Below are 131,151 nucleotides of genomic sequence, written 5' to 3'. Positions count from 1 at the left end.
GGAAATGTCACACACCACTACAGCCTAGACTTAGAATATACTCAGAAATTGTGTTGTCCTCTAATCTATATGCAGTGCCATACAGCTGTCAATTAGGCTAGCCATATAATAAATAGCTCTACAACATGAAAAAGAGTAGCCTAAAGCAACCTGGACTCAGGGGTAGACTTAACATAGTAAATGTAAATCCGGGAAACTCCAATTAATATGATATGTTACGTTTGTATGGTATGTATTAATTTGTGATGTCCGTCATCCATTTCATATGATATGATATGAATTACAATTCGTATGCTATGTTACGAATCGCAATTCGTACAATATGTTATGAAAATGTATGATATGTTATGATTTCCAATTTGTTGAGGCTAATGTTAGCTAGGTGGCTAAGTGGCTAACGTTATCTAGGTTAGGGGTTAAGGTTAGGGGCAAAGGTTAGGGTTAGTGTTAGGAGTTAAAGGTTAAAGGGTTAAGGTAAGAGTTAGGGGAAGGGTTAGCTAACATGCTAAGTAGTTGAAAAGTAGCTAAAAAGTAGTAAATAGTTGCAATTGAGTGAAAATGCTAAAGTTGTCCATGATGAGATTCATTTTTTGCCTTAGGTAACCTTCTGTCTTATATAACCATGCCAAATGTAACATATCATACTCATTTGAGTGTCCCGGATTTACATGTACTGCGTTACATTTCATGAGACCAGGCTGCCTAAACATATGTGCCCCACACTAATATTTTTATTATTTAACCAGGCAAGTCAGTTAAGACAAATTCTTATTTTACAGTGACGGCCTACCCTGGCCAAACCCTCCCCTAACCCGGACGACGCTGGCCAATTGTGTGCCGCCCTGTGGGACTCCCGATCACAGCCGGTTGTGATACAGCCCGGGATTGAACCAGGGTCTGTAGTGAAGCCTCTAGCACTGCGATGCAGTGCCTTAGACCGCTGCACCGCTCGGGAGCTAAATAGTGTGATAAATAGATAAATAGACCGCATGATAAATAACCAAAGTGCCAAGACGCAGAATTTCATGTCTACCAAAGTAAGCCTGGAGAAAAGCCCTATCAAACACATTATTTCATATCATATTAACGCTTGTCTTCCATCCTGTGGTTTAATTGTGTTACTGCACCCATGGCCAGGGCCACAGGCACGGCCACATAAAAGGCCACTTTTGTTTGGACAAAATCCAATAGCAAAGAAATGTCTTCTGTCTTATCAAAATATAATTGAGTGTCCAACTGTAACATTTTTATTGGTTTGTTTTGAGTTTATTTGTTTAAAAAAAATAACCAACTTAAAGTTCACATATAGGCTACTCCAAAACCCAAACTCTTATAAGCCTTTTTGCACTGGGCACAAACGTCAATTCAACATCTATTCCACGTTGGTTCAACCTAGTTTTATTGAAATGACGTGGAAATAACGTTGATTCAACCAGTGTGTGCCCAGTGGGTTTCTCCCCTCATCCTGCCAACTGAGGATGCATATTTTTTTAATCATAGCACAAAGCTGTTTTATTACATTCTTCCAATTGACTTTGTCAATCAACTTGTTCATAACAAATCTAAATAATGATTTCATGTTTCTGTATCATTATGGACTATGAAGAACACCCAGCCAAAAATACCTAATTCTGCCTATAGTAATTTGATAGATAGGACCTTTATTTGAATCTAAGTTTCTCTGGAGACATAATAACAAGTTGTCCATACCACCAGAGGGTGGACGGGTACCTGTATCAGTGATTTTGACCAGATAGAGACGAATCATCTGCAGAGACATAGCTCCCCATGCATTCGCCTAAGATTGTACTTTTCTATACCATGTATCTTATGATGTACAAAACACCAAATTACCTTATTTTTGTGCATATAACAATCTGCCAATGGTATACAATATCTGCCAATGGTATACATTCGTATAACTGCAATACAGATATTAGATTCACTCTGAATATACACAGAGAGCTGTATTGGTATGTACTTCCAAAGAGTAATTATTCTAGGGCAAATCTAAAAAAGTATTCATTTGAATCCAGGTTTCTCTCGAGACATAATATTAAGTTATACATATCCTCAGAGGGTGGAGGGGGGCCTGTTCAATCGACAGATATCCTGTAGAAATGGAGCACCTGTATTCACCTATGGTTATAACTTGTTATAACTAGGTGTGGCCGTGTTCAAAATCAAAATTACCTTAGATATGTGCTGAGTTGAGGTCAAAAAAGCTCATAAAAGTCTGTCAGTGGTATACATACTTGGTACAACTCTAATACATAAACCAGCAGCTACCCTCTGAATGTACACATGGTGCTATATAGTTATTCTGCGGAAAATGTTGTATGAATACCAGATTTCCTAAAATATCCTCCAGTATTCTGTATGTGCAACTTGTTATTGTATTTGGGTTGCTATAACATTTGGTTTGAAATTACTTTGAGGATTTGGGCATGCTTTTTGAAGCATCCTGCAGTAAGCCCTACCACTCCCATTGTTTCCGGAGGAGAAATGCTAATGATGGTGTAACGGCCCTATAAATGGCATTCATTTTTACCACATAAATAAGACAAAATGTATATTTACTTCAAAATTCTAAAAACGAAATCATACTACAATCAAATGATTGTAAATCAGCGTTTTATTACTAGTGCGCATTGTACTTTGGAAAAAATGCTGCACATATTTAAGGCAAAGATTTACATTTTAGTTTGACAGCATATGCAAATCAACTTTTTTGATATATAACATTATTTACATGTCTAATGACATTTTGATAAGAATTAAGTTAATATTTTGCTATGTTGTTGCTTTTTACAATTGTTTCTTCTTGGGGTCAAAATGACCCCAGTTGGTAATCCATGTATGTAAAATATGTTGGTAGTATGAGCATTAATATGAATGTTGAACCATTTGTTTTACATCATTTGCTTTCCTAATGTATCTGTTATATGTAGGCTATATAACTAGCTCTAGTTCCTTCCCTTGTCCATAAACTTCTGCTCTGATAACAAATTCAAACATAATAAGCAGCACTACTTCATAGCTACACTGTTAAAATAGAACGCCTCAAAACACCATCATTGTGTAGTAAAACGATGAAAAGCAGTACACCTAAACTGAGATCTGGTGTTTGGAGGGTGTTTGAATGTAAACCCAATGTTAGGTACCAGTCAAAAGTTTGGACACACCTACTCATTCCAGGGTTTTTCTTTATTTTTACTATGTTCTACATTGTAGAATAATAGTGAAGACATCAAAACTATGAAATAACACATATGGAATCATGTAATAACCAAAAAAGTGTTAAACAAATGAAAATATATTTTATATTTGAGATTATTCAAAGTAGCCACCCTTTGCCTTGATGAAGGCTTTGTACACTCTTGGCATTCTCTCATCCAGCTTCATGAGGTAGTCACCTGGAATGAATTTCAATTAACAGGTGTGCCTTGTTAAAAGTTAATTTGTGGAATTTTTTTCCTTATTAATGCGTTTGAACCAATCAGTTATTTTGTGACAAGGTAGAGTGGTATACAGAAGATAGCCCTATTTGGTAAATAACAAATCCATATTATGGCAAGAACAGCTTAAATAAGCAAAGTGAAATGACAGTCCATCAATACTTTAAGACATGAAGGTCAGTCAATGTGATAAATGTCAAGAACTTTTAAAGTTGCTTCAAGCGCAGTCACAAAAACCATCAAGCTCTATGATGAAACTGGCTCTCATGAGGACTGCCACAGGAAAGGAAGACCCAGAGTTACCTCTGCTGCAGAGGATGAGTTCATTAGAGTTAACTGCACCTCAGATTGCAGCCCAAATAAATGTTTCACAGAGTTCAAGTAACAGACACATCTCAACAGGCAGAGGAGGTCGAAGAAAGAGGGAGGAAGAGGGTGAGCTGGAATCGGTTAAAAATTGTGGAAAAAGGGAGATGGTTTGTTAAAGAAAAATGGTGTGGTGAAATTCTCTGAGCCCGAGGCTTGCACCGAGGGTCAGGATAAAGATGAGTCTGTGACATTTTTGTAAAAAGTGGACCTTTGCCTTTTGGCTGATCCATTTGTGGTTTCAGGGTGGGTGAAAACAGAGTTGGGTCCTGTGGAATCGGTGTAGGTAACCAGAAGTGGTCTTGTGATAATTGTTTGTGTTTCTGCTGGTCAGAGGGAGCAGGCTCTCCGCGTTAAAGGAATGGGGACAAGAGATATGAATTGTTTTGCTCTCAAGAAAAAGGTGCCATTGAAGGAGTGATTACGGGGGTAGTGGTAAATGTCAAAGTTGTTTTCACCCACCCTGAAACCACTGAAGGGGAAACTTCCCGGTGTTTGTGATGCACGTCATTTGGTGTGACAGACAGGTTGGCGTGAGTGGTGAAACAGAAGAGTCGTTGTCTGTTCTTTTGTGACGAATACATTACGTTGTTACAGGTGTAGAGCATGTGGGCATGTGGCAGCAGTGTGTAGGGGGGAAGTTCGTAGGTGTGAGAAGTGCAGAAGGGCATGAGACAAAGGAATGTGTATCTTTGGGGAAAGTAGTGGTATGTGTTAATTGTAGGGGTGCCCATGGGGCTGGGGATCAGAATTGTCCGTTGCAAGAGTGGTTTCCAGGGTTAGAGTAGTGCAGAAGTTGTCATATCCTGAGGCAGTGAAGAAAGTAGAGGAAGATGGGTCAAGGAGGCGGGATCCTGAGAGGAGTGGCGTGAGTAGGATATCTGTACCAGTACAAGTGATATACAAGTGATATACAGTGCATTCGGAAAGTATTCAGACCCCTTGACTTTTTCCAAATGTTGTTATGTTACAGCCTTATTCTAAAATATATACATATATATATACTGCTAAAAAAAATAAAGGGAACACTTAAACAACACATCCTAGATCTGAATGAAATAAATAATCTTATTAAATACTTTTTTCTTTACATAGTTGAATGTGCTGACAACAAAATCACACAAAAATAATCAATGGAAATCCAATTTATCAACCCATGGAAGTCTGAATTTGGAGTCACACTCAAAATTAAAGTGGAAAACCACACTACAGGCTGATCCAACTTTGATGTAATGTCCTTAAAACAAGTCAAAATGAGGCTCAGTAGTGTATGTGTCCTCCACGTGCCTGTATGACCTCCCTACAATGCCTGGGCATGCTCCTGATGAGGTGGCGGATGGTCTCCTGAGGGATCTCCTCCCAGACCTGGACTAAAGCATCCGCCAACTCCTGGACAGTCTGTGGTGCAACGTGGCGTTGGTGGATGGAGGGAGACATGATGTCCCAGATGTGCTCAATTGGATTCAGGTCTGGGGAACGGGCGGGCCAGTCCATAGCATCAATGCCTTCCTCTTGCAGGAACTGCTGACACACTCCAGCCACATGAGGTCTAGCATTGTCTTGCATTAGGAGGAACCCAGGGCCAACCGCACCAGCATATGGTCTCACAAGGGGTCTGAGGATCTCATCTCGGTACCTAATGGCAGTCAGGCTACCTCTGGCGAGCACATGGAGGGCTGTGCGGCCCCCCAAAGAAATGCCACCCCACACCATGACTGACCCACCGCCAAACCGGTCATGCTGGAGGATGTTGCAGGCAGCAGAACGTTCTCCACGGCGTCTCCAGACTCTGTCACGTCTGTCACATGTGCTCAGTGTGAACCTGCTTTCATCTGTGAAGAGCACAGGGCGCCAGTGGCGAATTTGCCAATCTTGGTGTTCTCTGGCAAATGCCAAACGTCCTGCACGGTGTTGGGTTGTAAGCACAACCCCCACCTGTGGACGTCGGGCCCTCATACCACCCTCATGGAGTCTGTTTCTGACCGTTTGAGCAGACACATGCACATTTGTGGCCTGCTGGAGGTCATTTTGCAGGGCTCAGGCAGTGCTTCTCCTGCTCCTCCTTGCACAAAGGCGGAGGTAGCGGTCCTGCTGCTGGGTTGTTGCCCTCCTACGGCCTCCTCCACGTCTCCTGATGTACTGGCCTGTCTCCTGGTAGCGCCTCCATGCTCTGGACACTACGCTGGCAGACACAGCAAACCTTCTTGCCACAGTTTGCATTGATGTGCCATCCTGGATGAGCTGCACTACCTGAGCCACTTGTGTGGGTTGTAGACTCCGTCTCATGCTACCACTAGAGTGAAAGCACCGCCAGCATTCAAAAGTGACCAAAACATCAGCCAGGAAGCATAGGAACTGAGAAGTGGTCTGTGGTCCCCACCTGCAGAACCACTCCTTTATTGGGGGTGTCTTGCTAATTGCCTATAATTTCCACCTGTTGTCTATTCCATTTGCACAACAGCATGTGAAATTTATTGTCAATCAGTGTTGCTTCCTAAGTGGACAGTTTGATTTCACAGAAATGTGATTGACTTGGAGTTACATTGTGTTGTTTAAGTGTTCCCTTTATTTTTTTGAGCAGTGTATATTTTCTCATCAATCTACACAAAATACCCCATAATGACAAAGCAAAAACAGTTAAATGTATATATTTGTTTTTACTAAAATATCACATATTCAGACCCTTTACTCATTACTTTGTTGAAGCAACTTTGGTAGCAATTACAGCCTTGAGTCTTTTTGGATATAACTCTGCAAGCTTGGCACACCTGTACTTGGTGAGTTTCTCCCATTCTTCTCTACAGATCCTCTCAAGCACTGTCAGGTTGGATGTGGAGCTTCGCTGCACAGCTATTTTCAGGTCTCTGTTCGATCGGGTTCAAGTCCGGGTTCTGGCTGGGCCACTCAAGGACATTCAGAGACTTGCCCTGAAGCCACTCCTGCATTGTCTTGGCTGTATGCTAAGGGTCAGTGTCCTGTAGGAAGGTGAACCTTTGCCCCAGTCTGAGGTCTTGAGTGCTCTGGAGCAGGTTTTCATCAAGGATCTCTCTGTACTTTGCTCTGTTCATCTTTCCCTCGATCCTGACTAGTCTCCCAGTCCCTGCAGCTGAAAAACATCCTCACAGCATGATGCAGCCACCAGCATGCTTCACCGTAGGGATGGTGCAAGGTTTCTTCCAGATGTGACGCTTGGCATTCAGGCCAAATAGTTCAATCTTGGTTTCATCAGACCAGAGATTCTTGTTTCTCATGGTCAGAGTCCTTTAGGTGCCTTTTGGCAAACTCCAAGCGGGCTGTCCCTTTTACTGAGGAGTGGCTTCCATCTGGCCACTCTACCACAAAGGCCTGATTGGTGGAGTACTGCAGAGATGGTTGTCCTTCTGGAAGGTTTTCCCATTTCCACAGAGGAACTCTGGAGCTCTGTCAGAGTGACAATCAGGTTCTTGGTCACCTCCCTGACCAAGGCCCTTCTCCCCCAATTGCTCAGTTTGGCCGGGCTGCCAGCTCTAGGAAGAGTCTTGGTGGTTACAAACTTCTTCTATTTAAGAATGATGGAGGCCACTGTGTTCTTGAGGACCTGTGTTCTTGGTACCCTTCCCCAGATCTCTGCCTCGACACAATCCTGTCTCAGAGCTCTATGGACAACTGTTGGACCTTATATAGACAGATGTGTGCCTTTCCAAATTATGTCCAATCAATTGAATTTACCACAGGTGGACTCCAATCAAGTTGTAGAAACATCTCAATCTGAGCTCAATTTCAAGTCTCATAGAAAAGGGTCTGTATATTTATGTAAATAGGTATTTCTGTTTTGTATTTACATTTGCAAAAATACATTTGCAAAAATTAAAAAAAACATGTTTTTGCTTCGTCATTATGGGGTATTGTGTGTAGATTGATGAGGGGAAAAAATGATGTAATACATTTTAGAATAAGGATGTAACGTAACAAAATGTGAAAAATGTCTCGGGGTCTGAATACTTTCCGAATGCACTGTATGCTTCAGTAAGAATGGATTTTTTAGCATTTATAGCAATGGTTGTCAACTGTACTGCAGGGACATTTTTTACTATTTTAAAGCTTATTTCCTGCAATTCTATGTATTTTGATATGGCTTAGCCCTATGAGCAGGGTGGAAAATTAAAACCACAGGTCAGGTGTATTCAGGATGCTTTGAACATTAAATTAACACTCAAAATTAGTTGACTTTGTTACTTGATTTTTTTGGGGATGAAATTTCAAGTATACTAATATCATTTTTACATATTTTTGGGGTGATTCAACACTTTTTTTCAGACAGTAATGAAATGGGGAGAAACAGTGGGAAGGTTGGAAGCAGGGATTAAACCCTAATCTCAGGTGGAAATGTGTATGCAACACGTGCCAGGGAGTGTTACCACTACACTAAGGATGGAAGAAAATCATGCTTGCTCTCCAGGAGGGTGGCCAACTCTGAGCTGTTTCCCAAGTGCTGGGTGTTTGAAAATGTTCTTCTTATAACAATTCATTTCTCAAAATCACCCAACCATCAAGAAAAATCTAATGAATATCAATTATTCAGGTGGTTTATGCCTACCAGTTGAAGATCCTTGCCATCTTACTCTACATAGACAGAATGTGATGCATTTATGAGTTGTGCCCCCCTACCATCTCTGCCTAGCATGTGCACAATACTAAAATGTCAAATACAATATTTGAGTGCCGGAGCATTTTATCCAATGCTTATTTGAAAAATACATAGCTTCATATGATTCATTTTCAAAGACATAAGTAGGCATATCATATTTCAAATATGTAATAACACTGTCAAAATTGTGAAGAAGCAGAATAATAAAATAAGTGTGGGGAATAATAATTACCTTATATTTTACCCCAATGTTAAGAATGAGAATTGTCCAACTGATCAGGTAAATAAAGTAAATAGATAATAAAATATCCTGATGACAAGACTACATCCTAAACAAATTATTTGTCTATTTCTATTTCCCCTCTAGAATCAAACTTACACTTTTGGGTTCACAATCTGTTTGAAAAAAATATTTTCATAGTTACAAATCAGGTCACCCTGACAAACTTCCCTGCTAAAACATACTTTAGGTCTGTTTGCTGCCTTTTCATTGTCTCAGTCTAAAAGCCATTCTTGAAACGCTGGGACTAATGTAAATGAGAATTAAATCGACTTTAGTACATGCTATCAAAAGGCTGCATTCTGCAATAGGGACGGGAGTTACAGCAACCTCATTTTGTTGACATTGTACATAAAACAGCGCTACCGTGCTGCTCTTTTTACAGTTTTATAAACTCAGCAGAGAACGTTTACATTTTCTCCATTAAACTCCACTCTTATCTCGAGGGGCGTTTCTTTAAAACATGCATCCAATCCCCATGAACCCTTACATAACCAGACCAATCATATGCTTCAATGTGCCGCCGTTCACAGTGCAGTGGCAAAACAGGACAATAATGATAGAGGTTCCACTCGTGATTTTAAGGAAAGGTTCACCCATGTTGAATGTTATATTGTTTTTGTGCATCTCTGAGTGATGTTCTATCCCTGGGTCATTTAATGTTTTGAAGTGTGTGTGAGTTTCCCATGCCAATAAAGCCTCTTGAATCGATATTATAGAAAGGAGATATGAATCCAATGAATTAAGGAATGTGCATCGCCACACCCAGCAGACTGTCGACCAATCGCGTGCACGTTGTCATGCTGCGTCACGCGATTGTTAAACTTATCGTCACGCAATTCCTTCTCAAAGTCAGTGTCTGTGTCGAGATACGTGCCTCTTTTCTCGAAAGTACGTAATGTCGCGATTCCAAAGCAATACGATATTACAGACAGAAAGTTAATTATCTCACATCTCGGAAAATACTTGTAATGTTATACTTGTTGTTGACGAAATTCGTGCTAATGTTGGGTTTTGAGCTAGCGCCCAATAGACTCCCATTCACTCCTTGCAGGAGCGCTCCTTGTCTCAGAATCGCCCAGAATGCTCCACGCGGACCATTGACGTAGCATGGGCAACGTTTCCCATTGCCTCAAGTTTATATATATTTATATTTATATATGTATATTATGCCTTTGTGAATGTAAGACTTTCTCGCTCTGAGGCACATCGATATACAGGTTGAACATGGTGAGACGCCTAAGTTGATATTGCAGGATGTTTAGGTGATTGTACAGCTAACTAGCTACTTTACATGCTGATATTGTCTTTGGTATTATTATTATTTAATTTTTTAAAAATGTTTTTTTTTATTATGAACACAACAAATACAAAAAAACTGAAATATACAAACAAGAGTACATAAACCTTACATATCAAGATTCATTTTCAATTTGTTAAATACTTTTATGGTGCCTATTGCATTTTGTTTTTACATTCACTGATAATTTCAAAAATAATATTTAAATTCTATCTTAAATAATGTGAAGGGGTGTCACTTGAGTGGGTTGAGTCACTGACGTGGTCTTCCTGTCTGGGTTGGCGCCACCCCTTGGGTTGTGCCATGGCGGAGATCTTTGTGGGCTATACTCGGCCTTGTCTCGGGATGGTAAGTTGGTGGTTTGAGATATCCCTCCAGTGGTGTGGGGGCGATGCTTTGGCAAAGTGGGTGGGGTTATATCCTACCTGTTTGGCCCTGTCCGGGGGTTTCATCGGATGGGGCCACAGTGTCTCCTGACCCCTCCTGTCTCAGCCTCCAGTATTTATGCTGCAGTAGTTTATGTGTCGGGGGGCAAGGGTCAGTCTGTCACATCTGGAGTATTTCTCTTGTCTTTTCCGGTGTCCTGTGTGAATTTAAATATGCTCTCGCTAATTCTCTCTTTCTCTCTTTCTTTCTCTCTCTCGGAGGACCTGAGCCCTAGGACCATGCCTCAGGACTACCTGGCTTGATGACTCCTTGCTGTCCCCAGTCCACCTGGCCGTGCTGCTCCTCCAGTTCCAACTGTTCTGCCTGCGGCTATGGAACCCTGACCTGTTCACCGGACGTGCAACCTGTCCCAGACCTGCTGTCCCAGACCTGCTGGAACCCTGACCTGTTCACCGGACGTGCTACCTGTCCCAGACCTGCTGTTTTCAACTCTCTAGAGACAGCAGGAGTGGTAGAGATACCCTCAAAGATCGGCTATGAAAAAGCCAACTGACACTTACTCTTGTGTTACTGACTTGTTGCACCCTCGACAACTACTATGATTATTATTATTTGACCATGCTGGTCATTTATGAACATTTGAACATCTTGGCCATGTGCTGTTATAATCTCCACCCGGCACAGCCAGAAGAGGACTGGCCACCCCAGCCTGGTTCCTCTCTAGGTTTCTTCCTAGGTTTTGGCCTTTCTAGGGAGTTTTTCCTAGCCACCATGCTTCTACACCTGCATTGCTTGCTGTTTGGGGTTTTAGGCTGGGTTTCTGTACAGCACTTTGAGATATCAGCTGATGTAAGAAGGGCTATATAAATAAATTTGATTTGATATCATTTGGGCCTATGGAATTACTGTGTAGCTACGTTTTCTCGCTAGCTACATAGCCAGCCAGCCCATAGAGAGAACATTGCATTGTGTATTTTGTAGTTGACTTGAGCTGCAACGATTTCCACAATAATTTTCCATGTTGCTACCAACCTTATTATAACGTCAAAATGAAACATTTGTTCCAAAAATATTGTTCGCACATATTAGTGTTATTTAACACTGTAAATGAAAGGAATTAGTGGTTTTGGATGGATTTTTCCTTTACATTTCTGGTGCAGACACTAGGATTTCAAAACGATTTGGGCGCAGTTGAAAAGTTAACGCACTGGATTAATAAAAAAAATAAAACCAGTACTTTAAAAATAAAACCAGTAATTAAAAAATAAAACCAGTACTTTTTGATGCGTCAGACATGAGGTGTGGTGTGTCAGCGTGAGAAGAGTGTCAAATGCGTGTCTTATTGCCAATGTGTGAGAATTGACATTTGATAACGAAATTATGCATTTATGTAGTATCATTATTGCTTGATATCATTGGCTATTTTTCTCTCCCTGTAGAAAATCATACATGCATACATACATACTACGTTACCCACCTGCTGGCCAACCCTAACCAAAGCCGACCAGGATCACAGGCTAATGTCAATGGTCAATCATATCATCTAACTCAACTGTACTGTGATTAAATTAATATGAACAATCTTCCAGGCCATGTACCATCATCTGAAAATCAAGACTCAGGTCAGGACATTAGCATAATGGATGACTAGTGGATCACATTTAGCCATGGGCTGAGGTTTTGTATGAGTGCTACTGCTAACATTAGCAGTCATTGCCTGTATTTTTTCCATGAGTGTGCAAAATGTCACATTTCTGATGATAAATACCTTACAGATCTTTGAACTGTCTTTATCAATATACAAATGTTTGACCTCTTTTTAATGTTTTGTAATTTGCAATAAAATATTGAAAAGTCATTTTGTACTTGTTATCCCAGACAAATGTAATAATTTGTATTTTCACAAGTATTTTTTTCTCTTGTCCTTTGAGCATAATACTGTACATTTGACCTTTTGGAATGACCAATGATGAGTATATAAACACACCATATACTGTAAGGGCAGGGAACATACAATAAGAGGAAACTCCCATTTACAGTATTTTGGAAACTCCATAAGGGATCTAATTCTGCGCTAAACAGGATTTGAAATACCATCATAGTGTTTATGAGATTTAGAGAGGAAACCACACCAAAGGAGAAGGGATCTAATTCGGCTACACAGGACTAATAGTGTTTTCAAGCATTTCCGGGTCAGGGCTCCCAGTCTCTGGCAAGGGGTTGCACAACACTTATGTGGTGTTACAACACACCATGTCCTGTTTCAGAACACCTCAAGATGAATGTTTCAGAACACCTTAAATCTGTCCCAATACCCTCACAACAATGTGTTTCAATACTCCAGCCAAGTTCAGGTTTCATCTCCTTTAAGGCGGTGGCAGCTCATTTGCCACTATTTTGTATTACAAAGCACGTCATTTTTTACAGTGTACATTAATTTCAGTGGATGTATTCTGCTTCATGTTTGACAACATTTGTGTGAGATATGAGATAAAGGCCTGTCACTCTCGGCCTGACTAATACAGCTGTTCTGTGTTTTCTCCGGATGGCGTGTTTGCACAGCTGCATGCACTGCTACATGAAACCAGGCCCACCTCAGACATTTACTGTTCCTTTTAATGTTTGTGAAACCCAAAAAGGTTGCAGATTGTTAACATGTGCATGTCATACTTTGTAAAGAACTGAAGGAGGGGGGTACCTTGAACAGCTTTAAACAGGATCAAGAGTTTCCCTGACAATGTGACCAGAAAAAACACTACAGGTACCAGAGATTGACACAGGAGGGTGGTAATAATGGTAGACAATAAACAGACAGTTAAATTAGTTATTGGGGTGGTGTATTGATTTGGTATCACGAACAATCCCACTGACATCCACTGTGGGTGTATCAGTGCAAACCGGTTTTCTAGCTGCACCTGGGAGATGTAGTGCTGAGCTTTGGCTGTGTAGCTTGAGCTGTGAACAGGTTGAATCCTCAGCCACAGTCCATATGGATGCTACAGTAGACTACACACCAGCACAGATGCAGCTTACTCCATTGTATCAGATTACAAATTATAAATGCCTCCAGATGCCAATGCATCCAGAATTTCAGAAGTCTAATGTGCAGAGAAACATTTCTTAAAACCTCTTGATATATGAGGTGGCTTCACCTCTTCTGAATGAACTGAGAAGCAAAGTTGCAATGCACCATTGATAACGTAGACTTATCTGATTACTTCTGCGATAGGTGGCTTGGAGTTTTAGCATGTGGGTGGTGAAAGTGTGCTTTTGCAGGTTGCTAAAGCATTTTATTTCCTGTTCCACATGTTTGTTTTTCAATGTGGTTTGATAATTCAGTATAAAGTTCAAGCTGCATTACTACAAAAGCGAAATGCTGAATTCTTCCATTTAACATCCTCTTTAACTGGAAATCTGTATGTCACGAATCAGCTAATAAAGTAATGCACCGTCAGCAGGATCAAGCCCCCCACACAGGGTGTTGGCTCTCTGACTTGTGTCACAAACCGGCCCGAAGTTCGTAAAAAAAAGGGAGACAACGTGGAGATAAGGAATAACCAAATATATTTATTAACTAAAGTAAGCTAAATACAATTAACAATGGTGTGTGTGTAGTCAGTAATCAGTAGTGTATGTGAGTGGTTGCGTGCATAAATGTGGTAACGAGGGGTGTTGAAATGTGCCAACGCAAACAAACAAAACAGCCACAAAAATGCCACAACCAAAATCTATCAGTGTGTCTGCATGGAGAGAGTCCCCCCAATGAATGGGGAAGAGGTGTATTTATCCTGGGACACAACCGAGCACAGGTGTGTCCCAATTTCGCTGACGACCCTCCCGGCTCCGCCCACTGACATCCTATTAAGCATTATGAGAACACAGCGACACATTGGTAAGGATTAACTGAGCTGGGCTTGGGTCATTGATAAGTAATTGTCTCAACGCAGTCTTATAATGCTGTGAAAGGATCCAGGAACTCAAATTATTTGGGTGGATCCCATCCTCCTTATAAATCAAGCTTTTTTTCCAGGATGGTCACTGTAGGGCCAAGAGTTTTCGAAAAGTTTTTCCTGATGGAACAGACAATTGGGTCATGTGAAAAGAGGGCTCTATATACTTTCTGTAAGGTTAGTGTGGTGAGGGGTCTGAGGTTTTATCTTGACGGGAAGTGAGACTATCTTGAACACATCCTGCTGCTACATCCTGTAGCAAGACACTAAAGAGTCATAGATTCGTTTCTAATGATATACAGTGCATTCGGAAAGTATTCAGACCGCCTTAAATAAAATAAAATATGAAATACCTTATTTACATAAGTATTCAGACCCTTTGCTATGAGACTCGAAATTGAGCTCAGGTGCATCCTGTTTCGATTGGACATCCTTGAGATGTTTCTACAACTTGATTGGAGTCCACCTGTGGTAAATTCAATTGATTTGGAAAGACACACACCTGTGTATATAAGGTCCCACAGTTGACAGCGCATGTCAGAGCAAAAACCAAGCTATGAGGTCGAAGGAATTGTCCGTAGAGCTCCGAAATAGGATTGTGTCGAGGCACAGATCTGGGAAGGGTACCAGAACATTTCTGCAGCATTGAAGGTCCCCAAGAACACAGTGACCTCCATCATTCTTAAATGGAAGAAGTTTGGAACCACCAAGACTCTTCCTAGAGATGGCCGCCAGGCCAAACTGAGCAATCCGGGGAGAAGGGCCTTGGTAATGGAGGTGAGCAAGAACCCGATAGTCACTCTGACAGTGCTCCAGAGTTCCTCTGTGAAGATGGAAGAACCTTCCAGAAGGACAACCATCTATAGAGCACAATGAGAAACAAGAATCTCTGGTCTGATGAAACCAAGATTGAACTCTTTGGCCTAAATGCCAAGCATCAAATCTGGAGGAAACCTGGCACCATCCCTTCGGTAAAATATGGTGGTGGCAGCATCATGCTGTGGGGATGTTTTTCAACAGCAGGGACTGGGAAACTAGTCAGGATCGAGAGAAAGATGAACGGAGCAAAGTACAGAGAGATCTTTGATGAAAACCTGCTCCAGAGCGCTCAGGACCTCAGACTGGGGCGAAGGTTCATCTTCCAACAGGACAACGACCTTAAGCACACAGCCAAGACAATGCAGGAGTGGCTTCAGGACAAGTCTCTGAATGTCCTTGAGTGGCCCAGCCAGAACCCGGACTTGAACCCGATCGAACATCTCTGGAGAGACCTGAAAATAACTGTGCAGCGACGCTCCCCATCCAACCTGACAGAGCTTGAGAGGAACTGCAGAAAAGAATGTGAGAAACCCTCCAAATACAGGTGTGCCAAGCTTGTAGTGTCATACCCAAGAAGACTCTAGGCTGTAATCGCTGCCAAAGGTGCTTCAACAAAGTACCAAGTAAAGGGTCTGAATACTTATATAAATGTGATATTTAAGTTTTTTATTTGTGATGAATTTGCAATGTAAATGGTGCCACTATATTTTCCTCTATGTCCAACGAAGGAAGACATTTATCTTGTTAAAACCATTTCTTAAATGGGTGGAGCACTAGAGACAAAGCATATAACCTAGACCCCCAAGACCTTTGGGTTGCTGGAGTGTGGTAATTTTAATTCTGTGACGTTTCCCTTTCCATATAAAATTCAAGACTGAACTTTGAATCTTTTCCCAGTACACTAATGGCGTGGGCAAATTAAAAGTAATGCAAGAAGTAATCATCTATTTTTCCAAAAGTATCTGTAATCTGATTACAATATTTATTGTCTTCACAATGTTTGTTTGTACTCCATAGACCCAGGAGCAGTATACCATAAACTCATATAGTCCCCAAAACAATGAAGTCAAGACAATGTTGGGTTTTCTTCAAATATTACTCATCCACATCTATCTAGAGATCAACGTCGTGACAGGGCCCTCAGAACTGTCTGTCTCATTTTCCCTTCGCTGAAAGCTTTGCGATTGAGGAAGCAACATAAGCTGTCTTAACAGGGATGATTTGATGGTTGACTCACGTCACATCTCAGTATTTCCTTGATGGGACATGGTTCTGTCAAAAGCACTGCTCATGCACAGGAACTCATTCATTTCAGTCTGAGACTGAGAGTGGAGCGGAGGGCAGAGCAGAGCAGCTACCCATGTAAGTTCTCGTTTTCTGGTTGTAATAACATGGCTTGATGATAGTTTATTTCAGACTTCAATCAACACAGCATAATATAACAAATATCGCAACTTTCATACATTTAGTTTATTTGATTTGATCATACTTTTTCTTGCATTGAAAGAAAAAAATTGTATGCATGGTGTTTTTGAAATATATGGGTTTTAATTAAACTTTTGCTTTCCTTTAGTTGATTGATCAGCATGTGTCGTCCGTGTGATTCAGCTTGTGTCTCGGCCGTTGGGACTAGACTGAATACCACCGTTAGTGGGACGATGATGGAACTAGGAGTAAACACCAGTGGGGTTGATGTAAACGGCAACTGTGAGATCCATGACGGCATCCTGACTCCTACCTTACCTATTCTCTACTCAATAATCTGCTTCTTCGGCCTGGTCAGTAACACCATGACCATATTTGTGTTCTTCCTGAGGAAGCACTCCGACTCATCCATGGCTGTGTACATGAGACACCTGGCCATAGCTGACTTCCTGTTGGTGCTGTGTCTACCTATGCGGGTCTATTACCACAACAGCCAGGGCCCCTTCTACGTCTGCAAGGTGCTGGGCATCTTCTTCTACGTCAACATGTATGCCAGCATATTGTTCCTCAGTCTGATCAGTCTGGACCGCTACCTGAAGATCATCAAGCCTGTGTGGGTCCTGAGAATCCACAGGGTGCGGTGGAGCCACCGGGCGTCTTTCTTGGTGTGGACAAGCCTGGTCCTGGGCATGTCTCTGTTCTTCCTCAGGAATGACAGGCAGCAACCCTGTGACAGGATCTGCTTCCACTTCCACCATAAAGGTCTCCTGGGGGGCCTGGCAAACCTCACCATGGTGGCCTTCTTCTGTGCCACCTTCATCCTCTTCCTCTGCTTCTATGCCAGCATAACCACCAAGGTGAGGACCATGTCCTTAGGGAACCGGGACCCCAAGGCCCAGCGGAAGAAGAGCAGGGTCGTCCGGAAGACTTTTGTGGTGCCGGTGATCTTCACACTGTGCTTCCTGCCATACCACCTGGTGCGAGTGCCCTACGTGCTGGCCCAAATGGATCTGATTCAGGCCCTGGACAGTAAGCAGATTCTTCACATCCTCAACGAGCTCACTCTGCTCCTGTCTTCCCTCAACAGCTGTCTGGACCCCATAATCTACTACTTCCTGTCCTGCACCTATAGGAGGACCATCCTCTGTGCCCTGCAGGGGCAGTTCAAGACCATGTATGCTGTTAACAGTAGACGCATCAGTATTAATCAATCTATTACAGAGATATAGAGCTATCTAAGGCAGGGAGTTTTTAACATTTTGCACAATGGGGTTAGAAATCTATTTAGATTAGTAACTGAGAAATTATGTATAATAATTTACAATACATGTTAATACTGTTGATACTATTGACACTATAAAATAAAGTATAGAAGGGTATTATTGAACGTACATTATTAAAGATGAATATATATATGAACTCTTGTTATCAAGTTCTTACTGGACTTTGTAGATATAATTGTTGGTCCAGTAAGAATGGTGTTTGTATGAGTATTTGTACAGCCTGCGTTATTTGAGTATATTACTCACACTTATGATGACCTTAGATTGTCATGGTTAAAAGGGCATTATAAACCGGGTGTTTTGAGCCCTGGATGCTGATTGGCTGAAAGCAGTGGTATACCATGGATATGTCCCCCAAAAAGTTTTATTGTCACAAAACCTCTGTTGTCTGAAAACGTATTCATTCGATGAAGTACCGACAAAAGCAGCAATGGCCATGTTGTGTCAGTCTTGTACACTTTTTTAAAAGATATTTTTCTGTCATGGGATCAATAAATGTATATTTCCACACAATAGAGAGCCTTGAAGTTTATTTATGTAAGTATTTGCCTTTTACAGTTGCATAAGTTCACTAAAGTTACTGATTAATTAAGTTCACCAAAGTTAATTTCATTTGATGTTCATGAGGGATTATCTCCTCAGATAACACAGAGATTTTCATAATTATTTTCTTGCTTTCAAAACATTTTTCTTAAATGTATATTAAATGATAACAGAGTACTGATCAATTTAAGTAAGCATGTGAGTAGTATGTATAGTAGAGGCAGTATATTATCAAACTTTTAAGTAGTCTAATCCAATCACTGTCAGGATTCACTCAGTTATTCAGTAATTCATCAAATACATTATGGGTTGAATTATTTAGTTTTATCACCTACTGCACAAAAACAGGCTGGGCTTCGACTGACAGCGTAGATTGATCACAGAGGAGCGGAGGAGCAGAGGAAAGAGTGATATATATACCTGTTGTTCAAAGCCAGACGCTCACTTTGATGATATCACTGTCTCTGGTGGATGATCATCAGCCTTTCATTAAAGAGAACAAAGCCATTTCCAGTCTTTATCTTGGATAAATACTGTTTGTTGCATATTTAGGCTATTTGCATTTGGATGAGTTGACCTTGCAGTACAATACCTGAAGTAACAATGTCCATAGCTGACAAACATATTTTTTGTCGTTTGTATAATAGCATGGAAATGATCCTTTGTCTGACATTTCAAACCGATTCTTATCCTTTTTAATCAAGGCAGCGCACAGACCTTTCAGGGGGCAGGTGCTCAAAATAAAAATACTTTCAGAATTCATATCTTGATATTCCTAAAATATCAACTGCCTCTGTAGCGATGTATTTTTACTTTTAAGAAAATGACTATTTATTTGTACAACAACACACTCAATACAAATGGTAAGCCTCCTAAAGACATGATTGACAGGGGAAAGAGGGTGGGCTTTCAGCTTGTCATTGTTTACAATTTATGTTAATCTGCTAGTTAGCGGGCTTGATTTTTAGATTTTTTTGGACTGATTGTGATTTATCCTTGATGTTCTTAAATTCTTAAATAATAACTTTATAATGTAATATTCATAATCTTCTAACTCATTATATATGGCTGGCTGGCAAGTGGCTTGTATTGAAATTGTAGTATTATGGTGGTCAGCTCCAGTAGACTACCTGTGTTGCTGCTGCCCTGACACATGGTGCAACTCCCGACTGAAGAAGGGATGGCCTGAAGAAGGCATGTAGTTGAGTCAGAGGGTCGTTGATGAAGACGCTCCTCTGTCTTTCTGCCTCTCTCTGCTAGGTGTATTAGCCAACCAGACCAGGTATTGATGATGCTATTAATCTAGTGTTATCAAGTGTTAATAAAATATTATGCTGATGTGGCAGTACTGCTGATATTTAAACTAGGTAGCTGGCTAGTTGCAAAGGGTCGGAAACTTTCCAGTAAATTTCCGTATATTTGGGGAATTTTGCTTAAATTCATCAAAAAAGTTAGCTTATAACAGTGAACCTTTTTTTGTGGGATACACATAAGGAAATTCTAGGTCTTGTGGCATATTTGGGTTAAACTATCCCCAATTCATTGGAATATCATCCCTCTGCATGCACAGTGCATTCTTCCATCACATGTACAGCTGATTCTCAAGATCTTGCACACTAATGAGATGCTGTTGAGCCCGCACTTCTACACTGTCTGAGCCAAGGACTACATGCTTTCTGGTAAGTTTTGATTACAGTACTGGGTGGGGTGAATATATTTTATATGACATACATTATTTTTTTGTTAACTGGTAAATAGTAGCCTACAGCAAAGTGTGTTTAAATAATTTCTAACTTGTTAACAATTTCTGCTAGTTAGTTTATGCCACCATGTGGGTTTTAGCTTGCTTGAGCCTGCTAACTGAGGAGTGTTAATTCATCTGTTTCCATACATGTTTCATTAAAAAAAATATATATCTTACAAAGGAATTGTTTCATCTAACTGCTTACCTATTTATCTGTACATGGATTTTTTTTTTTTTTTTGACCTTTACAGGAAAATGCCACGGGCACGATCTGATACGTGGAGACATTTCACTGCAGCTAATGTAGAAGGAAAGCTGTGTACATTTGCAAATACTGTGCCAAATCATAAGTGAAGAATGCAACAAAGATGCAGAATCATCTGGCCAAGTGCATAAAGTTCCCTCAGCGCTCACAACAAGCAACATCTGACAAAAGTCCCTCTACTTCTATTCGAGGTGAAAATGATGAATCAGACACCTTATCGATAGCAACAGCTCATGGTCCTTCTGGAATCAGAAGTTTTTTGACTCAATGGAGGAACGTAGTCAGAGAAATGCTGATGAATGTCTTGCTCGAGCTGTGTATGCAACTGGTTCACCTCTGATGCTCACAGGCAATGTGTATTGGAAGAGATTTCTGAATGTTCTTCACCCAGCATACACCCCTACAACCAGACATGCTTTATCTACTCATTGCAATCATCTCTGATGGGTGGTCGAATGTTCGTGGGCAAGGAATAATTAACTACATCATCTCCACCCCTCAAACCAGTATACTACTAGAGCACAGACACAAGAGATGACAGACAAACCGGTCTCTACATTGTAGATGCGCTGAAGGCAGTCATCAATGACCTTTGACCACAGAAGGTATTTGCACTGGTGACAGACAATGCTGCAAACATGAAGGCTGCTTGGTCTAAAGTGGAGGAGTCCTACCCTCACATCACACCCATTAGCTGTGCTGCTCATGCATTTAATCTGCTCCTCAAGGACATCATGGCACTGAAAACAATGGATACACTCTACAAGAGAGCCAAGGAAATGGTTAGGTGTGTGAAGGGTCATCAAGTTATAGCAGCAATCTACCTCACCAAGCAAAGTGAGAAGAATAAGAGCACCACATTGAAGCTGCCCAGCAACACCCGTTGGGGTGGTGTTGTCATCATGTTTGACGTAGAGAGGAAGGAGTCTCTCCAAGAAATGGCCATATCACAGTCTGTTCGATATGGACAGCCCCATCAAGAGGATCCTCCTGGATGATGTATTTTGGGAGAGTGGTAAGCAGCTTGAAACTCCTGAAACCTGTAGCAGTAGCCATTGCAAAGATTGAGGGAGACAATGCCATCCTGTCTGATGTTCAGACTCTGCTTGCAGATGTAAGAGAAGAAATCCATACTGCCCTGCCCACTTCACTATTGCTCCAAGCAGAGGAAACCTCAGTTCTGAAATACATCAAAAAGTGTGAAGACTTCTGCCTGAAGCCCATACACGCCGCAGCGTACATGTTGGACCCCAAGTATGCTGGCAAGAGCATCCTGTCTGGTGCAGAGATCAACAAGGCCTATGGTGTCATTACTACCGTGTCTCACCACCTTGTCCTGGATGAGGGCAAGGTTCTTGGTAGTCTGGCGAAGTACACTTCCAAGCAAGGGCTTTGGGATGGAGATGCAATAAGGCATTCGTGCCAACATAGGACTGAGGCTCTTTCCCCGGTTGCCTCCCTCATCCTCCAAATCCCACCAACATCAGCCGCCTCAGAGCGCATCTGGTCCTTGTTTGGGAACACACACACCAAAGCATGCAACAGGCTGACCAATACAAGGGTTGAAAATTGGTGGCCATCCGTGCAAATTTTTGGCTTTTTGAGCCTGACAACGAGCCATCCTCAACAAGGTTGGAAAGTGACAGTGAAGATGAGGCCTCAGAGTCTGATGTTCAAAAGGTGGACATTGAGGAGGTCCAGGGAGAAGATATGGAAGCCTGAGAGGAAGACAACCAAGGCTTTAGTTTCTAGACTATCATTTTACAGATGTATGTTGAAAATGTTTTTGGGAGATGTGATGGATCATTGGGAATCATTCAATATTCCCTTACTTTTGTTGTTCAGTGAAATCATCCCATGTGAAGAGTCAACTCATTTAATTAAAGTTCAATTCATAACTAAATTGTTTTTTAAAATTTCTATTGGAAGGATTTAATTATTTGCAATTATGTCTACTTATGATAAGGTAAAAGGTTTATGTTTCTGTCTCCATATTATATGGTAATCATATCCAATGCAAAAAACATCTACATTTAAATGGTATTAATATTAATTAGCATATATTTCCATTAATTCCCATATTTTCCTGTTAATTCCCACGGAAAGTTTCCACCTCTGAATATTCCCCAAAATGCGCAACCCTAGTGGAGGGTGGCGGGGCATTGTGTTCAGAACAATGACAAAAACTGTATACAAAAAACATACAATGCCTTCAGAAAGTATTCATACCCCTTGAATTTTTCACCCATCATACTATCCTCAATTTAAACTTGTATTTACTAATATGTTGTTACAGCCTGAATTCAACATTTATTAAATGTATTCTTTTTCTCACCCATCTACACACAATACCGCATAATGACAAAGTGAAAACATGTTTTTAGACATTTCTGCAAATTTATTGAAAATGAAATATATAATTTACATAAGTATTCACACCCCTCAGAATTCTTCAAGCTCTGTCAAATGGTTGTTTATCATTGCTAGACAACCATTTTCAGGTATTGCCATAGATTCTCAAGTAGATTTAAGTCAAAACTACCTCGGCCACTCAGGAACATTCACTGTCTTCTTGGAAAGCAACTCCAGTGTAGATTTGGCCTTGTGTTTTAGGTTATTGTCCTGCTGAAAGGTGAACTCATCTCCCAGTGTCTGGTGGAAAGCAGACTGAACCAGGTTTTCCTCTAGGATTTTGCCTGTGCTTAACTCCATTACGTTTCTTTTTTATCCTGAAAAACTCCCCAGTCCTTAACGATTACAAGCATACCCATAACACAGCGCTGCAACTTTGGTTTTAATGGGGTTTTTTTATCCAGTCGGATAAAACCGCCTACCAAACCGCCTACCCGACACTCGGAGGAATCCTCATGGTCCTGAAGAACACCATTGCCTCGTTTAGTATCACATTCCAATTATAAAACTGGGGGGGGACAAAAATGACACGTCCCCCCCGTCCCCAGTGAAAGTTGCATCTCTGCCATAACATGATGCAGCCACCACTATGCTTGAAAATATGGAGAGTGGTACTCAGTAATGTGTTGTACTGGATTTGCCCCAAACAATGCTTTGTATTCAGCATTTGAAAACCTCCCTGGTCTTTGTGGTTGAATCTGTGCTTGAAATTCACTGCTCGACTGAAGGACCTTACTGATAATTGTATGTGTGAGGTACAGAGATAAGGTAGAGTCATTCATAAATCATGTTAAACTCTATTATTGCACACAGAGTGAGTCCATGCAACTTATTATGTGACTTGTTATGCAAATTTTTACTCCTGAACTTATTTAGGCTTGCCGTAACAAAGGGGCTGAATACTTATTGATTCAATTCATTTCAGCTTTTCATTTGTATTAATTTGTAAAAATTCCCTAAACATCATTCCATTTTGACATTATGGGGTATTGTGTGTAGGCCAGTGACCCAACAAAATCTATATTTAATCAATTTTAAATTCAGGCTGTAACACAACAAAATGTGGAAAAAGTCAGGGGGTGTGAATAGTTTCTGAACGCACTGTATATATACTACCACCCAAAAGGGCACTTGGCGAGTGGGAGGGCAAAGGGGCAGGTGCCCCTTTAACAAAAATGTATCTTCTCTGTGCATGTATCTGGCTCAAACTTCAGTTCATTTTCCTGTGATTTTTGTTAGCAGTGACACCAGTTCTGGCCTTTCAGCTCCCCCTACTGGTCATTAATACTGTCTTTGAATCAGTATGTGGCATAATATTTGACAACAATGTTTTTCCTTTCTGTTCGGGCCAATTTTCTGGAGTATCCATCTGTCCGCACCAGAGATTTAAAGGTCCACACTCCTCTGTTTTCATGCACATCTGAATCGTGACTGTGGGATCAGATGGACTCTGTACTCACACAGCTCTCTCCCTCTCCTGATAATGGAAAAGGTGAAGGATTAACAGAACATTAACACAGAGCTCTATTCTAATCTTTTATACCATTCTTTTTCTCCATGTGCTCATTCTTAGAAATGTATTTCTTGGAGACAGCAGCGAGGTGTTAAGGTCAAGTGGTAGAGGCCACCTTTGATTGGCTGTGCTACTCATGTTGCTCTCCTCAGGTTGCCTGGAAAGGCCACAGGGAGTCATCACAGTCATTACAGACCAGACATATTAGAGTTCTCCTCAGGATTTACCCCATGTCATTCCAGACCATGTGTATATCCACATTAGTAATGAAACGCTTGCCTCAGTTATGCAAAATTACATTTGTATTTTTTCTTCTTCCAGAAAGCATAGATGAGCATTGGTTAGATTGTCACAATGAATATGAAATGGGAATAAACATTTTGTCAGGGAATGGGTGGATTACCACATTAATCAGGGTGTAGAGTGATTTGCATTTTTTTTTGTGAAATCAAGATAATTGGAATTCCTTATATCACATAAAACAAATATGAACCATTACTTAAATTGTGAATTAAAAAAAACATTATACAAAAACACTAACTCCAGTGGAGCATTGTTTTTCAGAGCAGTGATGTCACCCCAGACGTGTGTCAGGCCTCTGCTAAGCTTCGGCCTTCTCTCCGTCAGCGTCAGAATGGACGTGGCTGTTTGTTGCCATGGGAACCCCTCCGGAGGTCACATAGGCTTGATGGCCACTCCCACTGGTAGGGACGCCTTCATACGCCACTGTGGCTGAACTCTTAGGGATGGCTCTGGCGGGGGAAAGAGAAACTGTAGGTTAAACACTGCACCACACATTTTAATTGTATTATTGTCAATGAGTTAAAAGTGCAGCACAAATCATAATCACTCACTGCATCTCTGTTGCCTTTGCAGCCTTATGTTTCTGCTTCTTCATGGAGTGTGTCATGTACCAGACGATAAGGATAATAAGGACCGCTCCAAGTAGTGCTCCAATGACAGCACCAGCAATGGCCCCGTCTCTTAACTCTGTTAATGGGGGGTTATTGGTAAGTATAGTTACAACAGTGTGTTTAAAGATTATATAGCCACGTTCAATAAAAGTCAAAACAACAGCATACGTATATATTACCCATACCATGGTTGAGCTCCACAGTGCAAGTAGCAGATCCTACAGCGTTAGAGGCACTGCAACGATACTCTCCAAACTCAAACTGGGATATGTTTCTGAAATACAAGGATCCTATTGTCGGATCTGAAAAGAAAGAGAAAGAACACAAGTCTAGCAAAAGCATTCTAATGAATCAGAGAACAACAGAGTGATGGGGAATGTGTGTTACAGAGGAACAGTATGGCAACCCACCAGTGTTCCCCATTACAGGTGTCTTGGTCTTGTCCTGATCCACTCTGATCCAGGTATAGGTGGGGGTGGGGCTTCCCCGCTCACTGTGGCAGGTGAGGGTAACCAGGTGACCAGACTCCACATTACCATGGACAGCACAGAAGGGCATAGATGGCCCCTCTTACAGACCATGTAATAGAGAGAGAGAGAGCAAGAGTTAAGCTTACGTAACATGCTGCAAGCTGCCAGTTGATCCAACTACCGACAATCAGAGAAAGTGCCCAAAGGTGATAGCCAAGTTAGACATAAAAGTCAACACTTTGCCCTGGACCAGTAGCTAGCTATTTAAAATAATGACTTTATTATCCCTGTGGGGACATTTTGGTTGCGGCTCTATTCATAGATAAATATATTATCAGACAAAGAACATATGCAATAAATACAGGTAGAAAAAGGGCAGTTCATGAGCGATCAATGATGAATCTGTACATTATACACTATACACAGCAGAACACTGTCAACTACAAATTCAACTGTAGGCCAGCGCGCTGCTCCTACTTGGGGTTTTTAACACTCAGGATTTGGTCTCGTCGTAGGTACCGTTGCCGTTGGAATGCAGAACACTGAATGCCAGGGCTTGAAACGAGTCGTTACAGTGGTACGGTCATACATCAGCAGTCTAGTAAAGATGATGTCATCGCCCTGAGTGTCTCTTATGCTTTGCAATGGTGACAAAGGTGGCATTGTACTGTACACAATGATACCGGCAGGGTTTACGGTGACTAAAATGAAGAATTTATACAACAGACATGACCAATTAAGACGATGATATATTTGTAAGATGAGCAGCCATTGGTACAATCAAATGTGTATATAAACACAGCATGAAAAATAAAAGGCCAAGACCATTTCCATGGTAGGACTGAATACCGTGTATTACCTTCCCCATAATGCTTCACTACAACCTCTCTGCTTTATCGAACTGGGAATCATTCATTTCATCTAAAATAGTCATGTGTCTCTCCAGTCTATTCCTGAGGAGTACGAGACATGTCGGGAGGCGGTCTTGTACTGCTGTGTTCCTGTTCTAATTTCTGACACTGACAATGAAGATACTAGTCTGCTCCAGTTCCCATGGAAACTACTGTGGACACTGAGGCCTGCAAGGTTGGCCTGGTAACTCTGTGGATGAGTGGAATCACAGAAGGCATGTAATTCAACGATCACCAAAGTCAGACTAGGAAAAACAGTGTAACTATTTCATAGATCTGCTCGTGTGTTGTGGTGACACTGAAATGGGAAGAAGATTTATGTTACTATTCAATTATTACATGTGACATCATTGTATTCATTTATGAAGTGAACCATGACTAATTTCAAAGCATTTGACCAAATGTAAAAACAGAACTTACCAAGAATGTTGACAATGATAGTGGCCTCAGTCTTCCCATTGACATCAGGGAAGTTGTGGACTTCGCAGGTGTAGGCCCCTGCATCTGACACTTGCATGTTGCTTATTGTTATTGAGGCATTGCTAGTAGTTGGATAGGTGGGAGCCTTCAACCTGCCTTCATACGGTTTAGAAATAATGTCCTCTCCTGCCTGAGAGTAATACACCTAGAAAGTAACAGCAAAAATGTCTTAGAGCTTACATAAAAACAATCACTGGACAACCAACAGATTTCGTGCTGATATTTCAGAGACCTACTCATTCTACAGAAGAAAGTTACAATATGGCAGAAAAGTTGGAGCAACTCCAAGTGTTAGTAAGAAGACTGTGTGACGTGAAGTCTGAGGTTTTGCTCTATTGTAACACTGCCTCTGGTAAGAGGGCAGGGAGCCACTTGTGCTCTGGTGACTGTGCTTTTTTCTGTCGTTCCAAGGTGTGTCACAAAATGGGCGCTCAAGAGCAAGCACCATATTGAGTAGTATCTGCCTTGGGGAGGTCCAGAATGAACTGCACTTTTATTTTATTGTACTTTATATGATTATTTGAGAGCTATACTGTTTGATAAAATGTTGCAAAGATATCAGGAACTGTTCTGAACTAGAAATACTTGAGTGGTTATTTAGGAAAGAAGTATTCCTGGTTGCAAATTGTATCTCCAGCTTGGAAGACAAGATCAGTTGTATATTTGAAATGTTTTTGTTTTGTTTTTCACTGCTGTATGAACGTATGTTTATACACTGTATATGTATGTGTGCACATATAGACATAATTATTTTATTTTGCTACAGAAAATACAGTGTCTTATATGCCCATGTGGGCATCCAGAAGATGCATGACACTGTAATAATAAAACAAATCAAATCATCCTCGTGGAACCTCATATTAATCAACAGCATGCCCATCAACTGCAATGACTCTCCTACGTTTCCATGTATACCTGAAAGCAGTTTGATCACACACTTTCAAATTCAGACGTCTTTGTAAATCCCTGTAAGTACGATAACATTGCCTTTAGCACTCTTGTCCATGAACAGAACAATATCCTTTGGCGCACTAGGTGTGTAAAACGGTCCAGGTGACATTGAGGACGCAGAGGGAGTGTGACCATGTGGCAACATAGGACATAGTAACATCAGCCTACATACCTGCTGTGGCATAATGGAGGTTTTGGCAACAAAACTCCACTGGATGATGATGCCGCTCGTGTTCTGCACGGTGGTAACAAACGTGCACTGGAGAAGAGCACTTTCACCATTTGTCACGTTCACAAATTTCTCGGGAACCGTCACTGTGATTAAATGCCCACATCCTAGAAAAAAAGAAGACTGTTATAAAAAACATCATATTTGTTTGACTTTTTATGAGTGTTTTCCTCTGCTTGGACATGATCCTTTAATCTCAAATATGTCACACTCCGATGTGTAAGGCCAAGATATATACAGTAGGTACACAATCCTTCATCACTACTGTTTTTAAAAGGTATAATACAGGAACACATAGTTACTCACCCATCATGCTGAACAGCATCGCCATTCTCAGTGTAGGTGACATTTTAAAGGAAATGTTCATGTGTCGTTCAATAAGCCAGTCGAGAGTGTTATCGTAGCAGTACCTGAAAAGGCCTCACCTTTCTCAGTCCTTAGCTATCAACTAATGAGTAAAGGGCAACGGCCAGGCAGAGTGTACTGTATTAGCCCGTGGTGACACTCTGTAGTAGTGGTCAGGCTGTTTTTGTGCCTCTAGGTATCATGGGGATGTTTGCACAGCCATGTTTGCCATATCACCTAGACTGGGCGGGAACACTCTCTGACTGTTTTCTTTCAAAAATCTGATTTGCATTTCCAAATTACCGCTATTTGTTCATACGTCAATGTTTAGACTTACAGGCAGGCCATGATGTCTGTGCTAAAGGATATATAGCACAATTTAATTGATGTTTTTGCACTTTACACCATCAGTTGTACACTACACAGTACAGTATACCTTTTTGATTCTGTCTGTTAACCTTATTCCAACGGCCCACTATGTATTGACAGTGACTGTTCCAGTAATTCATTATTTAGTATTTGGGCTGATGCTCATCTTTCCCTCTTCTATGCTCTAAATGTACCTTGTAATTCATTCTGGGTCAGGGCTTCTGAAAAAGGAATTAATGTAATGTAATCTCTACTTGGTCTTTATCACCTGCCCTGAGGAAGTGTGAGCCAGAGCACTACAATACTCTGCTTATCTTTGGGGAGTTCACTCCCTGGCACTGCCGCTGAGTTATAAAAGCCAGTTTTGCCTGTGTCACTCTGCTCGTGCTAAGTGATCGACACGGCGGTAGGGGGGACAATGAATGATATATAATTATTTGTGCATAATTACAATAAAGTGACATAAGAAATGAATGATGTGGAAATGTTGATCAGCAGTGACTAAACTGTCAGAGGGAAAACGGGGAAGGGGGATGTAGAGGGAGATGTGGAGAATGGAGGTGGTATTGAGGAAGGGGAGTGGGAGGAAATCAAGTCATTGGGCACAGAGCTCCTATACAGTTCCCATCAAAAATTTGGACACACCTACCCATTCAAGGGTTTTTCTTTATTTTTACTATTTCTACATTGTAGAATAATAGTGAAGACCTCAAAACTATGAAATAACACATATGGAATCATGTAGTAACCAAAAAAGTGTTAAACAAATCAAAAATATTTTATATTTGAGATTCTTCAAAGTAGCCACCCTTTGCTTGAAGACAGCTTTGCACACTCTTGGCACACTCTCAGCTTCATGAGGTAGTCACCTGCAATGCATTTCAATTAACAGGTGTGCCTTGTTAATTTGTGTAATTTCTTTCCTTCTTAATGCGTTTGAGCCAATCAGTTGTGTTGTGACAAGCTCGGTGTGGTATACAGAAGATAGCCCTATTTGGTAAAAGATCAAGTCCATATTATGGTAAAAACAACTCAAAAAAGCAAAGAGAAATGACAGTCCATCATTACTTACATGAAGGTCAGTCAATGCGAAAAATGTCAAGAACTTTGAAAGTTTCTTCAAGTACAGTTGCAAAAACCATCAAGCCCTATGATGAAACTGGCTCTCATGAGGACCGCCACAGGAAAGGAAGACCCAGAGTTACCTCTGCTGCGGAGGATAAATGCATTAGAGTTAACTGCACCTCAGATTGCACCCCAAATAACTGCTTCACAGAGTTCAAGTAACAGTCACATCCCAACATCAACTGTTCAGAGGAGACTGCATGAATCAAGCCTTCATGGTCGAATTGCTGCAAAGAAACCACTACTAAAGGACACCAATAATAATAAGAGACTTGCTTGGGCCAAGAAACACGAGCAATGGACATTAGACTGGTGTAAATCTGTCCTTTGGTCTGATTCCAAATTTGAGATTTTTGCTTCCAACCGCCATGTCTTTGTGAGACGCAGAGTAGGTGAACGGATGATCTCCTCATGTGTGGTTCCCATCGTGAAGCATGGAGGTGTAAGTGGGATGGTGTGGGGGTGCTTTGCTGGTGACACTGTCTGTGATTTATTTAGAATTCAAGGCACACTTAACCAGCATGGCTACCACAGCATTCTGCAGCGATACGCCATCCCATCTGGTTTGTGCTTAGTGGGACTATCATTTGTTTTTCAACAGGACAATGACCCAAAACACACCTCCAGGCTGTGTAAGGGCTATTTGACCAAGGAGAGTGATGGAGTGCTGCATCAGATGACCTGGCCTCCATAATCATCAGACCTCAATCAAATTGATAATAATGGCGCCGGAGGAGATGGCTGCCGGTTTACGGTCCCGTAACCATTTGTACTATAAGACAAGGGGTGGCGGTCTATGTGTATTTGTAAACAACAGCTTGTGCACGAAATCTAAGGAAGTCTCAAGGTTTTGCTCGCCTGAGGTCGAGAATCTCATGATAAGCTATAGACCACACTATTTACCAAGAGAGTTTTCATCTATATTCTTCGTAGCTGTCTATTTACCACCACAAACCAATGTGGGCCACAGTCAGTGAGCTGTATAAGGCCATAAGCAAACAGGGAAACACTCTTCCAGAGGCGGTGCTCCTAGTGGCCGGGGACTTTAATGCAGAGAAACTTAAATCCATTTTACCTCATTTCTACCAGCATGTTAAATGTGCAACCAGAGGGAAAAAAACTCTGGACCACATTTACTCCACGCAGAGACACATACAAAGCTCTACCTCGCCCTCCATTAGGCAAATCTGACCATAACTCTATCCTCCTGATTCCTGCTTACAAGCTAAAATTAAAGCAGGAAGCACCAGTAACTCGGTCAATTAGAAGTGGTCAAATGAAGCAGATGCTAAGCTACAGGACTGTTTTGCTAGCACAGAATGGAATATGTTCTGGGATTCTTCCGATGGCATTGAGGAGTACATCACATCAGTCACTGGCTTCATCAATAAATGCATCGATGACGTCGTCCCCACAGTGACCATATGGATTACAGGCAACATCAACACTGAGCTAAAGGGTAGAGCTGCCGCTTTCAAGGAGTGGGACTCTAACCCGGAAGCTTATAAGAAATCCCGCTATGCCCTCCGACGAACCATCAAACAGGCAAAGCATCAATACAGGACTATGATTGAATTGTGCTACACCGGCTCCGACGCTCGACGGATGTGGCAGGGCTTGCAAACTATTAAAGACTACAAAGGGAAGCACAGCTGTGAGCTGCCCAAAGACACGAGCCTACCAGACGAGCTAAATTACTTCTTTGCTCGCTTCGAGGCAAGTAACACTGAAACATACATGAGAGCATCAGCAGTTCCGGATAACTGTGTGATCACGCTCTCCATAGCCGATGTGAGTAAGACCTTTAAACAGGTCAACATTCACAAGGCCGCAGGGCCAGACGGATTACCACGACGTGTACTCAGAGCATGCGTTGACCAACTGGCAAGTGCCTTCACTGACATTTTCAACCTGTCCCTGACTGAGTCTGTAATACCAACATGTTTCAAGCAGACCACAATAATCCCTATGCCCAAGAACGCTAAGGTAACCTACCTAAATGACTACCGACCCGTAGCACTCACGTCTGTAGCCATGAAGTGCTTTGAAAGGCTGGTGATGGCTCACATCAACACCATTATCCCAGAAACTTTAGACCCACTCCAATTTGCATACCGCCCCAACAGATCCACAGATGATGCAATCTCTATTGCACTCAACACTGCCCTTTCCCACCTGTACAAAAGGAACACCTATATGAGAATGCGATTCATTGACTACAGCTCAGCGTTCAACACCATAGTGCCCTCAAAGCTCATCACTAAGCTAAGGACCCTGTGACTAAACGCCTCCCTCTGCAACTGGATTCTGGACTTCTTGACGGGCCACCCCCAGGTGGTAAAGGTAGGTAACAACATATCTACCACGCTGATCGTCAACACGGGTGCCCAGGGGTGCATGCTCAGTCCCCTCCTGTACTCCCTGTTCACTCATGACTGCATGGCCATACACGACTCCAACACCATCATCAAGTTTGACGATTTCACAACAGTGGTAGGCCTGATCACCGACAACGATGAGACAGCCTATAGGGAGGAGGTCAGAGACCTGGCCGTGTGGTGCCAGGACAACAACCTCTTCCTCAACGTGATCAAGACAAAGGAGATGATTGTGGACTACAGGAAAGGGAGTACCGAACACACCCCCATTCTCATAGACAGAGCTGTAGTGGAGCAGGTTGAGACCTTCAAGTTCCTTGGTGTCCACATCACCAACAAATGTCATGGTCCAAACACTAAGACAGTCCTGAAGAGAGCACCACAAAGCCTTTTCCCCTGCAGGAGACTGAAAAGATTTGGCAAAGGTTCTACAGCTACACCATCGAGAGCACCATGACTGGTTGCATCACTACCTGGTATGGCAACTGCTCAGCCTCTGACTTCAAGGCACTACAGAGGGTAGTGCGTACGGCCCAGTACATCACTGGGGCCAAGCTTCCTGCCATCCAGGACCTCTATACCAGGCGGTGTCAGAGGAAGGCCCTAAAAATTGTCAAAGACTCCAGCCACCCTATTCTAGTAGGTCCAAAAGGCTTCTTAACAGCTAATCAAAGGGCTACCCAGACCCCCCCCTTTTACGCTGCTGCTACTCCCTGTGTATTAACTATGCATAGTCACTTTAACTCTACCTACATGTGCATATTACCTCAATTACCTCGACTAACTGGTGTCCCCGCACGTTGACTCTGTACCGGTACCCCCAGTATATAGCCTCGCTATTGTTATTTTACTGCTGCTGTTAAATTATTTGTCACTTTTATTTTCTATTTTTTACTTATCTATTTTTTACTTACCACTTATTTTTCTTAAAACTGCAAATTTGGTTAAGGGCTTGTAAGTAAGCATTTCACTGTAATGTCTACACCTGTTGTATTCAGCACATGTGACAAAGACAATTTGATTTGATTTGAGATGGTTTGGGATGAGTTGGACCGCAGAGTGAAGGAAAAGCAGCCAACAAGTGCTCAGCATATGTGGGAACTCCTTCAAGACTGTTGGAAAAGCATTCCTCGTGAATGCTTCCTCGTGAGAGAGTGCCGCGAGTTTGCAAAGCTGTCATCAAGGCAAAAGGTGGATACTTTGAAGAATCTAAAATCTAAAATACATTTTCATTTGTTTAACACTTTTTTGGTTACTACGTGATTCCATATGTGTTATTTCATAGTTTTGATGCCTTCACTACAATGTAGAAAATAGTAAAAACAAAGAAAAACCCTTGAATGAGTAGGTGTGTCCAAACTTTTGACTGGTACTGTACGTCTGCCAAGGTGTCATACCATGACCATCATTAGGATGCATTAAAAGAATCATCTGAAAGAGCACCAGAAATGTCAGAGCAAAGCATGTCCATGTTATAGTTCTGCTGGGTTTATGAAAATGAAATGTGGCCATGGTGAATAAAACCTTATCAAACGGCATGACTAAACACACACACACGAAAGAGAAAGAAAACATACAGGTTAATCATTGAAATCTCTAGGGCCTTACTGGTGTGGCCCTGCTAGCTCATCTAGTTCATGCAAACTGAAACTCAAGTATGCATCCACAGCAACCATACGGTGCTTTGCACTGAATGTGACATATTACCTACATAGGCAGAGAAAGAGTGAGGGATGAAGACAATGTTGTTGTTGGAAGTTACATTTTAATGCCCAACGATTACAATAACATTTTGTCACCAATGAGATCAAAGAACTCAGAACGACATCCTTCCCAACATTATCTGTTGTCTGACTTCTCTCTTTGGTTGTCGTAGTTTTTTATTTATTTTCAGGACATGGTCATGATTCCAATGAACCCTGAGAGTATCTAAAAACCCAACATGCAAGTAATTTACGTTGGCCATAGATGCGGTAAAGAGGTCAATCGAACTCGACCAAAACAATGGAATTGCCATGGAAACATGTTGGGGGAAAGGGCTGTGGTGGAAAGATCCTGACTCTCCTCATTGGCCCCCAGCAAAATTAGCCTACATTTTGGCTATTGTTTAAATGTGTATTTCTCACTAAGTTGAGGTGAAAATCGGAGTATAATACTTGAATGGATGTCAACCCCAGTACATGTTCATGTCATTGCCACCAATCAACTGCATTACAGGTAAAAAGGACTTTGACTACCACCATCGATTTATGTATGGTTGCTATGCTAACCATCTTATACAAATGGGAGTTAGCATTTAGTAGTCACTTCTTCTAAACCTGAAAAGGGACAACTTCAGCCAAACGTATCCAAATCGGACTTAAGTAACCACATTGTGGGCCTGTTACAATATATAAATCATGACGGATTTGACGTACATCCACTTTGTTAGATTTGTTGAATGTGCGCCAGTCTGGTCGATGGAACCTCTGCTTTCCATTGACTCATTTACCGCATTCATGGTTTGTCACAGTGCTCTAATCATCTTTGCTATGGAAATGCTCTAGACCTTTCCAAAGTTATCCTCAGCATTCAGAAAGACAACTTTTGATATTTGAAGCACATTGGAAAACATTATCAGTCTGCCTTTTTGAGAAATGTAAACAAAAAATGAACCGAAAAGTCTCTCAACAACGTTTGGCGATGGATAAGATGTTAAATACATTTTTATTTTGCATCCGGATTTGAAATTACAACTACAGTGTATCAACATTTGTATTACAGGAAAGCCTAAAGGGGGTCTCACAGTAGTTTGAAGTTTGACATTACACAGTAGTTTAATATTTTACATTACATTAAGGCCTAGATTAATCATGAATACTCAATTTGGAATTCTGTTCAGAAATGACACATCGTTAACTGTTTTGAACAGGAGTTTATCATTCATGAGACCCAAGTCGTCTCCTCCAGCGATGGGTATGGACACGGACAGGGTGACCTGGAGATAAAGACTGAGGCTCCTGGGGCCTCCCAGCCAGAGGCCACCTAGCCCATCCAGGGCATCCAGAACCTCTCCTATGGCATGTACTATCTTACACCTTTGTGCCTGGGTATAAGATGATCGACAGGTCATCAATCTAAAGACACCACGATGAGTCTGATGAGGAAGAGGAAATATTTCAAAGACCCCTCTGAATTCCTCACAGGTACTTGATCTCTTTTTCTTCACTCTTGTCCAGAGAAGTGGACCAAGCAGTCACCGAATCCTGGAAAGAGCTCGGCGCCTTGCCCAATCAGTGATGGATGCAGAGAACGACTGTGGCCATATTTATGACATGGTGACCGGTCAGAGCGATAGTAGCAGTCGTCCTGTCATGCTGACCCTGGTTGTGAAGATGTCCATATTAGCGGTACCAGCCCATGTAGATCCTGAGGAGGACCACTGCACGCTGGTCCTGCCTCCCAAAAAACTCTGGAGAGAGGCCCTGTCTGATTGATGCAGCATATTTACCTAGTTTAATAAAGCTATCTATTAAAACTCTGCTTGTGACCTGTCCTCTCTCTCTCTGTCCATTAATCACGCCATAAAAAGAGGCCTTTGTAACTCTTCCAGGAGTCGTGACATGGTCTTAAATTCCAACGTGGCTCTCATATTTTAAACCTCTTTCTTGCACTCATTGATTTTTATGGTCTCTTAAAATGATCCCAATCAAGTAAGTGTCAAAGTTTAGTGATATGATAAACTATGCTAGCTCCCTCAAACGCAGAGAGCAGAAGGGCTTCACTCTTACTGTGCTTTGATGAGAATATTAGCCTGGAGGACACAGTGTGCAGGTCTGCCTGTAATTACATATAATCATCTCATATTAGATTCGATTAGGTAACAAAGACGTTGGTTTTGGCCGCTGTTGTTGTTCAGCCAGTGGCTCATAAGAGATGTGATTTAGCAGTGGTGTAGTTAGATCCTCTGCCAACAGAGAGCAGTGTTGGCTGCCGACTGATGAGTGGGAGGGAAGGCCATTTGGGAGATGGAGGTGAGGGGAGTTTGAGGCGTGCGATGACAACAGAGAGAAGACCTCCTCTCTGTCCTCAACACGGCTCACTCCTTGCCCCTCGTCCCATTGTCCCAGCAGCCTGGGAAAAACAGGCCAGACATGTAGCATGACTTCACACAGTCCCCACAGCCACTGAAAATACCATCAACACAAAATAGGGAGGGGACACATTGCAAATTCACATATGTGACAACACACAACCATGTAAAAACTCTCACTAGATTGTTAAAAATAAACATTCAGGATTCGTTACTCAAAGGAAAATGCAATGCCAATGAACCATTGTCCTGCATTGCCGTCAACTGCAGGGATGCAATATTGTTTTACTGGAATTGTTGTAGTTATGTTGTTTGAAGCAAGATAAAATAAGAGAAGCCTAAACAGAGACAGTCAGCCTTTCTTGTCTTTTTTCCATCTCTGCCATTCCAAGTGTATTTGGTAGACATTTGTAGAGGTTTCTTTGTATGTGCTGAATAAATAAGGAAGAGAGAATGAGATAGATATAGAGACATAGAGAGAGAGCGAGAGAGAGAGCGAGAGAGAGAGAGAGAGAGAGAGAGAGAGAGAGAGAGAGAGAGAGAGCGAGAGAGGGAGAGGAAGAGAGAGAGAGAGAGAGCGAGAGCGAGAGAGCGAGAGAGAGGGACAGAGCGAGCGAGAGAGAGACAGAGCGAGAGAGCGAGAGGGAGCGAGAGAGAGAGAGAGAGCGAGAGAGTGAGAGAGAGCGAGAGAGAGAGCGAGAGAGGGAGAGGGAGAGGGAGAGAGAGAGCGAGAGAGCGAGAGAGAGGGAGAGAGAGACAGAGCGAGAGAGGGAGAGCGAGAGAGGGAGAGAGAGAGAGGGAAAGAGCGAGAGAGAGAGAGAGAGAGAGAGAGAGAGATAGGGATAGGGATAGGGATATATAGAGAGGAACACATAGATCCAGCAGTGCAGCGATGGTCACATTGTATTGGATAAAAGAGCTGGGTCTTAATATTTTATTAGACGCATTCCGTCTCCACTCCCCCTCATCTCTACACTCTTTCTGCTCAACCCCAAAACAGGAACTCCAAAAGCAAAACATCTGAAAATGGATGGACATCCCAGAGTGAAGTGACCTCTCCCTTAGAGAGAGACACACCACGGCCAAAGTCAGAACATGGTTTCTCGAAAGGTAAAAGCAACAAAGACGCGTATTCATAAAGCCATCACTCACCAAGCCATCACTCTACAAGTAACATTATGATCTTTAATTTGTTTTTATTTAAAAGACCATCACTTACCAATGTGTGTTATCAATAATTGGGAGTTGGGGATGCGACTGCTGATATGAAGTCGACATTTTCTCTCCCACTACTGAAGCACCTTCCAGAGAATCATAAGGAGTCCTTTGGAAGTCTGGCCTATAACAAGACATTTCATTTCCTCAAGCAGTTTCCCAAGTCTATTTAAAAATCAACTCAAACAACACCAAATATCTGTCTCCATGAGATATTTGAATAGACGATGCTCAGTGGCTTTTATCAAGCACAATTGTGACAACTACTGCCTTGCGCTTTACATTGTCAAAATCTGTGTTTGAACTAAACAACTCCATTCATCGCATAAGATGGCATGGTGCTGTCAGGCTTATGATGACCACCGTTTTGAATCCATTCTCTTGATATCATCACCACGTTTACAACTATGTACAGGTAACTGTCAAAATAAAGGAAACACCAACATAAAGTGTCTTAATAGGGCGTTGGGCCACCATGAGCTGCCAGAACAGCTTCAATGCACCTTGGAATAGATTCTAAAGTGTCTGGAAATCTATTGGAGGGATGTGACACCATTCTTCCAAGAAAAAGTCCCTAATTTGGCGTTTTGTTGAAGGTGATGGAAAACTCTGTCTCAGGAGCTGCTCCAGAATCTCCCTTAAGTGTTCAACTTGGTTGAGATCTGGTGACTGAGACACACAAACCCCTTTAATAAACCCCCTATGCTCCTTTGAGACCCCTCTTTCAAAGTAACTGAGAACTCTTCTTCTAGCCATGGTAGCCAAAATAATGGGCAACTGGGCATTTTTATACATGACTCTAAGCATGATGGGATATTAATTGCTTAATTAACTCAGGAACCACACTTGTATGGAAGAACCTGCTTTCAAAATACTTTTTATCCATCATTTAGTCAAGTGTTTCCTTTATTTTGGCAGTTAACTGTTTTTTTCTTTTTTTACATAATCCTTTGTAAAAAATCTGATTTTACCACTCAACCCCAGCCAGTGCAGGTTAAGGGTTAGCTTTGCTTGTGACACAATGGATCAAAATACATCACAGCAGTAGAAAGTGTAAGCCATGAAGCTGAAGCATCATCTTCTTTATGACCATTTCTGCTCCTTTTTCCTCAGTGGAGCAGCCATCAATTTCTGGCCCATGTTAATGCACCCTTTCAATATTTGATGTTTTTATATGGAGTGCTGATAATAGAACACGGAAATGGAGGGCACATTTTGCCGATCTAGTTCAATGGCTCTGCATCCATCTTCTTAACAGAGCAATGCACTCCAATCCTGTGAGTGCTTCTCCTCCACCATCCCCTCCACTGGGGCCATTTTCAAAGTTTACCATAGAAAGAAAGACAGAGTGAAACGGGTGAAAAACAGCAAAGATGTCTGGCTACCCATGGCATCCTGGTAAGAGTTGCTCCTGGATCTGTCTAACATGTCCCACACCAAAAGTCATGGAAAACATGTATGGAACTAGGATCTACAGAAGCTCTTCAATAACAGAATGTGACTGTTTCTCAATGAGAATCTTTAACTCCTGTAAGTATCAATGTGCTAACTTCACAAGACCAGATAGATGACTCTGATCACATGCTCTTTGTCCTCTGTTATCTCTCCAAATACCTTCACCACTCTACATACTCCAAAACATGGAACAGACTCAGTATGAGCCAGAGGACTGAGCGGTCCCGCAAAATGATCTTAACCATAGTAGGGCACAGTTAGTGCTAGGTGTCTATATTATGGTATCCAGCTCTCTTCATGCAGATAAGGGGTAAGCAGTGCTATGGCTTGAGTTGAATAAGGGGCAAACATTACACTTCTCAGCAGGAATCACTTTGTGTCTTTATTCAGGAAATAGGGCATGAAAGGAGGTATACTCTCATTAATGCGTCATGGTTGTAATCAAATTAAAATCTGTAACAAGAAGACACTCTCTTGTCTTTTCTCTCTTTTGTACTCATGGCTGATAGCCCAACAGCCCTTATGAGAAAGCAACACACCAACAAATAGGTGTAACCTCCCACGAAAGCTTGGAATTGCAACGGTAAAGAACTTATTTCGTTTTTCAATTGATTTTTTTTGCAACAGAGTATGTTATTTACCTTTTGGGGACTAACACATTAAAATGAACTCAGCAAAAAAATGTTAATTAAACAATAGATATTAGTCCTCAAAGGGCAAACAAAAAGACATTGTCATTCTTTACTGTATAAGCCTTTATTAGTAAAAAGTCTGTTGTTTGAATGATAACCCTTTTATATCACATACTTTAACACCTTGTATTTGTAAAAAACACATTTTGCTCAAACACCTAAAAAAGCTGATTGACACTATAACATTAATTGGCACTGACAAAAAAAGTAAATACAACTTCATACTATACAAATGTTGATTCCATGAGTACAACTTATACCCCAAATGAAATAAAACACCTGATTAGATAACTGAATCAAATAAAGCGCCCAATGTGAACTCAACAATTACAGTGCAAAAAATTAATACATTTTCTTCCGGGGTAGGTTGTAAGTACATGTCCTTTTTATGAGAAAACAACAGTAATAATAACAATCCATAACAAAACGCAACAAATACAGCCAATTACGAAGAAAAAAAAATAAAAATAAAAATAATTATAAAATACTGATTGAAATCTTTAAAATAGATATGGGTTGGTGGCCTTTCAATTGTATTTTTTTTTTAAAACATTTTTACAGAATTTTCCCCATAGCTATTTGTTTTACAAGTAGTGTTTTCCCTGGTAAAAACTTATTGAAAGAGGGAGCTATACTGATGTATAATTTGGACTCAGCACAGCCTCCTGCAAGTATCATCATAATCAGTAACAGACCAGAACCCCCCAGTCCAGAGGCAACTCATTTAAGAGAAACGGCTGGGAATACCCACTCAGCATGCAATCTCATGGCTTAAGTTCAGATGCTACAGGTAAGCATCCTTTACATCCTTTGTAGTTGAAGGGCGATTGATGTTAGTGCTAAAGCTAAACCTGATAAAACTACAGTATGTACTTGGTGCATTGATTCCAAATTGTATGTGCTTCGGTACACAGTAAGTGAATATGATTGAGAGGTACATATTATTCATGTTAACCATGAATCATATAATGTACATTCTATTTTTCAGTTTTTCTCCAGTTTTATTGAATGTACAGTTTGTTTTACAGTGTTTTGTCGAGCTGGCTGTAAAACAAGTGCAACTAGAGCATGTAAACACTGGGTCCTTCCTTTCCTGGCTGTGAGAATGAAGCTGATGAACAGTGTGAAATAGAAAAATACGAAAATAAACCTTTCCAAACTTAGGTCATGCAAAACAAAACCTTAATCTTCTCTTCTTAACATTTTTTTTTTTTTAGGTTTTCTTTGCAGAAGTATGCCAATGCCATAGAAGCTGTCCATGCCATTAGCAGTGAAGCTAGCTGCTAATACGAACTGCCCTGTTTTGTTCATGCATTAAGAAATATTCAGTGAAAGATATCATATTTACAGTACAATTCACATGTAATTACACATATACACAAGAGGCAAGAAAATTCACATTGAAATCAGTTCAACAGCTGTTGTTTTTTTTTACCTCCACTAATTTTTACCTCCACTAATTTTTACCTCCACTAAATGAATGTATCAACAAAACATATGTGGCATAACCAAAATAAATCATAACATGAAAAACATGTAGCTGGTATTTCCTCACAGCTTTTGAGACATGAATGTGGTTTACATTTGCACGTAGAGTAGGTGTGAGTTCAATGTAATGAGTATATTTACTGAAAGCATGCAAGGGTTTCCATACAGAACAATCATAAGTTATTTCTGGTAAAAATAAAATCATTTTCACGTTATGTTATATGAAATTAACTGTCATTGAGTGAAAAACTAAAAAAACATGTATAAGCTATTTAGTGCATAGTGAAATTCAGATCAAATGGATTATTTCCAAACAAAAGGCCAAAGGTTGTAATCCATCTCTTACCTTTACTTGATATTTTCACTACGCAGTTTAAATGCAAAGTGCTTAGCTAGTACATCTGTCCCTAGGTTGTTTGTTAGAGTTGGATGGCTTTATGTATTTTCTCCTTGTTTCTCAAAGCTTTGTATAGTATGCCTTTGTAAGACTTGTTCTGCACTTTAAATCATTTAATTTATTGTATTGCCATTTTCAGAAAATGTTTCGTGACCACCATCTTGAAGCTATGTAAGCTTGAAGCTGATTTGCTATTTAATCATATCTCATTTTGCTCAAGTCCTGGCTATTTGAGGGTGGGGAGGATACCAAGCATGACGTTTAATATCCAGTGGGCTCTATCCATCCAGCCCAAACCTAACACACCATAGGTAGGAAACATGTGTAGTGTATGTTGGATCACTAACAGATGAAAATCAACAGAGCTCAACTTTCTATCTACAGGCTGTGGACAAGAACAACAACTGCAAGATGATGCCAGATCTAGTTGTTTCCTGTCCGAGATCTGGTTGGACATCTAGTGCTACTCTGACAATACGATCAGCTGGTTGGACATCTAGTGCTACTCTGACAATACGATCAGCTGGTTGGACATCTAGTGCTACTCTGACAATACGATCAGCTGGATGGACATCTAGTGCTACTCTGACAATACGATCAGCTGGTTGGACATCTAGTGCTACTCTGACAATGCGATCAGCTGGTTGGACATCTAGTGCTACTCTGACAATACGATCAGCTGGTTGGACATCTAGTGCTACTCTGACAATACGATCAGCTGGTTGGACATCTAGTGCTACTCTGACAATACGATCAGCTGGTTGGACATCTAGTGCTACTCTGACAATACGATCAGCTGGTTGGACATCTAGTGCTACTCTGACAATGCGATCAGCTGGTTGGACATCTAGTGCTACTCTGACAATACGATCAGCTGGTTGGACATCTAGTGCTACTCTGACAATACGATCAGCTGGTTGGACATCTAGTGCTACTCTGACAATGCGATCAGCTGGTTGGACATCTAGTGCTACTCTGACAATACGATCAGCTGGTTGGACATCTAGTGCTACTCTGACAATACGATCAGCTGGTTGGACATCTAGTGCTACTCTGACAATACGATCAGCTGGTTGGACATCTAGTGCTACTCTGACAATACGATCAGCTGGATGGACATCTAGTGCTACTCTGACAATACGATCAGCTGGTTGGACATCTAGTGCTACTCTGACAATGCGATCAGCTGGATGGACATCTAGTGCTACTCTGACAATACGATCAGCTGGTTGGACATCTGGTGCTACTCTGACAATACGATCAGCTGGATGGACATCTAGTGCTACTCTGACAATACGATCAGCTGGTTGGACATCTAGTGCTACTCTGACAATGCGATCAGCTGGTTGGACATCTAGTGCTACTCTGACAATACGATCAGCTGGTTGGACATCTAGTGCTACTCTGACAATACGATCAGCTGGTTGGACATCTAGTGCTACTCTGACAATACGATCAGCTGGTTGGACATCTAGTGCTACTCTGACAATACGATCAGCTGGTTGGACATCTAGTGCTACTCTGACAATGCGATCAGCTGGTTGGACATCTAGTGCTACTCTGACAATACGATCAGCTGGTTGGACATCTAGTGCTACTCTGACAATACGATCAGCTGGTTGGACATCTAGTGCTACTCTGACAATGCGATCAGCTGGTTGGACATCTAGTGCTACTCTGACAATACGATCAGCTGGTTGGACATCTAGTGCTACTCTGACAATACGATCAGCTGGTTGGACATCTAGTGCTACTCTGACAATACGATCAGCTGGTTGGACATCTAGTGCTACTCTGACAATACGATCAGCTGGTTGGACATCTAGTGCTACTCTGACAATACGATCAGCTGGATGGACATCTAGTGCTACTCTGACAATACGATCAGCTGGTTGGACATCTAGTGCTACTCTGACAATACGATCAGCTGGTTGGACATCTAGTGCTACTCTGACAATACGATCAGCTGGATGGACATCTAGTGCTACTCTGACAATACGATCAGCTGGTTGGACATCTAGTGCTACTCTGACAATACGATCAGCTGGTTGGACATCTAGTGCTACTCTGACAATACGATCAGCTGGTTGGACATCTAGTGCTACTCTGACAATACGATCAGCTGGTTGGACATCTAGTGCTACTCTGACAATACGATCAGCTGGATGGACATCTAGTGCTACTCTGACAATACGATCAGCTGGTTGGACATCTAGTGCTACTCTGACAATACGATCAGCTGGTTGGACATCTAGTGCTACTCTGACAATGCGATCAGCTGGATGGACATCTAGTGCTACTCTGACAATACGATCAGCTGGTTGGACATCTAGTGCTACTCTGACAATACGATCAGCTGGATGGACATCTAGTGCTACTCTGACAATACGATCAGCTGGTTGGACATCTAGTGCTACTCTGACAATACGATCAGCTGGTTGGACATCTAGTGCTACTCTGACAATGCGATCAGCTGGTTGGACATCTAGTGCTACTCTGACAATACGATCAGCTGGTTGGACATCTAGTGCTACTCTGACAATGCGATCAGCTGGTTGGACATCTAGTGCTACTCTGACAATGCGATCAGCTGGTTGGACATCTAGTGCTACTCTGACAATACGATCAGCTGGTTGGACATCTAGTGCTACTCTGACAATACGATCAGCTGGTTGGACATCTAGTGCTACTCTGACAATACGATCAGCTGGATGGACATCTAGTGCTACTCTGACAATACGATCAGCTGGTTGGACATCTAGTGCTACTCTGACAATACGATCAGCTGGTTGGACATCTAGTGCTACTCTGACAATACGATCAGCTGGTTGGACATCTAGTGCTACTCTGACAATACGATCAGCTGGTTGGACATCTAGTGCTACTCTGACAATACGATCAGCTGGTTGGACATCTAGTGCTACTCTGACAATACGATCAGCTGGTTGGACATCTAGTGCTACTCTGACAATACGATCAGCTGGTTGGACATCTAGTGCTACTCTGGCAATGTGATCAGCTGGTTGGTGTCTCAGTGACTGAGTGAGTGATAGTAAATACAACACGGCACATAGTTACTTATGAATTCTGAAGGCTAAAGCCCATATAAGGCCATCTTAATCATGACACAATCCATACCAAAACCATTCATAGAAATCCTGACGACGCTAGCAAGCCTAAGTCCTTATATGTGACACCACAGGGGTCGTTTGCCAAAAGGAGATGCATGGATAAAACAAGAGTTATGCCATATTTATGAAGTATTATGTAGGCTAGTTTGACATAGATCAATAGGGAGCAGAAGCGGAAGGTCCTTAAAATCTGATACCAGGTTCCTGAGTAACATCAAGTGACGTCATACAGTATTTCTTCCCCCTACAGATTAGCATCATCCACTGATTATGTTTTAGACTAAACAGAAACTCCTTTTTTCAACCTTTAGTCTCAATAGCTACACTGTACTGCTTCATTTTCTGCTGTAGTATAACCTGGCATTGCAGGTTGCACTTAGTGCAAACTCTGGTTCATTTCTCTCAAATGTGTTGCAGAGACGAGCCGTCATCGGTGGCGTAACATTGTAACCAGTGACAACAGTATGCTACAGTATCCCAGATACAGTTCTGTTTACAGTCAACTACAGGTAGAACATTGGAGTGGGATCCAACTCACTGGGGCGAAAAGCGTCAGGATCCAAGATCTCTTCTTTTCTGTCTTTTCTGTATCTCTGTTTCTCGCTCTCTGTCCGTCTTTCTGTCTCTCCTCTCTCTCTCTGCTCCGTGGTGCATCCTGTCCTGTGCTAGTCCTCCATGGGGCCCGGGGCTCCCAGTTAAAGGTCCGTTTCCTTCCTGTCTGGTGCCGGCCAGGGGAAGGAGACGTTGGAGAGAGAAGCTCTTGGAACTTAGGGGAGCCCATCAGTGAGCTCTGAGGGGATTGGTCACTGCAATGTGCAAGGCAGTAACTGTGATGCTCTCAAAATGATCTCCTCTCTTATCCTCTGGAATGTCCAAAGGACCCCATCTCTATGTTTGGCTACCTCTGTACCTGACCTGCGACTTTGCTTCCCTCTGTCACCCCATGTCATTTGATAACCATGCAAACCCAGTAGATTCAACAATGCTCTGCATGTTTCAATCACAACCACATTTGGCATTCCTTAGCATGAATATTCAAATCCACTGCACTTCATTGCATTGTTGAATCAATGCAATACTAGTTTGGGCACAGAGATAGCCTGTAAATGCCAGTTTAAATTTAAATGACTGTTTAAATGTATGAACGCATTTGCTCTTCTCTTCACTCTAGGCAGAACCAAATAATGAAAAACAAGGTTGTCCTTTAAAGGTACGGTGTGGATCAACATGGCATGGCATCAACTCTGCACTGGACATCTCATTAGTGAGTGGATCTGAGCAGATGGAATGTAGTGACATTAAGAGCAAAATCCAAAAATAAGATAGGGATTCTAGGCCTTTTTGGTTCTCAATTCAGTTCATGGCTATATTTATCACACATCTTGTCTTGCCCCTAGAAACTGAAAACCAATTTTTCCCGATTCTGCTGATGTTTCTGATCTTTGGGGTGTGATCCTCAGAGCCCATTTGAATTGTGGGTAGGTCTGCAGTGTTTTCAGAGCTAATGGGTCTTCCTCTAATCCCGCTACAACCACTACTAAATAGTACATTTGAGAACACGGCCATTCGAATTTAAGACAGGCACGGCTCACAGGAACTATAATATCAGTGCCCAACATTCTCAGGGTGAAAACTGTTTTACAGTGAGAGAGTATTACATTCAACTACAGGTCAAACTATGGGCTGATATGTTGATTTCACTCTCAAACAAATAAACAATGGCGATATCCCTTTTTTAATACACAATATTGTTTCTCACATTTTTATAGTGGAATAACTTCAAATAGTTCATTGTAGGTATTGTTTCTTCCTTACAGAACACAAAGCTGAATATGAGGCAATAAATACTGTATCTACAGAGCATGTGAAGCACTAGGAGGATGGTAAAGAAAAAGTACAATTATATTTACCAACTATGTCCATGAGGATACTGAATTACAAAATGTACAGTATATGTCTATTTTTCAAACAATCAAAATGAGCAATTCATACCTGTGACTTTTTTCTAGTAATGCACTAACTAGAACCTCGTTAAGTGACAGACTCCCAAAAGTACAGTATTTTCAAGACAAAATCATAATCACAATAATCATCATCTGTATAACCATAATGAAAATATCCCAAGGAACTGCTCTAAAAACAAACATGAGTAGAGAAATGAAGAGAAGTTTGCACTGACTCTGAGCAGGAACGCAGTGGTCTAACATCCCATCGTGATGGCCCCCCAAACGCAGACCAGCATTGTACCAGAGCTGATGTCCCATAAAGAGAACAACGTCACTCGAAAAAAAGCCAAGGAACGACACATAATCCAAACAAGGTTGCTGTACAGAGTCGAACCGGAGAATTCCGTGTATGTTATCCATGGGAAATGGGGGGGGGGCTGGATATTAGGGGCTTGACTCAGCCGATGCCTGAACACACGAGCCACCTGATTTGATGAGCTGCAGTAGAGGACGCCGATTACGGAGTATCAATAAAAAGCCAATGAGACTCTGAGACATCTCTTCTCTCAAGAGCTTTCGCTTTCTTTTTTAGCAAAAATATCATGCAGTCTTTAGTTCCAAAATCCCCCAAAGGGATCTGATGGTTGTTAGTTCATTCGTTTCTTTGCTAGTTTGTTTGTTTCACAAGGAAAAGGAAACTCAAAGGCTTGAAATTATTCTTAAACATTCAAGTCATTCTAATAATACTTTATACAGGAGAAAAGTCCTTCAGATTTACACACACACACGTGTATATATAAATATAATATATAGAAATATGCATATACATACTGTATGTATCAACTTGTATATGTGTATACATATTTTCCAACTGTATCAAAGCCAATTTAATGTGCTCTCAAAATATGGCCCATGATTCCTAGTGGGATGCACATCAATTCACATAGTACAACCAGTAGATTAGGTTGAAAAATCCAAACATGATGGGGAAAAGGACCCGGGACCATTTGTCAATGGTGCTGACATCTGCCAGATTGGGGATTTTCAGCTTGAGCTTGGAGGAGCGCCGTCGTAGCCGACAGTTGGCCCTGCTGCGCATGGCGCTGCGGTCCAGTGAGTGGTGGCTGAAGCCGTCCCGGGGAGCCATGGGCTTCCTGAACTGGACCCCGGAGCTGTCGAATGACATCACTGAATTCCGGGAGTCACTGACGCTACTTCCCACATCTGACGGCATCACCTCGTTATTCATCTCCAGCGTGGTGAGCAGGATGTTCCCGTACGCGTCCACCTTGGAGGACAGAGGAGGGGTAGAGAGAGAACGTCAGGGAGAAGCAGAACACGGTGACATTACCACAAACTGTCCTACTAAAACTCTACACCCACCCAGCGTTTCATTTCCAATTTTCAAGCTAAAGCAAATGTAATGATGATGTGGAAGGACATTTCATTTTTTCATGCCTCTTTAAAGAATTCTGAATTGATGCACTTTTCCCATTTTCTTCCTTATAGCTGATGCCTTATGGTGCTTTTTCACTGAAAGTAAATCGACACAAATGAATAGCCATCACTCCATCAACCATTGTATCAGACCTCTATTAGGCCACAGTACCACAGCTCATATGATTTCATAATGCATGTACCCCAACTTTTCTTTGCTCCTCGAGGTACAGATTTCTTCTCTGTGTATATGACCTGAGGGTGTTGGTTTGAAACGGCGTGGCAATGGAGTCCTTGCAATGGAAAAAGAAAAGTGAAGAGAACATTAAACGCCTATAAAACACTGACAATTAAGCACAATTTCTTAAAAATACAGAATGCATAAACATAAGGTTATCAAGAACAACTTTGCATACGGATGGCATGTCATTTTTCAGACACAAAGACAAGGGGATTCATTCAGTCGGACCGTTTTAGCATTTTCCTTTGAATACTAATGTTTCTGGCTGCATACCCATTACGATTTGTTACATTTTAGACGGAAGTGGGTGAATGTTGGTAAGAAAGCAACTCCCAGGACAGAACAGAGATAAGACTGAATCAAGCCCACAGCAAAAACATAGACAACAACCTGAGAGGAGAATGAGAATGTAGTTTTACACATCTCCGGAGTTAAATAAACAGCCACAGTATATCTCCAAGCCAAAATACTATGCTCAATCAAATCAAAGTGTCAGTGCTGGAGGAAAAGCAATGGAGGATGGCTGTTGGATGTGTATCTGGTGAAGGTGGCATCTATATGCTTGTGAAAGTACTGTCTGACGACAAACTAACATAGGGGAATAAGTGTTTTGGAGTCTTTGTGATTCTCTCTCTCTCTAATAAAAGAATGATTTACACAAGGATTCTGATAGACATAGAGAGGGTGTGCGTAAAATAGCCAGAGAGAGAAGCCAGCTGAAGGTACAAACCTGTTCTCGCAGGCGCTTCTCTTCGTATCGCGGGCGCTCGTTGTTGGTTTTGTTCAGTCGCTCGTGGATTTTCTTCTGTTGCTGGGGTCCCCGGCCAAAGAACACGTAGTTTACGAAGGCATATTCGAGCAGGGCCAGGAACACAAACACAAAACAGCCCATGAGGTAGACGTCGATGGCTTTCACATACGGGATCTTTGGGAGGGTCTCCCTAAGGTGGGTGTTAATGGTTGTCATGGTGAGCACCGTTGTAACACCTGGAAATTGCAAACACAAACACAAAGAGATTATTATTAGTAACAAAAACAATCAATAGTCATCGCCATCAAAGTAAGGTATTGGTCATCAGGAAGACCAACATGCAAGGTAATGATTTTGAGTGGGAAGTGTGTGCCTCTAAACATTGCTTGACAATTTGTTCCTGCTGGGTGGAGATTTATTCAATGGAAAGTGCACATTATTAGTGGTTGTAAGGGCTCCTTTGTGTAAGTGGGAGTTGGCCACTAATCTGTTTATGACGATTCCCAATTGTGCTGTGCGTAGCATTTCGTACTGCAACAGCAACATAAGTCACCTCAATGTTAGAGCAACCTACAAGGCAACCTTACCCACTCTGTTCACTGGGAATACTCTGTGTTGTAACACTGCAGTGGAAGTGGGGCTCTTACCAAGGGCCACCCGAGCTGCAGAGGCATCGTAATTGATCCAGAAGGAGACCCAGGAGAGGATGGTGATCAGGATGGAGGGCATGTATGTCTGCAGGATGAAGTAGCCAATGTTCCTCTTAATCCTGAAACTCAGTGATAGCCTGGGATAGGAACCTTTCACAGAGAACGAGAGAGAAGGAGAGGATGGAGAGAAGGAGAGGATGGAGTGATGGAGCGGGGCAGAGGAAACACATCCGTGAAGAAAAGAAACGCTGGCACAACTTATGAGTTCCAAAGTCTGCACTTTGACAATACGCGGGGTAGTCATTTCTCCATTTGTTCAGACGGAGCACTTCATTTCCCCAAAGCAATGGATTCCTTTCCAGGGACAAGTTCGATTCCAATTAAACATGGCAGAAAGTCGCAAACAAGGCAGATTTTTCCTCAACCCCCCCCATCTCAGCAGGCAGCTCCAGCGTCCCTGTGAGAATTGTCACGGAAAGCTGCTGTGCTTTTCTCTGTTTAGCACTTTCTCTGTCCTCTAAATAGCACCAAAAGGGGATTTAAAAAGGTCCGTAATTGGAGAGCACATCTTCTCACTACTTAAGTGAGGAGGAGGAACCCACACGAGACTGTGCTGTAGCTGGTGGGGTGAACCTATGGCGCTTAACATTTCTGCATGTTGCAGAGAAAAAGGCCAGCTCGTTGTGATGAGACATTAATTGGTTGCATTGACTGTATTGATTATTCAAACAATCTCAACAACAAGTTGTTAAAGAGAAATACATCTCAGGATATTCCCCTGTGGCTTTGACTTTCCCATACTTCAGCTAGAGAGAAATGTTTACCGCTATGGATGCATAGCTAATTCCATCAAGGGAGATTGTACGGCCACTTTATCAAAACCAGAGAATGGAATAAGAGAGCCATGATGGTTTTAATTTAAATGGCAATCGACTGTGAGATGCACAGAGTGAGAAATGACCCTATCATCTCGCTGGTCTGGTAAATCTTTTAATGAATCAATATTCAGGCATACATATTTTATCCCAGCAGGTCCTTCCTGCTATACCTCGTGAATCTAAATAAACAAGTGCACACACAAGGGCAAGACTACTTCAATCATGGCAACCTTTTCCAAATGAACTCAAGTTAACTGTCACATTAGAGATGACTCTAAATCTTCGCAGAATTGTTAAGCAGCTAGTTACAAGTGCTACCCATTGGAATAACATTAACAACACAAAACAGTGAGTGGAACTGGACTGGCAATTTAACTCATCCTACAAGCAAGCCTACATTAAAATATATTTCAGAGAATGTATTCTTATGCCATACTATACCCCTTCAGCACAGATATGAGGCGTTGAAGTGGAGGCCTTACCTGTGGTAAACCTGACCTCCCTGGACACCAGCCGAAGCGCCACGATGGAGAACTGGGGAAGCTCCAGTTTGTCCACCCCCGTCACCGCATTGTCCCCTCCGTGCCAGTAGAACACTATGTCGTCTGTGGTGTACCCATCTGTCCCAGGTTACAGAGAATAGGTGGAGGGGATGAGAGGAGAATGAACAGGTTCAGCACTGGTACAACCTCTCACCTTAGACATTAGGGAAAGCCGAATAGACCAAAGCAGAGGAAAATAGGCCTTCATTCCATTGGTACTGTATAGAATATGGTCTAAGCTTATGTAGGTCTCCCACTTCAGCAAAACTGAACTATGTAAGAGAATGCATAATGACATGGCTGAGTTACGTCAGACAAACATGAATATTTATCACGTGTCAAGTCATGCTTCTGTTTATGATTCATGTTGACTCCACGGGGCTCCATCCAAATGCCAGTGGAATCAAAGCGAGAAGTGTAAGGTAGATTTATGTAGTGCAGTTCAGGCGATATACTGCCTTACACTCACTGTTAAACCTCATTGCAATTACATTTCCTGGATATAGGTGCCTTTACTGTATTTACATTTAATGACCACTCTTCTGCCCCCTGGCTGTGCCAGCTCTCTGTCCATGGTTATATACCAGCCAGCAGCGGAGCACCATTCATCCACTTTTAATCTTTTTCTAAAGTTAAAGGTCCAGGAACTGAATTTGAATTTGACATGTTTTCATAAGTGGATGCTCCTTGTTAATCTATGATATTGAACGGTTGTTAATGAATTTTATCCCCCATGGCATTCTGCCTCTCCCAACATGTAGCGGGATATAGAAGATTTTCATTTCACAGCATGTCCAGATTTCCTCCCTTATCAACATGTAGTGGAAAAATATGTTATTGAGGGTGTGGGGTTATGGATGTGGTAGGTCTATCCATAATTACACTTTATGTCTATGGGGACCTAGGTAGGGCCAAGGCATGGACATGTTATGTTTCTTGGCTGTCACTAGTGGGGAAATCAATGACATCATTGGTTTGGAGAGGAATACTGTAGCTGTGACTTCTCTGTATACATTGCATGTTTCACATTTGCATATGTTAGGATGTGATAAACCTTTTTCACTCTGGCTGTAAAATTAAGGGAATTTGGGTTGATAAAAGATATCCATCCAATGCCATGCCTCTGTGCTGCTCTGCCATGAAAGGAGCATCGATGTTGTTATGACAGACGGGGTCCATCTGCCCGCTCAAGTTGCATTCAGTGGTCAATATGTAACGGCTTCTAATTGAAATACAAGCAAGCATAAAGAATTTCACCTGCTTCTGTAAATGCAGTCATTGACCTCTGAGTTAACGCATCTATAAGAAATGGCACTCAAGAGCCAGAGATGCCAATAATGTTGGCCAGGATAGCTGCTTTAAATGATCCATAATGAGCACATCTGCTGACAGCAGGCCTCTGCAGACTGAACCTAGAACCACCCCAGTCAAAGATACATCAGAACCACCCCAGTCAAAGATACATCAGAACCACCCAAAGATACATCAGAACCACCCAGGAGTCAAAGATACATCAGAACCACCCAAAGATACATCAGAACCACCCGGGAGTCAAAGATACATCAGTACAGCTTAGACCTAAACCACCCCGGAGTCAAAGATACATCAGAACCACCCCAGAGTCAAAGATACATCAGAACCACCCCAGAGTCAAAGATACATCAGAACCACCCCAGAGTCAAAGATACATCAGAACCACCCAAAGATACATCAGAACCACCCAGGAGTCAAAGATACATCAGAACCACCCAAAGATACATCAGAACCACCCGGGAGTCAAAGATACATCAGTACAGCTTAGACCTAAACCACCCCGGAGTCAAAGATACATCAGAACCACCCCAGAGTCAAAGATACATCAGAACCACCCGGGAGTCAAAGATACATCAGTACAGCTTAGACCTAAACCCCCCGGAGTCAAAGATACATCACCCATGCTGACATCAGGCCTCTGCAGACTGCACCCAGAACCACTCCAGTCAAAGATACATTAGAACCACCAGAGAGTCAAAAATACATTAGAACCACCCAAAGATACATCAGAACCACCCAGGAGTCAAAAATACATTAGAACCACCCAAAGATACATCAGAACCACCTGGGAGTCAAAGATACATCAGAACCACCCAGGAGTCAAAGATACATCAGAACCACCCAGGAGTCAAAGATACATCAGAACCACCCAGGAGTCAAAGATACGTCAGAACCACCCAGGAGTCAAAGATACATCAGAACCACCCAGGAGTCAAAGATACATCAGAACCACCCAGGAGTCAAAGATACATCAGAACCACCCAGGAGTCAAAGATACATCAGAACCACCCAGGAGTCAAAGATACATCAGAACTACCTGGGAGTCAAAGCTAGAGGGTGAAGTAAGACTGTATGGAGAATTTTGGCCTAAGGACTTGGGCTTCATCTTTCAGTAAGGATAATACAAATGGTTAAATTCCAAATAAGTTTTGTGAATATTGACAGAAACAACTCGAAATGCAAAAGGCTCCTTTTGTATTTTTTGTCTAGAGACATACAGTATGACAGGTCTAAAAGTTGACTTTTGCCTTAAATGTATAGAGATGTGAGCTGAATTATGAAAGAAAAACACAAACTGCCTGCAATCATGGGCAGTCCCTTGCTGTGTTTTTAAAACGCTGTGATACCCAATGAAAATGGCAGGAAGACATTCCTGCTGAGATGCTTGAGAAGCCAAGGCAGGTAGTTGAGGGAGGGATGGGAGGTTACTTAGCTAGAGTGGAGAGGAATGGGGGAGAAGACGTTTGTATTAAGTCCACCTACAGCTTTCGATTTCCAAGGTGCAGTTCTGTTCGTCGAGGGGGTACCTCCTCAAGTCCATCATGCAAGCTGCTGTGGTGGTTATTCTGGAAAAGATAGAGAGCAGAGACATAGAGGGTGAGAGAAAAGGGAGGGTAGAGAGAACCGCTGTTACCTTGGTAACCTTTAAGAAATCGTAGCTTAGCCTTCACTGCACGATGTGGATCTTTAATTGAGCAATGTTAGGCAGTTGTCTCGTGTTGAAAAAAAAGAAAAAAGGAAATGTAATCATTGGCAAGCTAGTGTTGGATACAACCTGTCTGAGGTCTGATTTTTAGGAGCGAGGGATGAGAAGGGATGGGGAAGAAGAGGAAGATACATTTAGGTCAGTTTCTAATAATCTGGCCCACTGTTTGAGATCTTCCATAATAGCCATGGTCAGTTCTTTATGAATTTTGAATGAATGAAATTGCAGAAAGTGAGGTTGTTGGGAATGTGTTCTGACTGAGGCAAGTGGATTCCAAACGGAGAGAGATTGGAATAAGAAATGGTATGTGTCTCAGTGAGCAGCATTTTAGTGCTCATATATAGGCCTCATGACAGCCCTGATCTATGTTGTGACTGCAACCTCGCACACAACTGGAGCTGTTTGCTTCATATTTACAGTTCTACCTAAAGAAATATCATGAATGAATTCGAGCTGTTAAAACGTCAAACAAAACCATAGGTACAGTTGAAGTCAGAAGTTTACATACACTTAGGTTGGAGTCATTAAAACTCGTTTTTCAACCACTACACAAATTTCTTGTTAAAAAACTATAGTTTTGGCAAGTCGGTAAAGACATCTACTTTGTGCATGACACAAGTAATTTTTCCAACAATTGTTTACAGACAGATTATTTCACTTATAATTCACTGTATCACAATTCTAGTGGGTCAGAAGCTTACATACACTAAGTTGACTGTGCCTTTAAACAGCTAATTTACAGGCTAATTTACATCATTTGAGTCAATTGGAGGTGTACCTGTGGATGTATTTCAAGGCCTAACTTCAAAATCAGTGCCTCGTTGCTTGACATCATGGGAAAATCAAAAGAAATCAGCCAAGACCTCAGAAAAACAATTGTAGACCTCCACAAGTCTGGTTCATCATTGGGAGCAATTTCCAAATGCCTGAAGGTACCACGTTCATCTGTACAAACAATAGTACGCAAGTATAAACACCATGGGACCACATAGCTGTCATACCACTCAGGAAGTAGACGCGTTCTGTCTCCTAGAGATGAACGTACTTTGGTGCGAAAAATGTAAATCAATCCCAGAACAACAGCAAAGGACCTTGTGAAGATTCTGGAGGAAACAGGTACAAAAGTATCTATATCCACAGTAAAACAAGTCCTATATCGACATAGCCTGAAAGTCCGCTCAGCAAGGAATAAGCCACTGCTGCAAAATCGACTACGGTTTGCAACTGCACATGGGGACAAAGTTCGTACTTTTTGGATAAATGTCCTCTGATCTGATGAAACAAAAATAGAACTGTTTGGTCATAATGACCATCGTTATGTTTGGAGGAAAAAGGGGGAGGCTTGCAAGCCGAAGAACACCATCCCAACCTTGAAGCACGGGGGTGGCAGCATCATGTTGTGGGGGTGCTTTGCTGCAGGAGGGACTGGTGCACTTCACAAAATAGGAGGGAAAATGATGTGGATATATTGAAGCAACATCTCAGGACATCAGTCAGGAAGTTAAAGCTTGGTTGCAAATGGGTCTTCCAAATAGACAATAACCCCAAGCATACTTCCAAAGTTGTGGGAAAATGGCTTAAGGACAACAAAGGCAAGGTATTGGAGTGGCCATCACAAAGCCCTGACCTCAATCTTATAGAAAATATGTGGGCAGAACTGAAAAGGCGTGTGCGAGCAAGGAGGCCTACAAACCTGACTCAGTTACACCAGCTCTGTCAGGAGGAATGGGCCAAAATTCACACAACTTATTGTGGGAAGCTTGTGGAAGGCTACCCGAAACGTTTCACCCAAGTTAAACAATTTAAAGGCAATGCTACCAAATACTAATTGAGTGTATGTAAACTTCTGACCCGCTGGGAATGTGATGAAAGAAATAAAAGCTGGAATAAATTATTCTCTACTATTATTCTGACATTTCACATTCTTAAAATAAGGTGGTGATCTTAACTGACCTAAGACAGGGAATTTTTACTATAGTATTAAATGTCAGGAATTGTGAAAAACTGAGTTTAAATGTATTTGGCTAAGGTGTATGTAAACTTCCGACTTCAACTGTACATCTTTAATGCTTAATGTAAACATCTAATTCATTCAAGCCCAAAAGCCAACAATCAAACGCTGAAAGTCAATTTACCAAGCTTGTTTTATTCCCTTGGGATACATTGAATCAGTTGAAAAATGAAACAAAATGTATATGCTTTAATCGCACAGTAAATTGTGATTGATTGCTATACGAATATGTTTCCGCCAGGTGTGTATATTCATTATATTCCATTTCAATAAATCCAGAAATGTAGGAAAAGTGCACTGCTTACAGATTATTAGTGTGGAGTCTATGGCATTGAACTGAGATATTAACTAGTGCAGCACATTTTAGTAATTACATATGTGCTGTTAAATCATACCAGCTTTTGCCTGCTTTCAGGTTTCTTGTGTAAATGAACTAGGGAGCTCACTGGTTTGCCTGAATGGGAAAACTAATTGAGTTTCGACTCACCCCTGTGTGTCAGATGCATCGTCACATTCATGGGGAGAGTTTGAAAGGTAAACAATTTGTGTGTGTCAGGGGGCGGGAGAGAGCGGTGGGGAGTTTACCCTTTACAACAGCCTATTTTACATTTGGGATGCCCAATGTAGGATACCTGAGTCCATGCTGTCTTCCAGACTGCTGGACAATTCAGCACATTGCAAAAGATTCCCAGTGTGCAGGCTAATACAAGCCACCACAACTACTGTCAAACACATGCACAGGTACTGGTGAAGTGTATAGAGTGCAATAGGAAAACAATGTGGAGTGTTAGCAGGGCCTATACAACCATGATGAAAACAGAACCCATTTCAATACAGTGAGTCACCGTTTGGGACGATATACGTTTTGACTCCCTCTACTTTGGTGCGTTAGGACATAATGCCGTAGCAAAATTATTCTGACTCTCCCCATGGCACAACACAACCTCATTATCACTCCCCTCCGGCTTTATCATAGACCAAGTACATTTCACTTCGCATTGTACATTGTTTTCTATCTCACAACTTTACTGTAAATGACTAACGTAAAGCAAAGCTGCAAAATGTTGGGGAAAGAAACAAATCCTGTGTCCCTTGGGGCTCTGGCTGCTGTGTTGCTTTGAAAGGGCCCCAGGATGCTCCTCTCCCCCCAGCAGCCCCCCAGTCCACTGGGTGGGTCCCTGTGGGCACCTCACTGCAGACTCACTGTCTGGGATGTTTCATTGATGAAACTGGGACATTGTAGTGATGAGGGATTAGGAGGGTGTTTTGTGGCTTTATTCTGGGGCACAGAATTCTGGCTGGGAATTGAGCCTCCTTTCCAGTAAAACAAATAAACAGAAATAAGTGGTGCACTGTATTTGTTTGTCTTGTGCAGTACAATAGTGACTGCTACATGCAATAGTAAATGGTACATACAATAGTGACTGATACATGCAATAGTGACTGCTGCAAACAATAGTGACAGCTACATACAATAGTGACTGCTACATACAATAACGACTGCTACATACAATAGTGACTGCAACATACAATTGTGACTGTTACATACAATAGTGACTGCTAAATATAATAGTAACTGCTACATAGAATAACAACTGATACATACAATAGTGACAACTACATACGATAGTGACTGCTACATACAATAGTGAGTGCTCCATATAATAGTGACAGCTACATACATTAGTGACAGCTACACACAATAGTGACTGCTACATACAATAACAACAGATACATACAATAGTGACTGCTACATACAATGGTGACCACAACATACAATAACAACTGCTACATACAATAGTGACTGCTTCATACAATAGTGACAGCTTAATACAATAGTGACTGCTACATACAATAGTGACTGCTACATACAATAGTGACTGCTACATACAATAACGACTGCTTCATACAATAACGAATGCTACATACAATAATGACTGCTACATACAATAATGACTGCTACATACAATAGTGACTGCTACATACAATAGTGACTGTTACATACATTAGTGACAGCTACACACAATAGTGACTGCTATATACAATAGTGACTGCTACATACAATAACGACTGCTACATACAATAACGACTGCTACATACAATAATGACTGCTACATACAATAATGACTGCTACATACAATAGTGACTGCTACATACAATAGTGACTGCAACAAACAATTGTGACTGCTACATACAATAGTGACTGCTACATACAATAACGACTGCTACATACAATAACGACTGCTATATACAATAATGACTGCTACATACAATAATGACTGCTACATACAATAGTGACTGCAACATACAATTGTGACTGTTACATACAATAGTGACTGCTAAATATAATAGTAACTGCTACATAGAATAACAACAGATACATAGAATAGTGACTGCTACATACAATAGTGACTGCTACATACAATGGTGACCACAACATACAATAACAACAGCTACATACAATAGTGACTGCTACATACAATAGTGATTGCTACATACAATAGTGACTGCTCCATATAATAGTGACTGCTACATACAATGGTGACTGCTACATACAACAGTGACTGCAAAATACAATGGTAACTTCTACAAACAATAACGACTGCTACATACAATAGTGACTACTACATAAAATAGTGACTGCTACATGCAATAACGACTGCTACATACAATGGTAACTGCAAAATACAATGGTGACTGCTACCTATATTAGTGAGTGCTACATACACTTGCGAATGCTACATACAATATCGACTGCTACATACAATAGTGAGTGCTACATACAATAACGACTGCTACATACAATAACGACTGCGACATACAATACCGATTGCTACGTACAATAGTGACTGCTACATACAATAACGACTGCTACATACAATAACGACTGCTACATACAATAACGACTGCTACATACAATAGTGACTGCAACAAACAATTGTGACTGCTACATACAATAGTGACTGCTACATACAATAGTGACTGCCACATACAATAACGGCTGATACATACAATAGTGTCCACTACATACAATAGTGATTGCTACATACAATAGTGACTGCTCCATATAATAGTGACTGCTACATACAATGGTGACTGCTACATACAACAGTGACTGCAAAATACAATGGTAACTGCTACAAACAATAGCGACTGCTACATACAATAGTGACTACTACATAAAATAGTGACTGCTACATGCAATAACGACTGCTACATACAATAACGACTGCTACATACAATAGTGACTACTACATACAATAGTGACTGCTACATACAATAATGACTGCTACACACAACAGTGACTGCTTTATACAAAGGTTACCGCTACATACAATAGTGACTGCTACATACATTAGTGAGTACAACATTCACTGGTGAATGCTACATACAATATCGACTGCTACATACAACAGTGATTGCTACTTACAATGGTGACTGCTCCATACAATACCGACTGCTACATACAATGGTGACTGCTAAATACAATATCGAGTGCTGCATACAACAGCGACAGCTCCATACAATATTGACTGCTACATACAATATCGGCTGCTGCATATAATAGTGACTGCTCCATACAATAGTGACTGCTACATACAATGGTGACTGCTACATACAATAGTGACAGCTCCATAAAATGGTGACTGCTAAATACAATAATGACTGCTACATAAAACAGTGACTGCTAAATACAATGCTGACTGCTACATACAATGGTGAATACAACATGCAATGGTGACTGCTACATATTACAAAAACTGCTACATACAAAAGTGACAACTACATACAAAAATAACTGCTATATACAATGGTGACCGCTATATAAAATAGTGACTGCTACATACATTAGTGAGTACTAAATACACTGGTGAATGCTACATACAATATCGACTGCTACATATAATAGCGACCTCTTCATACAAAGTGACTGCTACATACAATAGTGACTGTTACATACAATAGTGACTGCCAAATAGTATATAGATTGCTACATATAATAGTGACTGCTACATACAATAGTGACTGCTACATACAATGTTGACTGCTACATACAATGGTGACTGTGAAATACAATAACGACTGCTACATACAATAGTGACTGCTACATATAACAACAACTGCTACATACAAAAGTGACAACTACATACAATGGTGACTGCTACATACAATATTGACTTCTACATACAATAGTGACTGCTACATACAAAAGTAACTGCAACATACAATATTGACTGCTGCATATAATAGTGACTGCTACATACAAATGTGACTGCTATATACAATAACGACTGATACATACAATAGTAACTGCTACATACAACAGTGAGTGCTACATACAATAACGACTGCTCCATACAATACCGACTGCTACATACAATGGTGACTGCTAAATACAATATCGAGTGCTGCATACAACAGCGACAGCTCCATACAATATTGACTGCTACATACAATATCGGCTGCTGCATATAATAGTGACTGCTCCATACAATAGTGACTGCTACATACAATGGTGACTGCTACATACAATAGTGACAGCTCCATAAAATGGTGACTGCTAAATACAATAATGACTGCTACATAAAACAGTGACTGCTAAATACAATGCTGACTGCTACATACAATGGTGAATACAACATGCAATGGTGACTGCTACATATTACAAAAACTGCTACATACAAAAGTGACAACTACATACAAAAATAACTGCTATATACAATGGTGACCGCTATATAAAATAGTGACTGCTACATACATTAGTGAGTACTAAATACACTGGTGAATGCTACATACAATATCGACTGCTACATATAATAGCGACCTCTTCATACAAAGTGACTGCTACATACAATAGTGACTGTTACATACAATAGTGACTGCCAAATAGTATATAGATTGCTACATATAATAGTGACTGCTACATACAATAGTGACTGCTACATACAATGTTGACTGCTACATACAATGGTGACTGTGAAATACAATAACGACTGCTACATACAATAGTGACTGCTACATATAACAACAACTGCTACATACAAAAGTGACAACTACATACAATGGTGACTGCTACATACAATATTGACTTCTACATACAATAGTGACTGCTACATACAAAAGTAACTGCAACATACAATATTGACTGCTGCATATAATAGTGACTGCTACATACAAATGTGACTGCTATATACATCACTTCTCTGGACGGTTCTAACTTAGAATTTGTGGACAACTACAAATACCTAGGTGTCTGGTTAGACTGTAAACTCTCCTTCCAGACTCACATCAATCATCTCCAATCCAAAGTGAAATCTCGAATTGGCTTCCTATTTCGCAACAAAGCATCCTTCACTCATGCTGCCAAGCATACCCTCGTAAAACTGACCATCCTACCAATCCTCGACTTCGGCGATGTCATTTACAAAATAGCTTCCAATACCCTACTCAGCAAGCTGGATGCAGTTTATCACAGTGCCATCCGTTTTGTCACCAAAGCCCCATATACTACCCACCACTGCGACCTGTACGCTCTCGTTGGCTGGCCTTCGCTTCATAATCGTCGCCAAACACATTGGCTCCAGGTCATCTACAAGACCCTGCTAGGTAAAGTCCCCCCTTATCTCCGCTCACTGGTCACCATAGCAGCACCCACCTGTAGCACGTGCTCCAGCAGGTATATCTCTCTGGTCACCCCTAAAGCCAACTCCTCCTTTGGTCGTCTCTCCTTCCAGTTCTCTGCTGCCAATGACTGGAACGAACTACAAAAATCTCTGAAACTGGAAACACTTATCTCCCTCACTAGCTTTAAGCACCAGCTGTCAGAGCAGCTCACAGATCACTGCACCTGTACATAGCCCATCTATAATTTAGCCCAAACTACTACCTCTTCCCCTACTGTATTTATTTATTTTATTTATTTTGCTCCTTTGCACCATATTATTTATATTTTATCTCTGAACTTTCTTCAAACTACAAATCTACCATTCCAGTGTTTTTCTTGCTATACTTTATTTACTTTGCCACCATGGCATTTTTTTGCCTTTACCTCCCTTATCTCACATCATTTGCTCACATTGTATATAGTCTTATTTTTTTTTCTACTGCATCATTGATTGTATGTTGTTTTACTCCATGTGTAACTCTGTGTTTTTGTATGTTGTCGAACTGCTTTGCTTTATCTTGGCCAGGACGCAATTGTAAATAAGAACTTGTTCTCAACTTGCCTACCTGGTTAAATAAAGGTGAAATAAATAAATAAATACAATAACGACTGATACATACAATAGTAACTGCTACATACAACAGTGAGTGCTACATACAATAACGACTGATACATACAATAGTAACGGCTACATAATTTAGTGAGCATTACATACACAGGCTAATGCTACATCAAATATCGACTGCCACATACAATAGGTGACAGCTAAATAACTTGGTGACTGCTCCATACAATATTGAATGCTACATACAATATTGAATGCTACATACAATAGGGACTGCTACATACAATAGTAACTTCTACATACAATAGTGACTAAGAGCACCAGCTGTCTGGATGACTGTGTGATAAAGCACTCGGTAGCCGATGTGAACAAAACCTTTAAACAGGTCGACATTCACTAAGGCGCTGGGCCAGACAGATTACCAGGACGTGTACTCAAAGCATGCACGGACCAACTGTCACTGACATTTTCAACCTCTACCTGACCGAGTTTGTAATACCTACATGTTTGAAGCAGACCACCATAGTCCCTGTGCCCAAGGAAGCGAAGGTAACCTGCCTAAATGATTACCGCCCCGTGACACTCACGTCGGTAGCCATGAAGTGCTTTGAAAGGCTGGTCATGGCTCACATCAACAGCATCCTCCCGGACACCCTAGACCCATCTCCAATTCGCATTCCGCGCCAACAGATCCACAGATGACGCAATCTCAATCGAACTCCACACTGCCCTTTCTCACCTGGACAAAAGAACACCTATGTGAGAATGCTGTTCATTGCCTACAGCTCAGCGTTCAACACCATAGTGCCCACGAAGCTCATCACTAAGCTAAGGACTCGGGACTAAACACCTCCCTCTGCAACTGGATCCTGGACTTCCTGACGAGCCGGCGCCAGGTGGTAAGAGTAGGCAACAACACGTCTGCCACGCTGATCCTTAACACTAGGTCCCCTCAGGGGTGTGTACTTAGTCCCCTCCTGTATTCCCTGTTCACCCACGACTACGTGGCCAAACACGACTCCAACACCATCATCAAGTTTGCTGACGACACAACAGTGGTAGGCCTGATCACGGACAACGATGAGACGGACTATAGGGAGGAGGTCAGAGAACTGGCAGTGTGGTGCCAGGACAACAACCTCTCCCTCAATGTGAGCAAAACTAAGGAGCAGATCGTGGACTACAAGAAAAGGCGGGCCGAACAGGCCCCCATTAACATCGGCGGGGCTGTAGTGGAGAAGGTCGAGAGTTTCAAGTTCCTTGGTGTCCAACGAACTATCATGGTCCAAACATACCAAGACAGTCGTGAAGATGGCACGACAAAGCCTTTTCCCCCTCAGGAGACTGAAAAGATTTGGCATGGGTCCCCAGATCCGCAAAAGGTTCTACAGCTGCACCATCGAGAGCATCCTGACCCGTTGCATCACTGTCAGGTATGGCAACTGCTCGGCATCTGACCGTTAAGGTGCTACAGAGGGTAGTGCGAATGGCCCAGTACATCACTGTGGCCAAGCTTCCTGCCATCCAGGACCTATATAATAGGCGGTGTCAGAGGAAAGCCCATAAAATTGTCAAAGACTTCAGTCACCCAACTTACAGACTGCTTTGTCTGCTACCACACGGCAAGTGGTACCGGAGCACCAAGTCTAGAACCAAAGGCTCTCAACAGCTTCTACCATCAAGCCATAAGACTGCTGAACAATTCATAAAATCACCACTGGACAATTTACATTGACCCCCCTTCCCTTTCGTACACTGCTGATACTCGCTGTTTGTTTGTTACCTATTCATAGTCACGTCGCCCCCCACCTCCACACAATATCGACTGCTACATAAAATAGTGACTGCTACATACAACAGTGACTGCTACATACAATAGTGACAGTTACATACAATAGCGACTGCTACTTTAATAGTGAGTGCTACATACAATAACGAATACTACATACATTAGTGACTGCTATATACAATAGTGTCTGCTACATACAATAGTGACTGCTACATACAATAGTGAGTGCTACATACAATAGTGACTGCTACATACAATAGTGACTGCTTCATACAATAGTGACTGGTACATACAACAGTGACTGCCACATACAACAGTGACTGCTACTTTCAATAGTGACTGCTACATACAATAACGACTGCTACATTCATTAGTGACTGCTACATACAACAGTGACTGCTACATACCATAGTGACTGTTACATACAATGGTGACTGCTACATACAATGGTGACTGCTACATACAATGGTGACTGCTACATACAATGGTGACTGCTACATACAATGGTGACTGCTACATACAATAGTGACTGCTACATACAATGGTGACTGCTACATACAATAGTGACAGCTACATACAACAGTGACTGCTACATACAACAGTGACTGCTACATACAATAGTGAGTGCTACATACAATAGCGACTGCTACATACAATAGTGAGTGCTACATACAATAGCGACTGCTACATACAATAGTGACTGCTACATACAATGGTGACTGCTACATGCAAAAGTGACTGCTACATACAATAGTGAGTGCTACATACAATAATGACTGCTACATGCAATAGTGACTGCTCCATACAATGGGGACTGCTACATACAATTGTGACTGATACATACAATAGTGACTGCTACATAAAATGGTGACTGCTACATGCAATAGTGAGTGCTACATACAATAACGACTGCTACATACAAGTGACTGCAACATACATTAGTGAGTGCTACATACAATAGTGACTGCTACATACAATAGTGACTGCTACATACAATGTTGACTGCTACATACAATAGTGAGTGCTACATACAATGGTGACTGCTAGATGCAAAAGTGACTGCTACATACAATAGTGACTGCTACATAAAATGCTGACTGCTACATATAATAGTGAGTGCTACATACAATGGTGACTGCTACATGCAAAAGTGACTGCTACATGCAAAATTGACTGCTACATACAATAGTGAGTGCTACATACAATGGCGACTGCTACATACAATGGTGACTGCTAAATATATTAGTGAGCGCTACATATAATAACGACTGCTACATGCAATAGTGACTGCTATATACAACAGTGACTGCTACATGCAATGGTGACTGCTACATACAATAGTGACTGCTACATATAATAGTGACTGCTAAATACAATAGTGACTCCTACATACAATTGTGACTGCTTCATACTGTGGTGACTGCTACATACACTGCTCAAAAAATAAAGGGAACACTTAAACAACACAATGTAACTCCAAGTCAATCACACTTCTGTGAAATCAAACTGTCCACTTAGGAAGCAACACTGATTGACAATAAATTTCACATGCTGTTGTGCAAATGGAATAGACAACAGGTGGAAATTATAGGCAATTAGCAAGACACCCCCAATAAAGGAGTGGTTCTGCAGGTGGGGACCACAGACCACTTCTCAGTTCCTATGCTTCCTGGCTGATGTTTTGGTCACTTTTGAATGCTGGTGGTGCTTTCACTCTAGTGGTAGCATGAGACGGAGTCTACAACCCACACAAGTGGCTCAGGTAGTGCAGCTCATCCAGGATGGCACATCAATGCAAACTGTGGCAAGAAGGTTTGCTGTGTCTGTCAGCGTAGTGTCCAGAGCATGGAGGCGCTACCAGGAGACAGGCCAGTACATCAGGAGACGTGGAGGAGGCCGTAGGAGGGCAACAACCCAGCAGCAGGACCGCTACCTCCGCCTTTGTGCAAGGAGGAGCAGGAGGTGCACTTCCAGAGCCCTGCAAAATGACATCCAGCAGGCCACAAATGTGCATGTGTCTGCTCAAACGGTCAGAAACAGACTCCATGAGGGTGGTAGGGCCCGACGTCCACAGGTGGGGGTTGTGCTTACAGCCCAACACCGTGCAGGACGTTTGGCATTTGCCAGAGAACACCAAGATTGGCAAATTCGCCACTGGCGCCCTGTGCTCTTCACAGATGAAAGCAGGTTCACACTGAGCACGTGACAGACGTAACAGAGTCTGGAGACGCCGTGGAGAACGTTCTGCTGCCTGCAACATCCTCCAGCATGACCGGTTTGGTGGTGGGTCAGTCATGGTGTGGGGTGGCATTTCTTTGGGGGGGCCGCACAGCCCTCCATGTGCTCGCCAGAGGTAGCCTGACTGCAAATTAGGTACCGAGATGAGATCCTCAGACCCCTTGTGAGACCATATGCTGGTGCGGTTGGCCCTGGGTTCCTCCTAATGCAAGACAATGCTAGACCTCATGTGGCTGGAGTGTGTCAGCAGTTCCTGCAAGAGGAAGGCATTGATGCTATGGAGCTGGCCCGCCCGTTTCCCAGACCTGAATCCAATTGAGCACATCTGGGACATTATGTCTCGCTCCATCCACCAACGCCACGTTGCACCACAGACTGTCCAGAGGTTGGCGGATGCTTTAGTCCAGGTCTGGGAGGAGATCCCTCAGGAGACCATCCGCCACCTCATCAGGAGCATGCCCAGGCGTTGTAGGGAGGTCATACAGGCACGTGGAGGCCACACACACTACTGAGCCTCATTTTGACTTGTTTTAAGGACATTACATCAAAATTGGATCAGCCTGTAGTGTGGTTTTCCACTTTAATTTTGAGTGCGACTCCAAATCCAGACCTCCATGGGTTGATAAATTGGATTTCCATTGATTATTTTTGTGTGATTTTGTTGTCAGCACCTAAAGAAAAAAGTATTTAATAAGATTATTTCATTCATTCAGATGTAGGATATGTTATTTTAGTGTTCCCTTTATTTTTTTGAGCAGTGTACAATGGTTACTGCTACATACAATGGTGAATGCTAAATACAATAGTGTCTGCAACATACAATTGTGACTGCTGCATACAATAGTGCTACATTCATTCTGTTGCACAGTCAAAATAATGTTTTTTCCCCGTGTCATGCCTGCTGAAAACACTCCAGGCTTATACTTTATGTTCCTTCTCATGTAAGAGAAGCTCACATGCCAATCAAATGAACAGTAATGTCTTCCCGTGAATGGTAAAGGGATCATGGTCTTCATGATAAGTCATAGAGGCATATTTGTTATAATCATGAATATATACCCTACAGGCAATCTGTACTCTACACAGTCATGGCTTTGTCCTCACTTCATCCTTCCACCTTTTCACCAACTCCCTCTGGGTAACAAGAGATGCTGCGACCAATTCCGCCCCTCCCTCCCTCCCTCCCTCCCTCCCTCCCTCCCTCCCTCCCTCGCTCCTTCCTCTGCACCCACAGCTGATTCCACCAAGAGACATATTAAATAAGCATTTACCAGACCATTAGTTTCCCGTCTCACTTCCAAACATCATCAAATTCTCATTAATACCACAGTCTGTCTGACAGATCCTAAAACATCTACCCCTCTGAGACAGACACCAAGATGTCCCTGTGTTTGGTGGGGTGGACTGGGGATGAGGACCTAGTTGATATGAACAATCTCAGAGTGATTTAGTGAGGCAGTGTTAACAAAGTGTATGCTGACTGGCTGAAAAACCACCAAAGAATGGAGAAGACTGCCATTCTCTTGCAGACACTGATAATGCTATCATGTATCTCATGTCAATGAGCAAGGGCATGCGCTAAGTCCCCAATTCTGGAAAATAACACAATCCTTTTCCAGAGGCTTACCTAAGCTATATTTAATCTTCCAGACAATAGGGACATGACAAGAGCAAAATGCCATCTCCACTGATTGTGAAGTGGAATGAGGTAATAGAGCCTCATAATAGAGCTACGCATAAGATAGTAATATAGCCATTACAGCAGCATCTGTACATTTAGCTGTAAGCTTCCTATAATTAACATTTGCAGCTGAATTAGATTTTTGCTTTGAAACATTTCAAAATGGGACTGCCCTGTGTAACAAAGGAACAAACATCATTGGCCAAAGCACATCAGCATTATTTTAACCCAATGAACAGTGATTCTCTGTCTTGTCTTCTGAGGGCTCCATTCACCTGAGACACATGATGCTAAACAAATAAAGTTGAGTCAAATGAATTTATTTAAAAGCACATACATGTGTACCATGTCTACAGTCAGGTCCAAAATGATTGGCACCTTTGATAAAGATGAGAAAAAAAGACTGTATAAAATACATGTTTATTTATTTTATTTAACCTTTATTTAACCAGGTACGCTAGTTGAGAACAAGTTCTCATTTGCAACTGCGACCTGGCCAAGATAAAGCATAGCAATTCGACACATACAACAACACAGAGTTACACATGGAATAAACAAAACATACAGTCAATAATACAGCAGAAAAAAAGAAAACAAAAAGTCTATATACAGTGAGTGCAAATGAGGTAAGTTAAGGCTATAAATAGGCCAAGGTGGCGAAGTAATTACAATATAGCAATTAAACACAGGAATGGTAGATGTGCAGAAGATGAATGTGCAAGTAGAGATACTGGGGTGCAAAGGAGCAAGATAAATAAATAAATAGGGTATGGGGATGAGGTAGGTAGATAGATGTGCTGTTTACAGATGGGCTATGAACAGGTGCAGTGATCTGTGAGCTGCTCTGACAGCTGGTGCTTGAAGTTAGTGAGGGAGATATGAGTCTCCAGCTTCAGAGATTTTTGCAGTTCGTTCCAGTCATTGGAACTGGAAGGAAAGACGACCAAAGGAGGAATTGGCTTTGGGGGTGACCAGTGAGATATACCTGCTGGAGCGCGTGCTACGAGTGGGTGCTGCTATGGTGACCAGTGAGCTGAGATAAGGTGGGGCTTTACCTAGCAGAGACTTGTAGATAACCTGTAGCCAGTGGGTTTGGCGACGAGTATGAAGCGAGGGCCAACCAACGAGAGCGTACAAGTCGCAATGGTGGGTAGTGTATGGGGCTTTGGTGACAAAACGGATGGCACTGTGATAGACTGCATCCAGTTTGTTGAGTAGAGTGTTGGAGGCTATTTTATAGATGACAATCACCGAAGTCGAGGATCGGTAGGATGGTCAGTTTTACGAGGGTATGTTTGGCAGCATGAGTGAAGGATGCTTTGTTGCGATATAGGAAGCCGATTCTAGATTTAATTTTGGATTGGAGATGCTTAATGTGAGTCTGGAAGGTGAGTTTACAGTCTAACCAGACACCCAGGTATTTGTAGTTGTCCACGTAGAGAGTCGGCCCGAGAATTGAACCCTGTGGCACACCCATAGAGACCGCCAGAGGTCCGGACAACAGGCCCTCCGATTTGACACACTGAACTCTATCAGAGAAGTAGTTGGTAAACCAGGCGAGGCAATCATTTGAGAAACCAAGGCTGTCGATTCTGCCAATAAGAATGTGGTGATTGACAGAGTCGAAAGTCTTGGCCAGGTCGATGAATACAGCTGCACAGTAATGTCTCTTATCGATGGCGGTTATGATGTCGTTTAGGACCTTGAGCGTCGCTGAGGTGCACCCATGACCAGCTCTGAAACCAGATTGCATAGCGGAGAAGGTACGGTGGGATTCGAAATGGTAGGTAATCTGTTTGTTAACTTGGCTTTCGAAGACCTTAGAAAGACAGGGTAGGATAGATATAGGTCTGTAGCAGTTTGGGTCTAGGGTGTCACCCCCTTTGAAGAGGGGGATGACCGCGGCAGCTTTCCAATCTTTGGGAATCTCAGATGATACGAAAGAGAGGTTGAACAGGGTAGTATTAGGGCTTGCAACAATTTCTGCAGATAGTTTTAGAAAGAGAGGGTGCAGATTGTCTAGCCCGGCTGATTTGTATGGGTCCAGATTTTGCAGCTCTTTCAGAACATCAGTTATCTGGATTTGGATGAAGGAGAAATGGTGGGGGCATTGGCGGGTTGCTGTGGGGGATGCCGGGCAGTTGACCGGGGTAGGGGTAGCCAGGTGGAAAGCATGGCCAGCCGTAGAGAAATGCTTATTGAAATTCTCAATTATAGTGGATTTATCGGTGGTAACAGTGTTTCCTAGCCTCAGAGCAGTGGGCAGCTGGGAGGAGGTGCTCTTATTCTCCATGGACTTTACAGTGTCCCAGAACTTTTTTGAGTTAGTACTACAAGATGCAAATTTCTGTTTGAAAAAGCTAGCCTTAGCTTTCCTAACGGCCTGTGTATATTTGTTCCTAACTTCCCTGAAAAGTTGCATATCACGGGGGCTATTCGATGCTAATGCAGAATGCCACAGGATGTTTTTGTGCTGGTCAAGAGCAGACAGGTCTGGAGTGAACCAAGGACTATATCTATTCCTAATTCAACATTTTTTGAGTGGGGCATGCTTATTTAAGATGGTGAGGAAGGCACTTTTAAAGAATAGCCAGGCATCATCTACTGACGGGATGAGGTCAATGTCATTCCAGGATACCCTGGCCAGGTCGATTAGAAAGGCCTGCTCGCAGAAGTGTTTTAGGGAGCGTTTGACAGTAATGAGGGGTGGTCGTTTGGTCACAGACCCATTACGGATGCAGGCAATGAGGCAGTGATCGCTGAGATCTTGATTGAAAACAGCAGAGGTGTATTTGGAGGGCGAGTTAGTTAGGATGGCATTTATGAGGGTGCCCGTGTTTACGGATTTGGGGTTGTACCTGGTAGGTTCATTGATAATTTGTGTGAGATGGAGGGCATCAAGCTTAGATTGTAGGATGGCTGGGGTGTTAAGCATGTCCCAGTTTAGGTCACCTAGTAGCACGAGCTCAGAAGATAGATGGAGGGCAATCAATTCACATATGGTATCGAGGGCACAGCTGGGGGCAGAGGGAGGTCTATAGCAAGCGGCAACAGTGAGAGACTGGTTTCTGGAAAGGTGAATTTTTAGAAGTAGAAGCTCAAATTGTTTGGGTACAGACTTGGATAGTAATACAGAACTCTGCAGGCTATCTTTGCAGTAGATTGTTATAGTTAGCGATGGAGATTTCAGGGTTTTTGGTGGTTTTCCTAAGCCAGGATTCAGACACGGCTAAGACATCCGGGTTGGCAAACTTAGGGAGTAGGCTTCTAATGTTAACGTGCATGAAACCAAGGCTTTTACGGTTACAGAAGTCAACAAATGAGAGCACCTGGGGAGTGGGAGTGGAGCTAGGCACTGCAGGACCTGGATTAACCTCCACATCACCAGAGGAACAGAGGAGAAGTAGGATAAGGGTACGGCTAAAGGCTATACGAACTGGCCGTCTAGCACGTTCGGAACAGAGAGTAAAAAGAGCAGGTTTCTGGGCACGATAGCATAGATTCAAGGCATGGTGTACAGACAAAGGTAAGGTAGGATGTGAGTACATTGGAGGTAAACCTAGGCATTGAGTAATGATGAGAGAGATATAGTCTCTAGAGACGTTTAAACCAGGTGATGTCATCGCATATGTAGGAGGTGGAACAACATGGTTGGTTAAGGCATATTGAGCAGGGCTAGAGGCTCTACAGTGAAATAAGACAGTAATCACTAACCAGTAATGGATGAGGCATATTGATATTAGAGAGAGGCATGCGTAGCCAAGTGAACATATGGGTCCAGTGAGTGGTTGGGCTGACTGGGGACACGGCGATTCAGACAGTTAGCAGGCCGATGCTAACAAGCTAACAGTTAGTAGGCCGGGGCTAAACAAGCTAGCAGTTAGCAGACCGGGGCTGGCAGGCTAGCAGTTAGCAGACCGGGTTAGCAAGCAAGCAGTTGGCAGACCGGGACTAGCAAGCAAGCAGTTGGCAGACCGGGACTAGCAGTTAGCAGACTGGGGCAGGCAAGCTAGCAGTTAGCTGACCGGGGCAAGCAAGCTAGCAGTTAACAGACCTGTGCTAGCAAGTTAGCCTTTGGGGGACGTCACGATGGGGGTAAGTCTGTTTTTGCCTCTTCGTGCGGTGACGTCGATAGACCAGTCGTGGAATTAGTAGGGTTCCATGTAGCTCTAGGTAGCTAGTAGGCCGCGGTTAGCAGAATGGGCCTTCAGCGGACGTCGCGCCTGAGGGGCCTGTTGGAATCCTCGGGCAGATTATGTCGGTATTCCAGTCGTAGAGGATTGGCGGGGTTCCGTGCCCCGTACCGGCAGTAGAAGGGGTCCGGATATTGTAGCCCAGGAGTGGGCTTCGGTGGTAGCACAGGAGCCCTGGCCGGGCTAGCTTCAGGCTAATTGGGGCTTGCCCCGGGATGGAAACGCTAGCCAGGAGTAGTCACCGGGGATTGCGGTTAGCTAGTTGCGAAGATCCAGATGAAAATGTTCAGAGTTTGCGGTAGGAATCCGGGGATATGAGGGGGGAAAAAAATTATAATAATAGGTCCGTTATGCTCTGGTTTGAGTCACGTTGTTCGAACTGGCGAGAGCTTTCCGAGCTAAAGGTTAGCTGATGACCGCTAGCAATGGTTTGCTGACTGATAGCTGGTAGGTAGTTAGCTGGCTAGCTTCAGTTGATGGATTCCAGATCCGAAGTAAATAGAAATACTTTAGAAAAAAACAGATCCACGCCACATTGGGTGAGGCGGGTTGCAGGAGAGTATTTAGAAGTTGAGGTTTAGGAAAATATTTTAAAAAGATATGCGAAGAAAAAGATGTAAAAAGATATATACAAGGGACAGGACAAAGACATCTGACTGGTACGCCATCTTGGATTAATAATAATGCAAATACTGAGATATTTTGTATGCTACATTTTATACTAGTACAATTGCTCAGAGAAAGATATTTTGTTTAGCAAGTCATATTTTTTGGGGTAACACATTATTTGGATAGTCCATCTGGGCAATTCAATGGTAAAGGAATTAGGTTTTCACTTTTCACGTTAAAATGTATGCCAAACAAAAACCATTCATTTCAAAGTTTAGCTCTATGTTCAAGGACGACTTTTAACAATTTCCATTGAACATTTTACAAAAACTAATTTAGTGGAAGAACTGTGCAGATGCAAAGTTTGGTAACGGAATTATGGAAAAATCTCCAGTCAGGTTTTCATGCGACAATGTTTTCCACAAACTCTAAATATCTGTTTCGAACTAAGATTCAAAGATGTCTGGGGAAATAATGGGTGTGTCAGCTATGACATGACACCTTGAGTTTGAAAAAAAATCTATTTTAGTTATTGAACTACAGTACGTGAAGTGGATTTACACCTGGTTAAGGAATTAAGGGAATGGGTTTACATCATGGGTCCCTGATATGTACTACACAGAAATGCGTAACTATGGAAATCAATGTAATTCTCTTCATTTTTTCACAAGTTTGGACATCACAGCAGAGTACAGTACAGTGCAGTAAAGTAGAGTTCAGTACAGACGGATAAACCATGTGATTCTATGTTCAGCAAAGATCTTCTGTGTATAAGTGACGCGCGAGGGCAAAAAAAGCATCTAACAACGCAATACTACGAGTAGTCTGAGGCAGACGTTAGGTAACGAGCGTTTTCAAGTGCAGCGTTAATAACGACGGTTTTGGGAAACAGTTCAGAGATTTTAACAATGCTCCTACGAACGTTAGAACGATGAACTTAGAATTAATATGCTTTTGGGAAACCTGGTCCAGTACTGTGCTATCCAAACTTGGGAAACATAAGTCTATGATAGGTTCAGATTTGGTCCATCTGTGGACGTTAACATCAAGGCCAGAGTGGACTGACCAAATTTCAACTACCCTAACCCTAACCGTAAACTTAGCAGAGAGTTGCTTATCAACAGATAGTTTGTTAATAGTATGACCATCTGTAGAGAATCTACAGATGGACTATTGAAATGAAGTTCCATAATTTTTTCTCTCAAAAAGATAGGAGTCAAAACGACTGTTTTCAGTACCTTTCAATACATTTTTTACATTTTTTTTTTTACATTTTAGTCATTTAGCAGACGCTCTTATCCAGAGCGACTTACAGTAGTGAATGCATACATTTCATACAATTTCATACATTTTTTTTTTCTGTGCTGGCCCCCCGTGGGAATACCTCACCTTGCGAGGATAATGGCACTGAGCCTTTTTCAAAAATGTTTTATGAGATTGGAGAACACATTGGGAGGGATCTTAGACCATTCCTAGATACACAATCTGCCCAGATCCTTAATATGCTTTGTCAGTGCTTATGGACTGCCTTTTTAAATTCACACACACACCAATGGGGTTCAAGTCCGGAGACTGACATGGCCATTTTATGGTCATTTAACCTACTTTTTGGATTTTGATGTGTGCTTGGGGTCATTGTCTTATTGGAAGTTTCAGCCTCCTTGTAGAGGCAACCCGTTTTTTGGCTAAAAAGTCATGGTACTGGGTAAAGTTCATGATTCCGTTGACCTTAACAAGGGCCCCAAGACCAGTGGAATAAAAATAGCACCATAACATCAAAGATCCCCCACCATATTTGACCATAGTTATGAGGTACTTTTCTGCATATGCTTCTGTTTTTCAACGCCAAATCCACCGCTGGTGTACCTGGCCAAACAGCTCTATTTTCATGTCATCTGACCAATGCACAAGTTCCAATCCATGTGCCAGTGCCGTTTAGAAAACTCCAGGCATTTACATTTGTTGGATGACATGAAAATAGCGCTGCTTGGCCACGCACACCAGTGGTGGGTTTGGCGTCGAAAGAAAGAAGCTTATGCAGACAAACTTGGCCGCAAGTGGATCTTCCAGCAAGACATTGACCCCAAGCACACATCAAAATCCATAAAGAAATGGTTAATTGACCACAAAATCAATATTTTGCAATATCAGTCTCTGAACTTGATCCCCATTGAAAACCTGTGTTTAGAATTGAAGAGGACAGTCCATAAGCAAAGGACAAAGGATATTAAGGATCCGTAAAGATCATGTATGGTGGAATGATCTAAGATCCCTCCTAATGTGTCTTCCAATCTCATAAAACACAAGAAAAAGGCTCAGTGCCGTTAAGGTGGGGTACTGAAAGGTTATGTTAAACAGGGGTGTCAATCATTTTGCCCCGTACTGTATTTTTTTGAGAAACAAAAGTATTACTTGTTAACCAAAATCCCCTTCTTCTGAGCTATTGTATTAGTATCAAATAATATAATTACCTATTTTTTTGTATACAATATTGCCCAGTATTGGTATCATTTCATTTACAGTCTTTTTTACTCATCAAGGGTGCCAATAATTTTGGACCTGACTGAGTATACAGTTTCTTCCATGACATAGACTGACCAGGTGAATCCAGGTGAAAGCTATGATCCCTTATTGATGTGACTTGTTAAATCCACTTCAATCAGTGTTGATGAAGAGGAGGAGACAGGTTAAATAAGGATTTTTAAGCCTTGAGACAATTGAAACATGGATTGTGTATATGTGTCATTCAGAGGGTGAACGGGCAAGACAAAAGATTTAAGTGCCTTTTAACTGGGTATGGTATTAGGTGCCAGGCACACCGGTTTGCATCAATAACTGCAACGCTGCTGGGTTTTTCACGCTCAACAGTTTCCCTATGTGTATCAAGATTGGTCCTCCACCTTAAGGACATCCAGACAACTTGACAAAACTGTGGGAAACATTGGATTCAACATGGGCCAGCATCCCTGTGGAACGCTTTCGACAAATTGTAGAGCCCATGCCCCGCCGAATTGAGGCTGTTCTGAGGGTAAAAAGTGTGTGTGGGGGGAGGAGGTATACTCAGTGTATATGTCAGGTATTAGCATGTAATGTAATTGTCAAGGTAGGCTATAACTACTTACAATTGAATCCTGTCATCAGAAATTCAGCTAAATAATTTAAGTTAGTCGTGCTTTTATCAGTGATTCTCTGGACTCGTTTTTTTTATGGAAGTAAGGAAAGTGAAAAGGCAGGAGGGCCGCAATACTATTTAGACACAGACCTAGTTTCTCACATGCCTTCCCAAGGTCTCTTCCAGTCCTGTCTGACAGGCCAGGCTTTAACCAGTTTAGTTACAGTAGAATTTCAATGAAAGTTAGCTGTACCTGAGCCCATATAACACGGTGCCATCAGGATGCAGTCGAATCATACGGTTCTTCACTGTCACGCCATGCAGGAAGGACTTCTTGTCATTGAGGAAGTAGGTGTCTGGGAGCCACAGCTGGTCTGCTACGCGGTTATCCAGAGTCAGGTTGAGGGGCAGCTCAGCGTATGCCAACCGCTTGTCTCGCCAACTTTGCTGGAAATACATTGTGATGGTGTAATCCTGTAGAAAAAGGGGAAACAGCACTGTGAGATTGAAAAAAAATAGTTGCTACACTCTTAGAAACAAATGTGCTATCTAGAACCTAAAAGGGTTATTTGGCTGTCCCCATAGGAGAACCCTTTGAATAACCTTTCCAGGTAGAATCCTTTTGGTTCTAGGTAGAACCCTTTTGGGTTCCATGTAGGTTCTCCAAAGGGTTCTCCTATGGGGACAGCCGATTAACCCTTTTGGAACCTTTTTTTCTAAGAGTGTATGCATTGACAAAAGCTTCAACTATGGGAAGTATAAGTTACCCTTACTGTAATTGCCCTATCCTACACCATACACTTACTACGCAATGTGCATAAATGTATGCACATCTAAATGTATCATCATAGTCATTATGTGCAGAGTATATCAAAAAGCATTAACAGTGTTTTTCTAGGATACAATGGAAACATAATGAAAATGGGAGACTTACAGGGAAGTGATTTAAAGGCCAAGTTAAGTTGAACACCTCCTACAATGACAGTACAGTGTTTCTGAGTTTCAAATGATAAATGCTGCCAATTATTCTGGGAACCTCAGTGTCCCGAAATCTCAATATAATTGTCTTAAAACCATAATATACATCACATTTTATAAGCGGACTGAGAGCTAATCTTAGTGGTTATTCAGCTGGACATAAAATGACCTATATTCTCACAGGGTGTACCCTATCAGAAGAATATTCCAGATTAACCAGAAAAAATATACTTGCTGCATCATGAAAGAAAATGAATGAAATTAAATACTAACACAAAGTAATTTTGTTTTTCATGGCTTTTGTCTGCAGAACACAAAAAAATGTGAAACGATGTGGTTTTCTTTAGCTATGACTATGTTGGCTGGCTGACAAAATAGAAAAATGAACAGCTAAAATAGACGAGTTATGGCGTTAGACATAACATACATGTTGAGATTATCAAGCGTTTTCCAAATTGACAATAACCAGGTTTCCATCCAACCTTTTAATGCAAGTAAAGTACATGTCAGATAAGTTTTTTTTTAAATGACAGGCCTTTCTCGGTAAACTTTCCAAATGTCAACAAAACGAAATACGCCAGCTAAGGTGGGATCTTTTTGTGTCGGTAGAATTAATTATGCGAGAAATATCGGTGGAAATGCTTTTAATGCACAAATATTGATATAATAATGACATTGTGTGGTCCTCCCACTACGACTCGTCAGGAAAGCATGCCGTTTATTAGGCTACAGATGAAATAAGATAATATTGACAGGGTGGTGAAAGTGCAAGGTGATGAGCTTGATGCTCTTTTCCAATAAATATTGAGGGTCTTATTCTGGTGACATGATCGACGGTGTTTGGCTGCCGTTTGACAAATAGAAAAAATCTTGCTCTTTTGATCATAATAATCTCATCATGTAGGCTATACCCACATTGTATCTGTGAGCTGTTGGCTAGAGCTCTCGCCCCAATACCAGAGCGGGCACACTCGCTATATAACGCAACATTTTTTGTGAGAAAACCATCACTAGAGTTGCAAATCTGCAACAAGTCAATTTGATGCAAACACATCTCTGGTGGGAAAATGCACATATTGTTTTAATGCCGATTTTGAATATTCGCATGGATATATGTCTCCAATTGGATGGAAACCAAGCTAGTCATATCGTTTTGTGTCTGTCTTTGTTCACAGGAACCTTTTTCAACCTTTTCAGCCCTGCACCTGATGCTACCTTCTCAAATGTCCAGGGAAACAAAAATAACATAAAACATAAGATAAAACTTGCTGTGTCTTCAAAAACACCGGAGTAGAAAATACATCTCAGAAATAAAAAATGAATATATCAAAGCGCCTCACGTGCTTGCTCTTAAAAATAAAGAAAACAGCTTTGTACATGAGTGACTACCTCTAACAAATTAAAAATAAAGAAAACAGCTTTGTACATGAGTGACTACCTCTAACAAATTAAAAATAAAATGTGCTTTTGCTTGAACTGGATGAAAATCCTCTCGTGATTCGAAATGGCAACATTGCAGGGAGAACAAATCCAGAATAAAAAAACAAAGCTCCTCTGGCTTGTCGGGGGAGTGAACTCTTGAGTGTGTCTGTGCCACATTAAAGAAAAGAAAATACAACGGAGAGCAGAGAGACAGAATGATGTCATTGCAGAGACACCAGCCATATTGTCTTCTTTAAAGAAAAAGACTGAGCCTGATTTCTCACCGCTCTCTAATAAACAGAAGTTAAATACGTAATATAATCAAGTAAATCAGATGCACAACATGTCTATGGTATCCAATGTTTGCAAGGCCAAATATGATTGATTGGAATGGTTTTATTGCATTGCAAATACACTGAACAAAAATATATAACACCTTAAACACACCATACATGTGCTATGTGGAGGTCATACAGTGCCTTCAGAAAGTATTCATACCCCTTATTCCACTATTTGTTGTGTTACAGCCTGAATTAAACATTTATTTAAAAAGAACGTCACTCATCTACACACAAGAAGTGAAAACATGTTATTTCAATTTTTTTGCAAATGAAGTACAGAAATATCTTATTTAAAAAAGTAATCACACCCCTGAGTCAATACTATACTGAACAAAAATATAAACGCAACATGTAAAGTGTTGGTCCCATGTTTCATGAGCTGAAATAAAAGATCCCAGAATTTTTCCATAATTTCTCTCAAATTTTGTGTCCAAATTTGTTAACATCCCTGTTAGTGAGCATTTCTCCTTTGCCAAGATAATGTATCCACCTGATAGGTGTTGCATATCAAGACGCTGATTAAACAGCATGATAATTACACAGGTGCATCTTGTGCTGGGGACAATAAAAGGCTACTCTAAAATGTTCAGTTTTGTTACACAACAAGTTTTGAGGGAGTGTGCAATTGGCATGCTGACTGCAGGAATGTCCACCAGAGCTGTTGCCAGATAATTTAATGTTCCTTTCTCTACCTTAAGACACCTCCAATGTCGTTTTAGACAATTTGGCAGTACGTCCAACAGGCCTCACAACCGCAGACCACGTGTATGGCGTTTTGTGGTCAAGGTTTTTTTCTGATGTCAACGTTGTGAACAGAGTGCCCCATGGTGGCGGTGGGGTTATAGTATGGGCAGGCATACGCTATGGAAAACGAACACAATTGCATTTTATCGATGGCACTTTGAATGCACAGAGATACTGTGATGAGATCCTGATGTTCACTGACCTGCCATTCATCCGTCGCCATCACCTCATGTTTATGAATGATAACGCACGGCCCCATGTCGCAAGTATCTGTACACAATTCCTGGAAGTTGAAAATGGCCCAGTTCCTACATGGCCTGCATACACGCCAGAAATGTTACCCATTGAGCACGTTTGGGATGTTCTGGATTGACGTGTACGACAGTGTGTTCCAGTTCCCTCCAATATCCAGAAACTTTGCACAGCCATTGAAGAGGAGTGGGACACACCAGAAACTGATACTGACTGGTTGTCTGATCCATGCCCCTACCTTTTTTTAAGGTATCTGTGACCGACAGATGCATATATGTATTCCCAGCCATGTGAAATCCACAGATTATGGCCTAATGAGTTTATTTCAATTGACTGATTTCCTTCTATGAACTGTAACTCAGTAAAATCGTTTAAATTGTTGCATGTTGCATTTAGATTTTTGTTTAGTATACTGTACATTGAAACAAATGAAATTATCAAAATGGTAGTTTATAAAATGGGTGCATCATGCTTTAACCACGAACACTAATAAATAAAAATGGACACATTGAGTCGATGTTCTATATGGGCAGTGCTACTGTAAGAGAAGGGGTTTTGTAACTCACCATGTTCACTTCTGAGATGGAGTCAATGCTAGCGATGTTGATGCTCATTCCTACGATGACTGGGGCACCTGAGGGAACACAAGAGCCAGTACAGTCACACAACAAATTCACACCATTATTCACACTGGGCCAAAAATACACTTATAACATAACATAGGACAACACGTACACACATTATAATGTACTTTATTTGCAAAAGTAGTATGCAATAAGCAAGGAATGTTTTTTTCTGTTTGGTTTTTATTTTTTACATTTTATGAGATTATTCTGTATAATGAAAAGCGCTTTACAAATGTAATCAATTATTATTATTAATGTTAAGATACGAAAATAATCAAATCATCTTCACATGCTGGGTTATCTCAATAATTATCAGGATATTATTGTGTGTACCATGATATAACTCTTTTTTTTTTTTAGATGCATTACGTATGAGAATGGACCTGGACATTTCTGATGTGGGAGAGTGAATCAGACATTTTTGGGAAAACTGTCATAAATGTGTCACTGTGGGAACAAGCCTCGGTATCGAGATAGGCATGAAGAAAACAGACCAACATTACTTAAACCCATTGACCTTTATCATACAGTATGTGGAAAGTGACCAAAAAAATACTGCTGACCTTAAAGTAAGAACAAATTGGTGCGACAAAAATAACAAAAAATGCAGAGGCTGATGAATAGTCAAATCCATTTTTGGGAGGCTTTAAACAGCCATATAAAATCTGACTAAATCTTTCTTTAAACTTCATAAAATTGTAATCCATATGAGATTCAGGTACATGCTAATTTCACGGTCAATATTCTCACCCCCCAAATCATGTAATCTTTGAGTATCTCATCCTACCTCTTTCTCCTTAAAAGAAACGTAAACATTGAAGTGAAAGGGATGTAAAAGTTTGTTGATATTCAGCAATGTCAAAAGTGAATAATTAAAGGCCCAGTGCAGTCAGAAACGTGGATTCCTTGTGTTTTAAATATATATTTCCACACTATGAGGTTGGAATAATATTGTAAAATTGTGAAAATAATGATAATGCACTTTTAGTGTAAGAGCTGTTTGAAAAGACAGGCTGAAATTTCATTCCATCCCTGTTTTGTTGGGATGGAATGTTGCCTTCCATGGTGACATCACTAGGGCCATAACCACATATGAGGATGCCGTATTGTTATTATTATTATTTATTTTTTTGACAAATCTTTTGGGAGGAACTCAATCGGGGTCTCAACTTACGGTTGAGAGTAAGAATAGTAGAATAGACAAGGTGCAATTTCAAAACTTAATTGTGCATCAGCAGTTTTCATCTTGTTATATGTCACTCACTGACAGTCAATTGAAATATCAGTGAATTTTGTTTTAGATTGGTAAATTAGTCTAGTTAGTCTAGCCAGCTATCTAAACGTGAAGTAATCATGGCCGAATTACCGACCGGAGACGCAGGGCACATGCCCAAGGGGGCGCTGACCTCCAGGGGCCCCCATTGATTTTGTTAGTCACTCTCACTCAGAGACTGTATCAGATACCCTGGTTACGGCCCTGGTCATCACCATGCTGTAAATTAGTTAATAAACCAATAAGAAAAAGAGTTACAAACCTCTCTGCCAATAACAGCTCATTTTCAGTTTTTCCCTCCCCACTAAGACCACTCCCAGACAGTCCTAGAAAAATTCTTGCTTGAGAAACTGCCCTTTGCTAATAAGCAATTTTTAGTTATTTTTGACCGTTTTAATTGAAAACAATCAATGTAAGGTACTTAATTGTTACCCAGAAAGGATTTGGTACTGAGATAAAAACGGCCACATTGGACCTTATAAAGGCAACATTCCTAAATTTTTGGTTCTATTCAGATCTTGCTGCCCTTCAGTTTAGAGCAGCCTGGATTTTATAATGGACACTAGATCTGCGTTGAGTCAGTTAAAATAACAAATAAAAACAACATTATGTGCGTGGGCCTATGATGAAAGTAATAGCAAACGGCAGGTCAAAAAAGGTTTTGAACTAACCACAAATATACTCAAGCACTGCGTATGACAAATGTACTAAATTTGGCCTTTACCTTTGTAGTGTGGAGTTAGTCAACCCTCTACCGATGCCCCGGGGAGTGCTTTAACTCTTGTTAAAATCAATGATATTAGAATATACTGGTTGACCTTTACCCCCATAAGAAATAGCAATTGTCATTTTGTATTGTTCAAAGCGAATCCTGAATCTTTAGTTTTAAGAAGTGCTGTGCTGAACATGTGACTGCAGGGTGCGAGAAAGACCGCGTATCTTGTGCATAATCAGAGTTCAATTGGTCATTTCTTTGAAAATGTGTGCATATTAAACATAATTGCAGCTGTCCATATATACCGGTTATCCATCATCTGAAAGGTTGAGAGGTTGTGTCAGAGAATGACGCTGAAATAGTGGAATGGTCAAACTTCCACAGACTGTACTTGAAGATGAGGTTAAGTGCGGTGTTTTGGAAAACAACAGAGACATACTGACAGTACTGACACAAAGAACATACTCTGAATGTCACCTAACTTGTGCATCTCTCTGGATAGGAGCATCAATGAGGAGGATACAGTGTACCTGCATACAGTATGTCAGTGATAGACATAGAATGTGGCTAAATCTGTAACCTGGCTACAGTGAATACTCGTGTTTCATTCACAAACATTAAGGCCAAGAGTGCATTGCAGCCCCCCCCCCACCACAAAAAGCGAAAGACATTTTGAACGTTCTAGAAGTTTGGCTTTTTCATACTGTAGGTCTTTTCACCTTCACAACATCTGGTGATAATTCATGCAGCGCCAACTTTGGAGCTCAAAGCAAGGACACCCCCCTCCCCTCACTCCAAATGTTCACTCCTTGATTTGTAACAATTGCAACATTTCGGCACAAGGGAATTATGTCAACTCCACAAGGGAATTGTGTCAACCCCACAAGGGAATTGTGTCAACCCCACAAGGGAATTGTGTCAACCCCACAAGGGAATTGTGTCAACCCCACAAGGGAATTGTGTCAACCCCACAAGGGATGAATGTCATTTCCCAGTCAGCAGACCACTGAATCATGATGATCAGGTGAAGGAGGAAGGAATTGTGACCACAAAAACAATGACCAAACGCTCACAGAAAAGGCTGAGAGTAACATCACAACTTTTTGTTTTGGGTCTTCTCCAAAGGTTCTTCCTGTTTTTAGCAGTGGCCGGGGAAGAACCATCTCAACCACTGGGTTCAATGCAGGTTTATTACAGCAATATCTTTTAGGTGAACTACAATTCCCTTGAGCTAAGAGTGGCGTAGGCAACCAAGGCACTTCCATACAGCTAGTGTATGTCCTGTATGTACATGTAATGTACCGTGCAGTTACAGATAAGCAGATAATCTGTTAAAATGAATTGAAGCATTGTCTAACTACAACACCTGTTTAAAGTATCTTTCATACAATTGAGAGCTTCCAAAGTAGCCATTACGGTCCAGTAAGTTCTTACTTTGTTATGAGAAAAAATCTGCCCTTATGATTTTTTCACAGACCAACAGATGGGACAATTGCTTGAACAGTTACCTGGGCATTGTCCACTTTATCAGGTGTGAATCACAGATTTGCTTCTGAGAAACATACTGCCTGTGGGTTTTTGAAATGGCTGGCTTGCTGCCAACAGAAATGTTTTCTTAGTTGGATTAATATTTCAGAGGTGGTTTACCCACAAAACTCACAACAGGACATTTTGTAAAGCACTGCAACGTTGGGCATTGAACAAAATATCTCTCAAACCACGCCAGGCAAAGGAGGCTGGCCTTGTAACTCATCCAGCCAAAGGTGTTCCACCTTCCCTCCAGAGACACAACACACAGACAAAGAAACAGAGAGAGAGGACTGTGAAAGATGGTCTTGAGAGTATGGCTTCTGTAACTGCATCTCAGAATCCCTTCCAATTTGTGCAAATTTAAAATTAATCTCGAAAACAGTGATTTTCTGAGTTTGTCTCAAATCCATGACCATTGTTTGTTTACTTTCATTCCTTCCTTCAAATAATACACAGATGACTCTTGCTCCGGCCAACTCTGGAAAGATCTGGCAATTACCATGTTTCTCCTAATACTGGCCCTAAAATTTTAAGCAGCACAGCACTTGACTGATAGTGCACATCTCTCCTATCTCTTCTTGACTGAGAGTGCACATCTCTCCTATCTCTTCTTGACTGAGAGTGCACATCTCTCCTATCTCTTCTTGACTGAGAGTGCACATCTCTCCTATCTCTTCTTCTTTTCTTGACTGATAGTGCACATCTCTCCTATCTCTTCTTTTTTTGTAATCCTATTTTCTTTCCCCCTCTCCTCCAACTCTAGCTGCCATGTTGCCACGGCAGACCACCTCTCTCTTAAATGCCCTGCAGCTTTGTCATATTTCCTGACCCATCTTTTTTTTTTTTTTTTAAGGAAAAAGTGGGGCCATTTTCCATTGGGCTTTGTGAAGGCAACCAGTAACAATTTTCCCCAGAGATGTCAAAGTACATTCGTTCGCTGGTTGTAAACAGAAAGCACAAAGATCTCTCTCTCTCTCACTGCATATTTTTGACCCTGCTTCAATGAAACAGAGGGATCCACTTTGCCACCGTGGCTTTCTCAAAATAAAAGCACTTACCTGCAGCAGCACTTTCGTGAGCTGAAGCTAAATATCGCCTCGACAACAGCAGCCTGAGATCCTGAGATATAATGTTTCTATCAATTCATGTTTTCACATCGGAACATATTTGAGATTTTTTTGTAATTATTTGTACATAAGTGGCATCTGAAAATGGAAGAAGCAAGATGTCAAATCAGATAATTGTGTGCTAGTGTGTACGTGCATGTCACGTCCTGACCAGTAAAGGGGTCATTTGTAATTGTAGTATGGTCAGGGCGTGGCAGGGGGTGTTTGTTTTGTGTGTTTTGGGGTTTTTGGTTCTAGGGGATTTTGGTTCTAGTTTTCTATTTCTATGTTTCTTTTTCCATGTTTGGCCGAGTATGGTTTCCAATCAGGCAGGTGTTTCTCGTTGTCTCTGATTGGAAGCCATACTTAGGCAGCCTGTTTTTTCCTTTGGGTTTGTAGGTGGTTGTTTTCCGTTATAGTCTTTGTACCTTACGGAACTGTCGTTTTGTCGTTTGTTAGTCATTTTGTTTAAGTGTTCACTTTAATCTAAATAAAGATGAGCACTATACCCGCTGCGTTTTGGTCCAATCCTTACAGCGCCCATGACAGTGCATGCATTTGTGCGTGCTTGTGTGTATGCTATTGTGTGCTATGGGTGCTATTGTGTATGTGTGTGTGTGTGTATCAGTAAACCAAAACACTATAGCATCTTATCACAGGTACTGAGATCAGACATGCAATTAACGTAAATCTTGCTAATGAAATAGCCTTTTGAGTTCTGACACTTAACGATCGCGGATGAATGAAGGGAGATCATTTCACTAGTTATATTGTGATGTCAGTGTGTGTGGGGGGGAGGGGACATCTGTAATTTACTATTTATATTAGTTATTATTTTTACTTCACTACATTCCTAAAGAAAATAATATACTTTTAACTCCATATATTCCCTGACACCCAAAAGTACTCGTTACATTTTGAATGCTTAGCAGCACAGGAAAATGGTCCAATTCACACAATTATCAAGAGAACATCCCTGGTCATCTCTACTGCCTCTGATCTGGCAGACTCACTAAACTGAGATGCTTCATTTGTAAAGGATGTCTGAGTGTTGGCTATCTGTACATTTAAAAAAACAAGAAAATGGTGCCGCCTGGTTTGGTTAATATAAGGAATTTGAAATAATATATACTTTTACTGTGATATTTATGTAATTAATGTAAATGTAAATGTAAATATTTAAGCATATTTTAGCAATTACATGTACTTTTGATACTTAAGTATATTTAAAACCAAATACTTTTAGACTTTTACTCAAGTAGTATTTTACTGGATGACTTTCACTTTTACTTGAGTCATTTTCTATAAAGGTATCTTTACTTTTACTCAAATATGACAATTGGGTACTTTTTCCACCACTGTGTGTGTGTGTGTGTGTGTGTGTGTGTGTGTGTGTGTGTGTGTGTGTGTGTGTGTGTGTGTGTGTGTGTGTGTGAGAGAAAGAGATGGGGGAATATTGATGTCCAGAGCCAAACCCCAACTACTATTAGCAATTATCACATCACAGTGTGTCAGCACTTTCCCCTGCTTTCTCAAATAAGCCGCATCTAAGCCACTGACTGGCGTGACCTGATGCTGTTTGCCGACAAACTCTGACCTGATCTCCCGGAGTAGGGACTACTTCCAGCTGAGTCCCATAACTCGCCAGGTATTGATGTGGCATATTAAAGGAGTGTGGAGTATAGAAAATAGTCTTTAATAAAGTCAGGCTTGGATCCAACTCAACGTCCAGCATCCAGGAACTTCATCTCCTGATCTTTGATTGTCTGCCAGTTTCCTCTCTCCTCTCTGATCTCAGCACATTCCCCCCTACCAAGGAAGGCACAGCCCTCAAGGAACCAAACAAATTCTACCACTTTGCCACAGTTTTAATTTAACAGAAGAATGGATGTTCTTAATCCACGTTTTACAGTTCTTTATCTCAGTGTCTTTGATAAAGGCTGTGAGTTTCTGATGCATCTACTGGCAACGGTGGGTGTGGTCCCTATGTCAAGAAGCATAGTAACTGCACAACCTGCAATTCATCACCACTGAGGTTAGTATCAACGCTAACGCAGACACACACACCAACAATAAATCCAATACTGAGAGCAACATTGAAAAAGCATGAGTACTTTCTGAAATATTTCAATAACACAATCACAGTTCACTAACATACGATCAGTACGGAGAATTTTTTTTAATGAAATGTATGCATTCACTACTGTAAGTCGCTCTGGATAAGAGCGTCTGCGAAATGACTAAAATGTAAATGTAAATGTAATGATAAAATAGGGTGGGAAACATTAGCACTACATTCCTGTGTCTGCCATTGAAGAATAATCATCTTTGGACAGTAGCAGTGAATGAGAAAAACAAGTTTATTTGTCAATAGAGCTGCATTCTAGACCCCTCCAAGCCATAGCACACAGATTCCTCACTCCTCTCCGCCTTTCTTTGTTTGACATTTTGCCTCTACTCTCTCTACTTCCTGTACGTAGTGCTTTTGGGCTTCTCTGAGCATGCCCACTGCTTCCTCAAAACTTGTGTTATTTTCCTCCATTTTTACACTCAGCAGCCAGATGGCCCCATCATCTGTGTCCATATTTAAATGACAAATGCAAAGCAGGTGGCATCTCTGGAGTGCCTAGGTTTGGGTTTTATTAAACAGAGGGCCCCGTCCCTGGAAGCCTGGGAGATGCTCCATGAAACACACAGCCAGTGTTCTCAGGAATACCTCAGGTGGATGGGGCCGTTTAGACTGGATCCCTGTTCAGGGGCAACAATCCCCCCTCAGCATGTTTTTATCCCTGGCTGTGTTTTCTGTCGTACAGGTAAAGACGATAATAATGATGTGAAATTGCTTTACAGTAGGAGGTTGGGGACTGAGAGGGAATCACTCGCAGTAGGTACAGTATATCTGCACGCCAGAGAAAGTGATGGTTTCGAGGGGGATCGGGTTTGATTTGGCTGATGGTAGGGCTGGTGTTGGGAGGCATGTTGGTGATTAGATATTGTGACATTAGAACATCAGGACCTAAACGTGTCAGGATGAAGCCCACCCCTCCCACCCCGCGCTGAATATGCTCACAGAGGCAGTTCAACCCTGTTTGATACATATACTATATTAACAAAGGTATGTGGACACCCCTTCAAATTAGTCGATTTGGCTATTTCAGCCGTAGCCGTTGCTGACAGGTGTATAAAAACGGTAGAATGGCCTTACTGAAGAGCTCAGTGACTTTCAACGTGGCAGTGTCATAAGATGCTACCTTTCCAACAAGTCAGTTCGTCAAATTCCTGCCCTACTAGAACTGCCCCGGTCAACTGTAAGTGCTGTTATTGTGAAGTGGAAATATCTAGAAGCAACAACGGCTCAGCCGTGAAGTGTTAGGCCACAGAACGGGACCTCCAAGTGCTGAAGCGTGTAGCGCGCAAAAAACATCTATCCTCGGTTGCAACACTCACTTCCAAGTTACAAACTGTCTCTGTAAGCAACGTCAGCACAATAACTGTTTGTCGGGAGCTTCATGAAATGGGTTTCCATGGCTGAGCAGCCGCACACAAGCCTAAGATCACCATGCGCAATGCCAAGCGTCAGCTGGAGTGGTGTAAAGCTCGCTGCCATTGGTCTCTGGAGCAGTGGAAACACGTTCTCTGGAGTGATGAATCACGCTTAGTGCCAACTGTAAAGTTTGCTGGAGAGGGAATAATGGTCTGGGGCTGTTTTTCATGGTTCAGGCTCCATGGTTCCAGTGAAGGGAAATCTTAACGCTACAGCATACAATAACATTCTAGACGATTCTGTGCTTCCAAACTGTCGCCACAAATTTGGAAGCACAGAATCGTCTAGAATGTTATTGTATGCTGTAGCGTTAAGATTTCCTGTTTCAGCATGACAATGCCCCCGTGCACAAAGCGAGGTCCATACAGAAATGGTTTGTCGAGATCGGTGTGGAAGAACTTGACTGGCCTGCACAGAGCCCTGACCTCAACCCAATCGAACAACTTTGGTATGAATTGGAATGCCGACTGCGAGACTGGTCTAATCACCCATCATCAGTGCCCAACGTTACTAATGCTCTTGTGGCTATATGGAAGCAAGTCCGCACAGCAATGCTCCAACATCTAGTAGAAAGACTGGAGGCTGTTATGGCAACAAGCAAGTGTCCACATACCTTTGATCATATAGTGTATGTATGCAGTACACACCATAAAGTGCCCTCTACTGGCTTTTCACTGACTCTACCCTCTGTTTTGCTGTTGATCACCAGAAAAAGGACAGTGTTTTATAATGCCTTACAAAGAACACAAATATATATAGATACAGTAAGGTAAGATGTAGATTTATGAAATGGGTTACTTGTCATATCACACTGCTATTTCTCAGGTGGTGACTGCAGTAGTACTCTTTGCAGATGATAAGGAAGTTGATGTTGCTGTACTTTGATTTGTGCCCATTTCATGTTACTCTGGGGTAATTGCATTATTTGGGAGGTTTGTGTCCATGGATGCAGTCAATTGCAAACTGAAAACAAATTTGCTGGATAACGCCATTGCACAGAAAATACCACTCTGCCTCTGATAGAAAAAAATCGAATAATCGACTCATTGCTTAGCAACAAAGGGTTCCATGGCAACTGCGCAGCATTCTCACTATAACATTACAAGGGAAGCACGGTGCATTGTGTTGAATCTGCACTCATTTTTGTATTCAATGGCCACTGCTGTCATGAAAGCTCCTTCTTGAGACAATAAACCAAAAACAAAACACATGCTGTGTCGCCTTGCAATGCTTCCTATTTATCAAACGTATGACCTTATGTGCCAATAGGCATATCTAATTTGAGACAAGGGACTGAATGTCTGTGGAAGTAACTCGAATATTTTTATATCCCTCAAAACTGATATGTGTCATCATCAAGATTGTTGACATTTCCAACATGTGTAGCTGGAAGCTATGAGTCAAATAAGGGCTGGCTCGTTATGTTTTAATAGTCATTGGAAACACCCCTTCTATTAAGAGCACTTTGGAGACGAACAAGGGAATCATAGATAATTAGTCCGCAATGTCATCATTTTTCAATCACATTGTGGTTATCATCATGATATATGTGTTAATATTACTACTAACGTTAATAGTAGTAGCTGTGATGGTCGATGCAGTAGTGACAGCAGAGTTGTAGCGAAAGCTGTGCTACATACATTTAGTTACTCAATGTATCCCTATTTGTGTGCTGGAGAGCTTACCTTCAAATGACTCGCCATCATATGATGTTCATTGCTTTCCTCAACCATTTATGGTAACAGAACCTCCACCTGCGACACGCCCGTGGTTGAGAAGCCACAGGCTAATGAAAGCACACCTATGAGTGCATCAGTAAACCAAAACACTATAGCATCTTATCACAGGCACTGAGATCAGACATGCAATTAACGTAAATCTTGCTAATGAAATAGCCTTCTGAGTTCTGACACTTAACGATCGCGGATGAATGAAGGGAGATCATTTCACTAGTTATATTGTGATGTCAGACGTTGAGGACACACTGATGAAAGAGTACATGAGAAAGGGAGAGGGAGAGAGAGAGAAAGAGGGACAGAGCCTGCAGAGGTAGTAAATTAAGGGAAGACACTGGGACATAGAGACAGGGAAGAAAGAAAGGTGGCCCCATCCAACAAAAACATCCAGTGACTCCAAAAAGCTGAGGTTAAGTAATGAGATGGGCTTTTAAGCATGCTTCCTGGCATTGGGGCTGTTGGCATCGATCACTATGTGCCGTAAATGACATTTATATCCTTGTTTATCTATCTGAACAATTGGATAGCCCCATCCCGTCCTTGGCTGGTCCCTCTCGGCCCGCTCAAGGACACACCTCCCATCAATCACTGGGGTTGCAAAAAGGGCGTGACTGGGGGCATGAGGAGGGGAGTTGAAAAGCAAAAGAATGCCTTGTGAGTTGCCACACCGGTGTGCGACCTATGGTTTCTGTACTTCACAGACCGCTGAGATACATTTTGAGTCTAATTTCCATCTGAGCTTTTTTTTCTCTCCTTCAGTTCAAAGTTGCTGGAAACAACACTTTGTTTGATGAAGCCCCCCCCCCACACACACACACACCTCACTGACTCAGAGCAGAACAGAGCAGTAAAAAGAGGGAAAGCACTGTGCTCCCTCCTTAAGCATTTTCGCCTTCTGCTCCCTCTGCAATAAATCATCTGCTGTTCTCTCTTCATCAGGATAGATATCAACCCTCCACACCCGAGCACCCATCCTGCTGTTCTGACAACACACTCCTGTTTTGTGCTGAATGGCCATTTATTTTGCACTGCGTTACAGTGGGTCGTGTAATGAGCCCACATGCAAAACGGCCCATCGCTTAACATGTAGCGACACACCAAGAAGAGATTGTCTCCAAAATGCTAAATGTGTGGGGTGAAATTTAGACTGGAGCATCATAGGAATATATGCACAAAATATTTAAGGGCTGTTACTGATATATGCAGGCTTGTACAGATGGGCTTGTATGCATAAATGACGAGTCATGTTTAGAAAAGACACATTTCACAACATGGGGATCACTCTCTCTGCATAAGTATAGAGTAAATGTTCTGTGTGAGCAATCCCGCTCTCATAAACAGACTTGAGGGGCGCGTTTCATTGGATACTTTTCAGATAATATAGCAAAGAAGATGAACAATGCTATTATGATGGCATGAATAAAGCTTCCCTCACCTCCTCAGGTCGAAGACACGCTTCAATCTCATAAACAATTTGTGCATTCGGTCAGTGAGATGCACATACTGTACTGTACTGAGCATCAATGTCACCGCAATGACTGTGCTGTTTCATGACTACAGTACATTTACTGCTCTGCCATTACAAATGAGATCAGGCTGCAGCTGGGACTCATTTGAGCTCAATGGGGAATGAGATGAGTAAAAAGAGGGCTGCGTGTGGAGGAGGACTGGTGGCCGTGTTCAGATACCATGGCTGAGGGGTGAACTGGCACTGAAACACATTAGACTGTTAGAGTGTGGGCCAGGGCCACCCTTAGTGGGAGAGCAGGTGCTTTACGGTTGTGGCTGCATGATACGTGGCCAGGCTGACTTCTCAGACTCCTACTCCACATGGCTGTGGCTCCTCACCACGCTTCACACTGTTCATTATCCTGGAACTTTGGAATGTCCCTGGTCCAACCCCCAGGCCAGGAGTTTTACAGTTGACTGGGATCAACCCCCAGGACAGGAACTATACAGTAGACTGGGACCAACCCCCAGGACAGGAGCTTTACAGTAGACTGGGACCAACCCCCAGGACAGGAGCTTTACAGTAGACTGGGACAAACCCACAGGACAGGCTTATGGGAGTCATCAAAGAATGTTTGCTACACACCAGCTTCTGAATCTGGCTCCACAGGACGTACCAGAGGCACCTACACAGGAAGAGAGCGTGTCAACCTTATAGGTGTAGGGATAAAAACGTATGATGGGCATGCTGAGAAATAAGACATAGTAACCGCCTTGGGCCTGTACTGAACTTCCAGCAAATATCATTGTCTTTCACGTCATTTTGTCATTATTTGTCTAGAGACAATGACTCTCCATTTGGCACAACTTTCATTTCAATGGCTGCTCTTATATGTAGGTAACCTACCTCCCACCCACCCACTCACACACACACACTAACACACACGGCAAAGTAGGAAGACGGCATTGAGGAGAGGCCTAGGGATGCCTAGCTCTGGGCCCAGGGGCGAGAGGGGCATGTTCGTAGCACCAGTGATATGTCACCCACATTTCAAGCTTTGTTAACGGTGGAAGCTGAGACCATAAAACCCATTTCAGCGGTGATGACAGCTAGATTTAAAGTGCGTTCTCCAAGGGGAGGGGAGTGGGATGGAGCTAAGCCAGGCTCTCTCGCCACTTGGCACGGACTCGGCTGAGGCTTTGCTTTTTGTTTTGCGACTCTTGTGCGAGATCATTACACTGAATTCCCTTTGGTAGGATCCAGAGCACCGCGGCACACCGGTGACTCATGATCCCCGCTCCTCTGCCCAAATCAATGACGGCGGGCAGAGACAAAGACAGAGACACAGGCAGAGCCATGCTCCAGTCTCTCCGCCCCTCCGCCCACAGCCAGGCACCAACGCAACCCACAGGCAGAGCCATGCTCCAGTCTCTCCGCCCCTCCGCCCACAGCCAGGCACCAACGCAACCCACAGAGAAGACATGCAGCAGCAATAGTACACACCGCTGTAGAGAACAAACTAGCAGTCTCAAACAGAGACTTACAGCACAATGAGATAACACAAAACGAGAGAAACATTTTATCGCCAAGCAACCCATAATATATCAATGTTTTTGGCAGCTTAGCAGAATGTTCTTTAACAAATTAAGTATTCACTGAGAGGTCAACTGGCATTTACCAAATTAATAAAAAATGACTACTTGGATGTACACTATCGGGAGAACTTGTACTGTGGTATTGTTAACCCATGAAACAACAATCACAGGTGGATAGAGAACAATGCGTTTGATTTGAACAGCCTCGTACTACAAAGCAGGGCTCATTGTAACAGGCGGCAGATAGCCTAGTGGTTTGATTATATAACACACTGTCACAGCGGTTAGGAGTGTTGGGCCAATAACCGAAAGATCACTGGTTTGAATCCCTGAGCCGATTAGGGGAAACATCTGTCAATGTGCTCTTGAGCAAGGCACTTAACCCTAATTGCTCATGTAAGTCACTCTGGAAAAGAGTGTTTGCTAAATGATGTAAATGTAGCAGTCATCTCCCTGACTATGCCAGCCATACACAATACCCTCCATTTTGTAAAAGACAAAAAATAAAAATAATAATATGCTCTGAGCTCTTACTCATTTGGAACGTATAATTAAGAAATAGGGCCTGAGGAGGTGTGGTATATGGCCAATATACCACGGCTAAGGGCTGTTCTTACGCACGACGCAACACAGAGTGCCAGGACACAGCCCTTAGCCGTGGTATATTGGCCATATACCACCAACCCCCGAGGTGCTTTATTGCTATTATAAACTGATTACCAACGTAATTATAAATGTTTTGTCATACCCATGGTACACGGTCTGATATACCACGGCTGTCAGCTAATCAGCATTCAGGGCTCAACCCCCCCAGTTTATAATGCATAATAAATATTAATTAAATACAAATGCATTAGTGTGCTTTATAATGCCTTTTAAAGGAGTCATGCTTTATAAAGGCCTCTCATATGTGTTACAGATGCATGGTGGGAAGGGGCCTGTCAGAACCGGGAGGAACCAGAAGCCCTGGGTCAGTGTTGTTCTGTGGGCTGGCCGTCCCTGTCTGTGGCTGGGGCTGTTAAATCACATAACTAACGAGTTCTGCGCCCCTCAGGCTGCTGTATGCTGTCATTTGTCTGAGATATGCTGTCCATTCCACTAATATTTGGCGCTGCAATGTAAATTGCCATATAAATCAGATGCGTATTACCACACCTTGTTTAAATTCGTAGTTCAACCTTGTGATAGTAGTCAGAGTACTCTACAGCAGGTTGGAGTATAGTACGAAAACACATTGCTATAAACACACCCATATTACTACAGTAGACTAAGATAGTCTACAACCTCCAACTAAACCCTGCAGCAAATTCAAGCTGAGAAAACTTACTACTGGAAAGGAATTTCATATCCATTCCTACATTCCATTACACAGAAGGCTGTCAACTTGTAATAATATTGAAGATGGACATATAGACAGAGTGAGATACAATTGTGCTAATTTCCCTTTAAAACAAATTTGCCTATAAATAATTTGACAAAGCTTTTAAAAGTATCCGCCAATGGCGGTCAAATGTTGGAAGATGTTGATAACAGAGAAGAAAAACACTTACTGAAACAATTTACAGACCACTGGTTTTTATTAGATTTCCCACAGTCCTTTAAGGCCACTTAAAACTCCAAATGATGAGCTGCTCAAAGATAATGTAATTAGTGGCTTTCAGTTCACACTGTCATTTCTAGGAGATCTCCGATTTGACCATAGCCTTAATTATTCAGCACTTATTGACTGATATGACCACCTGACCACCGTGATCACATGATTGTTTGGCGGACAACCTTGTTTGGAGAAATGTGTGACACAAAATGATTTCTGTACTAATAAGTGCTCATCATGTGATAGATGACAATGTCAAGCTCGGAAATTTGGATGGACTTTGATCCCAAAAATTGTACTATCCTCAACAACATTTAAAAATACATTATAGGCCTAATGGTTTGTCAGAAGTCATGGCTGTCTCACAGTCTTGCATTTGCATTGTGCGTCTTATAGCATATCTTAAAACCAACCAAAGACAACATGCACTGTACTTCAGCAGCTAGTATTCTATCCCCTTGGTGAAGTCGGACTGAAAAGTCAGATATAGCCGTCTGGGATGTGCACTTTAGATTCTAATCATGGTGACTAGGATAGGGATCTCAGTACAGAAGGATCCTCTGATGCAAAGAGATAGGCAGCCTCTAATGCAGTCTGAGCGTGTGTGTGTCAAATCAAATCAAATTGCATTCGTCACATGCATCGTAAACAATAGGTGTGGACTAACAATGAAATGCTTACTTACGGGCCCTTCCCAGCAACATGGGAGAGAAAGAAAATAATAGAAAATGAAAACATGTAATAAAAGTATTAACAGATACACAATGAGTAATGATAACTTGGCTATAGACAAGGGGTACCAGTACTGAGTCGATATGCAGGGGTACGAGGTAATTGAGGGAGATATGTATAGTACATGTACTGTAACTAGGATTAAAGTGACAGAGAGTAAACATGTCTGCATGTGTGTGTCTGCGTGTGTGTGTCTGTGTGTGTGCCTGCCTGCGTATGTGACGGCGTGTGTGCTGGCAGGGGCGTCATGCACCCCAAAAATCTGAGGGGACACAAAGCACGTGAGGATGGTTGGAGGGTGGTTGGAGAACTTAGCATTTTTCAAACACCTGAAACAGCTTTTTCCTGCAATCTAGAGTCATAATGATTATACTTAATTCTATGTAAAAAAAAAAATCTGTCAATTTTTCTGCACATCTAAGCATACCACTTGATCTGTTTGTATCCTCCTGACTGGTGGTTCTTAAAAAATATATATACTACCATTTACATAAGTATTCAGACATTTTACTCAGTACTTTGTTGAACCCCATTTGGCAGCGATTACAGGCTGGAGTCTTCTTGGGTAGGACGCTACAAGCTTGGCACACCTGTATTTGGGGAGTTTCTCCCCTTCTTCTTTATAGATCTTCTCAAGCCCTGTCAGGTTGGATTGGGAGTGTTTCTGTACAGCTATTTTCAAGTCTCTTCAGAGATGTTCGATTGGGTTCATGTCAAGGCTCTGGTTGGGCCACTCAAGGACAGTCAGAAACTTGTCCCGAAGCCACACTTGCATTGTCTTGGCTGTCTGCTTATGGTGCCAGGTTTCTTCCAGACATCAACGCTGCAGAAATATTTTGGTACCCTTCCCCAGATCTGTGCCTCGAAACAATCCTGTCTCGGCGCTCTACGGACAATTCCTTCAACCTAATGGCTTGGTTTTTTCTCTGACATGCATTGTCAACTGTGGGACCTTATATAGACAGGTGTGTGCCTTTCCAAATAATGTCCAATCAATTGAATTTACCACAGGTGGACACCAATCAAGTTATAGAAATATCTCTAGGATGATCAATGGAAACAGGAGGCACCTGAGCTCAATTTCGAGTCTCATAGCAAAGTGTCTGAATACTTATGTGAATAAGGTATTTCTGTTTTTTATTTTTAATAAATTTGCAAAGAAATTCTCTAAAACTGTTTTCACTTTGTCATTATGGGTTATTGTGTGTAGATTGCTGAGGATTTGTATTTATTCAATCAATTTTATAATAAGGCTGTAATGTAACAAAATGTGGAAAAACTCATATGCTTCTCTGCATCTCTGCTAAAATCTGGATAAAAGATTGAAAGCAATGTGAGTCTTATTCAGTACATTTAGTTATTGCTTGTTTTTTTTAAAGTCTACCAAACTGGACAGCAAGCATGCTAACTAAGATAGTTAGACAAGCTAGCTACTCTAACTTCATTAATAGCCTGAAATGGCTTCTTTGTAGCTAGTTTCACGGTTGGGAGATTGGGAACCTATCTGGGCTAGCTAAAGCCAACTTCATAAAATTGCTAGGTGGCTAGTAGTAAACAGGAAAAATCTGAGGGTCCACGTGCCCCCTATGGGCATGACTCCTCTGTGTGCCGGAGTGGTCAGGAGTGTGTATGTGGGAGCGTGTATGCATGTGTGTATTTATGTGAGAGAGGGTATTGGTGACTAAGATGGGGATGAAAAGGGATAGATTAAGACTGTTAGTGCTGTGTGTGTGTGTGTGTGCGCACGTGCGCGACCGTGCCCGTGTTCATGCGGGAGGGGCTTTAGTACTGACCACATGCTCCCAGCGCTGTGACTTCCCTGCAGTGACAGAGGGATGTTGATGTGTTCTCACATCGTTGAAATTAAAACAAATTCAAGTGCAACACATTACTTACTGCTGAAATCACACCACATCTTTCTCTTCCTATTGTCATCACAAAGAAAAATCTAAAGGGGAGAAATTCCCTTGTCACAAAAACCCTTAGTGTATCAGAGCCTTGGGGGTGACATGTCACGTATCCAGGCAACTTCCTCCCTTTTCAATTTTGCTAATTATACAGTGGGCTGGGGTTTTATATGATCTGACCGTAAATGGGCTCCTTCCTCATGAGACCGTCCATGTGTGGAGCAACATGGGGCTGTCTTTGTTGAAAGGCCTGGCTCCAAATGACAAACCACAATCTCGTAAAAATCAAGGTTGTCAAAAGCTGACCTGATAAGAGGTTGTAAATAATGCCTTTATAGGCGGTCATTCATTTAATGGCAGCATCTGAGACAACAGCTGATTCCATTTCCTTTTTACGGTGGAAATATTATACCGTGCATTCGGTAAGTATTCAGACCCCTTCCCCTAGTGGTGGAAAAAGTACGCAATTGTCATACTTGAGAAAAAGCAACGATCCCTATATCGAAAATGACTCAAGTAAAAGTGATAGTCACGCAGCAAATTACTACTTAAGTAAAAGTCTAAAAGTAATTGGTTTTAAATATACTTAAGTATCAAAAGTTAATATGAATGCGCTGGTCGAGGGGCTGGAGAGACTTCCTGTCTCTCCCAGCGGTCCATGGTCTGGACAACGCGATCCATCGTGGCGCCGAGATGTTGCAGCATTGCCGAGTGTTCCCGGATGCGCTCCTTGACTTCTCGGGCGGAGATACCCTATGGGTGGTGTGATATTCTGTCACGGTGTGCGCTACTGTTGGAGAAGTCAGGTGCAGGAGAGCAGAAAGTTGTGAACAGGCGCACACTTTATTTAGGCAGAGGCAAGAACAGACAGAGGCCACTGCGTCAAAAACCTCCAGCCAAAGGAAAAGTGCAAAGCGCGAAACAGTCACAAAAAATTTGCTAAATGTTTACAATAAACAACCTTCGTGAAAATACCACGGGAAAACCCAGCCTGGCGCGTACACACGAAACATGTAACAAATACAATATCACACAAAGACATGGAGGGGAACAGAGGAATAAATACATGCAGTGTGATTAGGGAATGAAAACCAGGTGTGCAGGGAACAAGACAAAACCAATGGAAAAATGGAGCGGCGATGGCTAGAAAGCCGGTGACGTCGACCGCCGAACGCCGCCCGAACAAGAAGAGGAGCCGACTTCGGCGGAAGTCGTGACAACACACAATACTCCATAACGACAAAGCGAAAAAAGTTTTTTTGCAAATGTATATATAAAAAAAATGACAGACCTTTTTTACATAAGTATTCAGACCCTTTGCTATGAGACTAGAAATTGAACTCAGGTGCATCATGCTTCCATTGATCATCCTTTAGATGTTTATATGACTTGATTGGAGTCCACCTGTGGTAAATTCAATTGATTGGACATGATTTGGAAAGACACAGTTGACAGTGCATGTTAAAGCAAAAACCAAGCCATAAGGTCAAAGGAATTGTCATTAGAGCTCCGAGCCAGGATTGTGTTGAGGCACAGATCTTGGGAAGGGTACCAAAACATTTCTGCAGCATTGAAGGTCCCCAAGAACACAGCGGCCTACATCATTCTTAACAGTAAGAAGTTTGGAACCACCAAGACTCTTCCTAGAGCTAGCCACCCGGCCAAACTGAGCAATCGGGGGAGAAGGGCCTTGGTCAGGGAGGTGACCAAAAACCCGATGGTTACTGTGACAGAGCTTCAGAGTTCCTCTGTGGAGATGGGAAAACCTTCCAGAAGGACAACCATCTCTGCAGCACTCTACCAATCAGGCCTTTATGGCAGAGTGGCCAGACGGAAGCCACTCCACAGTAAAAGGCACATGACAGCCCACCTAAAAGGACTCTCCGACCATGAGAAACAAGATTCTCTGGTCTGATGAAACCAAGATTGAACTATTTGGCCTGAATGCCAAACGTCACGTCTGGAGGGAATCTGGCACCATCCCTACGGTGAAGCCTGGTGGTGGCAGCATCATGCTGTGTGGATGTTTTTCAGCATCAGGGACTGGGAGCCGAGTCAGGATTGCGGGAAAGATGAACGGAGCAAAGTACAAAGAGATCTTGATGAAAACCTGCTCCAGAGCACTAAGGACCTCACCTTCCAACTGGACAACGATCCTTAGCCCACAGTCAAGACAAAGCAGCAGGAGTGGCTTCAGGACAAGTCTCTGAATGTCCTTGAGTGGCCCAGCCAGAACCCGGACTTGAACCCGATCGAACATCTCTGGAGAGACCTGAAAATAACTGTGCAGCGACGCTCCCCATCCAACCTGACAGAGCTTGAGAGGAACTGCAGAAAAGAATGTGAGAAACTCTCCAAATACAGGTGTGCCAAGCTTGTAGCATCATACCCAATAATACTCAAGGCTGTAATCGCTAAGGTGCTTCAACAAAAATACTGCGTAAAGGGTCTGAATACTTATGTAAATGTGATATTTCAGTTGAACATTTTTTATACATTTGCAAAAATGTCTAAAGAACAGTTTTTGCTTTGTCATTATGGGGTAGTGTGTGTAGATTGATGAGGGGGAAAAAACTATAATTTAATACATTTTAGAAAAAGACTGTAACACAACAAAATGTAGAAAAAGTCAAGGGGTCTGAATACTTTCTGAATGCACTGTATAAATCCATACATTAACAGGCCACAGGTGCATAAAAACATTTGCAGTGTACTTTATGATTTAAGAGACTCTTGTCTAAATTCAAACTAGCAGTTGACAACACCGATCATATTGACTACATAAGAGCATTTATACTGAACAAAAATATAAACACAACATGCAAAGATGTCTAAGATTTTTCAGAGTTACGAGGAAATCGTATGGGGAAATCAGTCAATTGAAATAACTTTATTAGGCCCTAATCTATGGATTTCACATGACTGGGAATACAGATATGCGTCTGTTGGTTACAGATACCTTACACACAATGAGCCTCAGGATCTCATAGAAGTATTTTGGCACGTTCAAATTGCCAATCAATATAATGCAATTGTGTTCGTGGTCCGTAACTTATGCCTGCCCATACCATAACCCCACCGCCACCATGAAGCACTCTGTTCACAACGTTGACATCAGTAAACCACTCGCCAACACAAAGCAATACACATGGTCTATGGTTGTGATGCCGGTTGGACATACTGCCAAATGCTCTAAAACGACGTTGGAGGCAGCTTATGGTAGAGAAATGAACAATCAATTCTCTGCCAACAGCTCTGGTGGACATTCCTGCAGTCAGCATGCCAATTGCACGCTCCCTCAAAACTTGAGACATCTGTGGCATTGTGTTGTGTGACAAAACTGCACATTTTAGAGTGGCCTTTTATTGTCCCCAGCACAAGGTGTAATGATCATGCTGTTTAATTAGCTAATTGATATGCCCCACCTGTCAGGTGGACGGATTATCTTGGCAAAGGAGAAATATTCACTAACAGGGATGTAGACAAATCTGAGAAAAATAAGCTTTTTGTGCGTATGGAAAATGTCTGGGATCTTTTATTTCAGCTCATGAAACATGGGACCAACACTTTACATTGTGTTGATATTTTTGCTCAGTGTAGTTGAGTGAATACAACTAGCCCATTGACTTGGTTGCATTTTTTAAAAGACAATGAAGAGTCTTGAAACAACACCAAATAAACAAAACATTGAAAATGTACTTTACTTTGGTCCTACTCTAAGAAGGAACAGAAATAAGAGAGGTTCAACGTTGACAGATAAACACTCTCTCTCCTTATCTTTTCTTATCATTTTTCCTATGGTCAAGTTACATTCGCCAAGGCCAAAGCGAGACGATTCTACAAAAATATAACAATACAATGAATGTATTGCCATATATAAACCAACCACTGGCCTTACCACCATGACCCCATTATAGGGCTGGGCGGTATACCGTATTTTACTATATACAGGTATTGATGCACAGACCAGTTTGGGTTTTTACTTTACCTTCTATAACGGTATTTGAATGCTTGATTTGTTAAATGTGATATGCCGTGTGTAACGTCCAATGTTCTAGTTTACTGCGCTACTTGAGTCATCCCTCTGGACTCTCTCTCTCTCTCCACGCCGCTTTCCACACAGACCTAGTCCCACCCCGTCACTCAAGGGGCGCATTTTTTTGTTACTTGACCACGAGACACTTTCGTTCAGTCTGCTTGGTCAATGCAGCACATGCAATAATGTTGATGACAACAATGTTTCCAATTTGATCTTAATATAAATCCACAAGCGTTCTATAATTACAACATTAGTTTGGGTTTCTTACATCTGCAAACAGCTAGTTTGTATTTTCTTAGCAAGTTAAGCTAAATCATGTTAGCCACTAATGCTAATCGCTAGTTAGCCTCCTTTAAACAGCTTGGAAAATTCCAGAAAATTATGTCATGGCTTTAGGAGCTTCTGATAGGCTAATTGACATCATTTGAGTCAATTGGAGGAGTACCTGTGGATGTATTTCAAGGTCTACCTTCAAACTCAGTGCCTCTTTGCTTGACATCATGGGAAAATCAAAAGAAATCAGCCAAAAAATTGTTGACCTCCACAAGTCTGGTTCATCATTGGGAGGAATTTCCAAACGCCTGAAGGTACCACGCTCATCTGTACAAACAATAGTACGCAAGTATAAACACCATGGGACCACGCAGCCGTCATACTGCTTAGGAAGGAGATGCGTTCTGTCTCCTAGAGATGAACGTACTTTGGTGCGAAAAGTGCAAATCAATCCCAGAACAACAGCAAAGGACCTTGTGAAGATGCTGGAGGAAACAGGTACAAAATTATCTATATCCACAGTAAAATGAGTCCTATATCGACATAACCTGAAAGGTCGCTCAGCAAGGAAGAAGCCACTGCTCCAAAACCGCCATAAAAAAAGCCAGACTACGGTTTGCAACTGCACATGGGGACAAAGATCGTACTTTTTGGAGAAAAGTCCTCTGGTGTGATGAAACAAAAATAGAACTGTTTGGCCATAATGACCATCGTTATGTTTGGAGGAAAAAGGGGGAGGCTTGTAAGCCGAAAAACACCATCCCAACCGTGAAGCACGGGGGTGGCAGCATCATGTTGTGGGGATGCTTTGCTGCAGGAGGGACTGGTACACTTCACAAAATAGATGAAGAAGAAGAAGGAAAATGATGTGGATATATTGAAGCAACATCTCAAGACATCAGTCAGGAAGTTAAAGCTTGGTCGCAAATGGGTCTTCCAAATGGACAATGACCCCAAGCATACTTCCAAAGTTGTGGCAAAATGGCTTAAGGACAAGAAAGTCAAGGTATTGGAGTGGCCATCACAAAGCCCTGACCTCAATCCCATAGACAATTTGTAGGCAGAACTGAAAAAGTGTGTGCCAGCAAGGAGGCCTACAAACCTGACTCAGTTACAGAAGCTCTGTCAGGAGGAATGGGCCAAAATTCACCCAACTTATTGTGGGAAGCTTGTGGAAGGCTACCCAAAACGTTTGACCAAAGTTAAACAATTTAAAGGCAATGCTACCAAATACTAATTGAGTGTATGTAAACTTCTGACCCACTGGGACTGTGATGAAAGAAATAAAAGCTGAAATAAATCATTCTCTTTACTATTATTCTGACATTTCACATTCTTAAAATAAAGTGGTGATCCTAACTGACCTAAGGCATGGAATTTTTACTGGGATTAAATGTCAGGAATTGTGAAAAACTGAGTTTAAATGTATTTGGCTAAGGTGTATGTAAACTTCCGACTTCAACTGTACCTAGCTAATACAGCCTGATACCAGTGCTGGTGGAGGCCTAAATCAGCATGTTGTTTGTGCAACTGTGTCTTCTAAATCAAAGAGGATTAAGCGAAGCATGAATATGTTGGCTATGTGAATAAAGATTTAATGTAGCTAAAGATTATAGGGTCCCCTAGGAAACACAAAATTAGTGCAGGAAATACAGAAATTGATGGAAATGCAGGAAATTATTTTAGGCTGAAGTTGAATTGAACAGTATAAACAATCAGAATGGAGAAAAACCCATTGAAATAATTTAGAATGTATGTGTTGCCACCCTAGGGTCATGAACTACTCATAAAGCAAATGTAGAACTTTTATTAATCAAAAACATAAAATACCGTCAAATTCCGTCATACCTTCAAAAATGTGAAAAATACCATGATATGAATTTTTGGCCATATCGCCCAGCCCTAACCCATTATCAACCTCCTCTTTCTCCTTTTCCTCCTCATCATCATCATCAACATCAGGCACATTGATGTATTATTTTCCTACCTTGTTTGTCTGTCTTGTTACCTCAATGCATAATCAGATTCAACAGAGTGGTTCGGATAGTGCTTAGCACAGGCTATTTCTCAGTCAGACAGTACACTACATCCATGGGATATTTGTTGAGAGGTAAGAGCCAAAGCTATAATCTACACAAACATGAAAGGAGTAAAAGAGGTAAGAAACACAAGGCCTCACCATCGGCAACTAACCCAACACTGAATATTACAGAAACATAGCAGAGGAGAGTGCAGTGAGATGGAAAAGCTGTCTTTATTGTTTCACCATACTATCTTAACATTTAGCTAACCTCGCTGATCATACTCTGGACAATATGTAAATAAACTGCAAAATTAGACACCGATATGCTTAGAGAAAAGTCACAGTAGCTCTTGTTGTCATTCACGCTACAAAGTAAAGGTTGACTAGTTTGTCCTTAAACTAAAGCATAGAGAATGAAATCCAATTTATATGATCCCCCTGACTAGTAGAGGTAGGTGGATGTTGGGGTGGGGGTGGGGAGATAGTGTGTGAAAGCCTGATGTTGGATTGTGTTGGCCGTTTTAGGGCTCTGTCAGTTGAATTCCAGTTTGGCTCAGAGATCAATGAAGAGGCGAGGGGACAGGGGGCTGTGTGTGGAGCGAGTGCAGCCTGCGTTTTCATGCGGATCTACCAGCAATAAGGCCGCCACACATCAACTGGTTCCCACGGCAGCACCCTGGGCAAGCCAGGATTCAACCATTTAAACCACAGGCTCTATCATCGACAAGTATAGCGTTCTGGGTCAGTTTTCTCTATTCTGGTTCCAGCACAATAGCTTCAAATATCTGAGTCCAGTACGGGGCACCAATTAAAAGGCCTCCCTTGTTCTTTTGGCTCTCCAGAGCTGAAGTTGGTCAGCAGTTGTGTCAGGACAGAAGTGGCTGATTGATGATGGAGTTATCAGGATGTGATGGACTACAGCTCCCTGGCCTGAGGCAGCCGTGGCTGGAGGAAGAGGCGCTGCCGCTGCCTGCCCGGGACACTCAGACTAACAACTTAGTGTGCTGCAGTGTGGAGGAGCAATGGGAACTGACTAGAGCTGCAAAGCAATGAGAGAGCTGGACGAGAAAAAGCTTAACGCAATGTTTTTATGGTGACCTCAAGTGTAGAACGCTAAGCAAAGCATAATTCAAAGGCGCGAGAGAGAGCACATCTCTGTCAAAGGAGCTATTTTCTAGCTTGACGTTAACCACTGAGAGAGAAAAAAGAGGAGAGAAAAGTACAACAAATAAAGACATAATGGCCGAATGATGTTTTACAACCGTTTTTGTTGTTGAAACCCTGTTTAAGTTTCAAGTATCTGATCATGGTTGTTACTGTGCTTTTTACAACAACACAGATTGGCTGCTTTAATGTTAAAGCAAAAATAACGTTTTTTGGATAACATGTAAGTGATTAAAATATGTGTATTTTAAGGTACTAAGATTATATTGTGATTTTATATATACTGCAAAAAAAATAAAGGGAACACTAAAATAACACATCCTAGATCTGAATGAATGAAATAATCTTATTAAATACTTTTTTCTTTACATAGTTGAATGTGCTGACAACAAAATCACACAAAAATAATCAACGGAAATACAATTTATCAACCCATGGAGATCTGGATTTGGAGTCACACTCAAAATTAAAGTGGAAAACCACACTACAGGCTGATCCAACTTTGATGTAATGTCCTTAAAAAAAGTCAAAATGAGGCTCAGTAGTGTGTGTGGCCTCCACGTGCCTGTATGACCTCCCTACAACGCCTGGGCATGCTCCTGATGAGGTGGCGGATGGTCTCCTGAGGGATCTCCTCCCAGACCTGGACTAAAGCATCCGCCAACTCCTGGACAGTCTGTGGTGGATGGAACGAGACATGATGTCCCAGATGTGCTCAATTGGATTCAGGTCTGGGGAACGGGCGGGCCAGTCCATAGCATCAATGCCTTCCTCTTGCAGGAACTGCTGACACACTCCAGCCACATGAGGTCTAGCATTGTCTTGCATTAGGAGGAACCCAGGGCCAACTGCACCAGCATATGGTCTCACAAGGGGTCTGAGGATCTCATCTCTGTACCTAATGGCAGTCAGGCTACCTCTGGCGAGCACATGGAGAGCTGTGCGGGCCCACAAAGAAATGCCACCCCACACCATGACTGACCCACCGCCAAACCGGTCATGCTGGAGGATGTTGCAGGCAGCAGAACGTTCTCCACGGCGTCTCCAGACTCTGTCACGTCTGTCACGTGCTCAGTGTGAACCTGCTTTCATCTGTGAAGAGCACAGGGCGCCAGTGGCAAATTTGCCAATCTTGGTGTTCTCTGGCAAATGCCAAACGTCCTGCACGGTGTTGGGCTGTAAGCACAACCCCCACCTGTGGACGTCGGGCCGTCATACCACCCTCATGGAGTCTGTTTCTGACCGTTTGAGCAGACACATGCACATTTGTGGCCTGCTGGAGGTCATTTTGCAGGGCTCTGGCAGTGCTCCTCCTTGCACAAAGGCGGAGGTAGCGGTCATGCTACTGGGTTGTTGCCCTCCTACGGCCTCCTCCACGTCTCCTGATGTACTGGCCTGTCTCCTGGTAGCGCCTCCATGCTCTGGACACTACGCTGACAGACACAGCAAACCTTCTTGCCACAGCTCGCATTGATGTGCCATCCTGGATGAGCTGCACTACCTGAGCCACTTGTGTGGGTTGTAGACTCCGTCTCATGCTACCACTAGAGTGAAAGCACCGCCAGCATTCAAAAGTGACCAAAACATCAGCCAAGAAGCATAGGAACTGAGAAGTGGTCTGTGGTCCCCACCTGCAGAACCACTCCTTTATTGGGGGTGTCTTGCTAATTGCCTATAATTTCCACCTGTTGTCTATTCCATTTGCACAACAGCATGTGAAATTTATTGTCAATCAGTGTTGCTTCCTAAGTGGACAGTTTGATTTCACAGAAGTGTGATTGACTTGGAGTTACATTGTGTTGTTTAAGTGTTCCCTTTATTTTTTTGAGCAGTGTATATATACAGTACCAGTCAAAAGTTTGGACACACCTACTCATTCAAGGGTTTTTCTTTATTGTTACTATTTTCTACATTGTAGAATAATAGTGAAGACATCAAAACTATGAAATAACACATATGGAATCATGTGAAAACCAAAAAAGTGTTAAACAAATCAAAATATATTTTATATTTGAGATTCTTCAAAGTAGCCACCCTTTGCCTTGATGACCACTTTGCACACTCTTGGCATTCTCTCAACCAGCTTCATGAGGTAGTCACATGGAATGAATTTCAATTAACAGGTGTGCCTTGTTAAAAGTTAATTTGTGGAATTTCTTTCCTTCTTAAATGTGTTTGTGCCAATCAGTTGTGTTGTGACAAGGTAGGGGTGTTATACAGATGATAGCCCTATTTAGTAAAAGACCAAGTCCAAATTATGGCAAGAACAGCTCAAATAAGCAAAGAGAAATGAAAGTCTATCATTACTTTAAGACATGAAGGTCAGTCAATGCGGAAAATTTCAAGAACTTTTAAAGTTGCTTCAAGCGCAGTCACAAAAATGATCAAGCTCTATGATGAAACTGGCTCTCATGAGGACTGCCACAGGAAAGGAAGACCCGGAGTTACCTCTGCTGCAGAGGATGAGTTCATTAGAGTTAACTGCACCTCAGATTTCAGCCCAAATAAATGTTTCACAGAGTTGAAGTAACAGACACATCTCAACATCAACAGTTCAGAGGAGACAGCGTGAATCAGGCCTTATTGGGTGAATTGCTGCAAAGAAACCACTACTAAAAGACACCAACAAGAAGGAGAGAATTGCTTGGGCCAAGAAACAAGAGCAATGGACATTAGACCAGTGGAAATCTGTCCTTTGGTCTGATGAGTCCAAATTTGAGATTTTTGGTTCCAACCGCCTTGTCTTTGTGAGACGCAGAGCAGGTGAAGGGATGATCTCTGCATGAGTGGTTCCCACCGTGAAGCATGGAGGAGGAGGTGTGATGGTGCTTTGCTGGTGACACTGTCTGTGATTTATTTAGAATTCAAGGCACACTTAACCAGCATGGCTACCACAGCATTCAGCAGTGATACGCCATCCCATCTTTTTTTTTTTAAGACAATGACCCAAAACACATCTCCAGGCAGAGTAAAGGCTATTTGACCAAGAAGGATAGTGATGGAGTGCTGCATCAGATGACCTGGCCTCCAAAATCACCTGACCTCAACCCAATTGAGATGGTTTGGGATGAGTTGGAACGCAGAGTGAAGGAAAAGCAGCCAACAAGAGCTTGCATATTGGAACTCCTTCAAGACTGTTGGAAAAGCATTCCTCATGAAGCTGGTTGAGAGAATGCCAAGAGAGTGCAAAGCTGTCATTAAGGCAAATGGTGGCTACTTTGAAGAATCACAAATATAAAATATTTTTTGATTTGTTTAACACTATTTTGCTTACTACATGATTCCATATGCGTTATTTCATAGTTTTGACGTCTTCACTATTATTCTACAATGTAGAAAATAGTACAAATAAAGAAAAACCCTTGAATGAGTAGGCGTGTCCAAACTTTTGACTGGTACTATATATATATATATATATATATATATATATATATATATATATATAAAATCAGCTGTTACTATAATCACATGTTTCACCAGGTGTGCTTGACCTTGATCACTCATTTGACTAGATCTGCTCTTACTGGTGTCGTGAATGCATACAATCAGAAAAAACCGACCCCACACAGTTATAAGACCGTTATGGCAGAATTATCTTTCAGGATAATGCTGTTGCTTTCCTATTACTATTGAAGCAACATTCAAACCTCACAAATGAGCTTTTATTTTATACAACATTCTCTTTTTGTCAGCGTTTTGCCAGTACCACTGACAAACTGGACAATAATAAACGTATTTTGCCTGCTCTACATTTTAGAGAGGACTGAACTCACTGCTATGGCTACAGTCTGAATCACTTGTCATCCGCTTGTTTTCAAAACTCATCACTCTAGTGGTTCAACCCATTATGTTGTTCTCTACCATTATACCAATCTACTAGCCTAGATTCCCACTATTAATTGCTTCGGTAGGTAAAAGCTTAATGTCTTTTTCTATTACAAAGACTTTGTGTACTAGCATAACCCTTGGTTAACAATCCTTCAATGTAGCTGCACATCAAGAAAACTAGTGTTAGACAGGTTCTGTATGCGCCCCACTTCTAGAGAACAAGCCATCTTCCATATGTGGTGGTTAATAGACGCGTAGCAAATGAGATGGTAGCAGTCACTTCAAAACTTCTGCCTTTGGTGTTCCAAAAGGCTAACAATTCAAATGGTTTCAGAAAAATAACGACCAATAGCACAGGTGCAATATATCTCACACACCTCCAAAATCAGGCCTTAGACGGATGTCATACCCCTTCAGCAACTTGTCCACGGTGGCCTTGGCCACAGATATTCCGGTTTGTCCAGTGGAGGTGCTGTGGAAAGAAATCACGGTTTTAAGACCCTGTCAGGAACCATGAGTTGAAACTAAACATGAAGCTCAGTTAGCCTACTTCTGAATATGTTTCACATTACACTTGTAGCCTTCAACTTGCTCAATATTCAGTAGCAAACCTAAAAGATGACATTTCAATATTTCTGACATTTCTAATTGGTAAGTCTATGGCGACAACCACTGGTTTAGTGGGGGTTGGGAGCCTGCTTTCTTGAAGTGATCTGAATCAGGCTACACCTGGCATGCTAAAGACTCACCTCTTACATCTAATTGCATGTATCAGTGGGACATTGAGAAACACATAAGAATTTAAATTTCGTCATTAAATAAAATACCTGATTGATATGTTACTTATTTACACTGAATAACAATGTAATTAACCACATAATTCACGAGGCATAAACAAGTATGAACTCAAAGAGCTGATGAACGTGTACAATGCTTGTAGGCGAGTGAGAAGCGTAGTGATCACCCCGTATATTTCCTGTCATGATAGGCCACTAGAATGAAATTGAAATGTCAAAATGGAAGACCCAGTTTGGGGCCACCACTGTTTGATTAGCAAGCGAATGTTGTCAGTCTCAGTATGTTAAATGCAGTGTAGCCCAGTGGGGAATATACCATGCGAACGTGCTGAATATAGATGTTATTTTGTTGGCCTACCTGTTTGTCTTCATTTACACTGGACATGACAAAACATTAGTCAAGAAATCGTCCTTCTATTGCTAAGCCTACTTCACCATCTCCACTAGGCGGTTACAGGTGCTCAAAATACGCAATATTGGAGAGGACTGAAGACTTGAAGAGTAGTGTAAATATTGAATTAAAAAAAGGTTTTATCAAATTCAAAATCATATGTGTTGAAGTGATGATGACCCACTTTAAACGACTGACAGGCGTTTGGGTTTTATTTTCTCCCGCTGATCAATGATGAATCGGTAGTAGGTACGCGACATGGTGTTGTTGATGGGGGTGGAATCAAGACAGGGTGATTTACATTTAGGTGGATTTATGATTTTCTTCTTTCCATAAACATTGCGCAGGCATACGTCTATAGTTAACGTCTTAAAAATACAGTACGGATGAGGCTTTGGCTACATTCTGGCTAACATCCATTAAAAAGCTAGTTGTGCTGATTGATCAATGGCACGGCTAATTTAATAGACCCGGCATTGTTACTAATTATCGGGTATGCACGGTTTGATTGTATTTAATATGATTGATACTCGCCCCAGCCAATTAGCCGCTATTTACAATATGGATAGGAGTGCGTTTTACAATAGACAACATGAACGCGCGCCGCTTGCTCGCACACAGGCGCGTGCGCCGCAGAAAATGGTTTCGTGTTAGATTGCAAACGCAATAATGAGTAGTAATGTCGCCTTAATTTCGGTGCTGACAAAATCTGATTTCAGTGGGGTTTGTCCTTCCTATAGCCTTCTGAGCGTTATGATAAGCTTTTGCTCTCATGGAAATATATCTTAGAACGCTGTCTTACCTTTGAGCAAAGCAAACGAAGGACAGAGCCGCCAAAGCAGAGAACATTCCACATAATTTATCTTCTTGAGGACCCAACATTTCCACAAATCCTTATATAGTTTCAATAATCCAACCGCTTGTGGTCCAAAGAAAATTGTGAAAAGAAAGTAAAAAAAGCAATTAAAATAAATTGCTGGGAAAAAAATATATGATACATTTAGTCATGTAATGGCTTTATACAAAATGCGTGTTTAAACCTCGTAATTGGTCCAAGCTGTTTTCCCAAGCTATGGAAATCCGTGCAGGTCACAGACCCCCTCAACTAACACCAGAAGATCCGACATCTTGCTCATAACAGCCTACACAAGACTTTCAAAAAGTGATAACAAGCCTTTTTCTTTAAAAACGAAAAGTCCAGCAAAAATGAGAGACGTCTGATAAGGAACAGCAGCGTCTTGTTGATTAAATTGGCAGTTGCAATTTCCCAGTCCAAACCTGCAGAAGAGGCATGGTTCCAGCGGTGCTCCGGCGCTAGGGATTGTTCCACAATGTAGGCTATGATGTGTTTAAGAATTTGTTTTAGCTGTAAATGTTTGCGGGTGAAAGGGGAGGCGTGGGTAAAAAAAGAAAAAAGAAATCTTCATTCCCCTTTTGTTGCTGATGATGATGTAGATTTGCTTCTCTCAACTCAAAGTCAGTGAGGAAAAAATGTCCATAAAAAAAATGCAATGGACAATATCTGATGCAGACGTCAGAGCAGGCTATATCACCCTTCTAGTGAAAAATTAGGCACAGCGAAATATGGATGACCAGTCATATATATCGGCCAGTGTATGTATCAAAACATTGGATTTAATGTCAAAGAGGATAACCAAGTGAAAAGCCCAGTCGTCGAGGTTCTCCAACCTTATCTCTTGATTGAATACCTTACATGTTTCGTTCATCTTCTTCTCGAAGCACAGAGCAAATAATGGCAAAGATTGAGGAACACCCGCAAGAGCATTTGTGGTGAAAACAAGTGTTGAAATTCCCTTGTACAAGATTTCGTGGGAAATAAGTTTAGCCTAATGTATTGTATAAAATGCTAATGTTAATTGAAATGTAAAAAATCAGAAATCTAAGGAGAAATTTCAACGGCATCCTATCCATGCACTGAATCGCCAAGGAATGAAGTGAAATGATGGCCATATGAGTCAATTCTCCCTACAACCCATTAGAATGTTGCTAGTACGTTCCGGTGCGTTTCATGCATTACCACTTTACCAGATAGCCTATTTGAACAAACATCAACACTCATAGGGTACTCACTGAAGACAACAAACACACTCACACACACACACACACACAATTGAAATGCAGCTAAATGCAGTTCATGTTACATCCATACAGTTGTGTAAGTAGATAAAGAACATACACGCACTGCTGCAGCCACTTGAGCATATTAGATCAATAACTTAAATAGCATAAAACATTATTCAAGTATTTATTTGAATGGTAATCACATTATTACTCAAATGCACATCACATGGTACAATCAGACAAGATGTGTTTCATACAGAAGAGGAGGCTTTCTGTAGGGATCTATGTGCTATCCAGTTGCTAAGCAACCCAGCGAGCACTGATGCAGTTATGGTGTTTCGAAGGCTAGGTGCAAAAGCTCATTGAAAGAACCACTGCCACTACTGTGGCATCGTCTGTGGGACAGAGGAGCAGACATTCTGATGTATAGGCCCATGTGTGAACCATACTTCCAAATGCTAACATTTAATTAGGGTTCAGTGACATGATGGGTCAGGAATACCTTTTGAATGATATGTGTTCTCTTTGTCAGTGTTTTAACATAGACAAACTTGTTTTCCCACAGCACAATAATAAACGTATTTGGCCTCCCCTGCATTTTAGAGAGACTGGACTCACTGCTATGGTTACAGTTTGAATCACCTTATTGTCTCAGCTTGTTTTCAAACCTTACCACGGTCTTGTTATCTTTGTAAGTGTTTTAACAGAGACAAACGTGTTTTGCCACTGCATAGTAATTAACTTAGTCAGCTTCCCATGTATTTTAGAGAGGACTGAACTTACTGCTATGGCTACACTTTGAATCACCCTGCCTCACCTCATCATCATCATCATCATGACAATAACATAGTGTAACACAATCTGGCAAGCTTTGAAGTGGAACAAACAGAATAGAACAAACTTACTGTAACTTACTACTGTACACACCAAGTAGGAAGAGAGTTTGATAACACTTTATTTAGATAGTCCATCTCTAGATGCTCTCAGACCGTCTACAGACTATCAGTGACATTTCAACTATCTACTAACCCTAACCTTAACCTTAACCTTCATCCTAACCCTAACCATAACCTTAGCAAGCAGTTGCTTCTCAACAGATAGTTTACTGATAGCATGACCATCTGTAGAGCAAGTACAGACGAACAAATCTGGACTATCCAAATAAAGTGAGTGACTGAGAGTGGAGAGTTTGTATTGATCGTCTGTGCTAGAGAGTCAGCCACTCTGTCAGTGGTGCTGGACTGATTGATATTGAGGTCAAACCAGCAACTATTTGGGCTTTCTCTGTATCATGAACTTAATTGGTGATGAAAAAGTACACATTTGTACAAAAAAGTGTTAAAACAGCTAATCTATATCAGTGGACAGCGCATCGTCAGACGTGTCAATAGCTGATGCCGATCTTAATCAGTAGCAAGCCTTTATACACTTAAACAGCCTTAATCCACGGCAATATGCCTGGAAACATTTAATTCACTTTTATTCTCTGCCTCTATATTTACATTTTAAAAGTTAATTATATTTGTTGCATGAATTATTTAATTCAAATATACAGTGTTGTACAGAGCATGATGTTGAATATGTATTTTTGTTATAATTTCATTCAATTAATTAATTTTCCTGTATGATTGTAAAAAGACAAAATTAAGATGCATTCTTAAAGAGAAAAAGGGAGAGAGAGCGAGAGAGAGAATTGCATCTCACTGAAGCCAACCAAGGCACTTCTTTTTGCTGACTCAATGAACACAGCCAAGCCTGCTGTTTGGAAATGCAACACTACAATGGATTAATGGCAACACCCTTTTACATTGTAAATATCACACATTTTGGTTGTTGAATCTCAAAATTGTATATGTCAAACATTTTCAACAATTGTTCTATTACATTTATTAGTTTCTTACTAGTGTAGGTGTTGGTATATGGTTAGGGCTGGCATACAGTATACACAAAAAGTAAAGATTTTTGTATATTCCACAATATCTTGCAAGAAGATGATTAGTTCATTGATATTGTTCCTGAACCAACAGAAAACGGATGAAAAGGTAGAAAATAGCTAGAGATTTCCCTTTCATTTCCTTTTCAGACAACCCTTAGCTATAGGTCTTCACCAGGGTGGGTTGTGTCAGAGGAAGATCGAGGGTCAGCTTAGCTGGAGCGCTAGCTAGCTGTGGGGAGAGAGACGGAGCGTTTCAGCCAGTGTGCCAGATGGGTCCCCCTTAGCACCGTCTCTGAGGGACACAAAATCGACACCTTTGTCCACTTGCCTTCCCCCCCAAGCCCATCCATGCATGCTGGAACCCTAGTCCCCGGGGTCACCTGACCACAGGACCTGGCTCTAATTGGCTTCTGTGGAAGGCCATCCAAGCCCCTGAGATGTGTGTGCTCCCTGCTCCTTTTTCCCCTTCGCTCACATGTTGCATAACACATGCGAGTTATTGGGTCACCCTTACTCCTCTGATATAAATAGTATCACATGCTTAATGCATTGCTGCCTCCCAGTCACTATTTTGCTCTTGTTCTCTAGCTATGGGCGGCAGGTAGCCTAGTGGTTAGAGCGTTGGGCCAGTAACCCAAAGGTCGATGTTTCCTTGAGCAAGGCACTTAACCCTAATTGCTTCAGGGGGCCGTACTACTATGGCTGACCCTGTAAAGCAACACATTTCAGGAAGGAAGAAGCAAGAAGGCTTCCTGTGAACTTTGATCTGTTTGCTAGCCTGTGTCAGCCATATACTGCTTTCCAACATTAATCTTTAGAATACATTTCTTCTGGGATTTAAAAAAAAACTAGGCTACATCTACATCGAACTAAATGTCATCCTTTACAGAGAGGTCCTTTGGTTATGCTTGATAAATGATAGTGGACATTTCTATTAGTTAAAAAATTTAATCATTGTGCTTCTCTTTCCTACAAACAGCACAGACTAACTTTAGGTAATGCTCTCATTCAAGCCACTCAGTGATTGCTGTGACATATCTGATTTGGGAGGGTCATATCGGCCCAATAGTGGGAGAGGGAGGGTGACAGTGTTGGGTGAAGGGCTCCAGTCCATCTCCCCTGGACCATCAATTGTCTTCCTGTTTTCACCCTCCATAGGGAACAGAGAGTTCCAGCAGACCTCCAGGGAGCAACAGGGATTGAAAAATACTGCCTTTTCTCATGTTACACCTGACAACAACTGCCTGGGCTAAAGGAAGAAAGGAATGTGAAAATCAATGGTTGTATAACTGATGTATGCTCTGGGCTTTCTGCTAAGGGTACCATCTTACTGACGAGTTTCCACATGCACTCACTCACACTGCTACTCTCTCCCTGGTCACTGTCGCAAGGCCTGATCGAACATGAGGGGTTCAGTTCACTATATTTAGACAAAACACAAATCGTAAAGGCCAGTAATAAACTGTGTGTTGTACGGTAGGTAAGCAGGTGAATCCCCCTTACATGATTCTGTTCTAAAGGGGAGTTCATTGTAACTGTAACCCTCACAGGTTTTTGAATATTTTGCTAATAAAAAACGGAAATATCAAATTTACATAAGTATTCAGACCCTTTACTCAGTGCTTTGTTGAAGCACCTTTGGCAGTGATTACAGCCTCGAGTCTTCTTGGGTATAATGCTACAAGATTGGTACACCTATATTTGGGGAGTTTCTCCCATTCTTCTCTGCAGATCCTCTCAATCTCTGTCATGTTGGATGGGGAGCGTTGCTGCACAGCAATTTTCAGGTCTCTCCATAGATGTTCTATCGGGTTCATGTGCGCACTCTGGCTAGGCCACTCAAGGACATGACCTCATGGCTTGGTTTTTGCTCTGACATACATTGTCAACTGTGGGACCTTAAATAGACAGGTGTGTGCCTTTCCAGCTCATGTGCAATCAATTGAATTTACAACAGGTTGACTCCAATCAAGTTGTAGAAACATATCAAGGCTGATCAATGGAAACAGGATGAAACTGAGCTCAATTTCGAGTCCCATAGCAAAAGGTCTGAATACTTATGTAAATCAGGTATTTCTGTCTTTATATTTAATTAGCAAAAATGTCTAAAAAAGTGTTTTTGCTTTGTCATTATGGGGGATTGTGTGTAGATTGCCGAGGATGTATTTTTTTATTTAATCCATTTTAGAATAAGGCTGTAATGTAGCAAAATGTGGAAAAAGCCAAGGGGTCTGAATACTTTCTGAGGGACCTGTAGAAGAGCTTTGTGCTGATGCTGTTACTACTGACACTTTCCCACATCCCACAAAACGCTGTACTCCCATAATGAACCACCTCCCTCCAGACACCACACTGTACCCCCATATAGAACCACCTCCCTCCAGACACCACGCTGTACTCCCATATAGAACCACCTCCCTCCAGACACCACGCTGTACTCCCATAATGAACCACCTCATTCCAGACACCACACTGTACTCCCAATATAGAACCACCTCCCTCCAGACACCACACTGTACCCCCATATAGAACCACCTCCCTCCAGACACCACACTGTACTCCCCATATAGAACCACCTCCCTCCAGACACCACGCTGTACTCCCATTAGAGAACCACCTCCATCCAGACACCACGCTGTACTCCCCATATAGACCCACCTCCCTCCAGACACCACGCTGTACTCCCATTATAGAACCATCTCCCTCCAGACACCACGCTGTACTCCCATATAGAACCACCTCCCTCCAGACACCACGCTGTACTCCCATATAGAACCACCTCCCTCCAGACACCACGCTGTACTCCCATTAGAGAACCACCTCCCTCCAGACAACACGCTGTACTCCCCATATAGAACCACCTCCCTCCAGACACCACGCTGTACTCCCCATATAGAACCACCTCCCTCCAGACACCACGCTGTACTCCCCATATAGAACCACCTCCCTCCAGACACCACGCTGTACTCCCATATAGAACCACCTCCCTCCAGACACCACGCTGTACTCCCCATATAGAACCACCTCCCCCCAGACACCATGCTGTACTCCCCATATAGACCCACCTCCCTCCAGACACCACGCTGTACTCCCCATATAGACCCACCTCCCTCCAGACACCACGCTGTACTCCCATATAGAACCACCTCCCTCCAGACACCACGCTGTACTCCCCATATAGAACCACCTCCCTCCAGACACCACGCTGTACTCCCATTAGAGAACCACCTCCCTCCAGACACCATGCTGTACTCCCATATAGAACCACCTCCCTCCAGACACCACGCTGTACTCCCATATAGAACCACCTCCCTCCAGACACCATGCTGTACTCCCATATAGAACCACCTTCCTCCAGACACCACGCTGTACTCCCATTAGAGAACCACCTCCCTCCAGACACCACGCTGTACTCCCCATATAGAACCAACTCCCTCCAGACACCACGCTGTACTCCCCATATAGACCCACCTCCCTCCAGACACCACGCTGTACTCCCATTATAGAACCATCTCCCTCCAGACACCACGCTGTACTCCCCATATAGAACCACCTCCCTCCAGACACAACGCTGTACTCCCATATAGAACCACCTCCCTCCAGACACCATGCTGTACTCCCCATATAGAACCATCTCCCTCCAGACACCACACTGTACACCCCATATAGAACCACCTCCCTCCAGACACAACGCTGAACTCCCATTAGAGAACAACCTCCCTCCAGACACCACGCTGTACTCCCCATATAGAACCACCTCCCTCCAGACACCACGCTGTACTCCCCATATAGACCCACCTCCCTCCAGACACCACACTGTACTCCCCATATAGAACCACCTCCCTCCAGACACCACGCTGTACTCCCCATATAGAACAACCTCCCTCCAGACAACATGCAGTACTCCCATATAGAACCACCTCCCTCCAGACACCACACTGTACTCCCCATATAGAACCACCTCCCTCCAGACAACACGCTGTACTCCCCATATAGAACCACCTCCCTCCAGACACCATGCTGTACTCCCATTAGAGAACCACCTCCCTCCAGACACCACGCTGTACTCCCCATATAGAACCACCTCCCTCCAGACACCACGCTGTACTCACATATAGAACCACCTCCCTCCAGACACCACGCTGTACTCCCCATAATGAACCACCTCCCTCCAGACACCACGCAGTACTCCCCATATAGAACCACCTCCCTCCAGACACCACGCTGTACTCCCCATATAGAACCACCTCCCTCCAGACACCACGCTGTACTCCCCATATAGAAACACTACTCTCCAGACACCACGCTGTACTCCGCATATAGAACCACCTCCCTCCAGACAACACGCTGTACTCCCCATATATAACCACCTCCCTCCAGACAACACGCTGTACTCCCCATATAGAACCACCTCCCTCCAGACACCACGCTGTACTCCCCATATAGAACCACCTCCCTCCAGACACCACGCTGTACTCCCCATATAGAAACACTACTCTCCAGACACCACGCTGTACTCCGCATATAGAACCACCTCCCTCCAGACAACACGCTGTACTCCCCATATATAACCACCTCCCTCCAGACAACACGCTGTACTCCCCATATATAACCACCTCCCTCCAGACAACACGCTGTACTCCCCATATAGAATCACCTCCCTCCAGACACCACGCTGTACTCCCCATATATAACCACCTCCCTCCAGACAACACGCTGTACTCCCCATATAGAACCACCTCCCTCCAGACAACACGCTGTACTCCCCATATAGAAACACTACTCTCCAGACACCATGCTGTACTCCCCATATAGAACCACCTCCCTCCAGACAACACGCTGTACTCCCCATATATAACCACCTCCCTCCAGACAACACGCTGTACTCCCCATATAGAAACACTACTCTCCAGACACCACGCTGTACTCCGCATATAGAACCACCTCCCTCCAGACAACACGCTGTACTCCCCATATAGAACCACCTCCCTCCAGACACCACGCTGTACTCCCCATATAGAACCACCTCCCTCCAGACACCACGCTGTACTCCCATATAGAAACACTACTCTCCAGACAACACGCTGTACTCCCCATATAGAACCACCTCCCTCCAGACAACACGCTGTACTCCCCATATAGAAACACTACTCTCCAGACAACACGCTGTACTCCCCATATAGAACCACCTCCCTCCAGACAACACGTTGTACTCCCCATATAGAACCACCTCCCTCCAGACAACAAGCTGTACTCCCCATATAGAAACACTACTCTCCAGACAACACGCTGTACTCCCCATATAGAACCACCTCCCTCCAGACAACACGCTGTACTCCCCATATAGAAACACTACTCTCCAGACAACACGCTGTACTCCCCATATAGAACCACCTTCCACCAGACACCACGTTGTACTCCCCATATAGAACCACCTCCCTCCAGACAACAAGCTGTACTCCCCATATAGAACCACCTCCCTCCAGACAACACGCTGTACTCCCCATATAGAACCACCTCCCTCCAGACACCACGCTGTACTCCCCATATAGAACCACCTCCCTCCAGACAACATGCTGTAATCCCCATATAGAACCACCTCCCTCCAGACAACACGCTGTACTCCCATATAGAACCACCTCCCTCCAGACACCATGCTGTACTCCCCATATAGAAACACCTCCCTCCAGACAACACGCTGTACTCCCCATATAGAACCACCTCCCTCCAGACAACACGCTGTACTCCCCATATAGAACCACCTCCCCCAGACACCATGCTGTACTCCCCATATAGAACCACCTCCCTCCAGACACCACGCTGTACTCCCATATAGAACCACCTCCCTCCAGACAAAACGCTCTACTCCCCATATAGAACCACCTCCCTCCAGACACCACGCTGTACTCCCCATATAGAACCACCTCCCTCCAGACACCACGCTGTACTCCCCATATAGAACCACCTCCCTCCAGACACCATGCTGTACTCCCCATATAGAACCACCTCCCTCCAGACACCACGCTGTACTCCCAATACAGAACCACCTCCCTCCAGACACCACGCTGTACTCCCAATATAGAAACACTACTCTCCAGACACCACGCTGTACTCCCATATAGAAACACTACTCTCAGACACCACGCTGTACTCCCCATAATGAACCACCTCCCTCCAGACACCATGCTGTACTCACCATATAGAACCACCTCCCTCCAGACACCACGCTGTACTCCCCATAATGAACCACCTCCCTCCAGACACCACGCTGTAATCCCATATAGAACCACCTCCCTCCAGACACCACGCTGTACTCCCCATATAGAACCACCTCCCTCCAGACACCACGCTGTACTCCCCATATAGAACCACCTCCCTCCAGACACCACGCTGTACTCCCCATATAGAAACACTACTCTCCAGACACCACGCTGTACTCCCCATAAAGAACCACCTCCCTCCAGACACCACGCTGTACTCCCCATATAGAACCACCTCCCTCCAGACACCACGCTGTACTCCCCATATAGAAACACTACTCTCCAGACACCACGCTGTACTCCCCATAATGAACCACCTCCCTCCAGACACCACGCTGTACTCCCCATATAGAACCACCTCCCTCCAGACACCACGCTGTACTCCCCATAATGAACCACCTCCCTCCAGACACCACGCTGTACTCCCATATAGAACCACCTCCCTCCAGACACCACGCTGTACTCCCCATATAGAACCACCTCCCTCCAGACACCATGCTGTACTCCCCATATAGAACCATCTCCCTCCAGACACCACACTGTACACCCCATATAGAACCACCTCCCTCCAGACACAACGCTGAACTCCCATTAGAGAACAACCTCCCTCCAGACACCACGCTGTACTCCCCATATAGAACCACCTCCCTCCAGACACCACGCTGTACTCCCCATATAGAACAACCTCCCTCCAGACATCATGCTGTACTCCCATATAGAACCACCTCCCTCTAGACACCACGCTGTACTCCCATTAGAGAACCACCTCCCTCCAGACAACACGCTGTACTCCCCATATAGAACCACCTCCCTCCAGACACCACGCTGTACTCCCATTAGAGAACCACCTCCCTCCAGACACCACGCTGTACTCCCCATATAGACCCACCTCCCTCCAGACACCACGCTGTACTCCCATTAGAGAACCACCTCCCTCCAGACACCACGCTGTACTCCCCATATAGAACCACCTCCCTCCAGACACCACGCTGTACTCCCCATATAGAACCACCTCCCTCCAGACACCACGCTGTACTCCCATATAGAACCACCTCCCTCCAGACACCATGCTGTACTCCCCATATAGAACCACCTCCCTCCAGACACCATGCTGTACTCCCCATATAGAACCACCTCCCTCCAGACACCATGCTGTACTCCCCATATAGAACCATCTCCCTCCAGACACCACACTGTACACCCCATATAGAACCACCTCCCTCCAGACAACACGCTGTACTCCCCATATAGAACCACCTCCCTCCAGACACCATGCTGTACTCCCCATTTAGAACCACCTCCCTCCAGACAACATGCTGTAATCCCCATATAGAACCACCTCCCTCCAGACAACACGCTGTACTCCCATATAGAACCACCTCCCTCCAGACACCATGCTGTACTCCCCATATAGAAACACCTCCCTCCAGACAACACGCTGTACTCCCCATATAGAACCACCTCCCTCCAGACAACACGCTGTACTCCCCATATAGAACCACCTCGCCCCAGACACCATGCTGTACTCCCCATATAGAACCACCTCCCTCCAGACACCACGCTGTACTCCCATATAGAACCACCTCCCTCCAGACAAAACGCTCTACTCCCCATATAGAACCACCTCCCTCCAGACACCACGCTGTACTCCCCATATAGAACCACCTCCCTCCAGACACCACGCTGTACTCCCCATATAGAACCACCTCCCTCCAGACACCATGCTGTACTCCCCATATAGAACCACCTCCCTCCAGAGACCACGCTGTACTCCCAATACAGAACCACCTCCCTCCAGACACCACGCTGTACTCCCAATATAGAAACACTACTCTCCAGACACCACGCTGTACTCCCATATAGAAACACTACTCTCCAGACACCACGCTGTACTCCCCATAATGAACCACCTCCCTCCAGACACCATGCTGTACTCACCATATAGAACCACCTCCCTCCAGACACCACGCTGTACTCCCCATAATGAACCACCTCCCTCCAGACACCACGCTGTAATCCCATATAGAACCACCTCCCTCCAGACACCACGCTGTACTCCCCATATAGAACCACCTCCCTCCAGACACCACGCTGTACTCCCCATATAGAACCACCTCCCTCCAGACACCACGCTGTACTCCCCATATAGAAACACTACTCTCCAGACACCACGCTGTACTCCCCATATAGAACCACCTCCCTCCAGACACCACGCTGTACTCCCCATATAGAACCACCTCCCTCCAGACACCACTCTGTACTCCCCATATAGAAACACTACTCTCCAGACACCACGCTGTACTCCCCATAATGAACCACCTCCCTCCAGACACCACGCTGTACTCCCCATATAGAACCACCTCCCTCCAGACACCACGCTGTACTCCCCATAATGAACCACCTCCCTCCAGACACCACGCTGTACTCCCATATAGAACCACCTCCCTCCAGACACCACGCTGTACTCCCCATATAGAACCACCTCCCTCCAGACACCATGCTGTACTCCCCATATAGAACCATCTCCCTCCAGACACCACACTGTACACCCCATATAGAACCACCTCCCTCCAGACACAACGCTGAACTCCCATTAGAGAACAACCTCCCTCCAGACACCACGCTGTACTCCCCATATAGAACCACCTCCCTCCAGACACCACGCTGTACTCCCCATATAGAACAACCTCCCTCCAGACATCATGCTGTACTCCCATATAGAACCACCTCCCTCTAGACACCACGCTGTACTCCCATTAGAGAACCACCTCCCTCCAGACAACACGCTGTACTCCCCATATAGAACCACCTCCCTCCAGACACCACGCTGTACTCCCATTAGAGAACCACCTCCCTCCAGACACCACGCTGTACTCCCCATATAGACCCACCTCCCTCCAGACACCACGCTGTACTCCCATTAGAGAACCACCTCCCTCCAGACACCACGCTGTACTCCCCATATAGAACCACCTCCCTCCAGACACCACGCTGTACTCCCCATATAGAACCACCTCCCTCCAGACACCACGCTGTACTCCAATATAGAACCACCTCCCTCCAGACACCATGCTGTACTCCCCATATAGAACCACCTCCCTCCAGACACCATGCTGTACTCCCCATATAGAACCACCTCCCTCCAGACACCATGCTGTACTCCCCATATAGAACCATCTCCCTCCAGACACCACACTGTACACCCCATATAGAACCACCTCCCTCCAGACACCACGCTGAACTCCCATTATAGAACCACCTCCCTCCAGACAACACGCTGTACTCCCCATAATGAACCACCTCCTCCAGACACCATGCTGTACTCCCATTAGAGAACCACCTCCTCCAGACAACACGCTGTACTCCCCATATAGAACCACCTCCCTCCAGACACCATGCTGTACTCCCATTAGAGAACCACCTCCCTCCAGACACCACGCAGTACTCCCCATATAGAACCACCTCCCTCCAGACACCACGCTGTACTCCCATATAGAACCACCTCCCTCCAGACACCACGCTGTACTCCCCATAATGAACCACCTCCCTCCAGACACCACGCAGTACTCCCCATATAGAACCACCTCCCTCCAGACACCACGCTGTACTCCCATATAGAACCACCTCCCTCCAGACACCACGCTGTACTCCCCATAATGAACCACCTCCCTCCAGACACCACGCAGTACTCCCCATATAGAACCACCTCCCTCCAGACACCACGCTGTACTCCCCATATAGAACCACCTCCCTCCAGACACCACGCTGTACTCCCCATATAGAAACACTACTCTCCAGACACAACGCTGTACTCCGCATATAGAACCACCTCCCTCCAGACAACACGCTGTACTCCCCATATATAACCACCTCCCTCCAGACAACACGCTGTACTCCCCATATAGAACCACCTCCTCCAGACAACACGCTGTACTCCCCATATAGAACCACCTCCCTCCAGACAACACGCTGTACTCCCCATATAGAACCACCTTCCTCCAGACACCACGTTGTACTCCCCATATAGAACCACCTCCCTCCAGACAACAAGCTGTACTCCCCATATAGAACCACCTCCCTCCAGACAACACGCTGTACTCCCCATATAGAACCACCTCCCTCCAGACACCACGCTGTACTCCCCATATAGAACCACCTCCCTCCAGACAACATGCTGTAATCCCCATATAGAAGCACCTCCCTCCAGACAACACGCTGTACTCCCATATAGAACCACCTCCCTCCAGACACCATGCTGTACTCCCCATATAGAACCACCTCCCTCCAGACAACACGCTGTACTCCCCATATAGAACCACCTCCCTCCAGACAACACGCTGTACTCCCCATATAGAACCACCTCCCCCAGACACCATCACCTCCCCTCCAGACACCACGCTGTACTCCCATATAGAACCACCTCCCTCCAGACAAAACGCTCTACTCCCCATATAGAACCACCTCCTCCAGACACCACGCTGTACTCCCCATATAGAACCACCTCCCTCCAGACACCACGCTGTACTCCCCATATAGAACCACCTCCCTCCAGACACCATGCTGTACTCCCCATATAGAACCACCTCCCTCCAGACACCACGCTGTACTCCCCATACAGAACCACCTCCCTCCAGACAACACGCTGTACTCCCAATATAGAAACACTCTCTCCAGACACCACGCTGTACTCCCCATATAGAAACACTACTCTCCAGACACCACGCTGTACTCCCCATAATGAACCACCTCCCTCCAGACACCACGCTGTACTCCCAATATAGAAACACTACTCTCCAGACACCACGCTGTACTCCCATATAGAAACACTACTCTCCAGACACCACGCTGTACTCCCCATAATGAACCACCTCCCTCCAGACACCATGCTGTACTCACCATATAGAACCACCTCCCTCCAGACACCACGCTGTACTCCCCATAATGAACCACCTCCCTCCAGACACCACGCTGTAATCCCATATAGAACCACCTCCCTCCAGACACCACGCTGTACTCCCCATATAGAACCACCTCCCTCCAGACACCACGCTGTACTCCCCATATAGAACCACCTCCCTCCAGACACCACGCTGTACTCCCCATATAGAAACACTACTCTCCAGACACCACGCTGTACTCCCCATATAGAACCACCTCCCTCCAGACACCACGCTGTACTCCCCATATAGAACCACCTCCCTCCAGACACCACGCTGTACTCCCCATATAGAAACACTACTCTCCAGACACCACGCTGTACTCCCCATAATGAACCACCTCCCTCCAGACACCACGCTGTACTCCCCATATAGAACCACCTCCCTCCAGACACCACGCTGTACTCCCCATAATGAACCACCTCCCTCCAGACACCACGCTGTACTCCCATATAGAACCACCTCCCTCCAGACACCACGCTGTACTCCCCATATAGAACCACCTCCCTCCAGACACCATGCTGTACTCCCCATATAGAACCATCTCCCTCCAGACACCACACTGTACACCCCATATAGAACCACCTCCCTCCAGACACAACGCTGAACTCCCATTAGAGAACAACCTCCCTCCAGACACCACGCTGTACTCCCCATATAGAACCACCTCCCTCCAGACACCACGCTGTACTCCCCATATAGAACAACCTCCCTCCAGACATCATGCTGTACTCCCATATAGAACCACCTCCCTCTAGACACCACGCTGTACTCCCATTAGAGAACCACCTCCCTCCAGACAACACGCTGTACTCCCCATATAGAACCACCTCCCTCCAGACACCACGCTGTACTCCCATTAGAGAACCACCTCCCTCCAGACACCACGCTGTACTCCCCATATAGACCCACCTCCCTCCAGACACCACGCTGTACTCCCATTAGAGAACCACCTCCCTCCAGACACCACGCTGTACTCCCCATATAGAACCACCTCCCTCCAGACACCACGCTGTACTCCCCATATAGAACCACCTCCCTCCAGACACCACGCTGTACTCCCATATAGAACCACCTCCCTCCAGACACCATGCTGTACTCCCCATATAGAACCACCTCCCTCCAGACACCATGCTGTACTCCCCATATAGAACCACCTCCCTCCAGACACCATGCTGTACTCCCCATATAGAACCATCTCCCTCCAGACACCACACTGTACACCCCATATAGAACCACCTCCCTCCAGACACCACGCTGAACTCCCATTAGAGAACCACCTCCCTCCAGACAACACGCTGTACTCCCCATAATGAACCACCTCCCTCCAGACACCATGCTGTACTCCCATTAGAGAACCACCTCCCTCCAGACAACACGCTGTACTCCCCATATAGAACCACCTCCCTCCAGACACCATGCTGTACTCCCATTAGAGAACCACCTCCCTCCAGACACCACGCTGTACTCCCCATATAGAACCACCTCACTCCAGACACCACGCTGTACTCCCATATAGAACCACCTCCCTCCAGACACCACGCTGTACTCCCCATAATGAACCACCTCCTCCAGACACCACGCAGTACTCCCCATATAGAACCACCTCCCTCCAGACACCACGCTGTACTCCCATATAGAACCACCTCCCTCCAGACACCACGCTGTACTCCCCATAATGAACCACCTCCCTCCAGACACCACGCAGTACTCCCCATATAGAACCACCTCCCTCCAGACACCACGCTGTACTCCCCATATAGAACCACCTCCCTCCAGACACCACGCTGTACTCCCCATATAGAAACACTACTCTCCAGACACAACGCTGTACTCCGCATATAGAACCACCTCCCTCCAGACAACACGCTGTACTCCCCATATATAACCACCTCCCTCCAGACAACACGCTGTACTCCCCATATATAACCACCTCCCTCCAGACAACACGCTGTACTCCCCATATAGAACCACCTCCCTCCAGACAACACGCTGTACTCCCCATATAGAACCACCTTCCTCCAGACACCACGTTGTACTCCCCATATAGAACCACCTCCCTCCAGACAACAAGCTGTACTCCCCATATAGAACCACCTCCCTCCAGACAACACGCTGTACTCCCCATATAGAACCACCTCCCTCCAGACACCACGCTGTACTCCCCATATAGAACCACCTCCCTCCAGACAACATGCTGTAATCCCCATATAGAAGCACCTCCCTCCAGACAACACGCTGTACTCCCATATAGAACCACCTCCCTCCAGACACCATGCTGTACTCCCCATATAGAAACACCTCCCTCCAGACAACACGCTGTACTCCCCATATAGAACCACCTCCCTCCAGACAACACGCTGTACTCCCCATATAGAACCACCTCCCCCCAGACACCATCACCTCCCTCCAGACACCACGCTGTACTCCCATATAGAACCACCTCCCTCCAGACACCACGCTGTACTCCCCATATAGAACCACCTCCCTCCAGACAAAACGCTGTACTCCCCATATAGAAGCACCTCCCTCCAGACACCACGCTGTACTCCCCATATAGAACCACCTCCCTCCAGACACCACGCTGTACTCCCAATACAGAACCACCTCCCTCCAGACACCACGCTGTACTCCCAATATAGAAACACTATCTGACACCACGTGTACTCCCATATAGAAACACTACTCTCCAGACACCACGCTGTACTCCCCATAATGAACCACCTCCCTCCAGACACCACGCTGTACTCCCAATATAGAAACACTACTCTCCAGACACCACGCTGTACTCCCATATAGAAACACTACTCTCCAGACACCACGCTGTACTCCCCATAATGAACCACCTCCCTCCAGACACCATGCTGTACTCACCATATAGAACCACCTCCCTCCAGACACCACGCTGTACTCCCCATAATGAACCACCTCCCTCCAGACACCACGCTGTAATCCCATATAGAACCACCTCCCTCCAGACACCACGCTGTACTCCCCATATAGAACCACCTCCCTCCAGACACCACGCTGTACTCCCCATATAGAACCACCTCCCTCCAGACACCACGCTGTACTCCCCATATAGAAACACGACTCTCCAGACACCACGCTGTACTCCCCATATAGAACCACCTCCCTCCAGACACCACGCTGTACTCCCCATATAGAACCACCTCCCTCCAGACACCACGCTGTACTCCCCATATAGAAACACTACTCTCCAGACACCACGCTGTACTCCCCATAATGAACCACCTCCCTCCAGACACCACGCTGTACTCACCATATAGAACCACCTCCCTCCAGACACCACGCTGTACTCCCCCATAATGAACCACCTCCTCCAGACACCACGCTGTACTCCCATATAGAACCACCTCCTCCAGACACCACGCTGTACTCCCCATATAGAACCACCTCCCCTCCAGACACCATGCTGTACTCCCCATATAGAACCATCTCCCTCCAGACACCACACTGTACACCCCATATAGAACCACCTCCCTCCAGACACAACGCTGAACTCCCATTAGAGAACAACCTCCCTCCAGACACCACGCTGTACTCCCCATATAGAACCACCTCCCTCCAGACACCACGCTGTACTCCCCATATAGAACAACCTCCCTCCAGACATCATGCTGTACTCCCATATAGAACCACCTCCCTCTAGACACCACGCTGTACTCCCATTAGAGAACCACCTCCCTCCAGACAACACGCTGTACTCCCCATATAGAACCACCTCCCTCCAGACACCACGCTGTACTCCCATTAGAGAACCACCTCCCTCCAGACACCACGCTGTACTCCCCATATAGACCCACCTCCCTCCAGACACCACGCTGTACTCCCATTAGAGAACCACCTCCCTCCAGACACCACGCTGTACTCCCCATATAGAACCACCTCCCTCCAGACACCACGCTGTACTCCCCATATAGAACCACCTCCCTCCAGACACCACGCTGTACTCCCATATAGAACCACCTCCCTCCAGACACCATGCTGTACTCCCCATATAGAACCACCTCCCTCCAGACACCATGCTGTACTCCCCATATAGAACCACCTCCCTCCAGACACCATGCTGTACTCCCCATATAGAACCATCTCCCTCCAGACACCACACTGTACACCCCATATAGAACCACCTCCCTCCAGACACCACGCTGAACTCCCATTAGAGAACCACCTCCCTCCAGACAACACGCTGTACTCCCCATAATGAACCACCTCCCTCCAGACACCATGCTGTACTCCCATTAGAGAACCACCTCCCTCCAGACAACACGCTGTACTCCCCATATAGAACCACCTCCCTCCAGACACCATGCTGTACTCCCATTAGAGAACCACCTCCCTCCAGACACCACGCTGTACTCCCCATATAGAACCACCTCACTCCAGACACCACGCTGTACTCCCATATAGAACCACCTCCCTCCAGACACCACGCTGTACTCCCCATAATGAACCACCTCCCTCCAGACACCACGCAGTACTCCCCATATAGAACCACCTCCCTCCAGACACCACGCTGTACTCCCATATAGAACCACCTCCCTCCAGACACCACGCTGTACTCCCCATAATGAACCACCTCCCTCCAGACACCACGCAGTACTCCCCATATAGAACCACCTCCCTCCAGACACCACGCTGTACTCCCCATATAGAACCACCTCCCTCCAGACACCACGCTGTACTCCCCATATAGAAACACTACTCTCCAGACACAACGCTGTACTCCGCATATAGAACCACCTCCCTCCAGACAACACGCTGTACTCCCCATATATAACCACCTCCCTCCAGACAACACGCTGTACTCCCCATATATAACCACCTCCCTCCAGACAACACGCTGTACTCCCCATATAGAACCACCTCCCTCCAGACAACACGCTGTACTCCCCATATAGAACCACCTTCCTCCAGACACCACGTTGTACTCCCCATATAGAACCACCTCCCTCCAGACAACAAGCTGTACTCCCCATATAGAACCACCTCCCTCCAGACAACACGCTGTACTCCCCATATAGAACCACCTCCCTCCAGACACCACGCTGTACTCCCCATATAGAACCACCTCCCTCCAGACAACATGCTGTAATCCCCATATAGAACCACCTCCCTCCAGACAACACGCTGTACTCCCATATAGAACAACCTCCCTCCAGACACCATGCTGTACTCCCCATATAGAAACACCTCCCTCCAGACAACACGCTGTACTCCCCATATAGAACCACCTCCCTCCAGACAACACGCTGTACTCCCCATATAGAACCACCTCCCCCAGACACCATGCTGTACTCCCCATATAGAACCACCTCCCTCCAGACACCACGCTGTACTCCCATATAGAACCACCTCCCTCCAGACAAAACGCTCTACTCCCCATATAGAAGCACCTCCCTCCAGACACCACGCTGTACTCCCCATATAGAACCACCTCCCCTCCAGACACCACGCTGTACTCCCCATATAGAACCACCTCCCTCCAGACACCATGCTGTACTCCCCATATAGAACCACCTCCCTCCAGA

General features: G+C 43.1%; 3 protein-coding genes across 3 annotated transcripts; 1 reads left to right on the top strand and 2 right to left on the bottom strand.

Annotated features, from left to right (window-relative positions):
- Positions 1-16,484: 16,484 nt before the first annotated feature.
- Positions 16,485-18,408, top strand: LOC106603217 (P2Y purinoceptor 14). Its single transcript, XM_014196576.2, has 2 exons — positions 16,485-16,549; positions 16,761-18,408. The coding sequence occupies exon 2, from the start codon at positions 16,774-16,776 to the stop codon at positions 17,839-17,841; it is 1,068 nt and encodes a 355-aa protein (XP_014052051.1). The 5' UTR covers positions 16,485-16,549; positions 16,761-16,773; the 3' UTR covers positions 17,842-18,408.
- A 6,248-nt stretch (positions 18,409-24,656) lies between these two features.
- On the bottom strand, positions 24,657-28,877 carry LOC106603193 (V-set and immunoglobulin domain-containing protein 1). The gene is made up of 7 exons (XM_014196517.2): positions 28,634-28,877; positions 28,271-28,434; positions 27,088-27,292; positions 25,697-25,855; positions 25,472-25,588; positions 25,227-25,362; positions 24,657-25,124 (listed from the first exon to the last, which is right to left on the bottom strand). Exons 1-7 carry the CDS (start codon positions 28,692-28,694, stop codon positions 24,974-24,976), a joined length of 993 nt encoding a protein of 330 aa, XP_014051992.1. The 5' UTR covers positions 28,695-28,877; the 3' UTR covers positions 24,657-24,973.
- Positions 28,878-47,373: 18,496 nt separating this feature from the next.
- LOC106603192 (gamma-aminobutyric acid receptor subunit beta-4) lies at positions 47,374-112,415 on the bottom strand. Its single transcript, XM_014196515.2, has 10 exons — positions 111,184-112,415; positions 109,571-109,665; positions 80,625-80,692; positions 76,575-76,795; positions 54,236-54,318; positions 51,380-51,517; positions 50,017-50,169; positions 49,349-49,605; positions 48,581-48,670; positions 47,374-48,228 (listed from the first exon to the last, which is right to left on the bottom strand). Exons 1-10 carry the CDS (start codon positions 111,261-111,263, stop codon positions 47,875-47,877), a joined length of 1,539 nt encoding a protein of 512 aa, XP_014051990.1. The 5' UTR covers positions 111,264-112,415; the 3' UTR covers positions 47,374-47,874.
- Between the last annotated feature and the right edge of the window lie 18,736 nt (positions 112,416-131,151).

The sequence above is a fragment of the Salmo salar genome, chromosome ssa04 (assembly GCF_905237065.1).
Source record: "Salmo salar chromosome ssa04, Ssal_v3.1, whole genome shotgun sequence".
In the NCBI taxonomy this organism is placed as follows: Eukaryota; Metazoa; Chordata; class Actinopteri; order Salmoniformes; family Salmonidae; genus Salmo; species Salmo salar.
The sequence above is the reverse complement of the archived record's forward strand: the minus strand, read 5'-3'. Positions and strand labels throughout refer to the sequence as shown.

Bases quoted from the DNA above. Each gene is read 5' to 3' on its own strand.
- LOC106603192 (XM_014196515.2), bottom strand. From the start codon at position 111,263: ATGTTGGGTCCTCAAGAAGATAAATTATGTGGAATGTTCTCTGCTTTG. The intron at 76,796-80,624 runs GTGAGTTACAAA...CTTTTTCTACAG, and splicing joins CCATCTCAGAAGTGAACATG to GATTACACCATCACAATGTA. The intron at 49,606-50,016 runs GTAAGAGCCCCA...TGCAATTTCCAG, and splicing joins TGCAGCTCGGGTGGCCCTTG to GTGTTACAACGGTGCTCACC.
- LOC106603217 (XM_014196576.2), top strand. From the start codon at position 16,774: ATGTGTCGTCCGTGTGATTCAGCTTGTGTCTCGGCCGTTGGGACTAGA.
- LOC106603193 (XM_014196517.2), bottom strand. From the start codon at position 28,694: ATGAACATTTCCTTTAAAATGTCACCTACACTGAGAATGGCGATGCTG. The intron at 27,293-28,270 runs GTATGTAGGCTG...GTTACTTTCTAG, and splicing joins CCTCCATTATGCCACAGCAG to GTGTATTACTCTCAGGCAGG. The intron at 25,363-25,471 runs GTATGGGTAATA...CCCCATTAACAG, and splicing joins CACTGTGGAGCTCAACCATG to AGTTAAGAGACGGGGCCATT.